We start from the raw sequence: 123440 nt of genomic DNA, 5'->3' as shown, positions 1-123440 counted from the left end.
CCAGGCCTGGACTTCGGCTGAGTGAACCGGCTGCTAGAGCCCTGGGGGAAGGGAAAAAGAGTGAAGGGCACTCCCGACGAGCTTCTCAATGGTCAATGTCTGTCTCAAAACTGTGGCTATAGAGAAGTAACCCTCTTTGCCCGCAAAAGCTGGCCAGGCCTTTTTGGGAAATCGGGGATTCTCTCCACCAACTGGAGTGACAATCCCTACCAATTTGCCGATGTTTGTGCGGGAGCCTTAGCCACGATCTGGTATCAGGAAAAGTGAAACCGTGTGGCGTGTGGCTGATCTATCTCAGCAGCCCGCGTGGCAGGAGCTATTGGCACACGGGGCACCAATGTAAGGAAAAGATGACGGGGCACCAATGAAAGGAAAAGTCACAGGGCACCAATGTTGTGAGAGGATAACGATCCGAGTCACGGCACCAATGTTAAGGGAAGGATGAAGAGAGTGGGGGGCATATGGCCCATGGAGGTGCGGCGAGGCCTGAGGGCAAGGGAGATGCCTCTGAGGGGTCCATGTTGGGAATCCCTTCCCTGAGGGACCAGCCACACAACAGTATAGTACGGAATAGAGTTTATTCAGGTCATGGGAGAGTTAAGAGGGTGGTAGAGGCAGAGAGAGAGAGAGAAGTAGAGGAGTAGAGGCCGGCCATGAGCACGTGGGAGAGAGGGGGAAAGGGAAGGGAAGAAGGAAGCTGCAAGAGCACAAGGGCAGGAGAGGCCAAGAGAGAGAGGAGGGGTCAAGCAGCTCCTTTTATAGTGTCAGGTCACTGGGGCGGAGCATACCTGGCCACTGCTGGGTAATTGAGGGGTGGGGTATACCTGGCTGTTGCTAGGTAACTGAGGGGTGGAGTTTACAGAATCCCAACAAACATGATGTATATGTGATTTCCAGGCCAACTGGGGCAACATAGTGAGACCTTGTCTCAAAAGAAAGGAAGGGAGGACAAAAGGAAGTTAGTTAGTTGGAAGGGTTGCCAACTATTCATGCAAAATTTTTTAAAAATACAAATTCTGTATATCTGTGGCCATATACATTTGTGATAGAATTTCAGCAGCAGCATACATTATGAAAGATAATTATCAAAAGTGGAGGAGTGAGTAACTGAGGAAAGGGGATAAGATCTGTAAGACTGACTGGGGCTTAAACAATATATAACGTGGAATTATATCTATTATATACTGTGGAGTGTACACACACACCAATTTGTATGTATTTCTTAAAGGCAGGGTCTCACTGTATAGCTCTGGCTGGCCTGGAACTAACTATGTTGACTAGGTTGGCCTTGTACTCACAAAGATCCATATACCTCTATTTCCCCGGTATGTGTGAGTGTCTAAATTTTCCACTTCATTTTTATTGATATTATATGGATGTGGATGGCCTACAGCAAACCTGTAGAGGTTATAGGACAACTTGTTTTCCCCTTCCACTTTGTGGTGGTTTGGATGCATAATCCAAATCAAATATGATATTTGAATACTTGGTCTCCAGAGGCTTGGGAGGTGTGACCTCACTGGAGGAAGTATGTCTTGGGGGCAGGCTTTGAGAATTTAAAGGCTCATTTTTATCTCCCTTTTTGTTTCATGTTTGCAGTTCACCAAACATCATGATCAAGGTAACATAAAAAAAATAAAAAAAAATAAAATAAAAAAAAGAGTGTACTTGGGGCTTACAGTTTCAGAGACTATAATGTTTCAGTCCATGACTGCTATGGCTGGGAGCATAGCAGCAGGCAGACAGGCATGGAGTTGGAGCAGTAGCTGAGAGCTTGCTTCCTGATACACAAGCATGAGGCAAAGAGCTAACTTCCAATGGTGTCAGCTTCTGAAACCTCAAAGCAGACCCCCAGTGACATTCCTCCTCCAACAAGGCCACACCTCCTCATCCTTCCCAAACAGTTATACAAGTAAGAACTATAAGACCCAAATTGAGTCTTATCTGTTTGGGGCTCCCATGAATGAGACAAAAGATCGGGGATCACTGCGATGCAAAAGCAAGAGGTTTACTAGTCCAGTGCACTGGGTTGGCCTACATCCAGAGGAGAAGTCATTCCCATTTTCCATTTGTACAGTTTTTTATACACTTAGTAACAGGTGGGTGACAGCTATTGTGATTAGGCATGCAAGCATTGGTGGGTTTAGTTGACTTTTAAATCGATTGGCTGCTGCCAACATGGGTTGCATCTCAGGACCTGTGCCCTACATTTCAGAGCTTCCCAGATAAGACACTTCTCCCTGGGAAGTGCTGTTTGGTGCCTGTTGGGTCATATATTTCTTCCCCTACATTCCAGGTGCTGCCCAGATAAGGTTGAAGCACTCCTTCCTGGAGGGTGCAGGACCGAAAAAGCCCTTAGTGGGAAAGGGGAGCTGCAAGACCCTCAGTGGGAGGGGGAAACTGTAAGGAGGTTGTGGGCCGGAAAAGCCCTCAGCATCCCTCAGAACCAAAATCTAAACATACAAGCCACCACAGCTGCCAGGCCTACTGCTTGCTTTCACACCCCCCCCCCCCTTAATTCTTGTCTTTCTGGAACCATAAACTAAATAAACTCTTCCTTCTCTGAGTTGTCTTGGTCATGGTGTTTCATCACAACAATAGAAAAGTAACTAATATTCACCATGTGGGTTTGGATCAAACTCTGTTAGGTTCTGTGGCAAGTGCCTTTCCTGGTTGGCTTTTTGTTAACTTGATAAGAACCAGAGTGGCCTTGCTAAAAGGGAATCACAACTGAGACAAGGTCTCTGTGAGACTTGCCTGTGGGCAACCCTATGGGGCATTTTCGTGATTCATGGATTGGGGTGGGAAGGCTGAGGAGTCACCCAGACCGGTTGTGCATGGTGCTAATTCTGGGCAGATGGTCTTGGATAGTCTATGAAAGTAGGCCCAGCAAGGCGTGAAAATCAAGCAGTCCCTGCCTTCAGGTTCCTTTCCCGAGTTCCTGCCCTGAATTCCCTGGATGATAGACTACAAGCACAAGCTATAAGATGAACTAAACCCTTTCCTTCCTAAACTGCAAAAGTGATAGTGTTTTAGCAGAACAATATATATATATTTTTTGAGACAGTCTCATTTTGTAGCCTTGACTGGACTGGGGTCCTCTGCAAGTGCAGTATGTTCTCATACCACTGAGCCCTCTCTCTAGCCCAAGTACCAGATGCTTTTTAAAAAAAGTTGTCCTTGTTTGTTTGATTTTGAGAGTGTCACTATGTGCATCAGACTGGCCTAGAACTTGCTCTATATAGCAGGTTTGCCTCCAGCTTACAGAGATCCACCTGTCTTTGCCTTTCAAGTGCCAGGACTAACCATGTGCACCACCATGTCTGCCTCTTATCTTGTTTTTGTTTCTTTAGATGTATTTTTATAGTGTGTGTGTGTGTGTGACTCATTGCCCAGCAAGTGCATGCAGAAGCCCAGAGGAGGATGTCAGATGGCCTGGAATTGGAGTTGCAGGTGGTTGTGAGCCAACATATGGGAGCTGGGGACTGAACCAGGATCCTCTGCAAGAGCTGTAAGCACTCTTAACTTCTGGGCTATCTCTCCAGCCTCTTCTACCATCCCTCCACTGTTTCGGTGGAGCCCAAATACTGTGCAGCCCAAACTGGCCTCAAGACAGACTATTTTCTGTCTGCTTCTGTCTCCCGAGTTCTGGTTTTATAGACATGAGCTACCATGCTCACTCTCTCCTTGTTCTTTATAGTAAAATCATTTCCCAATGACCAAAATAATATTCTATCAGCGAATCACATCCAACACACCCTTGCTTTAAACTGCATCCGTATGTATGTGTGTGGAGGGGTACACACCTTTAATCTCAGCACTCAGGAGGCAGAGGCAAGCAGATCTATAAGTTTGAGGTCAGTCTGGTGTACAAAAAGAGTTCCAAGACAGCCAGGGATACACAGAGAAACACAGTTTTGGGGTCGGGGAAGAGAAAATGGGAAGAAAAAAACCTACATCAGTCTAAAAGGAGAATCTAATCCCTACCCCAGTCCTCAGCTCAGAGTTTCAGTGTCCTTTTCACTCTGTGAGCATATCTATCTGCTTACAGTGCTTTCTTTATGAAATTGACTGCTATCTTAAATCATATTAATTCATGGATTATGGCTATAACAATCCTCGCCTCTGTTCCCTACTAGAACATAAGTTTCATGAAGGCAGACTTTGTCCAAGTCTCTTTGCCAAAACCATAACAAGTATGAAACAAATTTTGTCTAAGTGAATGGATGGTTTTATTTTCACTCAAAAGGGGGAAGACATAAGGCATGGCTTCCGTCTGGAAGTCAAAACAGATGTGAGGAGGGAGGAAGGAAGAGAAGTGGAAGAAAGGAAGGTCCCTGCAGTAGTAAATGTGGCACAAACAGAAAGGCTCAAACTAAGGAGTACAGCAGCTATTAAATGCTGTGTTGGGCATTTCCAAGCATTAGAGCTGGATACTTTTAGGTTAGGGTTGTTCTTCCTCCCAAAGGCTCTTGGAGACCGATTTCTATTATGAGCTCATACACTATAGCCAGGGCTGATTTGTTTAGGATAAGAGCCCATCTGTCATGCAGGAGAGAAACATTTTAGTCTTCTGAGTTTGGGAAGAGCCTTTAAAGTGAGTCACACCAATGGCAGGGACACTTGTGAGTGAAAGGAACAGCTGTTGAAGCTACTCTAGTCACAGCCCTTTGTGAATTGTGTTGTTCAGTGCTTTCTGGAATAATGATTCAAATAACCACATATCCACTCCCTCCAGTAACATACTCCCCCCCCCTTTTTTTTTTTTAAGCCTGAGGACAATTTTATTAGTGGTTAAAAGAAAAACTTTAGGTCAAGCAAGCAGCCCAGATGACGGAAACAGAGAAGAAAAAGAGAAAAAAAAATACAGTTTGAATTAACCTGTTGTGGAGGCAATCAACCTGGTAGACAAACACATGGCACTGAAGGGGAGAGTTTTAGAAACAGAGAGAAATTCAGAGTATTAGGGAAAGCAAACATGATTTAAAAAAAAAAGACAGGACTTGGAAAATCCAGCTGACAAAACAGAGAGCAGGAAAATCTGTTTTTATTTTTCATTGTTTGTTTGTTTTGGTTTTGTGTTTTCAAGGCAGGGTTTCTCTATGTAACTTTGGCTATCCTAAAACTGACTCTGTAGACCAGGCTGGCTTTGAACTCACAGATCTTACTTGCCTCTGACACTTTCAAGCACCGGGATAAAAGGTGTACACCACCACATCCAGTGTCCACTTGTATTTTCTTACAGTTTAGTAGAGGCTGGCCTTCAGTTCAAGATCCTCCTGCCTCAGGCTCTCTCCAGTGGTGCTAGAATTACAGATAGGAGCCACTATGCCCGCCCGCGCCCCCTTTTATTTTTCAGTGATGGAATTGAACCTGGGGCTAGCGCATGCTATCCCTGGTAACACTCTTCTGAGCTATTATCCCAAGGCCAGTTTTTAAAGCTAATCTAGCAAGAATTATTTGTTTTGCTGACGAATCATCCTAAATAATAAGCTTTGGAGACAAGTTCTCTCTATGTAGCAGTCCTGGCTAACTGGAATTTACTGTGTAGTCCAGGCTGGCCTTGGGCTCACAGAGCTCTGCCTGCCTTAGTTTCTTGAGTGCCAGGATTAAGTGTATGCACCACCATGCCCATCCTGAGAACGTATTTCGTTTGGTTGCTGCCTTTTTGAAACCGCCTCACTATGTAATCTTGGCTGGCCTGGAACTACCTAGGTCAACTAGGCTGGTCTCAGAGTCATGGAGAGCCACCAGCCTCTGTTTTCCATGTGCTGGGATTAAAAGCACTCACCAGCACACGCAGCCCCAAACCAATCTTTAATGAAGCTGAACTCTTGCCTGGTTCCATTTAATCCTTGAACAGCTGCACATTTTACATAGGAAAGCCAGTGCCAGTTTGCTTCCTAGAACGGGGCAGTGACAGGCAGGAGTCCGACCCTGACTCTGAATCACTTTAGACAGGACTTCTGAAGCCCTACTTGCTGGGGTCCAGGAGTCACCTCACAAAACACACAAACACCCATCTCGTTCAGACAGGGATGGATTGTTGAACACACACCTTATGGCTGATCGAGAAGAGCTGTAGTTCAGAATTTGGGGTTGAGGCTGTGACCCTGAATGTTTTTCTCTGTCAGTTTATAAAGGCTAAAACTGCAAATCTACAATAAGCTCATATGCAGGTGCTGGAAGTGCTGCCCAGTGGTCAGCCCTGACTTCCTCCGTGAATGAAGATTACAGTTGTAGAATTTAAGATTAGTAAACCTCATAACACAAGAGGGTGTGTGATCGGAATGACCCTGCCCTGAGTGACTGCCAGGAGTATTACAGCAACAATATGAAATAGATGGTGGGCATGGAACAAAGTGGCTACAGCTGTACTCGCAGGTGGAGGAAGGCAGGCCTAAACCCTACTGACAGGTTAGAGAGACAGACAGACAGAGAGACGGACAGACAGTGCAAGAGCATGAGGGCGCACTCGGGCTCGAACAGATTAAAATGTCTGGATTATATAGTAAAGAGCCCAGTGAAAGTTCAACAGGTACCTCAGCCTTTTGTCCAGGGTATGAAACCTAACACCTACCTCTATCTGAAGAGGCAATCTGGTTCTGTGATTTAGGATAAGAAAATGGCACATAAAAGTGAAGTGTGTTGGAACACACCTGAGAGCCCAGCTCTTCAGAGGTGGAGGCGGAGGGATTAGGAGATCAAGGTCAAAATAAGAAATTTGAGGCTGGGATTGGCTACATAAGAATGTTAACAAAGAAAAAAAATTAAGAGAAGGAGGAAGGAAGAAAAGGAGGATGGGGAAGGCCGAGGAGAAGGAGGAAAACACAGTAATGGCAAAACCAGCAAACTAGCAAGTGAATTTCACTTCATGGGTCAGATCCACGTTCTTCCACATCTACAACTGCGGGCAGAGAGATACATCAACACAGAGAGGAACAGACAGCAAGTTTTGGAAGCTGTTTTTAGCATCATAAAGACTAATTTCAATAACTTTTGCTTGGAAATGGCTTGCAGTTACCTCCACAAGGTCTCCCTTTAGACAGGTGTAGGTCCTGTCCAGCATGAAACACCTGCTTTCTGCTTTCTTCTGGAGGCTAAGTCAGGCTGTGTGACAAACTCAAATATGCCCCCCACAGAGTCCCATGTAGCTCCATAGAGAGAGAAGGACATCAAAGGATGGTGGGTGATTTTTTTTCCCAGGGTTTTGTTTTTCTAGGTCAGGTGTCTCTCTGTGGTCGCAGCTGTCCAGAAATTTGTTCTAGACAGGCTGGACTTGAACTCAGGTTCAATTTGCCTCTGCCTCCTGAGTGCTGGGATTAAAGGTTTGTGCCACCACCGCCAGGCAGATTTCTTCATTTATGTGTATAAGTTTTTTTCTGAATGGGTGTGCAATCATATAGTACCTGCTGAGATCGGAAGAGGGTGCAGTTAGAGATAGTTGTATGCCACCCACATAACTAGATGTGCATGTGTGCACATGTAAGTAAAAATAGTAAAATCCTTTTTTAAAAAATGCCCTTGCTATAGTCAAGGAAAAGAACGAATAGAATAGCAGTCTTTTTGTTTCCTCTTTAGACATAGGATCTATGTAGCCCTGGCGGTCCTGGAGCTCACTGTGTAGACCAGGCTGGCCTAATCTTAAAGGCGAGTGCTACTACACTGGCTGAATGGTTGACCTTCTGAGGTGATGATGGGTCGCAGCTTCTCAGTGCTTTGTGAATTTATGTGACTGTGGAACAGAGAGCATCTCTCTGTTCCAAATAGATACTCTGACCCAGTGGAGAAAGGCCAGTGAAGCCACATCCCAAGTGGTGCAGCACTTGGGAGGTTGAGACAGAATTGCCCCAAGTTCTAGGCTAGACTGACCTAAGAGACAAAACAAATCCAAAGAGGGAATGGGGAAAAAAAGAAGTAGACAAGAAAACGTTAATGCTCACTGAACACATAACTTAGCTTTTCTGCCAGGTATTTGATTATGTTTTAGTTGGTGAGGACATGGTAAGAGTGAGTTCTGCTGTGGGGCCTGGACCCAGATCCAACTAACCTTCTTAATTATTAATTTGTTTACATTAAACAGGGTTCTTTTTTATTGGATATTCTCTGCATTTACATTTTAGATGTTATCCCTTTTCCCCAATTCCATTCCCCCTCCCCCTCCTATTGCCTCCACGAAGGTGCTCCCTCTCTCAACCACCCTCTCCCACCTCAGCACCTTGGTATTCCCCTACACTGGGAAAACGAGTCTTTGCTGGACTAAAGGCCTCTCCTCCCACTGATGTCAGAGAATGCTGTCCTCTGCTGCATATGCACCTGGGGCCATGGGTCTCTCCATGTGAACTCATTGGTTGGTGTTTTAGTCCCTTGGAGCTGTGGTGGGTTTGGTTAGTTGATAATTTTGTTCTTCCCATAGGGTTGCAGAACCTTTCAGCTCCTTCAATCCTTTCTCTAGCTCCTTCATTGGGGTCCTCATGTTCAGTCTGATGGTTAGCTGCAAGCATCCTTCTCTGTATCAGTAAGGCTCTGGCAGAGCCTCTGAGGAGGCATCCATACCAGGTTCTTGCCAGTAAACACTTCTTGGCATCAACAATAGTGCTTGGGCTTAGTGGCTGCATATGGGATGGATTCCCAGGTGAGGCAGTCTCTGGATGATCTTTTCTCCAATCCCTGCTCCTCTATTTGTCCCTTTATTTCCTCCCATGAATGATTTGGTCATCCTTCTAAGAAGGATTAAGGCATCCACCTTCTGGCCTTCCTTCTCTTTGAGCTTCATAAGTTCTGTGGATAGTTTCTTGCTTGGGTATTTTGAGGTTTTTGGGCTAGTATCCGCTTATCATTGAGTACATACCACGAGTGTTCTTTTGTGACTGGGTTACCTCACTCAGGATGATAGCTTCAAGTTTCATCCATTTGCCTAGGAATTTCATGAAGTCATTGTTTTTAATAGCTGAGGAGTATTCCATTGTGTGAATGTGCCACAGTTTCCATAGCTATTCCTCTGTTGAAGGACATCTGGGTTCTTTCCAGCTCTGGCTATTATAATATTATAAATAGGGCTGCTATGAACATGGTGGAGCAGGTGTCCTTGTTAGATGTTGGAGCTTCTTTTGGGTATATGCCCAGGAGTAGTATAGCTAGGTCCTCACGTAGTACTATGTCCAATTTTCCGAGGAACCACCAGACTGATTTCCAGAGTGGTTGTACAGCTCACAACCCCACCAACAGTGGAGAAGTGTTTCTCTTTCTCCATATCCTTGCCAGCATCTGTTGTCACCGGAGTTTTTAATCTTAGCTACTCTGACTGGTGTGAGATGAAATTTCAGGGTTGTTTTGATTTGCATTTTTCTGATGACTAGGGATGTTGACCGTTTCTTTAGGTGTTTCTCAGCCATTCAGTATTCCTCCATTGAGAATTCTCTGTTTAGCTCTAAACAGGGTTCTTAACTGCTGAGCTATTTCTCCAGTCCCTAAATAATTTTTTTTAACATGAAGGTTCTAAGGGTTGGAGAATGAATGACAAGAATAAATGACTAAATAAACAAATAAGGAAGGATCTGGCTGCTCCTAGGTATGATGGAGGAGGAGATAATTTATTACAGATATATGGGAGAGCATACCAAAGAGTCAGAGACTTCTAGATCAGATCAAGTTGAGCCTGAGCAGGCTGGGAGTGGGGGAAGGGAGAGGAAAGGAAAGAGTGGAAGCAGGTCCAGCAGCCTAAGAGAGAAAACGATAAAAGGGGGCAAGCAATCAAAATGGCTGGATTATATAGGGAAGAGCCTCTGGGGGGAGGAGGAAGTAGCCCAGCCCCTTGGCTGGAGAATTCAGCTTAGAGGGCAGGGAATGCTGACCATATCCTGTAAAAGTTGGGGACTGATGGGTGCTAGGAGAACCTGGAGGCCAGGTCTGCTTTGATAAGTTAGACAGGCACCTCAGCCATCTGTTGGGGGACGGGGGTTGAATCTTCACCCAGAGAAGGCTCAGTGGTTAAAAGTACTGGCTACTCTCCCAGAGCACCTGGGTTCTACTCTGTATCTACATGGGAGTTACAATCAACCAAAACTTGGTTTCCAAGGGATCTGACACCCTCTTACGGCCTCTTTGGCACACATGTAGTGCAAAGACATACATGTGGGCATAACACCCATACGCATAAAATAAATCACAGGGCTGGTTGCTATGGTGGCAAAACTACTGTGCAAACTATTGTGCTCAATCAATCCTCCTGCCTCAGTCTTCTGGAAGCCAGGATAGCTTCCTTATATAACAGGGGAATTCTTAATTTTTTTTTTCTGTATTACTGGCTTAGTAAGTAATACACTGGTATTTTATATAACTATATTTATTTATCTTTAAGAATTCTTTCATTCCCTGTCTCCTATGATATCTAGTCAAAGAGGCAATATTGTCTCCACTGGCCATTTGGCAAATATCTCAACTATTGAAGGAGGAGAGGTTTCCTTTGCCTCACAGTATCAGCCCATCCTGGTCACCTACTCTTCCACAAGCCTCAACCTCACAAAGCTTCTGGAGACTTTAAACAATGCTGCAAGAACAGGAGCTCAATGCTGGGGTGGTGTCTAGGGTACACTTCTAATTCAGACCCTGACAGCCATGCCTGAAGATGCTTTGGTTGGTACAACTTGAGGGCAGGGGTGCTGGTGCCTAGTGGACAGAGGAGAAGGAATTTTCTCCATGCACTAGACAGCAAAGAAAAATGGGACCCCAGACTCAGCAGGGACGAGACTGAGAGACTCTACCCAAACCTAACAAGTTCAGAAACTCTCCTGAGAGCATAGTGTGTGATTCCTAAGTACAGTCCCCACACTTCTGAGTCAGAGACCCAGCAGCTACATGGTAGGTTCAAGGCCAGCCTGAGCTACATGGTGACACCCTGCCTCAAAATAGTGAGGACTGGGGATGTTGTGTGGTGGCAATCATTGCTAGCATGTGCAAGGCCCAATCTCTATCATTACAACATTCAAACAAAACTTCCCTGCAGGAAAGGATACAATTAATTCTGTCTCTGATTCTTTTTTTTTTTTTTTACCCAAAGTAGGCCCTAGTTGAAATACAGTAATATATATATATATATATATATATATATATATATATATATATATATATATATAATACATTTTAGCATAGATTGAGTTAAGACTGGTATGCTGTTCACTCTGTAAGGGGTGAGGTGGGGTCTATGTGCTCTGGGACACCACAAAAGGATGTGCAGAGAAAGGCTGGTAATATCTTACTCTAGAACAACCAGGGCCTGTTTGCTTACCTCCTTCCTGAGCTCCATCCTTCGGCATTTGCCCCTTCAGAGTCCTCTTCAGCTGTTTTAATTCTTTTTCAATTTCTTTTCTAAACTTTTTATTGTGTAGCCTGGAAAGGCCTGAAATTTAAAACAACACACAGGCTGGCGTCAGACTCAAGGATCCTGCCACAAGTACTCAACACTGCCCAGTGTTAGGATTGATACCTTCTGTTTTCTCCTCCCTTGACCCTCCTTAGTATATGCTATAGTCTGGGCTGGATTTGAACCCATGGAGATCCCCGCTTCCTGCTTTGGTCTCCTGAATGTTAGGACTTTAGGCATGGACACCTACACTCAGCTCATTAATGGTTTCTGGAATGGCAAACCCCAGTAGCTTTCATTTTACTTTGCTCAGATCCTTAAGATAAAGTGGTATGGAATCCTGTCTATGCCACTAGAGCCTTTGCAACTTGAAAGTTAAGTTATTCTTGTACCCACGGGCTGAAGACGACATGTCTGTCCAAAGACCTGAAAACAACACTAGTCTTGTAGTTCTCCAGTGGAGCACTTGGGTGACCACGGGAGTTGTCGACAGACTATACTATTTTAAAAGAGTCTTTTCTTTTGATCAGTAGTTCTGAACAGTGCCTAAAATAAGGATGAGACATGTTGTAGCTAAATGTAGTTATCCAAGCTTTGTCATTCTGTTTATAGAACACAGATTTCAGAACATGACAAGGGGCCCTTGGAGGTTTTGAATGGGAAATGAGCATTGCTGTCCTCTTTAGCCACCAGTACTCTTAGCTCCTAAGAGGAGAAACAGCCTGTCCTTTGACACTTTAAGCTAGGCAGTGACTTCTTTCTATATACCAAAGTTGTAGATGGCACCCTTCCCCAATAAAAGTCTGTTTCATTTACACTGATAATTGTTTTGTTGTTTGCTCCACATGGGATGTCCTTAGGCTCTAACTCAGGGCTGAAGAGATGGCTCAGTGGTTAGGAGCACATCCTGCTCTGCTGGAGACCCGAGTGGGTCCAGCACCCACAGCAGCAGCCCGCAAGCACCTCTAAGTCAACCTTAAGGAGACTGGCGCTGTAGTCGTCATAGTCATTCACAAGCATACACAAATAAACCCACACATTTAAAAGCAATAAGTAGTCGTTTCATAGGGCAACAAAACACAGCATAATAGAATGAGGTAGGACTCTAAACCACATAGGACCTGTGTGATATAGATATTTAATGAATTATAGATGTTAGTGTTTCTAAAATAGTGAGTGGTCAGCAGTCTTAAACAGTGACTGGTGTGGTTGCTCATGTCTGTAATACCAGCACTCAGGAGGCCGAGACAGAAGGATTGCTACATGTGAGACCCTGTTTCTCCCCACCCCCAAAAATGATAGAGTGCAAAATAGTGTTATTGAAGTTCCCAAGTAGGAAAGAATTCAAAAGATTGGATAGTACGTGTTGAGAAGCAAATGGGAAATGAAGAAATTAAGACTAGTCCTTCTGGAATGTTCAGTGACTGACAGGTAACTCAGTCCAACACTTAGAAGGTAATATTTTTTTTAAAGATGGAGGACACTTCAGTGTAGATTGTCCTGACGCTGCTTGTATTTTAATGTTAATTCCACTTCCCCAAGAAGGGCTGCCCAGTCTCTCCTACTCAAGAGGACTTCATCTGAACCTTCCCATTTTAATTAGTAAAATACAGAAAGCCAGTGACTGGGCGGGGTGAGGGAAGTGGAGCGGGTGGAGAGGTCTGAGGAGGTCAGAGGATGAAGAGGAGAGGTCGTGGCAAGATGGAGGTTCCCAAGGACCAGCTAGACCCAGATGACATTGATTGGCATTAAATAGCTATGAACATAAGGATTTTACAGGTCTAGTATCTCATATAGAAGGGCAGTTTGTATCTTTGTCTATTTGATGTAATCTTGTTGTGTTTGTGGATTTAGAGTTGGATATATAAACCTGTATGAAAAGCTTTTGGGCTGTAGAGTTGTGTTTGTGGGATTTGGGGGTAGAGAAACACCCTGGGACAGAGGCAGAGAACAGGCGACAGATAACCAGGGAAGGAAGTTTCGTGAACAAGTTGGGCCTTGGTGGTGGCTCAGACTGGGCACCAGAGGTTTCGTATCTGGGTCGGGCCTGAGGAATGAGACCTCAGGGCCGATAAAGAGATAAAATTGTTTTATATTTTTTAATATTTACTGCAACGCTTAAGTATTTTATATCTGAACCAGAAAGAGTGGATGAAGAAGGCAGACACTAATGATGAGACACTAAAGCTTTGGCACAAGAAAGACGTAGGGGGAAAGGTAACAGTATAGTGGCTCACACCTGTAAATCTCAGGACTGTGCAGGCAGAGGAGGATCGCAGCAAGTTAGAGAGGTCAGTCTGGTTTAAATAGCGAGTTCCAGGTTAGCCAGTGCGGCACGAGACCTGTCTCAGAAAGTTGGAAGCAAGAATGAAGCAGGGCTGTATGACTTATGTGGTCAAGAGCCAGAGGACCCTGCACTCACATGGTAGCTCATAGCCTGTAACTCCAGCTCCAGGGGAACATGCCCTCTTCTGGTCTGCGTGGGCAGCCCTCATCTATACACACATATACACACATACATACACAGACACACACACACACACACACACGCACGCACATCTTTTATAATAGGGAAAACACTTAAGTCATAGATGAGTTAATAAGAAAACGGAGGAGGAGTCCTAGAGCCCACGTGTGTCCACTCTTAGCAGAAATTGGGCTGAAGAAACCGCAGATGGAAAAGGAAAATCCTAGTGCAAAGCTTGTATTCCTGAAAGCCCTCGACAGCCAGTGTTAGTATCCTTTCAGGCTGGGGCACGATTTCAAAGAAAATCTGCGGATAATTCCCAAACCTTTATCCTTTGTCGTGGATAGCCAAGCCTCTCAACAAATGACCAGACCAAGTATAGTACGAACTAGGAGAACCCAAACATTCGCAAAGCCCACCTCCAACGGCTCTACTAATCATACTCTCTCAGCCTCTTGATTGACTGGGATCGCGCAGACGCTCTGGATCAAACGCTTAGTCTAACCTTGATTGACTCGTTAAAGAATCCATCTTTGGCCGGTGATTGGTTGGGACGTCTGGGCCCTGGCCAATCCCGAAGGGGGCGGGCTGGTTAAGCGTCCAGTTTCCAGCAGACATAGGTCGTCTGGTGGCGGGCTACTCTTCTCTCTTCGTGGTCCCAACTCATTGTCTAATGGAGCTTTCTTACCAGACTCTCAAACTCACGCACCAGGCGCGGGAGGCGGTAAGGAAAGCTATCCCAAATAAGCAAAACCCAGGACTGTACCAGGAACTCTTGTTACAACAAGCAGATTCGCGAGTCTAGTTGCTATAGCGACAGAGGCGGCCGCCCAAATGGCGCAAACGCAGTAGCTCGAGGTTTTCTTAGTGAGGGAAGCTGGTTTTGAAGTGGTGATCCCTGCAGGATACATTGAGGGGCGAACCGCGGAGGGTTTGGGGATGACTTTGAACTTTTTGAAACAGCGCTGTACATACAGTCGGTTCAGGTTAGGCTACTTGTTGATGTGAGTTTGAAGTGTGCAAAATGAGATTTTTGAGTTGGACTGGTGATGAACGCCTTTAGTGTCAGCATCCGGGGCAGAATCAGGCTGGCTTCTGTGAGTTCGAAATCAGCCTGGTCTACATATCAAGTGACAGGCCAGCTAGAGAGGATACATAGTGAAACCCTTTCTCAAAACAGAACAGAAAAACACAAAGTGGGATTGTTGAAAGGCCTCCCCGCTATTAAACAAGAAAACAAACGAACAAAGCATTGACCTGGAGGAAGAATTCTAGATTTAAGTTCTGAGTTGTCATTACCAAGGCTAACGCTCAAAGGCATTATACAAGCCCTTCCCCTTCAGGGTCTCCGTTTGAAGTAACAGAATTGACTGTGGTCCCTTTCAAATGGAGGCTTCGTGAATTTACAATGCATCCCATGGTATCCTGTGGTGTGGGTCGTCTGCCACTGCCAGCAATATTTCCACAACAGTGAGCATGAATTGAAAGCTTACCTTATTGCAGGCACCGAGCAGCGGAAACAATACTGTGGGTACTAGGGGTGGAGGTCCCGGGGAAAGATGAATAGAATTAAAGCCAAGGAAATAAGGACATCTGGCGCCTACTCAGGGATTCAGGATGGGTCCTTTTTATTGATATATTTTTTTAAAGCTCCACAGGTGATCACAACATTGGGTAGATAAGAATCACTATCCTTGTCTTTTACCTTAAAAGGAAAAGACAAAATTATTTTGTGTGTATGAGTGTTTATCTATGTGTGTGTCTGTGTACCACCTGTATTCAGTGGAAGAATGCATTGGAGCCCCAGGAGTTAGCTGCAATGCATGTGCTAGAAATTGAGCCTAGACCCTCTTGGAAGAGCAGCCAGTGTTTCTTAACTGCTAAACCATCTCTCCAATTCTTCTACTCTTTGAAGTACCAATAATACTAAATGCCCAAAATACACAACCTCCTGTCCGGCATCTTCTCTATGGTCCACCCTTCGCACATTCCTGCTGGAGCAGGCTACCCTGAAAATTGCTACTTCCTCGCCAGGCGCTGTTTAAGCCCCGCCCCACTCTGAGCCAGAACCACCTGCCTGAGAATCAGAAGCACTGCCTCTTTTTGAAAGCGGACCCTTGGGATTCAGTAGGACTTGCTGAAACAAACTAGGATGGACTTTTGAAACTGGCATCATAAACACACACGGGCTTTATAAAGCCCAGGCCTGAATGGTTTCACACAACTCCATGGTCTCGATTCTATCCATAGGTGGGAAAACGTCAAACTACTTCTAGCCCTTTCTGCTCAGTACGGGACCCTTGTCTCAGAAAGATGCTCTATGGAGAATAGAATGGTTGCTGATGTTCAGTACCTACTTTCAACCTTCTTTGTCAACACCTATACCTTTCCCATCTCCCTGACTCTTAAGATGGTGCAACAGTATGCACCATGCACCGTTATTAAAATCAGAACTCCCTCCCCGTCACCTACAGTTCCTTACAGAGGGGACACATCAACAAGTTGTCTTTATTCTTGTGTTACTGATCTCATCCTGGTGCCCCATGATCCCTCACCTGCCTCACCTCACTAGTCCTGTATCTATCCTCTGTTGAGGTTGCCTCTCTCCACTCTTCCTTCACTGTTACTCTTTGGCTGGGATTTCCTTAATTGATTTCCATTATACTTGGAAAAAACAAACCCCAACTTTGACAGGACCTATGGAACACTGTAGTGAGATAGAAAACTGTCCCAGGGTTTTCTTGCCACTCTACTTTGTCTCCCTCAGCAGCAGATACAGTCTCTCTGATCAGACAGATCTTCAAACTCCTAGCAAAACTGTACATTAAAAGCTACTGTCGAACTGTGATTACTTTATTACCTGTTGTCTGTATTTAACATACTCTCAAAAAAGGAATTCTCTGAATCGTAGAAAACAAAGATCCAAGTCTTTTTTGTTTCTTTTGTTTTGTTTCAGGCCCTAGATGGCACCAAAGCAATGTGTAGTTTTGCACAGGGTTACATACAAAAGGTCTGTGCTTACTAGAGCAATGTGTAGATATACACAGGGTTACATACAAAAGGTCTGTGCTTATTAAAGCAATGTATAGATATACACAGGGTTACATACAAAAGGTCTGTGCTTACTAGAGCAATGTGTAGCTATGCACAGGGTTACATACAAAAGGTCTGTGCTTACTAGAGCAATGTGTAGCTATGCACAGGGGCACATGCAGTGGGACTGTGTTGATCTGATGTCCTGAGGAAGGGAAAAGGTAGAGATGGAAGAGGTGACTGGTGAATTAATTTCGAAGAGAACTGGCTGTCCACAGGAATAGTGATCATCTAATTAAGATACTGTATTGAGATTTCCAGAATGTTTCCAAGTGTCTGGTGTGGCCCAGTGTGGAGTCAGATTTGCCACTGGTTACTTAGATTAAAGGAATTCATGCCCTCAGTTCTAGCTATATGGGGGATATGTATAGGTTATGTGTAAATACTATTACATTTTATGTAAGACATTGGAGATACACAGAGTCTGCCTTGTGACACTCAGAAACCCCAGGACTTCGAAGGATGACTCACCTTCCATCACACACACATATATATATGCTTGCATATATATAGTGTATCTTACAGGTTTTGTCTCTGGAGAACCCTGATGAATACAGATTTGTGTCACAGATTCTATGAAATACTGATGCTGTTGGTGACTTTGAGTGTCAAATTTTCTCTTTCAGTATTTTAAATTTAGCGCTTAATTAAAATAAGACTATATCCAGGGGCTGGGAATATAGATCAATTGGTAGAGTATCTCCATAGCATGTAGGAAGCCCTTAGTTTCATCTTCAGCACAACATAAACTGGGTGGGGTGGTGAGAGCTTGTGGTCTTAGGAGGCAGAGGTCAGAGGGTAGGGTCCATGCCAGCCTGAGATACCAGAATGAGACCTTGTCAAAAGAAAGATGCAAACTAAGAGAAATAAGGTTGTATCCAATTTGTGTACTTCTGCTGGTTTTTTTTGTTTGTTTGTTTTTCAACTCAAATATAAGAACCTCTAAAATGCTGAGACCATGCAGGTTGTAAGGAGCAATAGCTTTAGTGTTTTAAATGTGAACACACAATTAGAAACAAATGCCGACTGGATTAATGCCCCCTGAGCCACACACTCTTGTGTGCACTGCAGATAACTGGGGCCTGAGCCCAGTGCTCCTGTTTCTCACCTGGTCTCAGCTCATCAGAAGAGGCTCTTCCCCTGTGGTGAGGGCTGTGCACTTTTTTTCTCATGTACTTTTTAAAGTTTCTGCTTTGCCTAAGGTGAGCCTTTTGTATTAAAAAATATTTAGTATGTGTTCAGCTAATTGATGAAACAATTGACTAACTTTTAAAATGGGTGTTAAATGCCTTAGGTTTTATTAATTGCATGAATCCCTTAAAAAAAACAAGTAATTGAAAATTTAATTACCTCAGTGTTTTCCTTCAAAGAACTGAGGCTTATTAAACTTTAAATGTTCAAAGCATTGAAGCATCTATTGAAATGCCAATAGCTATAAACAATGTTCAGTTCTAAATACTAATTAAACAAGTTCTAAATCACCATAAAGCTAAGCTGAATTTTAAGTAACGTGTGTTTTATGTTTTTGCTTTGTTCTTACACAAGGAAGATTAACTACTTCACCACTGACCGCTCCCGCAGCCTTGTGGTCATCTTTCAAATTGTTGTGGCTTTAAAAGCTACAGGCTGTGATGTACTATGCACTGGTATGATCCCAGCACATGGGAGGCAGGAACAGGAAGACCACTGAGAGTTCAAAGGCAGCCTGTGTAGTAAGCTCTAGGCTGGTGTGAGCTATATTAAACCATGTTTCAAACCAAACAAAGCAAAACAAAAACCCAGAACATAAATGCATGAAAACTGTTGCTGAACCACATTCTTCTTGTTCAACCTGGACAAGACAGGGAGACCTCTCAGGCAAGCTGAAACATGCCAGCATCAGGGTGTAACCATGAAGATTTATTAATACCACCAGGAATATGCAGATTTTACATAAAAACATTATTACTTGTTTTTGTTTGCATAAATAACTTATTTAGGGGGGAGGCTTGAGATAAGATTTTTACTACCAAAAGTCATTCTGTAGACTATGTTGTTCTTTAGTTTGCAATGATCTTCCTGTCTCTGCCTCAGCCAGTCTAGGATTACTGCCATGAGTCACTATGACTGGTTAGGTTCTTCTTTTAACCACAAAGAAATATAAATCTCATTACCCAGATATATCTTTTTTCTAAAGATTATGCCTTTTGAGGTTTATCTTATTTCTCATTATGTGTGTAAATACGTGTGAGTGTGTGCGTGTGTGAGTACAGATGTTCATGGAGCCCTTGGATCCCCTGGAGTGGCACTAGGGGCAGTTCAGGGTGCTAGAAACTGAGCACAGGTTCTCCACAAGAGCAGTAAATGCCCTTACCCATAGAGTGGGATCTTTGTCCTGGTCTTATTTTCATCTGTGTGTATGTGTATCTGCCATGTGTGTGCCTGCAGAGGCTAGGGGCATGGGATCTCTCGGAAATGGTATTGTAGGTAGTTGCTAGTTAACCAGCCAGGGTGCTGGGAACTCAGGTCTTCTGGAAGAACAGCAAGTGTACAGAACTTTTGAGCCCATCTCCAGCCTCACCCAGCTATATCTGAAAAGTACTTTTAAAATTGTCACATGGCTGGGCATAATGGCACACACCTGTAATTTTAGCACCTGGGAGGTAAATCTCCGAACTCCAGGTCAGCCTGGTCTGCATTGAAAGTCTAGCCAGGACTTGGTATAGCCTTCCACTTCACACTTTGATAGCTGGCCTCAGAACTCATTCTGTTGCTGAGACCTGAGTTTGATCAGTAGTACTCGTATAAAGAGGGAGGGATGTAGTGGTAGGTGCCTCATCCCAGAGCCCAGCAGGCAGAGACAGGAATTCATAAGCCTTCTTGGTCAGCCAGTCTAGCCAAATTGGCAAGCTTCAGATTTAGTGAGAGACCTTGTCGTAAACAAAGTGCCGAAATATTGAGGAAGATAGCTGATAGAGTTCTCTAGCGTGCATGTGAGTGCACACGCGTGTTTACGTACACAGAACAAAGGAAACTAAAACACAGCACCGGGGCATTGACTTTAGGCAGTGTGGTGGGGAGAGATGACTCTACTTGAGTGGAGTGTCTGGATTCTGGCGTAGGAGGGAAAGACCCAAGATCATGGCAAGTTTGCTGAGACAGGTTGGAGTTTGGGGTGCTTATCCTTGGGATTTGGGGATTAGAGTCACAGAAAGGGGAGAGCTATGAAGTGGAAACTTAAGGGTTCTTTGGAAAGTCAGTTGGATGGTGTTCTGCTGAGGCAAACACGTGGAGGAGTGTTTAGCTGAAGTGGACACAGGTGAGAGGCTAAGTCAGACTGGTGAGGGAATGTTTAGCTGAAGCAGACACAGGAGAAAGGATTTTCTGCTAAAGCAAGCACTTGATAGGACACGTGATAATTCTTTGCTAAAGACACACATGTATTGGTCCACCTTACATTGCATAGTTAAGCTGCATTTGTCGGGACTCCATAGAGAGAAACTCTCTAAAAACAAAACAAAACAACAAACAAAAAAACCAAACTTCCGGTGGTATTCTGCAGCATCTTGCCGCTTCCAGGGACTTGGGCTGATTGGCAGAGTAATGTCAGCTGAGACAGACGCATGTGCTGAGGCAAAACCTGTGGAGGACACATGCTGTTTGGAGGGTATGAATAGACTGAGCTTGGCTTGCTTGTAGAGCTAGCTCTGCAACACTGAGAAAGGCACAGCAGAGAACTTTTCCTGGCATCCCTTTGGGTCCCTCTTGTTGACTTGGGCTGAGACCTGGCTGTCTCTGTTAGGTCGTGCCACCACTACTGATTGGGTTTGCTGTCCCAACTCTACAGACGGGACTACTGCTGTACCCTTGAAGTATTTGCAAATGAATCAAGCTGCTGCCGCCTGTAGACCTGTGAACTGAACTGCTGATTTCCAGATTACACTGATGGGAGTTGCTCCAAAGAACCTTTCTAAACAGGTCCACTGTCCCCATATCCTTTCTTTTCCACTACCTCTGGTAGGTGGTGGGCTATAAGGGAGGTTTAAGCATTTAAGAGCCATCATTAAAAGTAGGAGTGTGAAAAAAATTAAAGTTGTAGAGCTATGCTGAAAAATAAACCCAACGTTCTTAAGTTTGGGCTTAATACTAAGCCACCCACCGGCAAACTGAACCCGTGAGGTTAAGAAGACCAACTGTTAGGGCACTAAGCGGAACACCCATCAGAGTTCTCACAGCTGATGGGAGATGCTGAGTTTGGACCAAACCTGTGTGAGGACCCCAGAAGAACAGAAAACGGACAAGCAAAACCAGCCCTGGCATAAAGCCTACTTCAGACGCCCTCCCCAACAAAGCCCCCAACAAGGCTGGGTAGGCAGGCTGCCCCGGAAATAGCTACCCTGTTTGTCAAAATAAAAGTTTTTAAGAGTATCATAAAACTCGGACGCCCTCAGCCCCACTGGTGGCCTGTAATCCCGACATATGGTAAATTGGGTCAGGAGGATTGTTAATTCAAGGCCAAGCCTGGACTGACTGGTAAATTTTGGGTCAGTTTAGACCTTATGTCAAAAAACAGAGGCTTCACTGCTGGCCTATGGGGGAGAGGTGCTTATTACTAAACTTGACAGCCCGAGTCCAGTCCCCAGGACCAGCATAGCAGAGAAAACCAGCTTCCCTGATTTCCCTCTGACTCCCTGAAAAACTTTAATAGATTTTATTTATATTTTTAAAGAATTATTTATTTTATGTATAGGAGTATACTGTAGCTGTCTTCAGACATCAGATTTCATTACAGATGGTTATGAGCCACCATGTGGTTGCTGGGAATTAGTCTCAAGACCTCTGGAAGAACAGTCAGTGCTCTTAACCGCTGAGCCATCTCTCCAGCCCAATAGATTTTATTTATTTATTTATTTATTTATTTAATGCGTGTGAGTACATTGTATCTCTTCAGAAGAGGGCATCAGATCCCATTACAGATGTTTGTGAGCCACCATGTGGTTGCTGGGAATTGAACTCAGGACCTCTGGAAGAGCAGTTAGTACTCCTAACCGCTGAGCCATCTCTCCAGCACAGCCCAATAGATTTTAAAAGAGAAAAAAAACGTCCTGATTGATATCTTCAATGTCTGTCACATGATGAAAAATTACTAAAGCCATAAGAAACAATAAAAAACCAAGGCAAAATGCAACCAGTATCAAATTGATTCGGAAATATTACAGAAAATAAATTAGTGGGCAAGGACTTAAAAAAAAACAAACAAACTAGTCAATAGGTCTGCAGAACTGGCTCAGCAATTAAAGGCACGTGCTGCTCTTTCAGAGACCTGGGTTCTGTTCCTATCGTCCACTGTCAATAATTGTTTGCCAGGGTCAGTCTTGGCTTGGAGAGGGGTTCTAAGGATGGGATGTCTGGGAATGGCGAAACAAAGGCTCGAAGTCAAATCGTGGTCCAAGATGGCAGCCTGTGCTCTGCTGGAGACAGCTTTTCAGCTGCTTTCCCTCAGTTCTGCCATTCCCCACCCCAACCCCCTTCTTTCTTTCCCGTTGATCTACTTTCTCTGGAGATCTCCAGACGTCTCTCTGTATTCTGCTCAAGACAGTTCTCCAAGAAGTTCTCCCTTGTTATTCTAAAATACTCTCTGGATCGCTCATCTGCAGATCGAATGTCCAGACTTTTACTTTACACAACAATACAGTCATTTACTTCTGGTTCCCTTTTGATTATCCTATGAATCAGAATCCTGCCACCCAGCCGTTTCTTTTAACATTGCAAAAGAGATCAGCCAGCCTTGGTCTAGTACTTCCTGCTAAACTCAGTGGGTGGGACCCCTTCCTGAAATTAGCATTTCTACCACTCGGGGGTCTAACCTTGCTCATCCCAGGCTGACCTTGAACTCAGGAATCTTTCTGCAATTGTTTCTGCCCGTCTTTGTATCTTTCTGACAAGCTAGTTCATAGTGAAGCTGCCTGTTTCTTTAGCTTTGTGAAGTTCCTCATAATTCATGTTGTATCATTAGTTTTTGCATACTTAAGAAATTATATATTTTCATGTTTTTAGAGTTCTTTCCCACAGCCTTAAGGCCTGTAGGCCCCAGCATTACCATTTTGCTGAGACTTTAGCCACACTTTTGCCTGAAGGACTCCAGCTACCAGAGTTTTAACTTAGACCCGGCTAAAGGGAGGGCGTTCCTTAAAGAAGGAATGTAAAATATGTACGGTATACAAACCAGCCTTGTGCCTGTGGCAGCCATTGACACTATTGGAGGCCACATCCATTGGTCTTGTCCCTGAGGTAGGAACTGTTTCATTCTGTACCCACTAAGATGATACCTCTTCTGGAGGATCTAATGCCCTGTCCTGGCTTCTATGGGAACCAGTCACAAACTTGGTACATAGTCATACATGCAGGAAAGACATACACAAAAGTAAATACCCTGTCAGAATATTCTTAAGGGTTAGAAGGAAAACAGGATCACAAAGAGGAGATGAGCACAAGGTACAATAAGAACAGAAATGGGAAGCTGGAGTGGGGCACACACCTTCCCCCACCCCTGACTCTCTCTCTCTCTCTCTCCTGTTTTGTTGTTGTTTTGGAGACAGTGTTTTTCTGTGTAGTCCTGCTGTCCTGGAGACCAAGCTGGTCTCAAACTCAGAGATTTGCCTGCCACTGTCCCCTGCCCCCATACTTGGATTAAATGTATCACCACCACCACAACTGGGCTAATCCTAGCATTCAGGAGGGAGGAGCAGTTGGATCTCTGAGTTTGAGGTTAGCCTGGTCTACATATTGAGACCCACTCTTAAAAACACACAGACAAACAAAGAATAAAATGGAACTTCAAGAGTTGAAAAACTGTAGCACTTGTCTTGAATGGCAGATTCACTGGGTGGAGTCAGAAGTAGATTACTGAAGAACTCCACACTAGAAATGATAGAAGCTGAAGCACACAGAGAAAGTGAGAAGGAAAAGCATGAAGGACACAGCCCAGAGAAGTACAGTTCCTATTCAAGGGTGAAGTCTCGGAGGAGAAAGGTATATGAAGAGATCATGGCCAAACATGGTCCTATAGATTGTAAAACTCCCAAAGCCTTCAAACAGGAGAAACACCCCTGAGTATCACAGCTGCTACATTGTGAGCTCAGAAGCCAGTGGGGCAGAGAACTGGAAGCAACTCCGAGGCAACTTTCAGTCAACAGGCAACAAGAAACAGACTCTGAGCCTAACCCACAAGGAACCAGGTTCTACTAATAACTATCCAGGCAGAGGGGATATCTTATGATGACAGGAAGGTTCTAAATTACAGGAAAGTATTTATTACCTGAGTGTGTTTCTCAGAGCTCATTGACCTGGTCTCCTCCCCCATTTTATGGGTATGTGTATGTGTGCTCTGGAAGGCAAGAAGAGAGAGGTAGATACGGTCGTGGTTTAAATTAGGAGGGCCCTAGAGACTCATAGATTCGATGTTTAGGGAGTGGCATTAAGAGGTGTGGCCTTGTTGGAGGAAGTGTGTCACTGGGGGTGGGCTTTGAGGCTTCAAATACTTAAGCTAGGCTCTATGGTACTCTCCGGCAGATCCAGATGTTGAACCCTCATTTGCCTCTTCAGCACCGAGTTGCCTACCACCCTGATAACGATGGATGGATCGAACCTCTGAAACTTAAGCCAGCCCCACTTATAAGAGTTTGTGGGGGTCATAGTGTCTCTTTGCAGTAATTAGAAGCCCCAACTAAGATAGATACCCTGGAATTGGAGATGCAGGCAGTTGTGAGCAGCCTGACCTGGGTGTTGGGAACAGAAGCAAGGTTCTCTGCAAGAACAGCAAGTGTGGGACTGTAGAAACGGCTCAGTGGTTAAGAACACCCTCTGCTCTTCCAGAGGTCCTGAGTTCAATTTCAGGCAACCACATGGTGGCTCACAACCATTTGTAATGGCATCTGATGCCCTCTTCTGGTGTGTCTGAAGACAGCTGCAGTGTACTGACTTGAGTAAAATAAATAAATCTTAAAAAAAAAAAAAAACAACAAAACAAACAAAAAAAAAAAACCCCAGCAGGTGTTCCTACCTCCTATCTATCTCTCCAGCCCTCTGTACTCTTCAGTTGGATACATTGTGTTGTGTATAAATGTTAGGCTTAATATAGATTTACAAAACGTGTGAGTGTAAGAGAGAGAGAGAGAGATCTCGTGTGTGAGTATATGTGTGGGACAAAGTGTGTGAGAGTGTGTATGTATGTGTGTGAGAGAGAGTGTGTGTGTATGTGTGAGAGAGTGTGTGTGTGTCTAAGAGAGAGAGAGAGAGTATGTGTGTGTATAACAGTTTGATTTTTATAAAGACATAAACGTGCAAACAGGCTTGGTGCAGCAACCACTTTTCTAACCCTGGGGCTCGGTAGGCTGAGGTAGTACAATCACTGGGAGTTCAAAGCTGGCAGGGTCAAACAATAGCTTGTTTATAGAATGTGCTGGCACATGTCCACATGTCCGTAATACCATCACTCAAGGACAGAAGCATCAGAACTGTTGCAAGTTTGAGGGCAGCCTGGCCTACAACCAGAGTTCTAAGCTAGGATTATATAGTAAGAAACCTTTCTCAAAAACAAACAGGAAAGTGTACAGTAAAAGGTCAATGCCACTTTTCCTACAATTGACTCTTTTTTTCAATTGACTCTTTAAAAAATATATTTTTTTAATTTAATGTGAGTACTCTGTATGCATATACACTTATGTGCCAGAAGAGGGCATCAGTGTAATTGTGAGCTACCATGTGGTTGCTGGGAAATGAACTCGGGACCTCTGGAAGATCAGTCAGAGCTCTTAACTGCTGAGCCATCTCTCCAGCCCTACATTGACTCTCACCCAGCTTTATTTCTTACCCTTTGTTATGTGACAGTTTTCATAGGGAGACTCAATGCTCTCTCTCTCTCTCTCTCTCTCTCTCTCTCTCTCTCTCTCTCTCCCCTCCCCTCCCCCCCAAAGGAAACCTATGGCAGATCAAAGTAATGAGAGCGTCAAAATCCAGTTTGGCAAACCAAGTTTTTATTTTTATACTACAGGAGTATGGGTAAGAGGTTATTTACAGGACCAGAGATGAGTCAAAAGCAGCTGTATCATTGCAAAGCCCACCCCAACAGGACTCCTGAAAGCTTCACATCTGGAGCTCTCTGTACACATCTGGAACACCCTGAACAGCTTGCAGGCCGTTTTGCATATCTCAGGGAACACGCGGTACTGTTTTTATGGTTCTGGCTTCCTTTGTTTTAACATCATGCTCTCCAGCTCCACTTATTTCCCTGCAGATGACAGGTCAGAGCAGAGGATCCCCTCCCAGCAGATGCTGCTCAGCTTGCGGCCAAGCAGTTGTTTTCTGCAGCCTTCCTCGATGTGGAAAGGGGCCCTAGTGATCCTGCAAGTTTCAGCTTTCCCCAGACTTGTGAAGTTTGTTGACCTCCTGAGTCTCATGAGCACCAAACCCCTCCTGGAGACAATGTTCCTATATGAAGGAAACATCAGTAATGTCCTATTCCTTTACATGTCTTAATAGCATATGAGTTTTTATATTTCTTTACGCAGAAGAGAATAATTTCTTCATCCTGTGTCCCCTTATTTTATTACCTATGTTGAAAATCTTTTTCTTTTCCATATATTAACTTTACAAGATCGTGGGCCTGGCTATAGCATTTTCATCTGTGAGCAGAATGTACTTGGAAGGATATTCCTACCCTGTAACCCTCTGCCTCATCCCTTGTCTCCTTCCTGCTAGGTTCCGTGCTCTCCCTAAGTTGTCTCTTATTTCTTTATCGAGTTGGGGTCTTGCTGTATAGCCCTAACTTCCTGGCACTAGCTATATAGCCCAGGCTAGACTTGGCAATCCCACAGTCTTCCCACTTCAGCACTTTAACTATTCAGTTACAGGCATGTACACCTTACTCTGCTTAAAAAACAAAAACCAGAACAACCTAGATTATTCTGCACATTGGAAAGAACTGTGACATTTGTCTTTCTGATACAGACTTATTTTGTTTAGCATGATAATCTCATTTTACCCACTTTTTCTACAAGCAATGTAATTTTGTTCTTAATCTTTATTTGTAAAAATTTAGCTTACAGCAAAATTTGTTCTCCTTGGAATATAGCTCCATGAGTTCTGACAAATGCACACATCCATACAACAACCCCAACAAACAGATGGAGAATAGATCTGTCATCTCAAAAGAGTCCCTCAGGTCTTCTCTGCCTTAGCAACAAAACATTGGTATCTGCTTTGTCTGTTCCCCCACTGTAGGCATCTGGACTAATTCCATAACTTGTCCGTGGATGAGTTATGTCTCAGTAAACAAGGACACACATGCATCTTCTTATGTGCAGACTTGGATTCTTAAGTCTTTACCCAGGACTGGCATAGTAGGATCTTATTACAGCTGAATGTTTAGTTGGATTCGTTTGTTTGTTTCTGAGATAGGGTCTTAGGAGTTCTTACCATATGTGTCCTTTCACCCTCCTTAAAGTTGCCCCTAAATACTTGGGGAAAGTATTCTTGGTTTTGGTTGTCCTTGTTGTAAGACAGTGTCACTGTAGTCCAGGTTGACTTCAAACTCAACCTCAACCTCAACCTCAACCTCAAAATGACCTTGATTGAACTCCAGTTCTTAGTGTTGGAACTACAGGCATGTCCTGCTCCAGTGACCTTTCGATGGCTGTTATGATGCCTGTTCTTGGTTGTCACCCTGACTACATCTGGAATTAACTGAAACCAAATGACTGAGCACACCTGTGAGGGAGTCTTTCTGATTTAAAGCACTTGCAGTGGGAAGACCCACTTCTGACCCTGATCTTTGAGATGGGAAGATCCACCATTAATCTGGGCTACATCTCCTGGCAGCCCAGGTAAGAGTTGTGGAAGAAGGAAGCTGCCTCTCTCTTTGCTTGCTTGCTTGCTCCTGATTTCCCCAGCAAGTCCATTTTTTCACTAGCATTACAGATTGCTTCCTAAGGTTCTGGCCTACATTGAAGACCAGATGAGACATGTACCCTCATGGACTGAACAACTGCTGAATTCTTGGACCTTTTGTTGGTAGACAGCCATTGTTGGACCACAGGCTGTAAGCCATTCTAATAAATCCCCTTTCTCTTCACAGAGAGATTCATTCTATATGTCCTGTTTCTCTAGAGAACTCTAAAAACAGCTGTGGAGAGACACCATGGCTAAGGCAGCTTGTTTTGTCTTTATTTTCTGAGACGGGATTTCTCTATGTAACATCAGCTGACCCAGAAATTGCTTTGTGGACAAAGTTGGCCCCACACTCACAAACTGCCTTTGTCTCTTGGGGGCAAAGGGTAAAGGTATGCACCACCACTGCCTGGTGACAAAGGCAACTTAAAAAACATTTAATTGGGGGTTTGCTTATAGTTTCAGAGGATGCCTTAGTGTTCTACTGTTGTGAACACCATGACCATGGCAACTTTTATAAAGGAAAACATTCCATTGGGGCTGGCTTACAGGTCAGAGGTTTATTCCATTGTTAGCATGGTGAGAAGCCTGGTGACATTTAGGCAGACATGGCACTGGATAGTAGCTGAGAGTTCTGTGTCTGGCTCTACAGGCAGCAGGCAGAGAGACACTGGGCCTGGCTTGAGTATTTAAAACCCCAGACCCACTCTCAGTGACACACTTCCTCCAACAAGGCCACACTTTATACTCCCTGTCAAGTAGTAAAACTTGGTAATAACCAAGCATTCAAATACATGAGCCTGTGGGAGCCATTGCTCTTCACACCATAGAGGGTAGTTGTATGACTGCCATGCCTGACAGCACTTCAGTTGACAGGTATGCATGGTACACTGGACCCACAGCCACAGGGTTAACATCCATATCCAAAAGCCGGAGGCAGTGGGAGAGACTGGGCCTGGCATAGGCTTTCTGAAACCTCAAAGTCCTCCTCCAGTGACACACCTCCTCCAACGGACCCACACCCCCTAATCCTTCCGAAACAGTTCACCAACTAGAGAGCAAGCATTCGAATGTATGAGTCTGTGGGGGGCCATCCTCACTCAAACCGTCATAGCCACCATACCAGGCAGGAAAGATTGTTTTCAGGGTACAAAATATTGGCAACCACAGAGGGAAAGACTGATAGCTTTTATGAAAACTTTGTCTTTGTAAAAGACACCTGAAGGAGGGGGAAAACCCAGACATCAAAGATGTGCTAGTAATTTAGGAACATCCAGATCCATTCAGGAATTTGACTTTTCTGGGCCTTGTACAGAGTAGAAAAGAGACCAGGTGTGGCACAAACCTGTACATCAATTCTCGAAGGCTGGGGTAGGAAGCTTGATGACATCTAAGGTTCAATCGTGAGGTTACGTCTCCCAAACATGCCAGGACAAAAAAACTGGGACAGGGAACTGGGCTGAAGCAACTTGACATCTTTATTTCTAGAACAGAGCCTCTGATGTCTTCCAGGTCTCCGACTTGCTGTCAGCTTTCGTGACTGGAGCACTTAGAAGGTGGCATCGCCATGCAGGCTCTCAGGCCTTTTGTTTTCGGAGACAGTGTCTCGTTATGTAGCCCTGACTGCACCTGAACTCAATAGAGCTTTGCCAAATGCTGTCTCCTGAGGCTGAGATTAAAGGGGTATACCGTGATGCCTGCCTGGCCAAGACTCTTTGAAAGTGGTAAATGCCCTTGAAAAGGTGGCTTCAGAGGCCATGATCATAGATTGTGCAGGAGAAAATATGTACAAACATCCATACAGATATACAACAAAGATAAACTCCTCAAAGAGAAACTGCTATTTTAGAGACACCACTCCCCCCTTGTGTGTGCCCATGTGTGCCCACTCGCATGTGCAATGAGTTTATGTGCACAGGCTGGCCTTGAACTCCAGAGAATTATCTTTACCGCCTGGTCTTCCAGGGTCTGCTTTGCTGGGTCAGGGCAAGACACAGGGCCTTAGATAAATATTTCTGGAAAGTGGAAAAGCAGCCAAGTGAGAACAAGAAAAGACACTGTTTGCCAGGGCTTGCAAGAGAGCCTTTAGCAGAGGCTCGGGCGGAGAGTGCCAGAGCTTCACTGTGGAAAAACGAGGACTTTGGAGAGTTCCTTTTTGTTTTTTGTTTTTGTTTGTTTGTTTTTTTTTTTTTTTCCCTTGAGACCGACCCTGGCCTTCAATCTACTGTAGTCTCTGGAATATACTTCCAAGCAATGGGATTGCAGGTGTGTGCTACCATGCCTAGCTTGTTTTCCTTACAATGTTTAATATGCATTTCCTGTATATTATTGTCTTTACACACTCACGCTAGTCAAGAAATCTGGTAGAACACACACAAGGGAAAAATGATGCAGGGAAATGGGTAAACTGTCACAGTGGGTGACAGAAAAGGCAGAAAAACATATGCGTTTCGTAGGCAGAATCCAGAGTCTTCTTTCTTTAAAAGAAGATAGTGTCTTGCCTACTTTTATGTCAGCTGGACACAAGCTAGAGTCATCTGAAAGGAAGGAACCTCCATTGAGAAAATGTCTTCATAAGATCCAGCTGTAAGGCATTTTCTTAATAATCCCTGGGCTGGTGGTTCTTGGTCCTATAAAAAGGCAGGCTGAGCAAGTCACAGGAGCAGGTTAGTAAGCAGCATCCCTCAATGGCCTCTGCATAATCTCCTTCATCCAGGTTCTGCCCCTGTTTGGGTTCCTGTCCTGACTCCCTCAGTGATGAACAGTGGTGTGGAAGCGAAAGCAACATAGACCCTGTCTTCTCCAGGTCTCTCTGGTCATTGTGATTCATCACAACAGTAGAAACCCTAACTAAGAGAGAAGTAAGGTAAAAGGAAATAGGAAGGGGACCAGTGGGAGGGACAGAGGGGACAAGTGACAGTGATATGAAAATGAATGTGCTCAAAGCAAATATAAGGTCATAAAACCGATTATTTCATACAAGTAATTGATGTTAATTAAAAATGGATTTTAGAAAAGGTGTTGAATACAAATATACTTCATATAGATATAAAAATAAGATAAGTCAGGTGTAGGGGCTCACACCTTTAATCCTAGCACATAGGAGGTAAAGGCTGGTAGATAACTCTCGTGTGGGTCTGAGGCCAGCCTGGTCTACACAGTGAATTCCAAGAGAGCCAGAGCTACATAATAGAGACCCTTTCTCAAGAAAATTAGCAGGCTTCAAATAAATATGTCAAAAACTGCCAGTGTTTTAAACTTTAGGATTCTGGGTATCTAAGAAGTCTTTCTTTAGTCTGAGATTTAGCAAAGCTCCCTTGAATAATGTTTTAGTAATTTCTTGGTCCATACAGTGCTACTCAGAGATATTTATTTATACAAATCCTGCCACTGTCTACAAAAACTGGGTAGAGAGAGAGAGAGAGAGAGAGAGAGAGAGAGAGAGAGAGAGAGAAGCAATAAGTCCAAGATTTTTAACAGCACCTTTGAATCTCTTTTAAACTTCTTGGCTGAAGTTTTCGTTGTCTTTTTCTTCAGTAGCTGGTCATAGGTGAAGTGTGCCTCAAAGATGAAGGCCTCTTCCTTCCCGGACCTTCCATGCCAACTGGATACTTGAGGCCTCTCTTTCGGTAACTTGGGAATGCTTGAAATCTGCTCCGCCCCGGCCCTGCTGCTGTCACTACTACCATCTCTTCTCTGTCCAGGCAGTTTGGATCTGGTGTCTTTGGGTCAGATTGGGTTTCCTCCAAGCCCTTTGGCACTTCCAGCCTGTTTGTGGCCATTTGCCATTGGGCAAACGTTTAGCAACCTGGCGTTCCCTTCTCTTTCCAGCCACCACTAGAGGGCGGCCGGCGCCTCCCGGTGCCTCTGAGGGCAGCCTTGGTTTTTCTGTGGTTGAAAAGGCCCTGTGGGATTTCTGGTCCTTCAAAGCTGGTTATTTCTCATTACCCTCCAGGCTGACTTCCTGTTCTTGCTCTTGCTCATGACATGAGCTCTCCCCTGGGGACCTTCTGGAGCCCCTACATGCATCAGAAGGTATGGTTGTGGCCTTTTCTAGGCATTGCCTGGGATTCTTTAGGGATAGATTGTAGTTCTCTGCCGTGATATAGGGACAGGAGAGGTGAGCACCAGGAGGCCTGGCACATGGTGGTCGTGAGAAGACCCCTGATGTAGAGGAGAAGTTGGCACAACTCTTGGGAGGGAGCTGCTGGTATCTCCTCTCCCAGTGATGAGCCCTCCAGCATCAGGACCCTGGATCTCCAGCTTTTGTCCTCTTTGTGTGGATGTTCTCAGCTATGGAGGTGGCTCCTGGGTGCTGTCATGTTTACAGGGTAACGCTGAAATTATGATTCTCCTGAAGAGTGTCCCTGGTGTGCTTTCTACCTTGGCTCTCTTCGAAATCCTGTGGGCCAGGCTCAGGGATGGGTCCCAGCAGAGCCAGCTTCTTCAAGTCTTTGGCAAAGGGGCAGAGCAAGTTGTATACCATCTTTCTAATACAGGTCTCCACAGAAGGCCCATGTGATGGACAAGTTAGAGTTTCTTCAAGTATTACCACAGCTTCTCAGGGGCATGCTGGAAGCCAGAAGGCTGCAGCTTCAGTACGGCGCCTAGCACCCTCTGAAAGACCAGAATAAAGCCTGACCCCCTAACAGGTAAAGTAGAAGACCCCTAGCAGGTAGAGTAGAGCCAAAAATGCAGGCTAGCCAGTTCTGCATTACTATCCTTCGATTCCAGGAACTGGCTGACCATAAAGAATTTATGGCCTTAAGGTCAGGGTGACTCTGTTTCAGAAACTGACTGACCATAAAAACAAAAGTTAAATAACACATCATAAACAATCTTGAGAAATCAGGTATTTCCCTTACGATTCTTCACTGGTGTTTTTGGTATTCTTCAATGCCATACTCCCCCCCCCCACCGGGTTATGGTTTGTTTCCTTTAAAACCCCCATCTCCCAGCCACTTGGGGTCAGACTCCTCTACTCCTGTGTGGGATATGAGTCTCGACCCCAGTGCACTGGTCAATTAAAATACCCCATGTAATTGCAGCAAGGATGGTCTCTTGTGAGTTCTTGGGGGGTTGTGTTGTCCCGAGACTAGACTGAGGGTCTCCCCTCTGCGAGGCATGGGGGTGGGGGGTGGGGGTGGTTCTTTCATTTGGGGGCTCGTCCGGGATTTACAACCACCCTCGTCTCCGAAGACCCACTTGGAGGTGAGATATTGTCTGTGTCTTTGTAATTGTCTGTGTCTTTGTAATTCTATGCAGGCTAAATTCTGGTTCTGTACTTTTGGTTCTGCAGTTGCTCGAGAGTTCTGGTTCTGGTTTTGCAGTCGCTTGCATCTCAGGTAGAGGCGGGGAGTGTGAGTATTGGTAGACGTGCCGGGGCTCACCAACTGCGTTGCCTTGGGAGACATCCCAAGAGGTCTTAAGGAACCCCAGGAACTGCACTGTCACATTTTTCTATCAGTGACCATTGCCTAGCACATCTGTGGGGCCGAAGTTTTGAAAGGACTGTTGTACTGCATGTGCTCTGCTCTAAAGAAGACTGAGCACCATCTTCTACAGGAGCTTCACATGCCCGAGTTCTCCTCCACCACCTTCTCATTCCCCCGTGATGAAGTATTTAGTTGGTTCCTTGGGGACTGTGGTTCCTTGGTTGGCTGTTCACTGGGGAATGCTTGCTGAAGGTTAGCTTTGGGTGTTTCTGAGTGCATGTCTTCACGTTCCACCTTCACCTGAGTTGAGTAACATTGCTCACTGGCTTCTCTGGCAATTTCGGGACTTTGATACGGTGAGAGATTCATTTCTGAAGCATAGTTCTCATCCACCGCAGTATAGCTCCCATCACAGCTCTTTGACTCAGTCACATCACTCATGTCTCTGGATTCACCTTCTTCCCCTGAATTTGTTACTGACGACTGCTCATGATTTATCACCATATTAAGATCACTCCCAGATTCGGAAAATGCTTTCTGAATCTTTTGCAAGGTCTTGGAGGCCAGGTTACCTTCATCCCCACTAAGGGAACTCCCCAGCACACTGTTGTCAGGTTGGCTATGGAAGGTGGAAGACCTGAGCTCACAGGACATGACTGGTGATTTTTCAACAGTAATGTCGGGCTCCAAAGAAAAGCTCTTCACCTCAAGATTTGCGTTATTGGAGAAGTTCTATTTGCACTTATGTCTTGAAAACTTGAATTGCTGGGTTCTGTCCAAGACATTCGGTAACCTGTTCCATCTAGTTGATCTGGAGTTAGTAAATGTTCCTCAGATTTGCTGATCTTTTCTGAGCCTTTCTTTAGCAATCTTTCATCAATATCTGGGCTAAAAAGCAGGCCTGTTTTTACAGACTCAATCCTATTCTTTAGATTTTGCTGATTCGCTAGTCGTCGACCAACATTTTCATATCTATTGATGACAGGACATCCATTTAGATCTCTGTTCTTCCCCAGACTAAACTTCAGACAGAGAGATCTCTGGACCTTTTCTTTACGACTGACTTTGGGAGCAGCCTGCTTTTCCTGACTCTACCCTTTAAACTTTTCTGCTGGCAATCCTTTTACTGCACCTTAGGTCTGTACTGTTCAAGTGGTTTCCACTCATAGCGATTGGTGAGAGAGAGCTTTGAGATAACACTTCAGAGCTTGTATCAAAGTAAACTGAGACCGGTGTAGAATCTCTGCTGAAGAGATGACTTGGCAACAGCTCAAAGTTCAAGTTGTGCTTGATGGATTTCCTTTTCTTACTGGAGAAGGCATGAGAAGACTCTCCTAGCAGTTTACCCTTAACACTTGGTGTGAGAATCAATGGTGATACTGAGGCCTGTGCTGTTTTGTCCTGTTGAGGTGTAATAGAGGGTGTTCTGCTAGATTTAAGTTTATTTAGGGCTTCATTCACAAAATCTCCAAAACTTTGTCTTCGTTTTCTCTTACATTCACCAGGAGTTTCACAGTCTCCTTCAAAGCCTTCCAGGGATGGAGTAGCACAGAGTCCACCAATGCCTAACACGGCTGGTATCTTTTCCAGGATAAAATCTGGCACTCGTCCAATGTCCGATGCAGTCTCGATAAGCGTTTACACAACTGCTTCTCTGTGTTAGCAGACATCTTCTCTTGGGATTCACTTGTCTGAAGAAGATTTGGTGCAAATATTACTGCAAGATTGCTGCTGTCCATTTTAGTCTCACTTGCCCTAAGAGAAACACTCTTAAGAAAGTTGAAGAAGTATCTTAATGTATCAACTGTAGGATCTGCCTTGAGACACGACAGCAACAATGTAGCTTTATTCCTCTCCTCTGCTCCTAACTGTTGAGCTTTGAAAAGTGTTTCATGCAGATCAGCTGGGAGGACAGGCTCTGGCAGTTCCTGGAAGAACATCACAGGGAAGTGCAGAAGACAGGCAGGCTTCACCGTTAAGTTTCACCAGTTTACTCTTTAGTGCCTTTAGATGAATAACAGATCCCGACTTCCTAAAATACCCTTCTGTATGAATATGCTCTTTTAAAGATGTTCATACATCAGGGGAGACTAGGATTTTACGTTTGCCCCTGAGATGGCCGAGACTGGGCCACCGCTCGATGTTGCAGAGTCTTAGAAAGTTTACTGAATCCTATTGGCTTTGCCTCTTCTTAGGACCCCCCCTTACTATGAAGGCATTGTGGTGTCTGGGACCTTTAATAACACCACCAACCATGACACCTGTGTCTGGGACAGTAAGAACAAGTTAACACTTACTGAGGTCTCAGGAAAAGGGACCTGCATAGGGAACCCACCAGCCGCTTACAGGCATCTTTGCAATGAGACCCTTCAGAGCCCACAGACATCTACTAACAGATTCTTGGTACCCACGCTTGATAAATGGTGGGCATGTGGTTCAGGATTAGCCCCTTGTATATCCACCTCTGTCTTTAATGAGACCCAAGACTACTGTATACTTGTACAGTTAGTCCCTCGGGTGTATTATCATCCTCCAGGTACCCTTGAAGATGAGTTTGACGGGCGCTCAAGACAGTTGTTCTGAAGGGAACCCATTTCATTGATGCTAGCAGTCATATTAGGACTCGGAGTGGCCACAGGTGTGGGAACGGGTACAGCAGCACTAATACAGACCCCTCAATATTTCCATTCATTGAGATCCGTAATAGATAAAGATTTGTGAGCCCTAGAACAATCCACATCTAAGCTTGAAGAGTCACTGACCTCCCTCTCAAAGGTGGTCTTGCAAAACAGAAAGGGACTGGGCTTACTGTTCCTTAAAGATGGAGGGCTATGTGCTGCCTTAAGAGAAGAATGTTGCTGTTATGTAGATCATTCAGGGGTGATTAAAGACTATGAGTAAGCTGAGAGAAAGATTGGACAAAAGGAAGAGACAGACAAAAACAACAAAGATGGTTTGACAGATGGTTTAACAGATCCCCACGGCTGACCACTTTAATCTCCTCATTAGTGGGGCCTCTTTTAATTTTGCTTTTGCTTCTTACACTTGGACCATGCATCCTTAATAAGTTAGTAACTTTTGTTAGAGAAAGAGTGAGCACTGTGCAGATTTTGATGTTACACCAGCAATATAGTGCTTTACAAAATCATGAAAATCAATATTATGAAGACACTGAAATCTAGTTCTATGATTAGAACTAGGCACTAGAAGTGGAGAATGAAAGACCAGGATAAAGCCTGACCTCCTAACAGGTAAAGTAGAAGACCCTTAGCAGGTAGAGCAGAGCCAAAAATGCAGGCTAGCCCATTCTGCAATACTATCCTTTGATTCCAGGAACTGGCACTGACTGACCATAAAAACATAAAAGTTAAATAACACATCATAAACAATCTTGAGAAATCAGGTATTTCCCTTAGGATTCTTCACTGGTGTTTTTGGTATTCTTCAATGCCATACTCCCCCCCCCCCCACCAGGTTATGGTTTGTTTCCTTTAAAACCCTCATCTCCCAGCCACTTGGGGTCAGACTCCTCTACTCCTGTGTGGGATATGAGTCTCGACCCCAGTGCACTGGTCAATTAAAAAACCTCATGTAATTGCAGCAAGGATGGTCTCTTGTGAGTTCTTGGGGGGTCGTGTTATCCTGAGACTAGACTGGGGTCTCCTCTCTGCAGGGGTCTTTCACTTCTTGGCTGCCATCACTGTCTCTGGTGCAACTTCCTCCTAGCAGCAAGGTGGTGGGGTTGTTCCTTAACACTACAGGCTGGCTTCTGGCCCTTTAACAGCAAGCTTTACTGCATGCTGATGTCCAAGGCTGGTTGAAACTCCAGCAGAAGGCACTGATCCTGACATGTATCCACTCTGCTGGGCCGTGAGCCACGCCTTAACCACACACACACACACACACACACACACACACACACACGAACATTTTCAGACAAAAAGCTGTGTGTCTGTTGCCTTCCCAAGTGTGGATGCTCTGAAGATAATTGAAGATATACATCAAAGACACTCTTCCTAGCCAGGTGTAGTGGGTCTGCTTGTAATCTCTGTACTTGGGGAGGTAGAGGCTGGTGGATCTCTGTGACTTCTAAATCAGCCTGGTCTGCATAGTAATAATAATTTAAAAAGTAAATTAAGGGGGCTGGAGAGATGGCTCAGTGGTTAAGAACACTGACTGTTCTTCCAAAGGTCCTGAGTTCAATTCCCAGCAACCACATGGTCGCTCACAGCCATCTGTAATGGAATCAGATGCCCTCTTCTGTCATGTCTGAAAACAGCTACAGGGTACTTACATAAAATAAATACATAATTTTTTTAAAGTAAATTAAAACTCCTCTGAATGACCAGATGATTATGTGTGGCAATCACTTGGTATCACCAGCAGGCTGTGTGGGAGGATCCCATGACACACCCAGAAGGGCTACATTTTATTCACTATTAAAATGTAGAGCTAGAGGCCGCAGAGAGCTCTGCAGTTGAGCACTTAGCACTCAAGCTCACAGAGGAGGAGTTTGATTGGCAGCACTCACGACAGGCAGCTCAAAAGCACCTTACCTCCAGATCCAGAGGAATCTGCAGACACCTGCACTCACAGTGCACATACCCAAACACACACACAGCCTTGCAAATGTAAAACCCAGGAGTGTAGCTTTGTATCTGTAATCATAGTACTTGGAAGGCTGGACAGGACTATGGATGCAAGTTTAGGAGCAGTCTGGATTCTGTAGTGAGTTCTAGGCCAGCCTGGGCTACACTGAGACCCTCCACCCCTAAATCAAGTCCCAGAGCCTAGTGTTACAGGTCTTAATTCCAGCTCCCGGAAGGTAGAGGCAGGTGGAGTCTACATAGCAGAGTTCCAGCGAGGCTTCATAGACACAGTCTGGAGTTATTAGAACTTATTAGATTGGGTCTTGACCACCATCACTGCTTTCAGTGTCCTCAGTATTTACAATTGGAATAGTAAATTAAGTTTTCAGTTTACACACTGACAGCAGGACATATTTTTTTAATTCTAGCCCTTGAGAGGTGGAGCCAGGATGATAATGATTTCAGACTAGGCATCTAGTGAGTCTCTGCAGAGTGCATACATGCTGACAGACAAAAGGAAACCAACTAATTCTGATCCCTTAACCCAGATAAACTTAGATGTGGATCTGAAGATCTTCTAGCTTCTTCTGTCTTAGCTTCTTTCTATTGTTGTGGCCAAGTACCAAGATCGGGGCAACTTATTTAAAAAAAAATAAAAAAACTGTGTATCGGGGGCTCACAGCTTCAGAGGACGAGGCTATGACTGTCATGGGGGAGTGAGGCAGGGAGCACAGCAGCAGGCAGGCAGGGAGCACGTCAGCAGGCAGGCAGGGAGCACAGCAGCAGGCAGGCAGGGAGCACGGCAGCAGGCAGGCAGGGAGCACGGCAGCAGGCAGGCAGGGAGCACGGCAGCAGGCAGGCAGGGAACACGGCAGCAGGCAGGCAGGGAGCACGGCAGCAGGCAGGCAGGGAGCACGGCAGCAGGCAGGGAGCACGGCAGCAGGCAGGCAGGCACAGTGATGGTGCGTTGGCTGAGAGCTTACATCTGATGCACAAGGCAGAGGGAGATGGAGCTGATGGGGAGGCATTCTCATTCAAACCACCACATTATACTTTAATTTTTTTTTTTTTTTTTTTTTTTTTTTTTAGTTTTTGGTTTATTATTTAGAATGCACACACTCATTTGTGAGTGTGGAAGTAGTGGACAGTTGGTGGGAGGGAATCTATACCTCAGGGATCAAACTCTGGGTTTTGGTGGCAGATGCTTTTCATCACTGAACCATCTGACCACCTCGACCTCCTTTTTGAGACAGGGTCTTACATAACCCAGGTTGGCCTTGAACTTTGACTTTTATGGCTTCGCCTCCCAGAGAAATTCCAAGTGTTTACCACACCTGCATCCAGTGTACACTTCTGTTCCACCTACAAACATGGGCTTTTGAAAAACATGCAAATGACCTTTATTCCAAACCTTGTTGTGTGTTTAACAACAGTTGCATGGTATGGAAATCTCTCTTGCTAACAAAGGTTTTCAAGCTCTCCCCTGAACTCCCCAGTCCAATAGCTAATTCATATTTGTATTGCTTTCCTTTTGTTGCTCTGATAGAATTACAGGACCAAGGCAGCTTATGGATGTGGGCTCACAGTTACAGACAGTCAGAGTCTGTCGTGGAAGGAACAGCATGTCAGCAGACAGCATGCATGGCAGTCAGAGCAGAAATCCAAGAGCTCACATCTTGAACCACAAGCATGAAGCAGAGGGAGCGACCTACAAATGACACAAAGCCTTTCTTCTCATAGGCTCCCTGTAGCCATGTATTTCTTCCAACAAGGTGCATCACCTAACCCTGCCCAGACAGCACCTTGGTGTGGGACCAACGTTCTACAGAGGGTATTTGTCATGCAGACTATTTAATACTCGTGACTATAAACAAGTCTCCCTCTTCAGTAATATCTGTTGCATTTACGACCTTAGGCATATGAGGCAAGCATTCTGCCACTGAGTTCCATCTTAGCCTTTTGGTTGCCCAAGCTGTAGTCAAGGCAGGTCTTTACTTCTGTCGCTTCAGCCTCCCCAGAAGCCGAAGTTAGACTTGCCTACTACCAAGTCTACCTCAAAACTTGCTTTTATATTCAGGGACACAGTTGATCAATTCTGGCTCTGTATTAAATACAATAGTCTCTTTCCTGGATTCTGGAACTTTCTATTTCTAGTTTTAGAACTAGAACATATAGTTCCAGTGTTCTTTTGGCGTGTACTGCCTTTGAAATATAGGAACTTTCTTGGGAGAATCAGGGGTGACCAGAAAACAAAAAGAAACCCATTAGAACCCATGCGTGTATCCACTGAAGCCTTTAGGTGAATATTAGGTTTGAGGACTGTGGACTACAGCTATAATGAAAAGTATTCGAGATAAGAGCCGGCTCCTTTGTTTTTGAGATGGAAAGCTCAGTGCAAAATTTAGGTCTTATTACAGAAATTGAAATGAGCCCATGCAAATTAATCTCCACCGCACGCATAAAAGGAGATTGGAAGCACTAATGTTGCGTGTGGCATACATACAGTACCATTTCCTAGATATCTTTGGGGTCTAAAACTGGGAATGGCACTCAATGTTTCCCTTTCCTCAGGCTACAGTATCATAGGATTCAATTTTGAGTCTGATAATGGAAACGTTTTTTGTGGCACAATAGCCCACAGAGGAAATGAAGAAAGAAATAAACAACCAGATCATTGAAACAGACAAGCAAGACCCCTAGATCAGATGCTCACTCCCGGGCCGCTTCTCATTGGTAGGCAGAAATTAATTGAGCATCTAATTGTGTCCATGTCTATGGCACACCCTCATTTAGGCTTTCTATTGACCATTTGTTGGTGGCTCATTCTTAGTTTTTAATTCAGAAGATGATTTTCTATGCTAATTTGAAAGACACGAACAGAAAGATGTTGTAGGTCTGGCAGACTTTCCACCATTAATTTAAAATTTGTGAGCCAGGCATGGTGGCTCAGGCTCATAGGCAGAGGCAGGAGGTTTGGCAGTCCAAGGCCAGCCTAAGATATATAGAACAAGTTACAGGCTAGCCTGGGCTACAGAGTGAGAGCCTGTTTCAAATAAAAGAAAAAAATGAGGATCATAAAATCAAGATGAATTGTCATGTATAAAACTATCGAAGAATAAAAGATATTCTATTAAAACCCCACAATTCTGTAAGACCAATGTGCTGGTTAATTTGGCACACCCTGGAATCACCTGGGAAGCACCTCAGTTTGATCAGATTGACATGTGGACTTGTCTACTAGAGATTGTCTTGATTGCCTTAATTGGTGTGTGAGGGACCCAGCCACTGTGGGTGGCACTATCCCTTAGGCAGAGGCCCTGAACTTTATAAAAAGGAAAAAAGCTAGCTGGGCAGGCAAGCAAGCAGCACTCTCAAATCCTGTTCTCTGCACCCTTGATTATGGGTGGTGACAAGCTGCTGCAAGCTCCGGCCTCTGTGACTTCTCTGCTGTGATGAACTTTAACATGGAATTGGAAGCCAAATACATTCTTTTCTAAGTTGCTTTTGTCAGGGTATCTATAACAGCAAAAGATATAAAACCAGAACAGCCACATTCTGTGTTGGACAGAAGCTTATTTTAAGTATTTCCCATTAGCTTTAACTGTATCTCCACTGTACTTAATGGTGACTGTATTTATTTTGTCTTAAAGTAAAAGTCACTTTATATATAAGACATGACTCCAATTGTAAGTTACTCCACAGTACATGTAGTACAGAAGCTCCACCCCCTTCCTGGTATTGTTGAGCTGTATCTCCAGCCCTAAAGGAAGCTGTTTTTAAAGTATCCCCAATCTTAAATAGAATTCTACTCAACTAAACTGAGGAGTATTCTGTAATTTTTACCTTCTGCCACAGATGACAAGACTATAGAACTGAGCAGTTAGTAATTGAGAAACAAACAAAAGGAAATGTGTTTTGATAGAGTTGGAATGGCTACCAGGAACGCAATGAAAACAGCGCATGTCTCTCTGGTAGGCTATTCCCCCACCCCTTTTTGAGACAGGATCTTTCTGTGAAGCAGTGAGTGGCCTTTATCTTGGTTTCCTCCTGCTTCTGCCACCCTGGGATTGTAGGCATGTGCCATCGTGCCAGGCTTTCTGAGAAACTAAACAGTTCAGATGGACGCAGGACTTGGAGTTCCTGCTATCTTAAGAGTTGGGGTTTCTTGTTGTTTGAGTTAGAGCTTCCACCTTCTTGTTCATCCTGATCAAGTATTTTCTGAGGTTAAAGGTTCAATGTTTAAAGATTCTCCACAAATTTGGAAATAGCCTTACTGTTATGATTCACATGTACTGTGAAGTCTGATCTTCTTTCTGCTCTTCTAGAGAGCACTGACGAATACAATAAACATATTTATACTTCTGTTTAGTCTGAAGAATTCCTTCTGGCACCTATTGTGGAGCTGGCTTAGTAGTCATAATTCCTCTAGCTTGCCTTTATCATGGACTGCTTCAATTCCTCCATGAGTTATGACAGCTGGGTATAATAGTCCGGCTTGGTATCTCTGGTTTTCAGAATTTGAAATGTATTCTTTATTTCCCTCTAGCTTTTAAAGTTTCAGTTGTGAAATATGCCGTTGTTCTCATAGGCCTGCCTTTATACACGATTGTGTGTTTCTTTCTTGCATCCTGCAGCATACTTTCTGTTCTATGTATTTAGAGTTTAAACTGTAGAATGACGTGGGGAGTTTCTTTTCAGTTCCCATCTAGTTAGTGTTCCGTACATGCCTCTTGTACTAGAGGGGCCTTTCCCAAGGCTTGGAGATGTTCTGCTATGGCTTTATTAAAAGTAATTTTTATGCCTTTGACATGAAGTTGTCCATCTTTCATGCTCATAATTTGTAGATTTTATTTTTTGGTGATATCCCAAAGAACTTGACTGTTCTGCTCTGACCCTAAAAACATTTCCAGGTTACAGTGCATCACTGAGGGAGGCTGTGGCTAGAACCCTGATAGCAACTGCTGCAGAATGCCTGGAGGATGCTGACTGGCTCACTCTCAGCCTGCTTTCTTATACAACCCAGGTGGGGCCCTGCCCACCATATGCTTCATACCCTATGCCCTCCCACACTAATCTACAGTCAAGACAATTCCCCACAGACATGGCCACAGCTGATTTCATCTTAGAAGTTTTTCTATTGAGACTCTCTCTTGTGAAGTGACTCTTGATTGGATCAAGTGGAAAATAAGAAATATGAGGCAATCTATCCCTTGCCAACCCGACATACAAAACCCACCAACATTAAACCATAACCCTTTTTTCTTGCTCCCCAAATCTCACATTAATACCATAATATAACATAGACTGTGTGATCTTAAAAGTTTTATAGTCTAAAAAGTAAAATGCTTTAAAAGTCCAATATCTCTTTTAAAGTTCAAAGTCTCTCAATTGCATGTGCCTAAAAACCAAAGTATTCATGTTTTTATTTCAAGAGGGAAGAACCAGGGCATAGCTATAACCAGATTAAAGCAAACCACAAAGGCAATAGTATAAACAGTATTAAAAGCTCGATGTCCTACATCTGGAATTTACTCATGATCTCTGGGATCCCCACTTCTCCAGCTGTGCTGTCTGCAGCACACACAGCTTGTCTTTAGGCTCAGTCACCCCTCACTCTTCGGCAGATGCTTCATCTCCTGGCATTGCCAGTGTCCTGGGGTCCCCACTGCAGCTGAGGCTTCACCTTCAACCACAGCCTCTCTTTTCTTCAGGGCTCCTACCACATGGCTTCAAGCCTCAGCTGCTCTCCATGGCCCCTTCATGCCTTCAAACCCACACCGTGGAGGGGATTCTTAGGGATTGTTTGCCATCCTTGGCCTCCTTAAATCACAGCTTCCGTGTACTAACACCGAGGAAATACTTCCCGAAATATTTCACCTCAGTGCCTCTTGTTAATAAAAGCTGATTCTTCAGCCCCAAATAACCAGCATCACTTCTGTAGTAAAATTCACTTCTATGGATTCTTCTTTTAGATATGTCACATGAATGGCCCAATAGTGTCTTTGATTCCTTCTGAAACTTCACAAGCTGGACTTCCATTGTCTGTATTTCTCTGTGAATAGTAACCATCATCATCATCATCATCATCACCATCATCACGACATCATCATCTTCCAGGTTCCCGGAAAAGCCAGTCCAGTAATCCCTGAGCACTAACTGGCTTTTCCAGGTTAACATCCCCAAATTCTCCACTTGCCACCCACAACAAAGCTCAGGACATAAAAGCCACACAAGCAGGTCTACCATAGCAACATCCGACTTGATACCAATTCTTTTCTAGTTTAGTTCTGTTGCTGTCATAAACACCATGACTAAAAGCAACCCAGGGAGGAAAGTGTTTATTTAAGCTAATAGGCTATAGTCCACGATGGAGAGAGTCCACCTCAGGAACTCAAAAGCTTGAGACAGAAAGCACAGAGGAGTGCCACTTTCTGGTTTGTTCCAAGATTCACAGGACTGGGCTGAGTGAGAAAGCGACTGTCTCTGTCAGGGTTTCTAGTGATGTGGTGAAACACCATGACCAGAAGAAAGCTGGGGAGGAAAGGGTATGTTCATCTTACCTTTCCACACAGCGAATCACGGAGAGAAGTCGGGGCAGGAACTCACACACAGCAGGAACCTGGAGGCAAGAGCTGATGCAGAGGCCGTGGAGGGTGGATGCTTTCTGGCTTGCTCGATATTCTTTGCTCACCCTGTTTTCTTATAGAAGCCATGACCAGCATCCAGGGATGGCCCCACCCACAATAGGTTGGGTCCTCCATCAACCACTAATTAAGAAAATGACCAGCGGTTGGTGCCTTGCCTGATCTTATGGAGTCATCTTAACTACGGCTCCCTCCTCTCAGATGACCTTAGCCTGTGACAAGTTGACATTAAACTATCCAGCAGGGCCACCTTTCTTATTTACCCATACCCACTTGTCCAGGGGTGGCACCATCCACAGTGGGTGGGGCCTGTCAATCAACAGAGTCAGTTTTCTACAGTTTACAGCATATGGTGATTTCATGGTGGGTGGGTGGGGGGAGGGTAGAGAGATAGAGTTTAAGAGCACACTGTGTTTTTCCAGAGAACTTAAGTCAGATTCCCAGCACCTGGGTCAGATAAATATTTCACAAGTACATATAATGTCAGCTCTGGGAAGATCTGATACCTCTGGCCTCTGCAGACTTAAGAGCACATACTAACATGTAGTCACATTTACATAATTAAAAATAATAAACATTTAAAAAGAGCTTTAGAGTCACTGAAGAGACAAGTCTCTGGGCATGTCTATGAGGAATTGTCTACATTAGGTAACCATGGTGAGAAGATTGTACATGTGGGAGATTCTAGACTATGTGGTCCTGACAATGGCCACAGTGCTGTATGTGTGTACACTATAGCTGTCTTCAGACACACCAGAGGAGAGCATCGTTCCCATTACAGATGGCTGTGAGCCACCATGTGGTTACTGGGAATTGAACTCAGGATCTCTGGAAGAGCAGTCAGTGCTCTTAACCACTGAGCCATCTCTTCAGCCCTCAAGAAGTGTTATGTAAGGAGAAAGGACAGGACACATTGCAAAAGTCCAGCATCCTACTTGAGCTAGAGTGCCCAAGACTTTCCCTATTATCCATGTCCTTTCTGAGGATACCAAATTGGGAATAGGCATAAGACAGTGTACTGGCTGGTTCTGTGTGTCAACTTGACACAATCTGGAGTTATCACAGAGAAAGGGGCCTCCCTTTAGGAAATGCCTCCATGAGATCCAGCTGTAAGGCATTTTCTCAGCTAGTGATCAAGAAGGGTGGGCCCAGCCCATGGTGGGTTGGTGCCATCCCTGGGCTGGTAGACCTGGGTTCCATAAGAAAGAAAACTGAGCAAGCCAGGGGAAGAAAGCCAGTAAGTAACATCCCTCCATGGCCTCTGCATCAGCTCCTGCTTCCTGACCTGCTTGAGGTCCAGTCCTGACTTCCTTTGGTGATGAGCAGCAATGTGGAAGTGTAAGCTGAATAAACCCTTTCCTCCCCAACCTGCTTCTTGGTCGTGATGTTTGTGCAGGAATAGAAACCCTGACTAAGACAGACAGTAAGTAAATAGGGCATCTTCCTGATATGTTCACACATGGAGCAGAAGCTGAGAGCTCACATCTCAACAGTCCCCCAGTGACACACCTCCTCTTTCTCAAAAAGTTCTACCAATTAGGCATCAAGTAGTTAAACATACAAGCCTATGAGAGCCATTCTCGTTCAAACCATCACAGTAAGGAATAAGTATATTGAAAACTAACATAATAAAATGAACAATAACTATTAATTACAAGAAAAATTGTCATAGAACAATAACCATAGTAACTTGTGGCTCAGTTGGGGACAGTATTTACGTGTCCTAACAATACAGTCACTGGATGCTGGCATAACTGGGAGTGGGGGAAGGGAGGGTATGATATGCTTAATTCTCATCTCTCTTAGTAGGACAGTCATATTTCATAGCCTGATGTATTAATCAGAGGCATGGAACAGAATGTTGGGTTAGCTAAAGTAGTTGATTTTCCTCCATAGAGAATGAGTTTGGGGTTAAGATATTTGGCTTAAGACTATTTTATAAGGCTAAAAATTTAAAGGTTTTATAATAGTATATTATTTTCAAATTTTAAGATTTTATAGCTGGAGAGATGACTCTGTTAAGATTGCTGTCTGGCTGCTCTTCCAGAGGTCCAGAATTTGGAGTGTTCTTCCCACATGGCTATTACAAGTCTGTAACGCCAGCCTCAGGAGATCTCACGCCCTCTTCTGACCTCCACAAGCACTGCATGCGTGTGTCATACAGACAAACATGTAGGCAAAAGACCTGTACACATAAACATAGATGATGATTTTTAAAAGTTATACTTACCGCGTGTGTGTACATATGCACATGTATGTACTTAAGAACATGCAATGTGGCGATCAGGGGAGCCAGTTCCCCCACCAAAGAGACCAAGGGATTAAACTCGGGTTGTCAGGCTTGGTGGCAAGTGCCTTTGCCTACTGAGCTGTCTCACTAGCTCCAGTTTGAAGTTTTAGAAGGAAGGAAAGTTTGATACACGCTGCAATGTGGGTGAACCTTGAAGACCTTGAACTAAGTAAAATTTACCAAACACAAGAGGGCAAATACTGTGTGATTCTCCGAGTGGGGGTCCCAGGATTGGCAGGATCCTAGAAGCAAAGTTCAGATGTTGGTTGTGGGACTGGGGAGAAGGGGCAAGGGAACTGGTTGGTAATAGGGAAGGTGAAAGCGCTCTGAAGATGGGTGGCAGGATGAGAATGTATTCAGTGCCTCCCACCTGGGCACTTGTGTATATTTTAAGACAAAAGAAAGTAACTTAAAGCAAAGTGGGGGGATGAGCATGGTGGCCCATGCCTGCAGTTAGCACTGGGGGACTGGAGGCAGGAGGATCAGAGTTCAAGGCCATCCTCTAGTACATGGTAAGACTGAAGCCAGCCTCCTCTATGTGCTGAAGAAAGAAAAAAAGTACTAGTGCATTTTGAATAATTAATTGTGTACACTTTTTTATACCAACATTAATTTTTAGAAAACTATGAGCACCGTGTGTGTCATGAGTACTTGTATATAAATTTAATTTTTGAGACAGTTTTCTATAACCCAGACTAGCCTCAAACTTCCTATAGCTGAGGATGACCTTGAGCTTATGATGCCCCTGTGTCCATCTTTCAGCTACAGGGATTACAGGCACGCACCATGTCATCCGGCTTTAGGTTTAAGGCAGTGCTGGGGTTGGGTCTAGGGCTCTGTACGTGCTCAGTAAGGATCTTACTAATGGAGCTACATCACCAGCCGTGTACATGGAACTTCTGATATAATGTGGACTACATAGAAGCCATTTATTCTCAATGAGAGGAACTGCTACTGGACACAGATATTTAGAGAACCTGAAATTCCAGAGCACTAACTGTGTACATCATCAGCACCGAGGGTGAAGGCACACATTCATCTAGCTTGGATGATGACCTCATTATGCTGGATTTCCCTGTACTGGCCCCGCCCCTCCATGGTCAGACTTAATGTATGAGCACCTCTGAGTGGCTTGGGGAACCCATCACCGAGTTGATCCAGGAAGTGGGTTGGACTCTGAGTAAATTCAAGATACATTATCACATGTACATATGTTGTCGAGGGTGGTTTGTAGATCACAAGTTTATTTTAATTTTAAAAATTGTCTTTTTTTTGGTTGATCCCTGTTTTTAAAAATGTATTTTGTCTTGTCTCTCATATATTACATCCTGAGTGCAGTAGTTCCTGCCTCCTCTCCTCCCAGTCCTTTCCCCGACCTCCCCTTCCTCCCAGATTCATTACTCCTTCCGTTTCCCTTCAGAAAAGATCAGGCAGCCCAGGGATATCAACCAAACCAGGCGTGACAAGTTACAATAAGATGAGGCATAAACCTCATATCAAGGCCGAAGGGCCCAGAGGCAGGCAGAAGAGTCAGAGACCGCCCCAGGTCCTCTCCATATATGTTATGGTTGTGGGACTCTTACCAGTGTGAACGGGGCTGACTTTAAACATTATCTTACTCCTTTATCTGTACGGGTGTTTTGCCTGCCTGCATGTCTGTGCACCATGTCACACAGTGCCCCCAGAGGTCAGGGGAGGGTCTTCTGGGAACAGCGTTTACGAGCTGCCATACAGGTGATGCCAGGGATCAGACACTGGTTTTCTGGAAGAGCCATTTCTCTAGCCCTGACACGTTTGTTTTATAAGCACCTCTTTAACCTGGCCTAAAGAGCAGGCGTATGTATGCACATCTATTTCTTCCTAGTTTTAGGCACCAATTGGCTATGTATCTTGCCAGTCAGCTCGTCACCTGCAGCCCCAGTTCAATCCACTGTCTCTTAAACTTATTGATGAGGAGCTGGACTGAAGAGAAAGAGACACTAGAAAACAACTTTATGTGGCCTCTGAGACCACGGAGGCTGGCCAGCCACTAAGCCAGGCGCTGCTGCACTTTGACAGATCACCGTTTCCTCTTGGCCTTCATTGCGAGGCCGTAAAGCACCGCTGTATCTCGTCCCTTCTGACTTTTTCTCTTTGTTCACAGTACGAGATGCGGACAGAAGCCCGGCGGAAAAACCTTCTCATTTTGATTCTGCATTATTTAACACAAGAAGGGTATGTTATCACAAGCACTTATGGCCATGCCCTCCTCTATGACCCTTCAAAAGCAGTAGCTAAACTGTTTCCAGAGCAGTTCCATGTCAACAGACAAATGAGCAGAAAGTACCGTGAGTCCCTATATACTGCCTCACCCCACCTGTCTCCCACAATTATTATTACTATTAATAATATTGATGATGATGATTATTATTTGCAGTGCTGGTAATGGATCCTAGGCAAACACTCTACAACCAAGCTCCAGTGTAGGCCCTTCCTATTGACATTTCTCATTAATGTAGTTTATTTGTCATAACTGGCCAGCCCTTGCTGATAAGTGATATTCTCCTCAGCAGCAAAAGAGTAATCAATACAGCAGTCACTCCCATATTTGACTAAAAGCAAGAAAAGGCAATCCAATGACAGTCTCTTAATTGACTTATTTATTCGATTTTAAGCACTTTCAAAATTGTTTTGGATGATGGGAACATCACAGGTAGCTTCGAGACAGAAGCGTTGCGGTTGACAGTGTTGGGATGTATTTAACACGTGGTTAAGTTACATGTCTATGACCTCACTGCCTCAGAGGCTGGCGCAGGAGGATCACGAGTCTAAGAAAACTTGAACTGTGTATGGAAGCCTTATCTCCAAAACAACCAACCTGAAAACAAATCACAAAACTCAAACCAACAACAACCAAACAGACCCAACCTGTTCAATAGCATTAAATAACCCAAACCAGAAAACCGAAACCAAGAAAACAAAACCCGAAGCAAAGCAAAAACTCTTATGTAATGTTTCTTACTGTGGAAAAGTCTACACAGTTTTCTCTCTAGCCTGCTGCTTACTGCTTGCTCGTTGTAGGGAGTCCCCTTGGATTTGCAACTCCTGTCTGCTTTTATTCTTTAAGCCCAGACCTAATCTTCTCTCTCCTGTAAAACTGCCAGCTACATGGATGCAGCTAACGCCTTGGAGGAGGAGACCAAACTGGGATTACGGCGCTTTGAAGTTTGTGACAACGTTGACCTGGAAACGATTTTGATGGAATATGAGAGCTATTATTTTGTAAAGTTTCAGAAGTACCCCAAAGTGGTTAAGAAGGCACCAGACCCAGGTACATAAGCTTGTGCTAGAAATGATGCTTTTTCCCATTGTTAAGAATGCTGTTTCCAGGGCTGGAGAGATGGCTCAGCGGTTGGGAGCACTGACTGCTCTTCCAGAGCCCCTGAGTTCAATTCCCAGCAACCACATGGTGGCTCACAACCATCTGTAATGGAATCTGATGCCCTCTCTGGTGTGTCTGATGGCAGCTATAGTGTACTTATATATAATGAAGAAATAAATCTTTTTAAAAAATGGTGTTTCCAGCGGCCACACCTGTAATTCCAATATTAGGGAGTGTCTGAAGATGGAAAGTTGGAGACCAGGTTGGCCTGTCCCTCCCCGAGCAGGAGGTGTTTCTAGGCACATGGTTGAATGGTTCCCTTCTATGCCTGGAAGAGTAGACCAGAAGGATCTGGAGCCTAGCTCAGACCCAGAACTGACCATTCAAACACAGTTGCCTGGATTTTTTGACGTCCTCACATCTCGTTGGCCTTTGTTTGAGGAGCAGAGCCTTAGTGTATATCAGGTGCTCTTCAGAAGGGCAGCAATAATTGGAGTAATGAAGAGGGCTGTTGGAAGACTCTGACAGACAGAAGACTCTTGTTAGGAAACCCTATTATCTATCCTGAAAATAACATGGGGATGGGTGAAGCTAATAGCTCATGTATAGATAATGAAATGCCTTTGAAAGCCATCAATCCAGATGGTGATGAATGGAATGCAAAGACCAGTGTAGGTCAGCAGTCACGGAGGCTGGCTAGAGGGAAGAGCTAAAGCCAAGGTCCTAGGTTTTGTAGTAACATTGACTTAGAAGTCTGTAAGTAGGGGAAGTAATTATAAACCAAGGGAGAGCATTGTCCTGTTTACAAGGCACTTGTTAAGCCACAGAGTTTAACATTTTATCTACGGACCAGGAAACTGAGAGGAACATCAATTAAAAACAGCCAGTGCCAAACCCAGAGGTAGAGGAGGCCTGCAGTTTCAGTTTTGGTTTTCTTTACTCTGAGCTCTCTTTCAGTGAAGGGTTCAGAACTCACTCGGTGTAGTTTGAGCTGAGCACTGGCTCCTGACACAGAGAGACAAGCAATGTTCCCAACAGGGACTGAATTCTAGACAGCCCACCCTCATTTAGCATGGCATCCATTTTCTCCTGTGATTTGGACTTAGTGTCTTCATTCTAAAGGTCAGTTGGCAGAACTTGACTCAGTAAATGTTCCTGTCAGCCTCGTGGGATTCTGGAGCGCTCCATGACCCAGAAAAACAGTGGCAAATTTATGAAAACTTATCAGAATGCCAAGGCATATAGCCAGCCTGTGTGTAGGTATTGTCCCCAATGTGGGCTCTGCTACACATTTCCTGAGGCCTGGGTGTCTTTCTCTGTGTGACTCAAAATGCCTGAGAAGCTAGGACTTGCTTCTCTTCCCTGATCGTCACGTTCATTCGACGCTGTGTGAGGACTAGAAGCACACAGGGTAAGGCACTGGAAGAGATGTTCATGGATGTTTGCTTACTCTTAAAACTAAACTCTTCCCTTTGGATGTTTGCTTACTCTTAAAACTAAACTCTTCCCTTTCCCCCAATGTTTGTTTTTCCACAGTAGAAAATAATTTACCTTCAAGAAGTGGAGGGAAGAACAAAAGGTAAAGTAAATCATTGGGTCAACTTAATTCCTTTAAAATAATGTTTTTGGACAAGGTTTCTGTACAACCCCCCCCCCCCACACTCCTGGATTTCCTGGAACTCGTTTTGTAGACCAGGCTGACCTTGAACTCACAGAGATCCACCTGCCTTTGCTTGCTGGGTGCTAGGATCACAGATGTGTATCAGGCATGATAGCTTTAATCTTAAGAATCTATGGGATCTCTTTCAAGAGTGCAACCCCGTGACTCTGACCCCAATACCAGGCCGTAGCCTTGTGACCTTGGAGTCCCCCCCTCGTCACCACTGGCTTGACGTGAGCCAGTGTCTTTAGATTCTCCAGGTCACTGAAATTATGTTCAATGATATCCTGCCTTTCTTGTCCACTTTCTTGTCTTGGAACATCTGGGTCTTAAAGGTTGAATGGTTGGCACCCAGTTCCCACCACCTATTTTTAGACGCACGGAGCAAACCTCTGGCATATGTCCCAGTGTTGGCTGGCTTAGGGCAGCAGGAAGTGTAGGTTGTGTAAAAAAAGCCAGGCTTGGGGACAGGTGAAAGTGTGATTCTGGGAGGAAGTCTCCTGCACACCCAGAGCAGTGGGGGAAAAAAAAACACGTAGAATTCCACAGGAAAAGAAAACTTAGATTGACATTTTAAGTACTTTATTAAGTCTGAGAGGTGTGAAGTCTGTATATTCTCCCCCTCCCCACCCAGTGCTTCAGTTTTGTGAATTCACTTTCTGTATCCAGCTAGCGAAGGAAGGACCCAGAGACCTCAAAGGCTCTTGGCATTACCTGTAACAATGGCCGCATGGGACCCATGCTTTCTTCAGAATTGTGACTCCAGTTCTTTTCTGCCCAAGGGCAACACTGCCTTGCACTGTCCTTCGGGGACAGCTTCATTGTGTTGATGGAGGTGCTATTGCTTTGTTAACATTTCCATAAAGCTGCTCAGCCTCTGATGAGGGCCTTTTAAGAGGTCAACTTGGGATATGGTTGTTTTTAGTTGCTCATTGACACCTGCCATGTGCTTGGGGACTTCACCTGATGCATACTTGGTGAGTGAAGGCTGGGCAGCAGCGTGTAAAAGGAAAGGGAGTGGTATGTGTAGCCACTTTGGGTTTCCATGGTTCTTTTGAGTTGATGTCTATATATGGTAAGCACAAAGGTTTAGCACCAAGTGGTTAGTCAGGAAAAAGAACCAGAAAAGCAATGGGCAGTTTTCTTGACATTGTGAGCTTTCGGGATTTTAAAAAAATATATATATATTATTTTATGTATACACTGTAGCTGTCTTCAGACACCCCAGAGGAGGTAGGTCATCATATCCTGTTATGGATGGTTGTGAGCCATCGTGTGGTTGCTGGGAATTGAACTCAGGACATCTGAAAGAGCAGTCAATGCTCTTAACCACTGAGTCATCTCTCCAATCACATTGTAGGCTTTTAAATAAAAAGATTTTTATTTTTAGTTACATGTGTGAGTGTTTTAACCACGTGTAAGTTTGTACACCACACCTGCACAGAGCCTAGAGTTCAGAAGAGGGCATTAGGTCTCCTGGGATTAGAATTATAGGCAGTTGTGATCTCCTCAACATGGGTGCTTGAATTGAACTCAGGTTCTAAGATCAACAAACGTTATTGGGTTGGAGAGATGTCTCAGTGGTTACGAGCACTGACTGCTCTTCCAGAGGTCCTGAGTTCAAATCCCATCAACCACATGGTGGCTCACAACTATCTGTAATGAGATCTGATGCCCTCTGCTGGTGTGTCTGAAGACAGCTACAGTGTATTTGTATATAATACATAAATAAACACTTAAAAAAAGAAAACCAAACAAGTGTTCTTAGTCCCTTAGCCCCTTCTCTAGCTGTGTTAGGCACAGTTTTCTGCTGAGATGTTGCTTGGCAACAGGGTATGTCCTCTGGTTGTGTACCAATCATCCAAGGGTTCTTTCCTAATACTGTTCCTCACACCCAAGACTGCAGTTACAGATTAGCTGATGACCCAAGGGAGAGAAGGCACCTAATGAGACAGATGACAGATTGGGGTCCAAAGGCTTGAAAAGTTGTGGGTTGGGCCTAAGATAATGGAATATGATGGAATAAGGTTCAGGCTCTAACAAGTAGCTTCCTCAAAGTAAAAATCAGAAACCTAGAAATGAAGTTAGCAGTAGGACACTGCCTGAGACAACACTGCCTGTGTGAAGTGTGATTTCAGATTGGTCTCAGGTCTCATCAATAAAAGACACTGCAGCAACTAGGAGGTTTTGGCTACAATGCAGATCAGCGTGGCCTTCTCTTTCACCTCCTAGGCTATGCTAGTTGCTATCCTCACCACTTAATTAGGTTTTAAACCACCTTAATTAGGAGAGTATTTATATGTAAATGCCTGGTATTCATAATTCTTTCACTTTTGTGCCCGCAGAAGACCTGAAGCATAGTTTTCTTATCTCACATTAGGGATGAGAAAAGATGCCCTAGGTATGGCCATGCCCACTTCCCATGAGCTCACCACCAGTGTGTGGACACTGGTAATATTATGAACATAGGTTGTTTCGATGTTCAGGTAGTTATATTAGGGATGAACAGCTTTTCTTTTCCATGATGAACTGGAACCAAGGCAGAGCTGTCTGAGGTCATTTGGAACATGAGAGTCTAGTGAACCTCCTGCAGGTACCTTGCAAAGAACTGAGGGAAGAGAGGAAATAAGATATATGAACTCATGTTTGCCTTCTAAGAAAGTCCTGCCTGTTTCTGACATTGGCTTCTGTTGTAAAATGCAGAATCTCCATACTGTTTTGTGTGTGTGTGCATGTGTGCGTGTATGAGGATGTGCTGAACAAATTAGTCCTGCCCTTGTAGTGAGTGTAACACATAAACTCAAATATGGACTGTGACTGTCGTGCATAGCCCCACCAGCAGGCTCCTTTACCCATTCCCGTAAGGCAGACACCATCTTTCCCGTCTTCTGACTTCGAGCCCATTAGTCTCTTTCCAGAAATGAGCTATACTGACAAGAAATCAGTTAGCAAATGCGTCAGTAGAGATGGGTTAAGTCTTGCTGTCCTTCCATAAGCTCCCCTTAAAGTATTCTGTCATTTATTTATATTTTTTTATATTTATTTATTTTGTGTGTATCTGTGTGTGGTTGGTTACCTGTCAAGGCCCAAAGAGGGATCCCAAAGAGATCCCCTGGAGACAGAGTTATAGGCAGTTGCCTGGTGTTGGTACTGGGAACAAAACTCAGGATCTCTGGAAGAGCAGCCAGTGCTCTTGACCACTGAGCCACCTCTCCAGCCTATAACCCATTTTAATATTTACTTGTGTGCAAAATGCTAAGAGGTGTTTTACCCAGAAGAAGTATATGCAGCATCCTGGGTTATAACCCAGACAGACTCCTGAATCTTCTGATGTTTCATAACTTGATTGGGAGGACTGTTTCCTCCCTTCACCCAGGCATTTCCCTGCTTTGATGATGCTCATAAGGTCGATGAGAGATGTGAACAGTGGGGGTAGTCTTCTAAAACAGCAGTTCTCAACCTTCCTAATGCCGTTAATACAGCTCCTCATGTTGTGCTGACCCCAACCATAAAATTATTTTCATTGCTACTTCAGAACTGTAATGTAGCTACTGTTATGAATCACAACATAAATATCTGACAAGCAGGATATCTGATATGTGACCCCTGTGAAAGGGTCATTTGACACCTGAAAGGGTTGCCATCCACAGGTTGAGAACCACTGTTCTAAATCGATGCTTGTCGGGTTTTTTTTGTTTGTTTGTTGGTTTTTATCTTTTAGATTTAAAAAATTTTAATTCATATGGGTAGGTTTTTGAGAGCTAAAGTAGCTTGCTGAAGTGGGGAAGCTCTGTGGTTTGGACGAGGGTGAGGTGTGTTCTGGGAAGAGGCGAGTGCTGCACCTCAGTTGGGAGGAGCCCAGTGAGAAGCCTGGACGAGTCAGATCCAGGGAAACTAAGGCAGACGCACAGGTGGAGGAGCCTCGTTGTGGTGCTTGCATGTGGCTTTCAGGAACCTGCTTTAAATATGTTCTGCCAGTTATTTACTTACCTGGAATTAAATGCTTAGAATTCTTTCCTGGAGGTTTCTGTTCCCTTCCTTAGGCTGACGAATGACAGTTGTCAAAATCTCCCCAAGATATGTCACCAGAAGTCACGACCCAAAACTTCAGCAGTGAAGACAGGGGACACCAAATCTGTCAAGGAGCACCCTAAACAGGTCAGGATGACTGCCTGATGTTGGGACAGCCACACTTGGCTGATGAAAAATGTCTCATGTCTTTGTGTGTGTGTTTGAGGTTCCCTGTTTACAAATTACTGTATTATTTAATAAATGTAGAGGTCCCTGAATACTGGTCATATTTTAGTATGCTGGAGCAGAAAATAGACTGATTCCTAGATTTTCCAGGTCCTTCTCTAGTTTCAGTGTAGAGAGACCACTGGGAGGGGTTGGGCTGCCTGGTAAGATTGGCGTTTTCTTCTGCAAAGCATATAGCGTTCGTTAGTCCTTACCTCAAATCTCAACACTAGGCTTTCTAGAAGGAAAGGCAGCAAGAGAAGTAGGCCCATCCAGAACCTTCTTATCTAGGACAAAACATCCCAGGTTTCTACGTGAAAGGTCCAGTGGAGACTGAGAAAAGGGACAGGAAGTCTAGTGGGACATAAAGAAACAGCCACGAAATTCTGTTGGTTTGAAAAGGGTCTTTGGCTGTTCCCAAGGTTGCAGGGAGGTCATATGAGACAGCTGAGTTCCAAAGAGGTCTGGCTGACTTCTGCTGACTCCCCAGACTCCCCAGCCTTGGCCAGAGGAGAAAGACAAGCCAGTGGGTGGAGATGGGCTGAGGAGGGATATTCATTCTTCTGTGGGCACACAGCTTTAGAAGCCATTGCCTGGAGTCTTCTCAGCCTCTGGGACTAGCTCCTTCCTTGTGGGCACAGAGACATCAGTGAAATCAACGTGAAATCTGAGAGAGCCTCCCATTCTACACAAGTGGTATCCGGCATTCACTGGCTTTTGCGTGGAGGATGGGGAGTCAGAGCCGGGGTCTCAGCTGCTTCCATAGCTAGCTACTGACAAGCCTTCCTTCTTCTCCAGGAGAGTGTCACTAATGTTCAAGCAGAGAGCACTGACTTTGGCCTAAACATATCAAAAATCAACAAAGACAACCCAGAGGAAAAGGCCCAACCACGACGAGTAAGTGGAGCTCGGGGTCCCAGGATGGAAGGGGGAGTTTGTCTCCAGAAAAAGGAAAATCAAGCACACGATTGTTGTCAAACACGAAAGTGAAGACAGAAATGTTAAAGGCTGGCTGGGAGGTGAGACGAGGGGGAAATCCCATGAGGATCAGAACCCTAGACTCTGATCACCCTCTCTTTCTGGATGGATGATCTAGAATGATCCATCTCTAGGGATCACAGTCCCCTCATTTCAAACGGAAGTGCTCAGAAGAGAGGATCCTATGTCCCTTTCAGCTTTGAAATTCTGTGATCAGCTGGGCTGTGTTTGGGCACTGGAGTGTTTGCCTGCCATTCACAGAACTCCGTACTTGCTCCCTTGCATCAGAAATGGTTAAGAAAACAGGAAGAGTCCCATGATGACCACAGTAAACATTGGTGTGCGGCGTTATTTACTGAGCTATGGTCCTGTACTTCTTGGTTTGTGGCCCTGCCAAGAGTAGTTGTTTGATGTCCCTCTGCTTGGAAGCATGGCTCCGGACTTCAGTGTAATTGCTTGTGAGCCATGAAAGGTTAGTTAGTTTAGGGCGATCTTGTGCCTAATAGGTATTTCTGCTCTTCCATTTCTTCTCTCCCTCCTCTTTCCCCTCCTCTGTCTCCCCCTCCTCTTCCTTCTCCTCCCACTCCTTCTCTTCTTTCTCTTATACCTCCCCTCTTCCTTCTCTTCCTTCTTCCCCTTTTCTTCCTCCTCCTCCTCTATCTTGCTTTTTGTTTGTTTGTTTGGTTGGTTGGCTGCTTGCTTGTTTTGAGACAGAGTCTTACTAGCTAGCTTGGAACTCACTGTATAGACTAGATTGGCTTCAAACTCACCACCTGCCTCTTCTCCTGGGTCCTGGGATTAAAGATTTGCACTGTCAGCTATTTCTGCCTTTTATTTCTGATGAAACTCAGGTCTGGCTCTGTAAATAATAGTTTCTTCAGGAGAAAAGGCCCAGATAGAATGGTGTAACAAAAGGTAGGGATCCTGGATCCTTTGACAAGGAGGAGTGCATGCTCCCGCTGGGGGACCTCTCCTTCAATGAAACTGTTGAACCACGGGCTGCTGGGTTCGCTCCGGCCTGCCCTGTAGACAATCTGACAGCTGTGGTGTGTGCTGGAAGAGTTACCAGGCCCACTGACCTGCACAACACAGGCGGCTGCACGGACTCTCCATCAGGCCTCGGAGAACTGACTGACTAGTGCATTTGCCTGTCACTGGAAGATGGTCCTTGTTAGTCCTCACTACCTTGTCATAGTCTTTGTCTGCTGTGATATATATATATATCACCACCAGATCACCTGCTGTGTGTGAGAAGGGGGGGGGGCGTCCCATCTCTGCCTACAGCATAATGAACACTCGGTAAACACTGGTGGTTGGTGTCTGGCCTGCTCTGTCAGTCTCCTTCCCTAAGGGAACGGTACTAGGAGCCTGGAAGATCATCTTAGTTACTCTTTGTATGGTGACCAGTGCTTGACAGAGGCAACTTAAGGGAGGAAGGAGTTGGCTTCCTGCTTCAGGGGATGTCCACAGCAGGCAAGGCATGGCGGTGTGGCTTCTCTCTGTGGGAGTGAGAACTTGTAGTTGAGCCTCCTTCTCAAGCTGTGGCAGCCAGACTAGAGTCAAAGGTAAAAGTAACCTCACAGGGCTGCTGTTAGCGGCCAGTGTGTGCCAGACAGACACCATATTCCAAAGGTTTTACAACTTCTGAACAGACTGCCACTAGAGCCTCTTAGGACCACATTCAAACACATGACCCTATGGAGGACATTTAAGAAGCAAACATAATAGCAAATATCTGGGTTTGAGTCCTGGCTTCAGGCCTTTGTTAGTCTTTGTTGCCCTGGACAAATTGTTTAATGCCTCTGGCTTCGCTCCACACAAACAAAGTTAAAACGCTACTCGCCACAGGCAGGCGTGATCAGAACCTTGTATACCTGTTCCATCCCAGGCCTTCTCTGAATGATGCATGCTAATACAGTGAGCACAGAGGGCTTATCTCTACCCAGGCCCTAGTGGGTTTTCCAGCCTGTATAATGTTTTAAAAGGATGTGGTCAGACAGGGCAAGTAGCCATGTAAGAAAGCAGATGAGTGTCAGTAATGCAAAATGTCCATGGATTTTTACTTTATTAATCCAACTCCAGTCTGAAGAATTATTTAGTTTTCATTTTTACTGAGTCCTGACTTTAACATATCATCTTATTCAACAGTAGCTCATCTATATCCCTCCCTCCCTCCCTCCCTCCCTCCCTCCCCCCCTCCCCTCCCTCCCCTCCCTACCTTCCTCTCTCCCCTCCCTCCCTCCCTCTCTCCCCTCCTTCCCTCCCCCCCCCCAGAATTACAGAATTATTTCTTTATGTATTTGAGTACTCTGTAGCTGTCTTGAGACGCACCAGAAGAGGGCGTCAGAACCTATTACATACAGGTAGTTGCTGGGAATTGAACTCAGGACCTCTGGAAGAGCAACCAGTGCTCTTAACCACTGAGCCATCTCTCCAGCCCCCAGCTTTCTCTTAAGACTTGAAGTTTGCCTGCCATGCAAGGATAGGCACATGGAGCTACTAACGTTTCCATGGTTACTGTGCTCTGCTCTCGTGTGTTCATGATCTAAATAACCATTGCTCCCTTTTAGGGTCAAGTCATTGACTTCCGAGGACTGCTCACAGACGCTATCAAAGGAGCCACCAGTGAATTTGCCTTGAACACCTTTGAATGTAACCCAGACCCTTCAGTAAGTGACCAAGATGTGTGCCTCCCCCTTTAAACTGCCCAAATCTAGCGGAACTTCCAGAAGTATCCTCTGAGTTCAGAGAACTCTGAGATCCAGTCAAAGGTCATAGCCACCAGGCGCCATTTGTTTCGCCAAGCTCCGGATTTTCTTCCTGAATTATGAAGCAGTTTTGTTATGCTCGCCTCTCTGCTCCTCTCACCAGGAGCGGCTGCTGAAACCTCTGAGTGCATTTATTGGCATGAACAGTGAGATGCGAGAACTGGCGGCGGTGGTGAGCCGGGTAAGATCTGTTCTTCAATTCAAATTTATGGAGGCAGACCAGGGCTCCTGGAGCATTGTGGGCTGCTTCTTTTATTAATAACAATAAATATGATCATTTATTTATAAAGTGCCCCCACTTGCAGAGGCACTCATATTGTTTAGAGGCACAATAATGCATGATAAATAAATTATAGAATCATAAAATTACAATAGAAAAAGCCCACCATCCTACTATAGGGGCCAAGAAAACAGACAGCCAAAAAGATGCAGAAAGGAAAGGACAGGTGAAAGGCTTTCTAGAAGGCCCCAGGGCCGAGGAAAAAGGGTTCCAAGAAAAGCAAGGAGCGCAGGTGCATTTTATTTAAAGAGCCACAGTCTAGAAATACTTGGAAATTTCCATGAACATAACAAGATTTGTAAGGAAGATTTTTACCACCAGGCTATATCTACTTGAAGCTTGCACCCTGGAACCTAAGGCAGTGAAAACTAATGGACAACGACCTAGTCTTGCAGTCAGGTGACCTGTTCGATTTCTAGAGCCTTCTCTTTCTAGCCATATGATTTTAGGCAAGCTTCTTGGGGTAAGAGTAGATTATTGATTAGAGAAGACTTTCTAATTTCCACGGATCTCGATTTAATTAAAGACTGAAACTGAGGTAAGTTCAAGAAGCCACTTTAAAATCATCCAGAAAGTTCAGCTGGGAACAACCAGGGGTGACTGTGATCTCTCTCCAGACAGTAGATATCCACTGTGCAACCGCAGCAGGCGTGTGGACAGAGGGGAGTGACACAGGCCCAGGCCTTTCCACAAGAGACTCTGGTTGCATGGATGAGTGCATTTGGGGAGCAGAAAGAAAAGGATGTAGGAAAAGGTGGAAGAGAAGAGGGAGCTGGAAGGCACTCGGAATAACGGTGGGGTGGAGAGAGGGCCAGGGTTGTAGAGGAAGGGTTACTGAGCGGTACCCAGGATGGAGAATTGGGTAGAGAGATGAGAGTGTCAGAACAGCATCCCTCTGTGGGGATGGGTCATCCTGTATGTTGGCAGGTCATTTTTTTCAGTGAGGTGGATGGAGAAGAGAGGTCAACTATGAGGTTTTCATCAGTGGAGGATATAGATTAAGCTGGGTCAGGATGCACAAAAGCAGAGGGTAGCACTTTTTATGCCCACATAAATCTGTCGTCTCCTTTCTGTTTTTTCAAGAGGATAATATGTGGGGAGTTCCAAGTAGGGACTGCTCACTGCAGAGGAAGCCAGCATTCAGCTCCTTCTCAAATGCTTCCAGAGATGCTGGGTCATTAGCTCATGAGACACATCTGTTGAGTTGTGGCCGCTAGCTTCAGACATACATAAGGAAGAACTTTAGGCTGGGAAATTAAACACCACTTTGTGAAATTCAGTGTTGACTCTAGATCATGGAAAGAAATATAGTTACCTATGGGTGGTTCAAACATCAGAGTAGATGTATCCTCACTGTGTACCAGGCTTTCCTAAGAAAAGCCTTAATCACAGATGCGTGTACTTCCCACGGGTTGGAAGCCTGGAGTCAGGTGTGACATAATCCCTGTCACCCAGTACAGGACTGAGGTTGAAGCAGGAGGATCTCTTGCCACACAGTGAATTCCAGGCCAGGGGTAGAGAATGAGACGGTGTCTCAAAACACAAAACTTGAAAGGCTGAGTCCTGTTCCCACCACCCTGTCCAACAACGGATGACATTTACTATGCATGATCCGATGTTGTCTAATAAATACTTCTCAGTAAAGTGGAGCTCCTTGTGGGGGGCTCAGAGGGAAGGGAGACAGACACAGGGCCACAACATCTTAGGCCAATTTTAAATAATATGTTTATACTTTTGAAGCATGTGCATGTATTAGTAACTTTTAAAAAACCCAAGTAGATAAACATTTTCCAGACTTGTGATTTAGTCAAAATGGCATAGGCAAGGACCTTTAAGAAAGTCTTACTCTAGACATTGTTGGCCTGAAATAGCTCCTATGAAGAAAGGCCCCTGAGTGACTGTTCAGAGGCGTCTTGTGAAATCGAAATTGGGAAACTGTAAATTAGTTATCAGTAAGAGATACTGATTGACCACTGTAGGGTGGTGGCTCCAGGGCTCCACCCTTGGTTGTTGGCCTCCTTGAAAGCCTGCAGAAAGCAATCTCTGCAGCTGGAAGGAGGGAACACTCACTAGGGACAAGGAAAACTGGTTTTAGGGGAGCACGGGAGCAGTAAGTCTTTTACACAACAAATTAGGAAAGTGTTTGCCAGCTCAAAAAAGCTAGACAGACACCCAGCATAGGTGAGGATCCATTTTCCTCTAAAAACTAGTGTGATTTGAGGGTGTTTGTTGACTGTGGTCATAAACCAGCTTGAGCTGCTGCTGACTGATGACTGACATAGCTCACGGTTAGCGCCCCTCCCCCCACTCCCCAGCTCCTAAAAGTGCCTTATTATCCTGTCACCATCTTTTTCAGGGCAAGTCATTGGATGCTTTCATGCCATCTCTTTGGTAAACTGACCTCAAATTACAATGTGTGATTAGCTCTACATCATAATATTCATGAAACGCTTTTTCTCTAGTCACCAGCGCTTTATATACGATTAAGTCAAGTGTTCATCACTGCATTGTTTACTTTAGAAATGGAAGAGAACATTAGTTTTAACAGAATAATCCCCTGCACAATACAGGACATTTATCTCCATAATCCCAACATAAAGTGGAATGACATTATTGGACTGGATGCAGCCAAGCAGCTAGTCAAAGAAGCCGTCGTATACCCGATAAGGGTAAGTATGGAAGGCATGCTTCTAATCACTGTCAACCGGACAGGCAGTGTCCAGACAAGAAACATGGTGATTCATCAGTCTACAGGTTAGCCTTCCAATTGGACCACACTAGGTCAGTGCTGGGGCAGCAAGCCCAGTCCGCTCTGTAGCTCCTCAAATCTCGCTCCACCCCCAGCCCTTGCAGAGAACCTGGTTAGGTGCCCAGCACCCACGTCAGGTGGCTCTTAACTGTCTATAGCTCTAATTCCAGGGGATCTAACGCCCCCTTCTGGTCTCCTTAGGCACCTTCATGTTCGTGTGCTTACTAATACATAAAACAAAAAATAAACCCTTCTTAAAAAACACATTCTTATTGGTTCACATCGAGTGTCTGCACAAAGGCAATCGTGGATATATATTTTTTCAAATGCTAAGCATTTGGCCCATTAGTTTGCCATCCGAACAGTGCACTAAGTGTAGTTGACACACCTCCCAGGAGAGAAGCCTCTCACTTTGTTTCTGTAGATCCCCACAGATCCCTAACCCCCAGTCTCCTTTAGGGGTGTGGCTTTAGTCTCTCTTGAAGACCCAACCGTCCCTTCCAGAGCCATGGCCAGCAGGGCACAGATGCTGTTGTCACTACTTCTGACTGTTTTCTGCATCTCTCACAGAACAGCTGGGCAAATGGAAAAGGCAGTACTCTTCAAGAGGGGAGAGGAGACTGCCCTCTCACTCAGGGCCTTAAAACAACAATTATTAAAACAAAATTGTGCTTCAGTGAGTGGGCAGCCTCAATCCAGCTAGATCCAAATACTATCTACATGATACTATTTACCTTGCTCTATCCCATGCGTAGGGCATCAGCCAAAGTGGCTGGGAAGATTGGGGGAGAAGTTGGGATACATATGCAGCCAGGCTCTTTCTATATAGCTTTGTCCTATAATAAGTAAGTTCAGTCTTGTTCACATGGCTCTTAGAAAGGGGAAAAAAGATCAAGTTCTACTGTGTGAGCTTTCTCATAGCTCCTATCCCATTTACTTTCCTTATATTTTCAAACCCTCTTTTATGTTTCCCAGCATTCTATTGGGCTGGAAAGTGTCAGAGGGCCAGGCCCAGATGAGAGGGTGGAGAAACAATCTGCCTTCTTCTTTTGGGAGCAGCTATACAGAATTTGGGGCTGGCAACTATAATTTGCTAAGGTCGGGATTACATACTCATAAAAACAGACAACCTATAACTGCATATTACTACTGCTGACTCCATGAAGCTTTTGATTTGGGGGTACTTTAATTCTAAGGGAACAAATCTTTTTATCTTTCTCCCCCTCTTTTTCTGCTCAGATAGGAGTAAGAAATATATTGGTATCAGAACTAGGAGAGAAACCATAGCATAGACCGTTTAAAAGGATAGAACATTTCATTGGCACTCTGGATGTGTGTGTGTGTGTGTGTGTGTGTGTGAATGTGTGTGTGTTTGGGGTACAAACCCGTGGGCCTTTAATGTGTGGACAAGAGATCTACCACAGGGCTATAGCCCTCACCTTTCTAGATGTGTCATTTCTGTGGTATTATCCCCTTCTCCCCGTGTGGCATGGTGAGACCGTGTGGCACGGTGAGACCATGTGGCATGGTGAGACCGTGTGGCACGGTGAGACTGTGTGGCTCCTAGGAGGTTTGAACTTGAACTGATGGAAGAGACTCAGCTGAAGTCTGTGCACATCCTCTGGGAGTGGGGGTCCCCAGTCTTCACAGTAGACTTTGCCATAGCTCCACCTGGGCAAACACCCTCGTGAGCTAGTTTTAGGATTCATCCTGGATTTGTGTCTGCTTTATAGTTTTAAAAAGGAGCTAAATGTTCCACATAGAGAACTTAGTGGGGAAGGACATTATATCCAGAAGAAATAACTATTGCCACCGAGAAAACAATAGCTGCATATACCATTCTCTTCCTTCCTTCCTCCTTCCTTCTTCCTCCTTCCATCTTCCCTCCTTCCCTTCCTCCCTCCTTCCTTCCTTTCTCCTTCCTTCCCTCCCTCCCTTCCTCCCTCCTTCCTTCCTCCTTCCTTCCTTTCTTTCCTTTCTGCTTGCTTGCTTACTTGCTTGCTTTTAAGAAGCCACAAAAATTAAGTCAAGCATTTTTGCCCATTGTGAAAACGCCTTTGGGATACACAACATACAGGAAGAGAAGCACACAGTGGGCCTGGGTCCTGGGTGGGCTGCTGTGCACGGACGCCAGTGCCCCGACCGCGAGGCTGGGCAGACATATTCACACCCTTCTTCTTTGTTCTCCAAGTATCCACAGCTATTCACAGGAATTCTTTCCCCGTGGAAAGGACTGCTGCTTTACGGCCCCCCAGGTAAACACATCTTTCTGAAGTGTGTGTGCTGTGAGCGTGCTGCCCCTCTATCTTTGCCTGTGGGAGCCCGGATTCTGCCTGTCAGCGAGGCGAGGAGCACCCGCTCACGTTTATGCTCATGTGTCCCCAGGCACAGGGAAGACTTTACTGGCCAAAGCTGTGGCCACTGAGTGCAAAACAACCTTCTTTAACATTTCCGCATCGACCATTGTTAGCAAATGGAGAGGAGATTCCGAAAAACTGGTCCGGGTAGGAACTCTTATGTTCTTAAAAGACTACCAAGAACTAAATTCTGTTCGAGCATGTTTGTTTTAAGGTGACATGTATCTTAGGTTACATTTTGATTGTGACTATCAAAGCCTAGGAAATGGATTGACTATTACACGTGGCTATTAGTCATATCCCTGTCAGAGAAGCATAGACTCCCTTCTTTGGAACTTCACCAACAGTCCTTTTTTGATTCATGCAATTTCGGAATAAAAGCTAGAATAAAAGTCTCTAAAGTGGCCTAGTGTTTGCTCCACTCAAGAAACATCCATTATTAAGCATACACAGTACATCCAGTTAACGCTTAGTGAGAGGCCGCTGTGGTGTGCCAGACCATACACTGTACTCTGGAGGACCGCGAGACTTAAAACTTAATTATTCTTTTGGATGCTCTGCTGCGGTGCTCAATGCCCACACAGTGTGCACTGTTTCCTTGAAGGACTTTCCACCGATACAATGTCTCATCCCGGCCCTCGGCCCCATAATGCTTTGCTGTGTCTTCCTGTCACTTTAAGAGAACAGCGCTTATGATGTACAGCTCTCCTCCAGGGGGCCTTGCCAGAAATCATGCTAGACCGTCGCCCGCAGGAGAAGGACTGATAAGTAATCAATTCTAAGTGAATGGAAAATATTCTTTCTGACAAGAATTATCCTAAAATGCTACCCTGGAATGATGCTTCCTCGTAAACACTAGTTTCCCAGTGATTATAGACTGCTTAGAAGGTGTAATGGGATATTTTAAAAGGGTTGGTCTTAAAAAATAAAACCCCAGCTATTATTTATTATGTCCACTATTTATTTATTCATTCATTCATTTTCTGGGGATTAAGTGCAGGCCTTATGTATGCCAGGCACATGCTATAACACTAAGTTAGGTCCCTAGCCCTTTAGTATTGTTTTCAAGTTGAAGTTTTTATGAAATTTCATCACCCCTTCAACTCTGGTCTCCTCTCCTGTTATTTTGTTTACTGTGGTGGTGGTGTTTTGAGACAAGGTCTTTTTGTAGATGTAGCCCAGGCTGGCCTTGAACTCATGATCCTTCTGGGATTACCTCCTTCTTCTAGGTGAGGGGACTATAGGTGTATATCACCATGCTAACTCAGGTCACATCCACAGGACTCCTGTCTATCTGATTTTACATGTGTGTATCCCCAGGGTTCTGGTTACCCCTATTCCTGAGGCTTGAGATTCAGTTAATTACAGTCATTCTCAGCCTAAAACTCTTTGGAATATGTGTGTTTAGTTTTTGTGTATTGAGTAACAGTAGTACAGCTCACAAAAGATACCCTCCCCTGAACAGATAGATTCGTGTCCTGACATGAAGAGTTTTGAACCATGAGCATAAGATATGAAAAAGTGCTCAAAGAAAGATCCCAGACTTCCCAGACAAGCCTTAGGTACCCCACACACACACTCTCACACACTCACACACACACTCACACATACTCATACACACATACACACACACACTCACTCACATACACTCACACACACACTCACACACATACACTCACATATACTCACACACATATACACACACATACACACTCACACACACACTCACATACTCACACACACACACACATACACAAAGATAGAGGAGACAAAATGGTTTTTGTTCAGTGTTAAATGCTAGAAACACCAAATCACAGGAGTGCTCCTCTCCCGTGAGTATTATTTAGTTCTATTTTTTTCTGCCTTAGTAATACTTTGTCAGAATCCTAGGAGCGAGGCAATGATTCCTCCCTGACTTTTTCTTCCCCTTTATCATATATTAAAGGAACTAACTTTAAGAGAAACGTATGAAAGCATGTTTATCTTTGCTTTAGAATATGTCTCCCATATCCTTATGTTCACATGGGAAGCATGACCCAGCCATCTCTCAGGCTCTGACTGCAGGGTTTTACAAAGTACTTTAGAAGGTACTTATGTGTTCTTTTTTAAATGAAAAATACATTTAATTTTAAGCATTTGAAAAATATTCAAGAAGAACCTGGTATCCTCTGCTAGTCTTGAAAGATCTTATTTCCTATTTCCATCTCATTTCCTTCTGGAAGTTAGTTTTTCCTTGTTTTTGACATTTGGGGAGGGCCTCACCTGGAGAGCTTGTCTTTGACATTGGGGGGTCCTCACCTGGATAGCTTGTCTTGGACTTTGGGGGGGTGTCCTCACCTGGAGAGCTTGTCTTTGACATTGGGGGGTCCTCACCTGGATAGCTTGTCTTTGACATTGGGGGGGTCCTCACCTGGATAGCTTGTCTTTGACATTGGGGCGTCCTCACCTGGATAGCTTGTCTTTGACATTGGGGGGGTCCTCACCTGGAGAGCTTGTCTTTGACATTGGGGGGTCCTCACCTGGAGAGCTTGTCTTTGACATTGGGGGGTCCTCACCTGGATAGCTTGTCTTTGACATTGGGGGGGTCCTCACCTGGAGAGCTTGTCTTTGACATTGGGGGGGTCCTCACCTGGAGAGCTTGTCTTTGACATTGGGGGGGTCCTCCCCTGGAGAGCTTGTCTTTGACATTGGGGGGTCCTCACCTGGAGAACTTGTCTTTGACATTGGGGGAGGGTCCTCACCTGGAGAACTTGTCTTTGACATTGGGGGGTGTCCTCACCTGGAGAGCTTGTCTTTGACATTGGGGGGTCCTCACCTGGAGAGCTTGTCTTTGACATTGGGGGGATCCTCACCTGGAGAGCTTTGCATTCTGTCAGCTCCTTCCTGGAAAGGATGTTAGAGAAAGCTAACCCTTGAGGACCTTCCCCTAATCAGAAAAGTGTTTCCTCCCATTTGTTTCTTTTTCTGTTCCAATTAAGGGGTTATTTATAGGGAACCTTTAGGCTGTGAACCTCCCTCCTTGCCTAATGCTCCTGCCCCTTAGGAGTTAAGCACTACTGAACAGTTGAGTGATCTCTTTAGCAAATGCACACACCTGTTGATGATTGTTACCCCCCCCCCCCGTACTCCACCCTGGGATTTAACTCCTCTAAGCACCCTGGACGTTTTAGACTTAATGCTTCTAGAAGCACTTACCAGGATTCTATTTGTTCTCTGGAAATGGAAACTCAGCAATCTGAGCGATATGTAGACCTAAGCCCTGATTACAGTTAGTTCTAACTTCATTTGTAGGAGAAGCTCTTGGCCTATGCCTCAGTGAGCTCCTTAAAACTGTGTCTGGGTCTGATCTAGGGGTTTAGTAACCTCCTTTTCACTGGGTAGATTTAGCTGCTATTGTAATCACTTTTAACATCACATACAATTGAGCTTCTTTTTTTGCAACAAGGAAGATAAGTTACTTGTTCCTAATTGGCTGGTCTCCACTGTGTCAGAGAGGTGCTAGTGATAAGTCCCCTAGCACTGCCTGGAGTCATGACTTCTGCTGAGGAGGTGTGAACAAATTCAAGTCTAGCCTACTCAACCAGTAGGTTGATTAAGGCATAATGATCATATAAGTAAAGATATCTATAGCCCATGAGGCCTACCTAACATAGGGGTGATTCATGGAAGCTGCATCCCTGCTGTTTCCTGAACAATTTTCAGGAAGCTCCAGCAATAACCGAATCTCCTCTCAGACCAGTTGTTCATGCTTTTATAACCACGAAGATCGGCCTTGTGAATCTTGTATTTCAGAAGCTTCTGAGCTTTGTAAACTTCCTTGACTCCCTTAGCCTTGTAAGTTCTCTTTATTTCCATAGCCTGTAATTTCCCTTTACTCTCTGAGCCTTGCAAGTTTCCTTTATTCCATGAACTCTTTAAATTTCCTGCCTTCCTTGGGTTTTATAAGTTCCCTTTACTTCCTGAGCCTTGTAAGTTCCCTTTACTTCCTGAGCCTAGTAAATTCCTTTTATTCTCTGAGCTTTGTAAGTTCCTAAGGTCCCTTTATTTCTTGAGTCTCTAGCAGCTTTCCTCCTTTGTCCAAGAGGGAATCTAGGAAAGGAAGTAGCTATGCCCCAACCTTCTCTGTTTATGAGAAGGAGCCAGGTCCTATGAGCCAGGATTCTCTGAAGGGGTATGGACACACCACCTTGAACTCAGCATATGCTGAGTCACAGGGAAGGTGAGGGAGTTTTTTTCTCAGTGACGGGAGTTCTCAGAGGGATATTCTGATGTGGATGCTCCTGAAAGCCACACTCCAGCCTTTCCCCTCTTATCCTGCGATGTTTTCCTTATAATAAGTGACATGGAGATTAAATCCTCCATGGCAACAGAAGAATCTCTGCTCTTCCCCAAATCTCTGTTGCATTCTCCAGTCAGCAGTGAAGAACTGTATATGGTGCTCAAGAGATCAGTTGCAGGATTAAAAAAAAAGAAAAGAAAAAAAAAAAAAAAGATTTGAGTCTTTAGGCTGTTTCCCAGCACTATATCTCCCTGTCGAGTTCTTCATTTTGTTTTTATGTCTGTTCTTTTGCTGGCTGCTTTCTTGTTCAGTTTATAATATTTTACTCTGGCACAGAACATCTTATTCAATCAAGAATTGCTTTGGAGAATTGGATTCTCTAGTATTCAGGAGGCAGGGCAGGAGGATCACCTTGAGTTCAATGGCCAACCTGAGCTATGTTGTGAGTTCCAGTGGAGCTTATGCTGTCTGAACTTAACAATAAAACCCCACCAGCAATCACAACCAAACAAAGATGCGCAGAACCTGATCCTGGCAGGCAGTTCTGAGGCGGGGTGAGGGTCCTGAGGGATCACATGGAGAACAGAGAAGGACATTTTCAGCTTGTTACCCGTGACTGTTCTTTACCTGCACCCCTTCCTCCTGAGCACAACCCTATTGTCCCCAGAGACGAAAAGGGAAAAGTTACTACATGATCTTACATGTTCTAAGAATGTTTGTGTCCATGTGGAACATGTTATTGGCAGTGTGTGCTTCCCCAGGTGTTAACTAGGCAACAGAAACTTGGGAAACAAATTTTATCTCAGCTCTCACAATTTTTGTTCATAACCTTGAACTAGCCACTTGCTTTCTCTGGCTCTAATTTTATCAATAAATGGAAATATTGCACTGCATCCAACCTCCTAGGGTGGAACTAGGGTGAAGTAACGGTGCTGGTTATAAAGTTGCCTCCGAGTACTGGTGTAGGGTGGATGGGTATTAGCATAATTCTAAACTCGTAAACTGGGAGCATTTGAGGACTAAAGTCTAAGTGTGCGACAAGGACTAACTTAATATAAATTTGAACCTGCCTCTGCTTTTCCCCCACTCAGGTGCTATTTGAACTTGCGAGGTATCATGCCCCGTCCACGATCTTCCTGGATGAGCTGGAGTCGGTGATGAGTCAGAGAGGCATGACTCCTGGGTAACAGTCAGGGTTGTGTCGTGTTGTGTTCTGTTGTGTTGCCGTCATCATTTCTCCCCTCTTTGTAAGTGTGATGGTTGGAAGTCCATCAACACTTACCAGCAGAATGAGCCTACTAATTAGCCCACCGAATTTCTGCAGGCGCATGGAAAGGTCTTCCTTTAACTCAGATCCTCTTAACTGAGGAGCTGATTTTGATAGTTTTTATAACCAGAGGAGATATCATCTCCCCCTTCCCCCCTTCCCCACAGAGTGGCTTTCAGGCCTGAAGGTCACACAGCCTCAGGATCCCAGGCTGCCATGACAGCCTGGCTGCCTCAGAATAACCTCCTCTCAGCCAGAGGGCTGTCAGTGGGGACCCAGACTCGCCCATGAAGCCTCAGGACAGGCTGCTTCTGCACGCCATTCTCTGGAGGTGGTCCTCGAGGCCAGGGACACTGGTGATTCTCTGACATTATTTCTAAAGTGTCGGAAAATGTCCCTATCAGGAAGGAGAACCTCTCAGTTACAAATGCTTTTGGGTTATACTTTCTAAAAGCCAAGTAGGGTTGTTTGCTTGCCTGCTTGCTTGGTTTTGTGAGTGTATGTGGCATGTATTATGTGTGTGCTAGTGCATGTAACATGTTTTTATGTGTATGTATGTGCATGTGTGCATGTATATATGGGTGTGTATATGTATGTGAGTGTATGTATGTATATGTATGAAATAGTAGGTTTCTGTATAGTTTTCCTCCAACATCCTTAGTGTTCATTCTCATGTATCCTAGGCTGGCTCAGAACTCACTATATAGCTTAGGATAACCTTGAGCTTTTGATTCTCCTATCTCCACCTCCCAAGTGTGGGACTCCACGTGTGATTACACAGTGCTAGGAATGGAACCCAGGTTTGCTACAAAAGCACTTTAGCAACTTGATTGATTTGTTATAATCAGTAATTTTTTTTAAAAGAAAAACTTTTCATTAAATTTGGCACCTCTAACAGGAGAAACAAAAACAGGTGTCTGGAAAATTCTTTGTATTTATCAATACAAAGCCAATAGCAATAAAAAGCAAAGATGTTGCTTGTTGGAAATATAAAAGTAGAATTAGCAAATAATGTGTTAGACTCATTGGAAAGCATTTTCCCATTTGTAATGATGAGGATGCAGCCAAGGTGACTGGGGCTTTCACTGAAATGGGTCACTGACCTAGCCTCACTGAGCCATGCCTTGTCAGACGCAGACCCAAGCCTCGGCCCTCTGCCTCGCTCCCTGACAGGAGCAACAGCTACAAGGCAAGCAGGAGACCCCGACACTCTAGCTCTCTCGCCCACTGGAAAGACAGGCCTCCCTCGCCTGCCTAACTTCAGTGGTGGCCTTTTGCCTACCCGGTAGGTCACCCTCCCTGGAGCCTACATTTCACTAATTTGGTTTTTCCTCTACCATCCCAGCTGCAAACATTTCATCCACGCTCACCCTAAATTTCAGTGTCCCTATCTGGGATTTGAAGATCCAGTTTAAGAAATAAGGGCAACAAGGCCGACCATGATTGTGTACACTTTAATCAGCAATTGGGAGGCAGAAGCAGGCAAGTCTTTGTGAGTTTGATGCCAGGCTGGTGGTCTACACAGTGAGGTCCAGGGCAGCCAAGGCCATATAGTGAGACCATATCTCAGAAGATAAAAAAACGGACAAAAAGTAAGGGCAGCTGTTTTGAAGTCACACCCTGGGCTATCACATGTTCATTGTGTAAACATACGGACAATTACCCTAAAGTTAGCACATGCACATGTGAACACATGGAAAGCTTTGCTCTTGGCAGCGAGGGTTGCAGATACTACAAGCCACACACAGTTCGAGCGCCACCAACGAGAACAAGCAGCATCCGAACTGACCCAGTCTGACTGTCCTTAGCTGGCAGACAGAGGGAAATCCTGCCCCGCAGAAGTTTGTTTCATATGCAAAGGGATAAAATATCATATAAAGTATCTTCATGCTACATGAAAACACATATGCTATGTGAAAATACAAGTTAGTTTCATACTTAGATGTGGGTTTTATCCCCAATATGACTTTTTATGTATATGCAAACATTGCAAAAAAAATAAATAAATAAACAACAACAACAAAAAAAAAAAACCAAAAACCAAAAATCAAACGGAAGCACTGTTGGTCCCCAGCATCTGGGGTGAAGAATGTGTAATCTAAACCTAGTGTGGGTTGCTTCCACACATGTGCGTGACAGGGTGAATGCTGTGCTAAGAAAGTCATTTTGTTGTTGTTTTTCTAACTAAAGCTATGTAAGTGAGGGAGAGTCTGCTGGGTGTGTCCTGGGTTTAAACCTCATCGAGTGTCCAGCTCTCTTTGGCGAGCTCTTTCCTGATGGAAGAGACTCAGGCAATGGTAATGGTGGCCGAGCACAAGTCTGTACAGAAAACAGATTCGAACCTATGGCATTATCATGTGTCTCATTAGGAGAGAATAAAGCAAGTTCAGTGTAGGGTTTTTATCAATATACAAATGCACACAAGTAATAAACATGAAAACTATGTTATGCCTACTCTATATATGAAGGGATTATTTTCAATGATGTCATTTCAATTAATTAAATAAATTTGCTTTTTAAAGCCCAATTGAACCTGAAATTATGTAGCCCAGGCTAGCCTCAAACTCATGACAGCTCTCTTGCCTGAGCATCCCCGCACCTGGCAGTTATGGCATTTAAAGGGTTAAATAACGGAGCCTGTAGGTACATTGGGTTATGTTTAATCAAACCATTTCATTATTTATTTAGTTAGTTCTCTGCCAGTCTTTGCTTTTCGTTTAGACATCATCAGTGCATTATTTACTTTTTAAAGATTACTTTTCATGTAAAATACCCGGAACACTCATTCTCTTGAACCCCTTTGCTATCAGAACAGAGCCTGATCTGCAGTCACAGGGCCACTGCTGTGAGAGCCACTCTTGTCCTGAGGGCGAAGGCTCTGCCGGAAGAGGAATCATGTCTCCTCCTTGTCTCCGTAGGGGAGAACACGAGGGGAGCCTTCGGATGAAGACGGAGTTACTGGTGCAGATGGATGGCTTGGCGCGCTCGGAGGATCTCGTGTTTGTCTTAGCAGCCTCGAACCTGCCATGGTAAGACATCAAGAGAACATGCCGCACACATTTTCACAGCCCACTGAACGGGATTTCAGTGACTTAAGAGCTACAGGAAGAGGTATGGAAGTTCTACACAAATTGAATCCACACTGGGTGTAGGTGGGAACAGGAACCAGTCTCCTTTAGATATAAAGACCTTGCATAAAAGTAGGCAGGGCCACTCGCTGGGTTTGGGTTCTAAGCTGTAAGAGAAGTTGATGTGATCAAGGGTACTCATTCTTTCATTCATCTTTCTCTGCTCTTGACCGTGGTTTTCCCCCCACCCCCTACGCTGGACTATAACCTGGAACTGTGAGCTAAAGAAACCATCTCTCCCTTAGTTGCCTTTGTTGGACTTTCAAAAAATATTATTATTAAAAGAACAGAAATGAAATTAGGGCATAAGGACTGAATATACCATGTTTCTAAAAATCAAATAGAGGTTTTGCATAGGACTATAAGAACTTAATATCTCCAGTTCTCAAAGAACATTCCAGAAATAATGTTTTGATTTTATTGGTATTAAAATTAAACTTTCTTAAGTTAGTAGAAAAATTCTTCCTTTAATGTCATATAGTAAATAGAAAACTAAATAATCTCTAATTGAAAATATAATCTACTCTCAGAGTCTTTTATTCAAACCGTATCCCAGAGTGGTTTAAGAACAATTCTAGAAGAAGAATTGGGAAATAAGAAATGGTGACTAGGGGAAAACAATGTCTACTTGGAGAACATATTTTTAAAATGTTACAATCCTCTTACAGTTCTCAGAACATTTCCCCATTATTATGTTTTATGTCCTGGATAGGAAAGGAGAGATGTGAGGAAACGTTCTTAGAGGGTGTCCAGGGTCAAGAGAGGTAGATGGTGGTCAACATTAGTGAGCAGAGGGGGGCTTCTCACCCTCCCCAGCTCCTTTTCTATATTAGAGCCGACAGGCAGCTCTTCTGTAATACATGCTCATCATCTGGGCTTCCAAACAAGAAGAGACTAAGGCAAATTTTAGGCAGTTCATGTGTTAAATACATTTGTATTTCTTACACACTTGTAAGACTTGTTTGATTATGCTTAGATGATTAGCATTTTACATTTGAGGATATATTTATATATAATATATAAATATATATATTTATATATTATATATTATATAAATATATATATTTATATATATATTTATATAATATATATAAACAGAGAATCGCCATTTATATGTTCATATAAACATTATTAGAAGCCATCATAAGTGGCTAAGTTTCTGTACGGTATTGCAGTGGCTAACGTCATAATGGGGTCACCCACGTTAAAATTCCATTAAGCCACACTGGACAGTTGTTATTTAATCCTAAGAAGTTAAACAGGCCAAGGTCACATAAATGCACCTCTTGGGTGTGCCCTTTGTACTTGAGGCAAGGACACAATAGGCTTGCTTTAGCCGGTGGGTTTTGTTTTGTTTTCTGTTGCTTTGAGTCCTTGTTTCCAACTTTCCAAGGCTCTTTATCTTGAAAAGGACCAAACCTCCTTAGATCTTGTTCCTTATACGGCTGGTTGCCTGGTCGTGGGTGTTCACCCGATGGGCATGAAGCTCTAAACTTCCTGAGTGTGGCAGGTCTATACCTTGAGAGACTTAAACACACATTTTTCAGAAAGAGTGGGGAGCCCTGTTCGTAAATCCAGTAGTCCCAGCTGTGCTGGGCTGTGCTGGGCTGTGCTGTGCTGGGCTGGGCTGTGCTGGGCTGGGCTGTGCTGGGCTGTGCTGGGCTGTGCTGGGCTGGGCTGGGCTGGGCTGGGCTGGGCTGGGCTGTGCTGGGCTGGGCTGGGCTGTGCTGTGCTGGGCTGGGCTGTGCTGGGCTGGGCTGTGCTGGGCTGGGCTGGGCTGGGCTGGGCTGGGCTGTGCTGGGCTGTGCTGGGCTGTGCTGGGCTGTGCTGGGTTGTGCTGGGCTGTGCTGGGCTGTACTGGGCTGGGCTGGGCTGGGCTGGGCTGGGCTGGGCTGTACTGGGCTGTGCTGGGTTGTGCTGAGCTGTGCTGGGCTGTACTGGGCTGGGCTGGGCTGGGCTGGGCTGGGCTGTACTGGGCTGTGCTGGGTTGTGCTGGGCTGTGCTGGGCTGTGCTGGGTTGTGCTGGGCTGTGCTGGGCTGTACTGGGCTGTGCTGGGCTGTGCTGGGCTGGGCTGGGCTGTGCTGGGCTGGGCTGGGCTGGGCTGGGCTGGGCTGTGTTGATTGACCAAGGTCAGCTGTGGTCTTGCCAGGGTCTTACTGCTGTAAGTGCTCTAGGCTGGTGATTCACTTCAGCAGTTCTTTCATGTTTGTTTCCTTAAATTTTTGACTCAGTGTTGGGAGCTTCACACCGGATCACATCCTGAGGTGGGCAATGTCTTATTTTCTCACGTTTGCTGATGCCGATTGATCTGTGGGTTAGGGCGCAGTGGTCTGGTTTCTCATTGTACATCTCTCTTGAGTGTAGCATCTCCTGGTCCAGGTTGCCTCACATCTTAAGAGCTCTTGTTACTCTTGCAGAGGACCCACGTTCGATTCCTATCACTTATGTGGTGGCTCATCTGAAACTCCAGACCCAGGGGGTCTGGTGTCCCTTATTGACCTTTTCTAGCACCAGGCATGCATGTGGTTCATAGACATATATGCAGGCAAAACACTCATGGACATAAAAAAAATAATAGTAATGAAACTTCAGGGCTATTCTTTGTGTTTCAGTGAGAACTCTCTGAAGAGTGAACATTTGGCCTAGAGCCGTAAAGTAGCATGTTCAGAAATGTGTACCTTACTGAGTGTACTCAGGAGTGTGTCTGCTGAGAAGCGAGCTTTCCTACCTGAATGTGTGGACAGAACCTTTCTGTTCTGCTTAGGAAGAACACAGCTTTGGGAAAAACCTTGTTACATTCTTGTTCTTCCTCAGTTGCAAGATGACCTCTTTCCCTGACCTTTCACCTCCTGTTCTTCTGGCTTTGTGATCACTGTGATGTAATGCGACTTATCAGGAAGGTGACAGTCTTGTCAGTGCTTCTGGTTGACAGATCTCTATAAGCTGTCTCTCAGAATCACTCGAGGGCTTCTCTCACCCTGTGGACTTGCTTGGTTACCCTGAAATCTAGAAAATCAGGCAACGCACCAGCAGTGAGTGAGCCCCTCCCCCACTTCTCCACACTGAGAAATATACTTCAGAAATTTTGACCAGTTCCACAATTTCAAGGCTTGTCTGATACAATTCCATTAGGTTTTGTCCCTGACTTTTATTCTGGTTTTCGTATGGGTTGGTTGAGTCTTAGTATATACTAGAGCTGACCTTTCTGGACCCTCCTACCTGTCTCCTGGCTCTTTTGATTACAGGAAGGCAATACCTACCCTGATGGGTTCGTGAGTTTTAAAGAAACTCCCTTGAGCCGTCACTTGTAGACTGCAGAGCTCATGACCAGTGCTTTCAAGTAGTCATGCCGTTTGCCTACGCTACGTATTTTCATTGTGTTCTCACCACACACTGTCTGCATTGTGTGGCGATTAAAGCTAGGTCCTTGTGTGCCTTGTATTATATTTCTCTAGAGGGCTGGAACCAACAAAATGTATGTGTGTTATAAAACAGGATTTGTACTGGGCCTGGTTGAACACACCTTTTATCCCATCCCTCCTGAGGCAGAAGCAGGCATAACTGTGAATTCCAGCCAGCCTGCTTTACCTGGTGAGTTCCAGGATAGCCAGGAATCCACAGTTAGACTCTGAAAACAAACCAGGAGGAGGTATTGACTAGAACTGATAGTGACGAGGTAGTCCAGCCATGGCCGTTGGCTTGCTGGAACGGCGGGCCGGCACAGCGCTGCGTCTTCCCAAGACCTTTTCCCATACGGTCTCTCAACCAATCCTGCCTCACAGACCTGCTCAGATTCACCATCACAGGAGTACACAGCTAGGTGCTGTAAGTCTCTTACTCAATGTAGCCTCCTGATGCAATCAAGAAACACAATCCCAGCCTGGCGTGACAGCACAGGCAGACAATCCCAGCACTTGGGAACTGTAAGTAGGAGGGTCAAGAGTTCAAGGTCATTGCTGGCAGCATGGTGACTTTGAAGTCAGTCTCAGCTACATGAGGGGATGGGGGTGGAGAGAATATTTGTTCTAAAACTGCTTTGGGTGCTAATTTCATAATCTGTTAACATACTGAAGCCCTGTGCTACGTGTCTCAGGTGACGATGGGCTGCCAGTATGACCGTGGTCCCATGAAATAATAATGGAGCTGCAGAGGCTCCACATGACAGTGTGAACACATTGTTCACATGTCTGTCGATGTTGGTGTCAATAAACCCACTGAACCATGAACCGTACCAGAGTGCAGCATCCACAATCCCGTGCACAATACTGAGAATAAACAATGGTTACTGATTTACATGCTTTAGTAACCATGGTTACTACTCTAGCTTTTTATTATTTCGTAATCTAAAACTTCCAGTTATTTAAAAAAGTTTTATTATAAATGGTGTTGCGTGTTTTACAGGCAGCAGCTTCACATGGCTTGTGTTTGTCTCATACACAAAAGGTGGCATACCACATAAACTGTCCTGTACAAAATACCAGAATATCCTGGAGGTCTTTCCAAATAAGGGCCCAGATTCTTCCTTACTCCATTTCTAGTTAAGTAGCACAACATTGTGTGTGTCTGGAATGCACACAGTCTGTCACCCAGTGATGGCGACAGGGCTGCTCTTGCTATTGCCGATGGCGATGCAGTAAGGAGTGGGTGTCACTGTGCTACTTCTGTGCCCTGCCAGTGCAGCTTTGGGATAGGTTCCTGGAAGGAAACCCGCCAGGGCGGAGGGTAAAGGGCGTGGAATTACGGGATAGCCTGCCAAGTTTCCTTCCGTAGAAGCTGTGCTAGTTTGCAGTCCCACTAGTGTCTTGCCTTCATTACTTAACATTACAGTGAGAACATTTCCAATGTCATTAAATAATCCTTGAAAATTGGATTTGGTAATGGCTGCCCAGAAATTCCCCCACATGGACTATGCCATAATTTAATCATTCCTTTCCAATGAGCAGATATGGCCTTCCCAAGCTTTCCCTATTAATAACTAACGTTGAAATGAATGTCCTTGCAAAGAAAGCCTCTGTAAGCAGGACTAGGGAGAGAGCTCAGTCAGAAAAGTCCTTGTATTCCTGGGCTTACTGGCCAGCCAACCTAACCTACTTAATGAGCGCCAGGCCAGTGAAAGGCTCTGTCAAAGAAGTGGGGGGTGTCACCTGAAGAATGCTATCCCATGATGGTCCTCTTGCCTCCACACACACATGTGCACATGCACCCCCAGTGTGCATACACAGACCAGTGTGCACACATGCACAAGTACCTTTGGGTACAGTTCTGCTCCTTAGGAAAGAAGGTCCTTGGAGGTGGGGTTACTGAATGAAAGGGTTTTGTATTTTAACCCCCTGTGATATATCGTCAAAGCCTTTTAAAAGGAAAGAAGGGATATTCTTAGTGAATAAGATTTTCCTTGGCCTCAGGATGCCACTTGAGGAAGGGTGGGATCTACCTCAAGGATTCTGTTCTGGAGAAATAACTGATTCAGAACGTGTGTGTGGAGACTCAGCCCTAAATTATCGAATTCCTTGCAATTGGGGCAGGTTCTTGTCAAAAGCACCATTCAGGTACTGGGCCGTGGTTTGCCGCTGACTCAGCACTGAGGAGGCTTACAGTTTATGCTCACACGCCTTGGCTGGTCTGTACCATGAGAGAAGACAAGAAGGAACCACTTCTCTGTGTCTGTCATCAGATGTGTAAGTGAGCAATGAAAGGCATAAAAAATGCTGCACATTTAATATTACCACTTAATGTAATGGCAATGTGAGAAACGCAGTGAGTAAATTAGGGCTAATTTGACCTGCCTTGATTGCTGCACACTCACAAGCCCAGGCCCAGCAGTCCAGAGGGAATGAACAGCGCTATTAAGGCAAATTCCATCTAGAGATGCCTATTTAACTCTACGGTGTCTCGTACCAATGAAGTGCAGGGGCTGCGAGCTACAAGCCGACACTCCCGCCTTCCTTACTGCCTGCCAAATGCCTAGACACTCCAGGAACTCTCGACAAAAGCAGGTACTGGCACAGCCAGGCTGCAGGCTAAAAATACCAGGAGGCGATTTTTTTTTTTTCTAATATTCAAAAGAAAGCATAAGAGCCGAGAGACCGCTGCTCTGCAAATGAAACTGTCCGGGCTTGTTTAGGTGGACAGAGAAGTGTGTCACACAGGCCATTCCCTTGGGACTGTTCTTCCATTTTCTACAGGATTTAAAACTCTCCTCGGATATCTGCCTTTCTACCATGTGTATTAATGATTTCTTCCCATATGAATACTCCTTCCTGGTGTGGTGTTCCCATAGAAACTCATGTTTGTGAATGGAAAAGATCAATTAACATAACCCCGGTTCTTTTGCACAGTAACCACCAGCATTCTGGACTTGGGGGAGGAAAAGTGCTCTTTGAGGTTCTGTCTTTCAGCTCTGGGCTTTGGGCAGGTCTACATTTTCCTAATGTGGTCAACCACAGGTCAATTCTCACTGGGCAAAAAGCAGGGCCCCGCCGGGAAAGCAGAGTGCTAGCCTAGCGTTTGACAGAGGCCTTGGGATCATCCAGCACAGCAAACCAACAAATCAGAAACAAGCTGTAGAGATTCCGTGTGCTCAGCCCCTGCTCGGGGTGCACGCGGTGGTGACACGGGACTGCCCTGTGGGTGGACTCATATTACATGATCCTCTGTGTGCTCCAGGCTTGATGCTCACCTTTGCAAACTTGCTCAATTCTATAAACAGTTCCGTTATGTTAGTGGCCTTTTGGGGGAAGTGCTTTTATTTGTTTTTTATGTTTCCCCACTGTTGACTCTGCTCCCTCCTTGCCACCCCTCCCTCGTTCTTCCTTCCCTTCCGTGGGAGGGGTATCTCCTGCAAGGCTTGGCTGGATTAGAATAGCTAATCTCAAAAAGGTTTCTGTCTTATAAATCTCCTTTTTCTGATCCCGAGGCTGGGGAGAGCAGCCTTCCCTTGGTGTTTCGTCCATGTAGGTTTGAGTTATGGGTTTCTCCAGTGAACCATCAGGACAGGTGAGAAGCAAGCTCAGGACCCTCGCTGCCATGGCACTGCCAAGTCCTGAGGTCCCAGAGTCGGTCTCCTCTTCCGGCCTCTCAAGCCTCTGCTGTTTATTGTAGGAAAGCCAGGGTTTTAGTCTTCAGGGGGACACGTGCAAGTCTCTTGCTCACATTTTTGATCCACTCTTTTCTTTCCTTACTTATTTTAAACATTATTTTATTCTCTGATCAATGGAGTGTGCTTCTGTTGTTAGGTTTTTTTCTTCTGATTTTCATTCATGGTGGTTGTAGCATGTTTTGTAATTTGATGAATGACATGGATGCTATCTACGGGAGTCATGTAATGGGATCCATTAGAAAGACATAGTTATCTGACTGTTTCCGGTTTTGAGCCATCTTGACTTAATTTTTCTTCTCAGGTTAAGATATCTGGGACTGTGACAATGAAGCCAATAGTTTTGAACTATGCATGAAGACTTTCCCTCCCCTAAGTGCAGTACAGAGACTCATTTTCCTGATGGCTTCCATTGCTAATGTGGAAACATTCCAGCCAACGCTATCATAATGGGCATATGCCCTTCATCCATATAGGGGTTCGAGTGATGTTGCAAGCCTTGACGCTCCCTCTATTGAATCTGAGTTGACCCACACAAACCCTTTAAAATGTAACCCATTGCAACCAAGGGGCAAATAACTATACCTTCATCTTTTCCTATCTAGTCTTGTCTAGTTTTTTTTTTTGTTTTGGCATTTGAGAACTTTGCCCCTGCCTCCAAGGGGGTTCCATGGTACATTCTAAAGGTATTTTAAAAATAATCAATTAGGGCTGGAGAGATGGCTCAGTTGTTAAGAGCACTAACTGCTCTTCTAGAGTTCAATTCCCAGCAACCACATGGTGGCTTACAACCATCTGTAATGGGATCTGATGCCCTCTTCTGGTGTGTCTGAAGAGTGTACTCACCTACATGAGATAAATAAATAAGTAGATAGATAGATAAATAAATAAATAAATAAATAAATAAATCTTTTCAGAAATAATCAATTGAGTTTTTAAAGGGAACTTAAGATTTCTGATCTTGTTCACTCTTTTGCTGTGGTGAGAGCCATTAGATTTTCTCCCCCTTGGTTATTAGTATCGGATTTTGGGGTGGGGTAATCAATAGGTAATGTGAGGTGATTTTCACTCCATGAAAGTGATACTTAGAGCTCACACATGAGTAGAGAGTGATGACCCTGCTCTGCTCAGGCTCCCTCTCTGGATTCTCTGGCCTCTCCCATGAGAGGAGACACCCCAGACTTACATCTCTCGGACACTTGCTCTGGGTTTGACAAAGTGGAAGGGACACATGAAGAAGAAGAATTGGAGATGCCCACGGCAGCACTGCAGTTACTGCCCCCCTTCCTCCCTGCAGTGCACCCAGTAAACCACACAGGCACACACGTGTACACATTGGAACTAGAATGGAAATTGGGTTCAAGGACAGCAAGTGAACCCGTCTGGGGAAGTGTGTAAGTGTGGCCTTCCATGTGGGCTCAGTTCAGAAGGCAGCACTTGAATCTCTGGTTCCTGTTCTCTGTCAAGCACAGCTCAATCTGCTCTTGTCACACAGCCATCCAGTTTATGGCGGCTGTGGATGGACTGCAGAGATTTTGTCTACAGCATACTGGTTCTGTGAGCACACTGCAATAGATTAAACTTGAAGTACCGGTAACTATTGAAAACAAGCTTGAGTTGGCTTGGTTTCTGCATGCAGTGAGTCTTGGAATGACCCCAGTTCCAGGTGATACAGAACAGCGGTGACGAAAGTCAAGGGCAGAGGAGGGAACCAAAGGTCTGATTCGGATCCTCAGGCTGTCGGGTCCAAGGCGTCCTGGCCCAAGGGAACGCTCAGTATGGCCAGGAGTCTGAGAGCCCCGCTGGGTTTCATGTCTTTTACATCGCATGCTTTTTGGTTGATGTGACCATTGGTGGGAGAGAAGTTACCAAATAACCAGGAGGAAGGAGTCATAACAAAAATAACTAGTGTAGAATCTATGCAAGAGCCAGGAGGATCCTTTTCTGGTGGCCACAAGTTACATTTTTTAAAATATAAATGTATTGGCATAAAGAGTGATTTCTGGGTACATTCCATTTGTCCTTCGTTTCCTCTCTCATATGATTCTATGATTATTGATGTTGTCAGGAGTGCACTCCTCAGGCCCGGCTGTCAGACAGCTGCACTTATTTCATGCCCACAAGCAGTTTTGAGGTAAATCTCTCACTTTAGGGCATCAGTTGATCAATACAGACATCTGCAGTGAAGGATTGCTTCCCACCCCCTCATGTGATTTTCTTGTCTTGATCATCCTATAAAGAAGCCACCCAGGATGAGATGGGGACAAGAGTTAGGTAACTGTCTAAATCAATACTTGTTTAATACTCTCCGGTGGACCATTCTATCAAGTTCTTCTCCTTGCAGATACATCTTTCTGAACCTTTAAACCAGCTCCAGACTAAATCGCTTGCCCACAGAGGGAACCCTGAGCTCTCCCTTGCCACCCTGGCTTCCCTCTGTGACTTCCCTCTCTTCTGTGTGGTTGGATCCCACCCATTTTTGGCTTGTTTTATAGTTTAGGCGTCACATGTTGAAACTATCTGTACTGTTGATCTATTTAGTTTGACCAAGCTATAGATTTTTCTTCTCAGAAATTATTTTCTTCCTTAGAACTTAAAAGTCTCTTTTAATATCTCATGTTGTTATGAATAAAATGTGTTGTTGTTTTAATTAGATCTAATGCGCTGCCTCAGGCAGTACATGCTGTGTAACCCAGGCTTATCTTGAACACTTGGTCCTTTTCCTTCAGCTTCCTGAGCTCAAGAATGACAAGTATGGACAGCCATGGGTGGCCTGAGACATGTTCTGTTTAGCACATTGTATGTGACTTGTTGCTTCTCTCTGGAAACTTGTCCTTTCTTGGTTCTTGGTGTTCTGAAATCTCTCCACAATGCAACTTGAGAGTCAGCGGGCATTGAGCTCGGCCGATGTCAGCGCTGCACCCTGGCACCTTCCCAGGTCATTCCAAGTTTCAGGCCTGAGTTACTTTACTTTTTAATCCTTTGTTTCCTCATCTTCAAAATGTAAGCAGCAATAGCACAGCATCAGGAGGCCGTTGTAAAAACTAAATATATTAGCATCTATAAAATATTTGAAATGTGTCTGTCATTTAGAAAATGCTGCTTAAACATTAGGTCTCATTAACATTTAAAATATAGAAATCCTGTTACTAGGAATCTGAAACATTCTCTGGAGTTGTCTTCTTCATGAGATTCCTTTGTTCTTTTTCTTGGAACTCCTGGTAATGGTCTGCTGGCCTTGTAGACTAATGCTCTCATTAAGAAAGTCTTCCCTTTGAGTATGATGGAGCTAGGAAACCAAAGAAAATCTGTAAATTGGCATAGCCAAAGGATTTCTGTGGCTTGTAGAACAAAGATACTTGGACCTACTGGTACAAGGCAGTATTCAGATAAAGGGCTATTCCTACAGGTAACATTAAATGTAAACTCAAGGCTTCAGAGTTTTCGAAAGGTTTCTAGGTACATCCGCGTGGCCACTGCCATTGTTCCTAGATACTGGCACAACTTTTAACTCTTACGTTTATGTGTCTGGTACTTGCATGTTTGTCTATGAACCACATATATGCCTAGTGCCTGTGAAAGTCAGGACAGGGCATCACATCTCCTGAGATGGGAGTTATCGATGGTTGGGAACAGCCCATCTCAGGACAGGAAGCTGGCGCCTCCCTGTTGAGTGAGAGCTATCATTGTTGAAGTGTTGCTACCTTCAACGCAAACAGATTCCGACCTGCTCGACCTGCTCAGTGTTTCTCAGCAGAGGCCCTCCACTGTGCCCCTGTCAGGTGTGGGGAACAGAGGCAGGCCCTTCCCATAGGATGCAGGGAAGACATTGTGATCTGTTTCCTAAACAAGTTTTAACAGCCCCAAAGGAAAGGGATGCTGCCAGCCCCCAGTGTCTTGGTGGGGAGGGCTGTGTGTGTGGTTCGGAGCCGCTTGTTTCTTGGCTTTTCTAACTGCTTAGTTAGAGAGCAGCTTTTCACATTTTACAAACTGCTTGTCACTGTGAAGTAAGCTTTCCATCTTGAAGATTTTGTTGTTGTTACCAATTCTTCTATTCCATTTGCTTTTGTAGGTTTATGCCAATTACTAACCCTTTTTAGGGTGTTACAGAAACAAATGGGGTGACCATACCTCCTTTCAACTTTAAGTAGCATCTTAGTTAAAGTCCTCCTTTTGCCCCTCCTTCCACCCTCTCCCATATCGGAAAAGGTATGTAGCTCAGGCTGCCCCCTCGCTCTCAGTCCTCCTCAGCCTCCCGAGTGCTGGGTTACGGTCCACTCTCTTGTTACATCTTATCAGTAGTTAAGGTGGGTGAACATACAAGCATTTCCTCATTTCTATTATAGAAAGTTAAATATTTCTACAACTTCTAGGAGTTTGGAAATTTAACATATGAAGAACTGACAGGTCACACACAAAATGAACCACTAATAATTGAAGTGGTAACCAAGCAGCTTCACTATAGAGAGGAGAAAAAGCTTCTGTAAGGCAGTGCTTGAGAATGCCACAGCCATCCCCACTAAAATATCTGGGACAAAAACAACTTAAAATCACTACACAAAAGTGTGTATGAATAATAATCCCTTCAAATAAAGGTCACGAACAGTTTCTGTAACTACTAGTGGATAGAAGATGGAGAAGCCATGGGGAGTCAAAGGCTTGCACACAGAACGTTTAATACTTATTACAAGATGTGTCTTTTATGATGGAGAGTTATGTCATCCTCAGATGATCTCAGAGAGTGACTCCACGTCACTGATGGTGAGACAGACAGGCGTGCATCCTGATGTGTTGTAATAAACACATCTCCAGAGAAACAGACTCTCTGGAGTGAGTACCCTGGACCCAGTGAAGCTTTGTCCCAGCTTTTGTCTGAAGCTGAGGAACAGAAAATGTTTCACACAGTTAGGAAGTGGGGCATTTCACAGGGAGCCTTGTTCCTTGTTACGAGGCGGGGGCAGAGTTTGGCTGTGAGAAGTGGGTTTAGGAGACATGACTGTGCACAGTCCAGGGTCATTGGATTTGGTTGGGAAGTCCTGAAAGAGATTTTGGCATGGCTGAAGAAGCTGAACGTGGGCTGTGCCAGTCCCTACTGTGTCATGCGTCTCGGTGATAAGAATGAGAGTCCCTTTTCTCAGAAGTGCACGGATGTTAGAGTGGGGTTAGTGAGGCACTTTATTGAGAAATGCCGAGTCAGACTGCACATGAGACCGATGTGGCCAAGTGTTATCTGCTGCTCATGCGAGATGGCAGGTATGTGGGTGGACTGCATTCTGATATTCTGCTTTTCTGTTTACTTGAAGTATTCACATTAAGGGGTTTAGGAGGAGACTGGAGAGATGACTCAGCGGTTAAGAGTATCAGTGATTCTCCCAGAGGTCCTGAGTTCAATTCCCAGCAACCACATGGTGGCTCACAATCCAATCCTCTCTTCTTGATGGACATTCATATTCATTTAAGAAATTTAAAAAAACCCAGATATACCTTTTAAAAAAGATAAGAAAAATGATTTACAAGTGTGAAGTTGTATAAACCTGGCCTGGTGGCAGCAGATACTGGTGCTGAGTTCACCAGAACAGTGGAGCAAGGTGGCTGATCACTCCAGCAGAGATGGACTGGCAAGACCAAGTCCTGCAATTGACATTAAAGTCTCAATGAAGTACTCATACGCTGAGTGGTTGTAAGTTGTCTTATCCCCTTGTCACTGAAAGGACCTCTACATGAGGAGTCTGGAAGGTGCAGTCTCTTTTCTTCTCCTTTTCACACCTTAAAAAATTATTTTTCAAGCAACATGTAGTAACTGCAGGAACTACTCAGTTATAGACACACAGTGACAGTCAAGATACAGAATTGCTTCTTATAGAGATAAACACTTAGAATATAGTTATCAGGGCCAGTGAGATGGTTCTGTGTACAGGCAGCTGCCACCATGCCTGATGACCTCAAGTTTGATCCTTGGGATCTGCAGGGTAGGGAAAACCAACTTCCAAACTCTGTTTTCTGACCTCCACACATGTGCGTGCATACACACACACACACACACACACACACACATGCACACACTCGCTCACACACATGCTCAATCAATCAATGTAAGAAGTCTGTCTGTCTGAAGCACTGCTTGCTGCTCCATCCATTTGTCTTCTTGTGACACAGGGAGCTGGACTGTGCTATGTTACGGCGCCTGGAGAAGAGGATTTTGGTTGATCTCCCCAACCAAGAGGCCAGACAGGCCATGATCTACCACTGGCTGCCCCCTGTGAGCAAGAACCATGCCCTGGAGCTGCACACAGAGCTGGAATACAGCGTACTGAGTCAGGTGGACAGTCTGAGGGGGAGGCAGAGGTCATGGGGGCAACATACACCAAACTACAGCTCTTAGAAAAGATCCAGCCTGCCCAGCAGTGTAGTGGAGCCCCTCCACAGCAACAAATGGGCCCCAGGAGCCCGGCTACAGAGAATCAGAAAACAGGAGCTGCAGGGAGTAGCCCAGGGTTCAGATTCATGGAGCCTATAGTCAAATCCTGGCCTCGCAGCATATCAGCTGTGATGTGATTTACTTAGGGATGTGATTTACTCTCTGAGCCTCAGCTACTCCACTTCTAAAATGGGCAGAGGGGAGTCCACAGAGGCTTACTGTGCTTAATGAATTGATGAATCCTTTGCAGAGAAAACGCAAGGTACATATCTGTTAATCCTCACTGGGAATTGTACTAATAAGGGTGGGCACGCGCGCGCACACACACACACACAGACACACACACACACACACACACACACACACACACACACACACACACACTGTGGTTTAGCTCATCCAAAAATGGCTGTCTACTAAAGTAAGGTTCATGAGGCTGGATATCTCAGCTGGTCTTCAGTGTACTCCAGAATTCCGGATAGGCAGTTGAATGGCTCTTTAAGGTTAGTGAAGGAATAGACTTGTCTGAGAGAGGGGGGGTGGGGAGGGGAGACTGACTGAGTCCCTCAAAAGCAGAAATGGCTTTATTTACACAAGAACAAAACACCCTCATTTGGTTGCCTTGGATTTAGGATTAGGGCCCCATTAGGCAACTCTGGGTGGTTCAGTCCTCCACCAGCATCTCACAGTGCATTTGATGGTATGAGGGAGCTGTCACCCAGATGGCCATGTCAGCTGGACTTGTTAGCACCTTCTCTCCCTCCAGTGTTGCTAACCCAGGGATGCTGGTGTAGTGAACTGGGAGGACAAAATGCTAAGCTGGCGTTCAGACACTGGATCCTGCCTACAGAACGAAGAGGACACCAGCATTCCACCTGCTAACTGAGCCCGGCTTTGAACTATTTCAGGAAACAGAGGGTTACTCAGGCTCTGACATTAAGCTAGTCTGCAGGGAGGCAGCCATGCGGCCTGTGCGAAAGATCTTCAGTGTGCTTGAAAACCACCAGTCAGGTATGGCTAGGGTCAAAGTGCTGGGGCCTTGGGAGGGAAGTTTGTGCTCAAGAATCCTAACTCTTGGCAGAATGTGGTGGTGCATGCTTGATTTCCTCACCATTTAGGAACTAAGGCGGGATCAAATTTAAGGCCAACCTGGATTATATACTGAGCCAAAAGCTAACCTGGGCAACTTAACCAGACACTGTCTCAAAGTATATATACTAAAATGGGCTCAAGATCTAGCTGAATGGCAGAGCACATGCTTTTTGTGCAAAAGTCCTGCTGCCTCTTACCAGCAGATGGAGCCCAGTACCTGGTTTTCCAGGCTCTGTGGTATTTACATTTATATGCTCTGATCAAATTGTCATCCTCAGTGTACTCTGCTGCAAGATTCACATTGCTGGCTGATGATAATCTATCTCCTCATTGTCTGGGCTTTTCTTTTTCTGGCACATGCCAATGTGTAGCTGGAGCCATCTAAAGCACTATACAAATAGTAAATAATACATTTAATTAAATTAATATATTTCATTCCCTTTTGGAAGCAGAATGGTGGGGGTGGGTGGGATGTCACAGCTTTAAGCCCCATCCCCCCATAGCCCTCTTCAGATGTTGAGCTATGGTTATCAAGGATGGGGTGTCTGCACTGTCTATAGACCTGGCCTTCCAAGAACTCTGACCCCTGCAAGGTGCAGCCATATTCTGACTGTTGTCTTTTTGTCCAGAGAGCAGCAATTTACCTGGGATCCAGCTGGATACTGTGACCACAAAGGACTTTTTGGATGTGTTGGCTCACACCAAGCCTTCAGCAAAGAATCTGACTGAGAGATACTTGGCCTGGCAAGAGAAGTTTGAGTCTGTGTAAAGCTGTGCCCAGCCTGACCAGCCAGAGGCAGCCAAGAGCCTCCCCAGTGTGACTGGGATGGAAGGGAGGGAGGCAATCATCCTTGAAAGCTGGACCAATTTGGACAACCGTGTTACTTTGGAAACATGAGCTCTTGTGTCATGGATGTCAGCAAAGTAGAGATTTCAGTTATGAGTGTGTGCTGTTGGGTCAGGCAATAGAGCTTTTTCTCACAATTTGACTTATAAAATTTTGAAGAAGTTTCCTGTGTTTTTCCTCATTTGTGGGTACCTCTTGAATACCATCACTATCCCACCGTCTTCTCCCTATTCCTTCCTTCCTTCTAAGACAGGGTCTCACTGTGTAGTGACTGCTGTCCTGGAACTCACATTGTAGACCAGGCCAGCTTTGATTTCATAGAGATCCGTCTGCCTCTGCTGGTGCTAACTGCGCTGGCCCAACACGGCTGGCCAAATCCCTTCTTACTGGCTGAATGCTTTCTGTAACTCTCTTCTCTCCACTGCATGCTTCAGGTAAAGGAGACTACCATAAAACCATACCCACCTTCTCCTTTCAGTCCATCTTACCCTAGCTGACCACCATGATCACTGTCTTGCCCCCATACATACTGTCCTTGAGGTCTTAACTGCTGCTTTCCCAGAAGATAAAGGAAAACCTCATTCCTCCCCGGCTACTCAGGGTTCTGAAGTCCAGCTAGTTTGTCAGCTAATTTTCAGCCACTTGGCTTTCAGCCCTGCCCTTCATTTCCTTCTACACACTCCCTCAAAGATTCTAGTCTTGGAGTGTGTTCTGAAGGACAGAGTATGTATGTAGTTTTTGTGTGGTTTTGCTTTTGATCCCCAGTTTGGTTATTCGTACCCCACTTTGCATCTTCCAGTGCTACATCTCCTCACCTGCATCCTCTTACTAGTTGATCTTGTGGGCTTATGACTCCTCCATTTCCTTCATTTTAGTAAGGTTTTGAGAAAGGAGATCAACTTGTATACAAATGTACTGTAGACTATCTACAGTTACTTGTTCTTTGTGTGAGTGAATGTCAGATGTGCACAGGTGCCTTGGAGGCCAGAAGACTGGGTCATCCCTGGATTACCTGTAGCTGGAGTTACAGGCGGTTGCAAGCTGCCCAACAGTGCTATGTACCAAACTCAGGTCCTCTAAAAAGGATGCAAATTCTCCTGACCACCAAACCATCTCTCCTGCCCCTATTTCTTACTTTTAATTACATGTATTCTTTGACAGTTTTCTGTGTATACATACTGTACTCTGGCTACCCTCACCCTGCCCTGTTCCCCCACCCTGCTCCCTTTTCCCTTTGTGACTCACTGAGTTTAACCAAGGCACGAACATGCCTATGGAACTACCCATTGGGACGGGTGGGCTCCTCAGTAGGCATATAGCTCAATCTAATGACCCCTCCTTCCTCAGCGTCCATCAGTAGCAATGGTTCCCTAGGGAGTGGTAGGGACTCATGAACCCCTCCCAATCCACTATAGTCTTGTGCAGGCTTGGCACAGGAAACTGCAGCTTCCGTGAGCTCCAACTGTAAAACTGTCATCCCTAGCAGAGAGTGTTTTGTAGTTCATGTCCTTGTCACCCAACTCTTAAATTTTCTTCTGTTCCCTTTGCTGAGATGTTCTCTGAACTATAGAAGATCTATATATTTTTAGTAGGTTAAGGTTGGCTTGCCTTAAAATTTGAAACTTGAGTTTGATCCCTAACATTAACATAAAAATGCCAGGTATGGTGTTGCATGCTTATAACCCGAGAGCTGGGAAGCTGCAGAGACAGTAGGAACCCCTGGCTCACTAGTTGGGCAGGCTAGCCTAATTGGTGAGCTCCAGGTCAATCCTGTCTCAAAGGAGGTGGAGGCTATTTCTGAGGGTAACACTATTTCTGAGGTTGCCCTCTGGTTTCTAGAACATGCACACATGAGTACTTTAAAAAGATTATATATATAATATGTATATATATAAATAATCTTTATATATATATCTATATAGGCTTTATATAATCTAAATTATATAGATTATATGTAGACATTAATATAAAACTATATTATATATAGATATATATCTACATAGATTATCTACATAGATTATATTGTTTAGATAGATTACATATATGTAATATGTTATATAGATAGTTGTATGCAGCACTGACTTCATAGTTGAAATAAATAAAATTTATCTTAACACATGGGGAATTTTGTTTACTAATTTTAGAGTTAACAACTCAAATGCCCATGGTAGCACTGAAATTGATATCTCACGATTAGTGTGCTAGGTAGAAGCCGTTTTCATGGCGCCACGTTTGCATTGTTGGGTTTACTTAAATCACAAAGGCCTTTCCTCCACATAAATTCATAAGTGGGTTGCTGGCTTTTTATGATAGCAGCCATCAAGACCTACTAGCTAGAAGCACAGGCACCAGATCAGGTTTCATGAACTGCAGAGGCAGAGGTGGGGAGGCCAATGAACTGGTGAGAGCCAGAGACTGAAGGACACGGTCGTGACTCAGCCCAGTTCAACATGGAAATCTAGTCTAACACTGCCAGATCTAATCTTCCTAGAAACAGCAGCAATTGACTTACATCTGAACATCATTCTCCAACTCTGGCAACCAGGGTAGTGACCCTTGCTCCTGTATCATTTGCATCCTTCCTGTCTATCTGGCTGACCACTCTTACCTCCATCAAGCCCAGCCTTGCCATCAATGGCTGTCTGCATCACTTACCAGACACTCACACTGTATTAGGCAGTTTTGTGTTTGATTCATTGTTTGTCCTCCTCGGATGTAAGCGCCATGTCTGAGGTACCTTTCTTATTCTTTCTGCATGAATGAAACTTTTTTTTAAGTACAGAATAGAGTTTATTTAGGTCATGGGGGGAGTTAAGAGGGTACTAGAGGCAGAGAGAGGAGAGTAGATAGGTAGAGAAATAGAAGGCGACCATGAGCACTTGGAAAGAGAGGGGGGAAGGGAAGGGGGGAGGAGGGGTAAGGGGGAAGAGCAATGGAGCAAGAGAGAGAGGAGGGCAAGAGCGAATGAAATGTTCTTTAACAGTATCGGCCAATGGCTACCTGAGCTCCAGGAGTTATACGTTCCCAATACTCAGCGTACTGCAGTAGGAAGTAGGAATGCTTTGACAGTGTCAGAGCCCTCTGTGTTGGCGGGTTTGTTTTTGTATGCCTCAATGCCCAGACGAGAAGATACACATCTTAAGAGACGGAGCTGTGCCTGCTGTCTTCCGACACTTTGGTCACAGTGAGCATTTAATAAATACCAAGTTGTCGGGCACATCAGCCATGGAAATGGTTCCAGTGTGTATGACATGAAAGTGAACACTGGAAGATGGGCGGAGTTGTGAGTGACCTGTGCAGTTTGTATGATCCACTGCCTCTTAAAGACAGAAATGTGCTTCTAGCTAGTAGGTCATGATGGTCAGTATAGCAAAAAGCCAGCAACCCCTCCTGAGCTTATGTGGAAAAGGCCTCAGTGATTTACGACAGATAAACGTGATAAGGTGAGCGTGGCTCCACACAAAGGACTGTAATAAGAAAGGGGATTCATTCTCTCTCTCACGGTGGAGTGTTTTGGTCAAATAGATTAATGCAGTTTTAAAAATTTTTTATTGCGGGTGCCTAAGGACTTTAATTTCATGTTACTGGAGCCACTGATGCAAAGCAAACTGAACATAATAAATACAGGGATGTTTCTAGCTTCCCCACCCTACAAGATCCCGGAGTTTTAAAGTGTGGGATTAAGGGTGAAATGACAGTGCCATCATTCCAAGGTATCTGACATCACACCTGGGCACATTTGTGCAGCCATCACAAAGAGGAGGTCCCTCTATGCCTTGTCATTATGATAGGTTCTCACAGATGTGGTGTGGCAGGCAGGCAGAGCTGCACCCAACCTGCAGCTGTGTGTGGTGTGATGGAAACACACCTGGCCACCAATGGACCAGCTCTACACTCTACCAGAATGCTCACTGCTCCCGATACCCATCTGTCCTATCGTTCCCACTCCAGCTATTTCATGCACCTGCTGACTTGAACTCCCCACCATGAAAGACTTGTACTGTGAACTAGAAGCTAAAGTAAATTTCTCCCTCAAGTTTCTTTTATCAAGGCACTTTGTCATAGCAACAAGAAAAGAAACTCAGCTGGCAAAGAAAGCTCCCCGGATACTTGAGTGACATTTCCTCCAGGAGGCCAAGATGGCCAACCAGTTGAGGCGATTACTGAAGTGTGTCTAAGATACACCGAGCTGTCCTCCTGGATCTCTCTATGGACAGGCCAGTTAACAAGCCGGATGTATGTTCAATACGTTAAGGAAATACCTCGACCTAAGGTCGCCATGGTTCTCAGGGACACTGGAGGCAGCTGCTCCTCCAGGCTGGACGCCTGGTCAAGGTCTTCCGTCCTGTGAGCATTACACAAATGGACCATGGCCAGCTTTCCTTGCTGCGGCTCTGTCCTGCTTCCAGCACATTAGCTCCTGCTGGCTGGCATCCACCGAGCTTTTCCTTTAGGCATCTGTGACAGAACGCTGACTGACATGTCTCCTCTCCATCCACACCACACGGATGCCTCCTAGCATTAACTTCCTGAGAGATTTAGTTCACTTCCACTGGTCCAGTTGCCTGCGTGGCAGCAGACAAGAAGAACGAGACTTAGTCTTGTTCAGGGAAGAGATGAAGGACCTCTTGAGGGCACTGTTACTAGTACCACCTAGGCAGGAAACCATGATGCCTCATTCCATCCTACAGGTGGGGAAGTCAGCAGAGAGGACATGGAATCCAGTCTTCCTAGTGACCTTCAGCACTGTCCTTAGCTTCTCAACTAGAGAATCCTGAGCAGAAGCCTCCCGCAATGACCAGGGCTAGCACAGCAGTTAGGACACAGCAGCTTCCGAGTATGTGGTAATCCCCGAGCCAGGAAGAGCTGACTCTGGCACCCAAATCCCAGACTGCAGATGGATGTGGCCCCTTCCACAGGCTCCAGGGCAGCTTCGGGCTGAGCTTTTATCCAAATGCAGCTCTTCAAGGCCAGTCCTCATCAGGCCTGCCCCTTTCAGGTTTTCTAGGTTAAATATTTAGAATGGGGTCCTACATTCCATGCTCACAGTAGTACTGTGTGGAAAGGGACGAGGTGACTTACTTGCTCTCAGTCAGAGGGCTTGAGCTCACCCGGCACTAGAAGCTCTGTCCTCAGCCATTCCAACTTTATGGTCACATCACACTGCCATCTGCACTTGCCAGTGTGTAAATTTGAAGTTGGGGCATTTGCAAACCGAGAACAGAGCACGCACTAAAACGCCATTTCTTTAGCTTTGTTCCCTTCCACCTAAGACGGAGCTGATCTCTAAACAAGCATCAAAGCCTGCAGCTCATTAACATTAGTGTGTGCCTCAATAAGGTGAGCACTGTGATAATGCACAATTACATCCTAATAATTCAGTGCCCAAGAGCCCTGCAAAGCAATTGCCACGGCCTTGGATTAGAGCAGCATGCAAACGCACCAGGAAAGTCATTACCTACGCAGTCTCCTTCATTGGGGTGGGTTCAACATGACAAGAATAATCCAGGCACGGAGACGAGATCTCATTTTACAACTGTAGTAAGAAGTACATAAAAGCTTGAATCTGTCCCAATAGTTCCTAAAAGATTTCTCCCATAGTGTCAGAGGCAAAAATAATGAAATCTTGCAAATGTACAGTTAATAGGTCCCTAGTGGGCACTAACTTCAAAAATGCACGGTCTATAAGACATTAAAGTCTTGATTTTGGTTTCTGCACTGTTCCTGTTAATAACAATGTCTAATTAAAACATCTGTAAAATACTGATAGTTTTAATTTTACATAAAATTTCCAAAACAACTGTTACACAGTATAATAGGTATCTGCAATGAATAGGTTATTAATGGAAATATTATTTTAAATTAAATTCAGGCTCTAAATTTAAATTAGTCATCTCTGGCTAATGAAGAGAAAAAAGTCATCTGTGCAGGGAATACAGTAGCTCTGGCTCTCCACATCTGTTAAAGCAGCTTTACTGGGTCTCGGCTGAAGGCTCACCACACTGCTGTTGTCCCGCTTCTCTGTGGCTTGTCTGCTGGGCTCCACGGCTGACCTCTGGCCTCCTGATGACAGCCTAATGCACCTCGCAGTGCACCTCTGTGCGAGTCAGTCATTGAGAGCATCCCCTCTCACTTCCTCCACACCAGCAGGAGCCTGTCCTCCCAGCCCAGTGAACCTGATGAATATTTGTATAGGAATGGCACAAAAGCTCAGCTCTCCCCTTCTTCAGGACTCATCTTCTTTTGTAAAATAAGAGATTAGCAAGGTTTGGGGCTGGCTGCAATTCAATACCTCTCTTTCTAATTAATGCACAATGAAAGGGTTCAATGGGGATCCGCACTGGATGGTGCAGCCTACTGATGCCACCTTACAGAAAGGGCCATCCAGTCCAGACAGCACATGCTGGTTCACAGGAGATGCTGTAGAATGTGGTCCACAGCATGAGGGAAGCTCTCGCAAGTTAAGTAAGGAGGTGGATTAATTTTTTCTTCATCTGCTGCTTTGTATTTCCCTGAAATGAAGGTAAAGTCAGTGAGCAAAGGCTACAGCTAGAATGCCAAGCCTGACACAGCTAGAGGCTTCCCACAACCACCAGACTCATGGCTCCACCTTTTCCAAAAGCACCTTCTCCTGAGACCTTAGGAGGCAAGGGAGAAATCCCAACTGTGACATTATCACCTTCCCAGGCCCCCTGGTCCTTTACAATAGAGTTCTACGAACAGTCGCCTCACAGACAAGGCTTCCTTCAAATCGTGGAAACATTCTCTCCCTGACCTTCAGTACTGAGGGTAGGCAGGTAACTTAAATCAATACTTTTTAAAACAGAAGACTAGATGTAAACCAAATGCCAAGTGCTGCCTAATTTGTGACTCAGGAATTCATGGGCCTGGTAATCAGCCCAGAGAGAAGAGGCTCCTGACTATTCAGGACTGGAGAGGTTTTACATTTGTACAGGAGGCAGCAAGGTCCCCAATGAATTTCTGAATGTCCTCTTTCTCGCTGAACATCTAGTTCCGGGAACTGTCTCCTTTTCATGCTAGTGGATTCCTAGTACCTAACATTAAAACAGGCACATCATACTCAGTCCCTAAATATGTCTTTAAAAAATGAATAGGAAGGAGGGGGAGGTAGCCAGGCTCCGAGCTCAGCGAGAGGGGAGTGCACTTGCCAGTGGCCTGCAGGGCTTTGCTTCTGCTTTATTCTCCTTCTCCTTTTCTATGACTTCTATTCATTGTTCAGCTTTTCCAGGTTTCCTTTCCTGAATTTAGCTTCCCTCCACCCAGCAAACACTACTGCTTAAATCTAAAACTAAATCCTATTAAGAGCAAACCAGTGGGGCAGGGTTTCTACTTAGCTTGTCAAAGCCCGACTTCTGCTATACTACCTACTTTCTAGATCCAGTGGTCTAAGTGACAAATAAGTGTCTAGGCCATGGGCTTCTGGACGGCTTCTGCTAGACCAGTGGGAAAGTAGGGTTTCTACAAGGCTCAAAAGACACAGTGCTCAGCTGTACGTCTAGTTGTTGCCCACATCATGGTGTCTGGCTCAAAGCAGGTGCTCAACAGTGATGACTGAATGAATGAAGCACCTCTGCCTAATTCACAGCCCAATTCTCCCAGAAAGGCACTGGGTCAGTGGGGATGAGGAGAGAGAAGGCAAAGAAGCTGCTGCGTTGATGCTATAAGACAAAAGAGCATCCACTGTTCGGTATTGCATGTGCTAAACAGAAAGAGATTCTTGTTAGGACAAATCCTGAGTCTTTTAACCAACTGCTGAACATAGGAACATGCAGGATAAAGGCACTAACTAGCAGGCCAGTTCCCAACAGACTTCCTCATTGTGCCTCCCACACAAACTGAGTTATTTTCAGAGTGCCAGAGGACTCAGGCCTCCTGCTTATTATGATGAGAAACACATTTGTAGGATGTCCTGCAAAGGTGAATTGTCCACTGTGTGGTTACTCTGGGGAGCATCCCAATGCCTCTAGCCTACTCCCCCTGTGCACAGCCAGCACCCATCCAACTCTTCTCTGGAGTCTTGAGTTCACGTCCTGTCTGCTTATAATAGAAAGAGAACCAGCCTGCTGAAATCTCTCCCCTCCCACAAAGACCACTCTCCTGGCAACTCTGGGTTCCAGGGAAACCAGTGCTTCCTGGCTGGCCTGGAACTTGCTACATGGGCCAGACTGGTCCAAACTTATGGTACTCCTCCACTCAGCTTCCCAAGTGCTAGGTTAAACATGTACCACCATGCCTCGGTCCACCTGCATCTTTGAAAAGGTATATACAGGAAATACATACCAGTTTTGACTAAGATGCCCAGCAGGCCAATGTTCTGAGCCCCATCAACATCATCCCTGCAATCCTGGAAAAAACAAAGACATTTAGTTCAGAGTCTTCACTTAGCCTGCCAAGGAACTCTACTAATGGCTGACTAGGCTTCACTGGATACCCAGAATTCCCTGCTTTCCTTCTTACGATGCAAGAAAAGAACATGTGTACCAAGAGTTAAAGTAACTCTGTAAACATTCTTGAGGAGGAAATCATGCTGGAGAGCAATATTAGGGCAGAAGGTGAACATTAGAGCAGGAGCCCCAGTATCAGAACACAGCACGGTGCTGAATCTCTGGTTTTCATTCACCTGTCTATCCTTTTAAAGGAGATCATGAGAACCTGCATTCTTGTGAGGTGAGTTATCAAACTGTACACACTCAATGAAGCAGACTCAACAGATAACTTTTCCATGGCCAAATGTCTTTAAAGTCCACCCAACCAGTCAAGCAGCATATGCAAGCAGACTGCGTGCACCCACTTCACACTTGGAATCACAGCAACCTGGAGGGAGCTCCTTGGACTGAGATGAATATGCTCAGCGGAGCTGGGTGTGGTCACATATCTACAGTCCCAATACTCAGGAAGCTGAGACGGGCAGCACAGTGAACTTAACATCTTAACAGATGTCACCCAAACCAGAAACACGGCCCCTGGACATGGGGTAAGTAAAAATTCAAGGCCTGGGAAAAGCATCAGGACAGTCAACCTTGCCAGTTCATGTTTGAAAGCATACTCACTTAGATCATGCCTGAAGTCAATTTCTTTTTAGAAAAAAAAAATCCTAGTATTTAACAATAGTTCTTGGAAAGGATTTTTCCAAATGCCAAAATCTCCCTTTGAAGTGCACCAAAGACCTTCTATGTTAACGCAGCTAAATCCTCCCGTTGAGGGACTGACTGGGGATGGGGACACAGGGGAGAGGACCGACCTCTCCTGGACGACAGCAACTGCACACAACTGAGCACTGTCTGCAGCTTCCTGCCCACCCTAGCCCGTCAGCCCAGATAGTTAACTTGTCCCACACATCTATCTGGGGAAATCAGGCGGAATGCCAAGAGAAAAAGGTGGAACAAAACCCAGATTCTCAAACGACAGCCAAGCTCCATGAGCAGCCTATCGACTTTAGTGGATGACCCCAGAAGACAGCACCAGGAGAGCTGTGAGCTTTACCACCGCGGACTGAGAAACGGGGGGAGTCTAAACCCTGAGTCTGCATCCAGCTGAGTTAGGTAGGAGACGCACCTCTCCAGGCTCCGGAAGTATAGAGCAAGGGCTGGACCCCAGAAGCTGCTTCCATCCTGCCACTTATTCCAGGCTGTGCCCCACTATGAAAAGAGCTAAAGTGGCCAGTATCCCTAATGACCAGACACACTGATTGGGTAATCCTTCCATAAATACATGTTAAAAAGACAAAAATGGTAGAAATGTTTAGATCTGTATTGGGGTTCTCTTTAGCAGGATGCATTAAACATTTAAGCGACTGGTGTATAAATAGTTCACACACAATATACATATGCACATATATATGTGTGTATATAGACACAACATCTCTATTTTACAAGAATACACTGGCCATGTTCAGGAAAGCTGCTACAGGAAGCACCACAGACAAGTCAGGACATCTCTTTGGGCCTCGTACTTACGTCTCCTATCATGACAGCCTCCTCCGGTGCACAGCCAGTGTCCCTCAGTGCTTCCAGAAAGAATGTCTTCTCGGGTTTTCCCACTACTGTGGCTTTCATGTCTGTGGCATACTCTAAGGCAGCCACAAATGGTCCTGGTCCCAGGGCTAAGCCATCTTTTTTTTTGTAGTACCTGGCCTTGTGGATAGCTATCAGAGGAGCTCCATCCAGGAGTAGCCTAGAGGAATGGAGAAAATGTAGACCGGCTAAGAGCAAGTCTTTTATGACTGAGAAAAAATGTCAGATTTACCAAGTGGTTTTATTCACACTCATAGAAACAAATAGTTTCTTATTAACTTTTAATGACTTGCTGTCTTCTATTGAATTCACAAAGAACCACTGGGAATTACATACAGATACACTAAAGGTGATAGATTATTAAATTTGGGATTGTTTCAACCTTTTACCTTTAGTGATTTCACACACTTTACCCAAATCACCAGGGAAAGAGAATTAAGAGAACTAATGCTAAAGAAGGCACTGGAGGGAAGAACTTAACTTAATGAGACGAGTTGTTTCTTCTTCCCTAATGGGAGGCAGGAGGCTCCCAGGCCTCTGCACACACCACAGGGTTGTTGCTGTGCTGATGGAGGAGCGCACTTCTCCAGTGCTTGCAGTTCCGCATCCTCTACTTCGAAAGGTAACTTTCTTTTTCACCTTAGACGCTTAACACAGAATTTTCTAGGTTCTCCTGCAATTTCACCTCATCACAGGACCTTCTGATGACTCTCCACACTGCAAAGCAGGCAGGACAGCATCCTGAAGCACTCACTAGCCAAGTTTAAAGGTGAGACTACCATCTAGTCTTACACAGGACAAACTATACACTCTTATGGAGCAGGAGGTGTCAGGACTTCTCAACAGTGCGAGAAACAAGCTCTGCGTGTAACCAGAGAGCTTTAATGACTCAGGCAAAACCACTGCAAACCTCCACAAACTTTGTACCCCTCAAACCTGCCACCTACCTCAGCAATGCAGCGTTAGTCAAACAGAGGAAGTCACACTTGGATTACTGTCTACTGGAATTTGAGACAAGATAATATTACTTAATCTGAATTTAACCAATGTAATAAATGACCCCACTAGCTTAATTTACTTGAAGTCATCTACTTAGTTAAAATATTTAGTAAGTCCGTGGAGGAAGAATTCATCACATCTTATCCCTCACAATTATGAGTAATTAAGTGCTCAGCTATGAAACTGCTAAATTATTCTTGTCAGTGGGCACAGAAATAACTTCCTGTGGGAGATGCAGAATTCTGACATTTATGATTAAATATTTTATTAAGTAAAAACCAATACCAGACTATTCCAGGGGTTTGCTGTTAGTTACTACAAATTACTCAGAGCACAGGCCAGAGCCTGCACAGCCCCTCTGTTGGTCTTCACGAGCAGTGACTCACCCAGCCCGATCCCATTTATTTCCTTCTGCACCACAGAACTGGAATTCTTTATGCAACAGACCTCAAAACTGTTGTCCACTTACATAGCTAAACTAAAAACTCATTTGACTTAGCTTGGTTAATATTTCATTATATATTAGCTAGGGATGAGAACTCTCATCTTGATTGATGTGTGTACTTAATCTCGAGTGTCTTCCCTGGAAGGGCTGAACTGTGGATTCTTTACATTTCTGTAGGCTGGAGCTGGCTCCATGGGGGCTGGAAAGGAGGCTCTTGGTGCTTCCTTGAGCCTCACCGGGTCTTGCAAGGGTTGAAGCACATTTAAGTAAACAGACAAATGCCTTTTGTGGTTTGATATTTTTCAGAAAATATGAAAATGGTCAGGAGGTAGCACATACCCATATTTCCAGAATTCTCTCTGTGGAGGCAGAGGCAGGAGGATTCTCAAGTGCAAGGCCAGCTTGATACACAGTGAAATGGCCGTGTCAAGAAATGATGAATGTATTAGAAGCAGCTACCTCCATACCATGAGTGCTCCTATTTCCAGAAAGCAGGTAACATGTTGGCAGGAAATCTAAAACTTTCTAACTATAAGGCCATGTTGGCATTAGAAACAAAGGGAAAGGAGAAAAAGGCCTGATACCAAAGCCTCTGGCTGGAAATTTTAGCTGGCAAAGGAAAGAACTGAGAAGATCCTGGTTGGGGAACAAGGCCACAACTGAAAACCCAATGCAGTACAGCCAGGGAAGAGCTGCCTGCGCAGGCAGGTTAAGCACAGCTCCAAGCCATAGTGTATGTTCCATCCAGTCCAGTTCGCCTTGTTAGAAGAGCCAGAACCAGGGTCAGAACCTGGGATTGTTGAGTCAATCTAGCACTCTCTTAGACACAATCTTCAAATAACTGTAAATAGTTCTCTAAGGCCATTACCAGTCTGTCACCATTCCCATGGAAGACAGGCTTGAGGCTTATCACCCAGCACCTAAAAGCCATCCTCCTCCACCTTAGTCCCTAAAGAAACTCACAGTGACTCAAGCCAGGAACCAGGACTACCAGGATCTCAGTCTCCACTTTCTGATCCACTACCCTCATTCAAATAAAAGTCAGAGTACCTCAAAGCCTCTGGCATGCCTCATCCAACAAGTAACACCTTTTGCAGGCTTCTCCTGCCCCAGTACTCTAACCCTCAGCACGGGCAATGGGAATGTTATGTTCCTTCCCCTTAAGGTCTGTAAGAAGTTCTCATGGAGGTGGGCTATAAGAAAGGCAATCACACAGCTGCCAGGCCTTCCCTTCCCATCCCAGTTGCTTCTCCAGCCACCTTCTGAACCATGGCCAGTGTTCAGACACCAGCTGCTCTCATTTCCAGGAAAATTTACTCCAAAACTCTTTTCTGCCTCACAGACTCCATGTTCCCACCACCCAAACAGTATGGGCCTGTTTACAGCTTTCTCCTGCTCACCTGGCAGATCTGAGCTTAAGTGTCAGGACATCAAAGAGAGCATTCCTAATTTCCTCCTTGGACTAAATGGGCTTCTTCTCCACTTGCCACGGTAATTCCATCCACCTGTTTGGAGTACATTCCTTGCTGGAATATAATCCCAAAATGCCTGTCAGTTTTACTCCTCTCTGCATTTTTGGTTTAAAAGAAGGGTCTGGTATATCTCACAAAATGATTCTGAACAAGACTCTTAAATAAATAAGAATACTCTTTAAGTCTATAGACTGGAAGATGCATTACTGGTTAGATGCAAATCCATATATTTAATAAGGCATCAGTGAATGCTGGGGAGCTCCTAAAGGGAAACTAACAATCTGATTCTAAAGTCTATGTGGATGTGCGAAGGGTGGAGTCTTTGGAACACCGATGGCAGCCAAGGTAATCATACAGTAGCTGTGACAGTGTGAAGATGGAGAATCTAGAAAGCAGCAATGTACAGCCACTTGTTTATTGCCGGGAATTCACTGGGGAAAAGAACAGGTTTTAATGTTTCTGGAAAAAGTAAGTACATATGAAGACCTGAACTCTCCTCTGAGCATGGACATGCACATTTTTAGCCTGGCTCTGGGGAGACCGAAGTAGGAGATCACAAGTTCAATGCCAGGCTAGGGTGTATAGGAGACCCCTGCCTCAAGTCTCTCTCAGTCATTCATTCTTATCTCATGAGTCATAAAGACTCAAACAGAGCCCATACCTAATTGTTAAAGGCAAAGGAACAGCTTAGAGAAGAAAACAGCAGTTTTCATGTCCTTAGGGTATTAAATAGAACAGGAAAGAATGTTGGCAAATTGAATTCCATCAAAATTAAGACTTTTGTGCTCTCCTATTAATAAAAGAGCAAAAATGCAAATCCAGTCCAGGCTGAACTATCTGCAGTACCCTATGGGAACTCAGACTGGCACATATAACACATAAATACTTCTTATACATCAATACAAAAATAACTCAGCCAGAACAGCAAAAGATGCAGACAGGCACATCATAAGAAAAGCTATCTGATATCCAATAATACATGAAAAGTTTTCCAGTGTTACTCATTAGAGAAATAAACTCATTAAGAAGCTACCATGGAGACCACTTGGACAGCTGCAGTTCCACAGACTACAAAAGACTGGTGGGAACGTGGAGTGGGTGGAACTGGAGGAAGGTGTGACTTGGGGCAGCACTGAGCAAGGCTGACGCTGTTACCTAATCTACTATGTGGCAACTTCACTCCTAAAGCCACACCCAAGAGAACAACATGTGTGTCCCCACAGATGTGCAGAAGAATGTTCATCACAGCAACAAGACTGGAAGCACAGCAAGAGCTCAGGAACAGCACACAAAGGCCTAGGAAGCTCATCCAACACGCTACACTACACAAGGCACTGCCGCTCACACGGGCATCTCAAAGCAGCGACAAAAGTGACCTGTGTACAGTTTCATTCATGTGAAGAGCAGGAAGCAGACATAGTGACAGAAACCAGAGCAGTGTTACATGTCACTGCCTGGCTAAGGGGTGCAGAAAAGTTTTTTGCTGTGAGCATAGTTCAGTTTACACAGGTGTCTAAAATCTTGAAAAATGACTAAATGTCTTTATATAAATGTATGGAACTATAAAAAATTAAGAATTATTTATAAGTATAAATGTTTTGCCTTTGTGCTTATAAGGGACCCATGTATTTGGACTGTCCTATGGAAGGGCACTAGATGGCTGAGTCATCTCTCAGTCCACCCCTAACTGTTTAATTAGAAACCTCTCTAATCCAAAAAGTACCAAAATCTGCACAACTCTGACCTTAGAAGAATGCTAGACCCTGTACAGGAGAGGGAATTACAGAAAAAAGGTTACAGCGAAGCTTCAAAGCTGCCTCTCAAAGGACTCCCTCAGGGAGCTTGTGATGCCCTGCATTTTTGTGAGTTGTGATGTTCTAGCACATACAAATGTGCACAGAAACCAACTTGAACTAGCTAGCTATGCGCTATGATTCTCTTCAGGTGGCAGAGATTGATTATTAAGTGATCTATTTACCTATGTAGTCTTCCTTCCTATTGGCCTAAAGGCTTGAGCACTGGCTTCTAGTTAAGATCGTAGGATAAACAGGCTTCACACAAATGTAGTTATACTGCTGTAAGATTAAAACAGTACTATATTCATATTAATGAGAGTATTTCTAGGAAAATAAGCAAACGGGTAAGTTTTTAAAACGAGAAAAAATTAATACTTTCTATTATATGTGCTATTGATTAAGAAATGTGTGAAAATAAGAGCACCAAATTTATGGTGCTAATATTACCAAGGAGGGTGGGGGAGGGCATCTGTAGGAGGTATCAAATGTGCTGATAATTTCTACTCGTTAAAATAGTGGAGAACAGCAACATCAATTATTCCTGTACAGTGTGCATTCTGTGGAGAGGAAAAAGTTATCACAGGTTCTTAGAATTTGAATGTTTTAGACAAAACAAATTCAGATCATAAATATTTTTTATAGATGGTTTACATCCTTTCCCCAAACCAATCCTTTAAAATCATTTTCAGTTTTTCTCAGGCAGGTAAGACACATGTATGTACCATGCATTTTTCAGAGGCCAGTTCATTAAAACCATAATAGGGATGAGGCAGTATAATATGAAATCTGATGCATCTGTCTTGATGCATAATGCCCGTGAAAGCATTTATGCAATGGGTTTAATGTCCAATGTTTATTCTCATTATCAACATGAATAGTAATTTAATTGGTGGTTCATCTGAGATGCCTATATTTGCCGCATATAATGCAGGCAGCTGCAGTCACTGGGTGGAAGATGGTCTCTGTGGTAACATCAATATGCAAACAAGGCCAAGACCTAGAATCTGTTAACTCTTCACCCAGCTCTTAAGTGCATTTGTGAAATCAGAGCTGACCTCTAAGTACACTGCAATGCTTTAAAATGTGGTGTTTGAAAAAATCAATATGGTTAGCAAAGTGTACTAATTAGACAGCATCTGAGCAATTAGAAAGCCAGTATTGTCAACATACATTTTTATTACCTTGAGTCTAGTATTCATTTAAAAGAGACCTCCCAACTTCCTATTAAACATGTCCTTCCCAAATTACCAGCTCAAAACAATCAATAGCTTCTTGAAACTGTGGCTAGGACTGCATAAAAGGGAACAGGAGACGGGACGATGCAGGCTTCTTTCAAATAAACACTGACTCTGACACCATTGGGGCCTTACAAAAGGAGGGCAGATGATTTTCCAAGAAACTAAGGCAGGACAATTAAAGTGTATGAAACATAGATATTTTTTATTATTATCTTTAATCTGTTTTACAGTGGTGGTTCCATTAGTCAAGGTCCAGCAGTGGCCACACACACAGCAAGGGACCCTTGACCTCACTCTGCAATTTCTGCTCATTCAGATCTTACCTGAAGATGGTTACTTTTTGAAACTGACAGCAAACAATGTGGCCAATGTGTAAACCTTCTTGATTAAAGTTTCTTACAGGACATACATATCAAGAAATGCATTCTACACCAAGTGTGCATTAGGATGATTAACTTCTGATTCTTCTGCCTCCATCTTGAATGCTGGGATAACGGATGTGTAACAACACTCCCCCTTTGTGTGGAGCTGGGGACTGAATGAGAGCTTTGTGCACGGTAGGCAGACACTGTACACCCCCACTTCTGTCAAACCATTTTTTTGTAAATTAATTCAATATATCTTTCTGCAAAGTTTTAAAGTATTCACCTATGATAAATACACGGCAAATTACACTGTTTAGTTTGACAAGACATAAAAAGCAAGATCAGGAAACAAAAACCTTAAGAAATTATAGTCTCTCTCTCCAGATTAGATCTGTGAGTAAATTTTGTCCCACTGATTTTGGGGAGTAGGAGAGCATTTCATAGTTTCTTTTTAGAAGCTGCAAGAGGTGGGGTAAGCTAAATGCACGCATACACAGATTTACAGTTTTGGGGTGTTATATACCTGCCAACAACACCTGGCTGTCTCGTGGGTCAAATGTCTCCAACCACTCCTGGCTACTAAAGTGAGCCTCTCACCTACGCGGCAGCTGGAATCTGGTGTTCTTCTGGCTTTACTCTTCTTTACTCTCCCATCCCGACCTGACCTGGTGATTTAGTAAGTCGTGTGGACACTGGCTGTCTTTCATTAGCACCCAGTCTTAGGCCCTTTGAAATATGTAAAAGGCCCTACTTTTCGCAGCCTGGCCTCTCAGCAGGGCAAATCACCCTCATAGTTCCCAGTTGATTAGCTGGGTGCTACTTTTTCTCAGTGACCAGCATTGTTGGTGGAAAATGCCAATAGTAATAAAATCATAATAACAACCACAAAACCCTACTTCCTTTCACTTGAAATTTTATTATAAATTCCTGTTCTAGAATATTGATTCTCTAAATAAGAGGAAAAATGATCATCACATATTAATATAGATGACTAGAAAGACAAAACCAAAATGCAACGATGCAGGTAAAACTGCTTGCACTAAGGCTAAGACTCAAACTTGGTCCTCAGGACCCACATGGTGCAAAGAAAGAGCTGATTTCTGAAAGCTGTCCTCTTGACCTCCACTCAGTGACAGCCGAGTGAGTAAGAACTTGAGTGCACGCACACACACACACACACTCATGCGCACATATGCATGCATGCACACACCACAGAAATAAATGCAATTTAAAAGTGAAAAACAAGGCTGAGCACAGTGTTGCACACCTTTAATCCCAGAACTTGGGACACAGAAACAAATGGATCTTTGTGAGTTCAAAGTCAACCTGATCTACATAGAGATTTCGAGGAGAGCCAGAGCTACATAGAGAGATCCTGTCTCAAATACACACGCACACACCCCTCCCCCCTCCACACAAGCCAAGATAATTATTATTTGATGTTGACACTAAAGTGACTTTGAAGATGTTTATCCTAATGTGTAATCTAAGTCTTCAGAAATTAAAACACAATGTTATGTGCCTAAATCTAAAGAAGAAATGAAGGAAGAACATTTGATCAAGTGAGAAGCAGCTGCTTACCGAAATGCTTGATTCAGAAGCTGGTAATGAAAATGCTCTGGTGCCAGTCCTATGACCACAGCGTTGGGATCGTGTGTTTGAACTCCTGGCCATGGGAAAATGTAAGAGTTGAAAGCTGTCAGCCACACTGTATAAGACAATCTCCCACATGTGCACATTTTGCAAATTACCATAATTTGAAGTACAGCTTGGAAGTTTAAAAGGAAAAGAGAAATGGGTGGGATAGGGAGAGGAGGGAGAAGGAAGGGACATTAATATTTTTCGGTATTCTTCGAAGATGTTTTTATAGCTAGAATATCTGAATTGAAATTTTCAAGTGATTTCTGATTTCAAGATGCTTTACTGATTACAACCAGGAGAACACCTATGAGTTTTATTAGAGCAACAGTAACTGCTGAGGGAATGGAATTCTAAGAGGCAAGGGAAATTAGACTTCTAATTGGCACATGCATGACAAATATGAAAAGCACCACTGTGTAGAATTCCACAGTTTTAGAATCATTTTATAGTCTACTTTTGGTTTTGCTCTTATTAAAGCATGTTTTAGGACCCTGGTATCTAATAATAGGACCTCAGATATGACAAACCAAACAAAATTGTTCATCACCATAGTCTGATTACTAGGTCTATGAATTATGCACATTACTGTGTTTAGATACCACGTTCAAGTTCCTTTCTTACTAACTGACATGAGGATTGAGTAACTTGTTGAAGTTTGTTGTGGGAACAAAGTAACTGTATACAGTGAGAACTGGATATTTTTAGTGTTATTTTTCTTTTTTATTAGATACTCTGTATTTACATTTGAGACATTATCCCTTTACCCGTCCTGCTCCCATCCCTCCACCCCACCTCCAGTTGCCTTCACAAAGGTGCACTCCCTTCTGATTCCCCTCTCTACCCCATTGCCTTGGCATTCCCCTACATTGGGAAAACGTGCCCTCTCTGGAACAAAAGCCTCTTCTCACATTGATGCCAGACACTGCTATCTTCAGCTACATAAGCAACTGGATCAATGGGGTCACTCAAAGTGCGCACAAAGGTTGGTGTTTTACTCCATGGGAGTTTTGGAGGGTTTGGTTGCTTGATAATGTTATCTTCCCATGAGGTTGCAACCCCTTTCAGCTCCTTAGGTCCTTTCTTTAGCAACCTCATTGGGATCCCCAAGTTCAGACCGATGGTTAGCTGCAAGCATGCTCAGCTGTATCTATATGACTCTAGCATAGTCCCTGAGGGGCATCTCTGTCTGGTTCCTGCCAGTAAGAACTTTTTGGGATCAGCTATAGTGCTTGGATTTGGTGACTGCATATGTGGTGGATCCCGTGTTATTTCTTCATTACATCAACCACTGAAGGAGATATTGGCAAAGATATTTTCCTTTTCTTCAAATAGCCACACACATTGGTTATTTTCATACAGATAAACATGCTCTAAGAGGTACAGCTCGTCACTGAGTGACGAGATTTCCTCCCGACCCGACCAAATGTTCTGCTTTTACATCCCAATTCTAGCTTTCCACTACTGCATCAGAATCTTACTTTAAAAAAAAACAGCCAGAATTTTAATATTGTTTTACTATAGTCAGAAAGGAAATAGCAGATTCAAAGACTGCTTTGCTATCCTTCAGCTTGTTCAGAATCAACAATGTTGATTAGAGAATAGACTCAGCTTCTGCATCTCATTGTTCACAGAACTCACTGGCTCTTGTGGCATCCCAAGAGCAGAGGCAGAGAATACCAGGACACCAGGTTTCCTTGCAGCTAAGGAGGCTGCCTAAGATTGAGCTCTGCTGATCAGAAGCCCCACTCAGGGCTTTGAACTGGGAACTTAAAACACGAGGAAAAGAAAGTTGCTGCTACCAAGAAGTGGCTACCAACCTATCAGGTTCTACCTGCAGAGCTGTTTGGGCCACAGGTCTGGCCAGAGATCATTCAGCAGGGACATCAGTGGAACCCGATCAGTTCTGTGGCTGCTGCTGCACACTGCTTCTGGGTTCACAACCCTGGACACTTACTCTCCAGATTCCTTGACAATTCTGTAGGCTACTATTGGCCTGCTACAATTTTACATTTTTAAGTGTGTGTGTGTGTGTGTGTGTGTGTGTGTGTGTGTATGTGTGTATGTGTGTATGCGCTTGTGTGCATAGGTCAGAGAACAACTTGCAGAAGTTGATTCTCTCCTTTGACATTATGGCCTCCCTTGGATCTAACCCATATTGTCAGATTTGTGGCAAGTGCATTTATCCATTGAAATATTTTACTGGCCCATGACCTTTCTTGTTATGAAAATATCCATAAACACATAAAAGCAGAAAGCCTAGTTAGGAGCCTGGATAGATTTCCATACAGCTGTTCTCAGCTGTGAGGTATGTTGTAAACCACACCATTCTCTTCAATATTCAAAGTATCCCTTCTAGTTGGTTCTACTGTTCTTTGGATGCCCTCATCATGAGGTCTTTGGTAGTTTCCTTACTAAATGCACCGAGCAAACCTCATCTACTGCCTTCCTGGGTAGGGAGCCAGCCCTCGCCCAGGAGTGATAGGAGGGGAAGGGCAGCCGACACCAGAGTCTGGGCACTGGGCTATTTCTTCTCAAAGGCACCATCAGTGGAAGACCTACACAACCTATAAACTTTCAGGGATAACAATAAATTTACTTTTCAGCTGACTGCAGTCGAGGTTGGTTTCTGCTCCTTAGAATAATACTTCTAATTGATATACTGGTATATTTCCTACTAGCACAGGTTTGAAGGTCCTGGGCAACCTGCGAAGCTATCACATGGCATTATAATGAAAATATTCACATCTATTTTTGCATATTGCTTTCATTTCACAAAGTATCATCTATAAGAAACAATGCAGCAAAGCTTCATATAACTAGGATATGTTTTCTATAGTCACGTTTCCAAAGTGAGAACAATTTACTCTTTATTGAAAATTATTTCCCAGTCATGGAATAGTTGTACTATCTAGAATGGCATCTATTTTTAAGACTTCCCTGATTTATCTCACTTAACCAAGAGAGCACATCTTGGATTAAGAGTTATAATACTCAAAAGAATTCTCTTAAACCATGGCTCATGATTCCATGATAAATTATGAAATTTGGAAAGATCTACATACCATTAATAATCAAACAACCCAAACAGATAATGCAGCATATCTCACAAAGTGAGTATTAACACATAGAAACACCCATCACATGCACGCACGCATGCACAACTATCCATCACATGCACGCACGCATGCACAACTATGATCCCATGCAGTGAGTCTCTCTTACTGCAGATGGAAAAGGTTTGAGAAACATCGACTCAGATTCAAACTCTATAAACACAGTAGGGGACTTGGAAAAGTCAAATTCAGGATGCAGAGGCAGCTCTTCCTTCCTAGACTACAGCAGCACCTAATGTGATAGAGCTAAGCGACCAGTGTTAGAGGATAAATCACTGTATTGCTATGGACAAGGTTGTTTTTGTCTGGTTTGTGGACATTTCAGTAATAGGAATATCAGTAGATGCCTCTTCTGCATGATTTCAGGGATTCCTATATGAAGATATGCTCACCTTCTTCCAAATCTCTCTCACCTGTGAAATCAGGCAGTGCACGGTCATCAACCAGCAGCATGGGCCTGACTTGTTTCTGCTCTATTAAGTTTCGGGCTGCTGTCAGAGAAGTAAATATTTCATCTTCGGAGATATCAAACTCCAGTTTTTTCAGTCTTTCCAGTAGGTCTTTCTTGCTCTCTTTGGTTGTATTGGTCACAAATCGAACCATCACAGAAGCGGCACGTAACCTGAAAAAGTCAGATTCAGAAGTGCAGCCTTCACCTCCTAGTTCACAAAGCCCCCTAAGCTGGTCAAGTGTTAGGGTACAAGCACATGTCACTGCGCTGTTCTAGACAAAGGCTGCTTTGCTTTTAACCTACTCAGAATGCTTACAAATGATCCACACTCCACGGGCAGTGTCTCACCTCCAAACACTGCAATGTCAAACTTCGAAAGCTATCTCCACTGTGTGGGAGCTTCTGGACTTCAGCTGCCCTTAGCTGGCTGAGTTCAGTAAGGACATGAAACGCCACCGTCCTCACAGAGTCTGAGAGGTGAGTCGTCATAAGGGTCATTCCCTGATGTAACGTGACAAAACTGAGACTCATGGCGGCAAGTAACTTTGCAGCTTTACTCTGCTAGGCAGCAGTGGGGCCGTGACAAGGTTCCCTGTGTTCTGTCACTGTTTTATTGCTCTCACTAAAGAACCAAGGAGGCCACAGTTATTTGAGACTTATGGAATGAACTGGAAGAAAGTAACGAAAAAGACCATACTGAGACGTCAGCAGCAACAGCTACACAGATGAGCTGCCGTGCTTAGGACCAGAAACTACTTGGACAGCTCAGAGAGATGCTTGTGACTCATTTTCTTGTCAGACCCAGGAGCTCAGAGAAGAATGGAAAGTTTGAAGCTGCCTGAGCCATACAGTGAGTTCAAGGCCAGTCTGGTCTACACAGCAAGCGTGTAAGTATTACTAACATACGGTATTGATTTGGTTCTATGATCTGGTTCTGAATAATAAATTAAGATAATTTCAGAGAAAGAATTTATGAATCTAGCCTTCTTTAGAAATATGTTCTTGGGGGCTGGAGAGATGGCTCCGTGGTTAAGAGCACTGACTGCTCTTCCATGCCCTCTTCTGGGGTGTCTGAAAACAGCTACAGTGTAACTCATGTACATAAAATAAATATTTGGAAAAAAAATACACTCTTGGTTTAATATGTTGAACAGTATTTCAACATAAAATCTAAAGGTAATTATAATTTAAGATTCATATTAATAGCCTGTTGCTTTTAACATCTTCCCCAGAAGGCTACAAGGCATAAAAGTGCTTGACATAATTTAAAACAAGGAAATAAAACAGAAGAGGGTTTTAAGAGTACACCCAGAACATTAAGTAAATTTATATGATTAAATAAATACTTCACTATAATCATGACTTCCTCTGTAATATCTGTGTAGCAGCTTTTCAGTAGAACACATTAAATTTGGTAGTTTATCTCACAAAAGACATTACTACTTTAACATGGCTATTATCCTAAAAATGAACATTACTGTGGGATACCCACGTCGATTTTAATGAGTTTTGTTTAGAAAACAAAACTTTTTGTATACCTAGTCCCTCAACTTCCCTTGTCTGTTTCTATAGAAACCACAGTGGCAGTGCCAGCCCAGGAATTCTCTGACAGGGAAACTTCCAGTGCCCCAGGAAGTTCAACGGACAGTCTCCTGCCTGGCAGTGTGGCAGGCTGAGGTTATATAGCATCAGAAGTCTGACTGTTCACCAGAGATGGAGACTTTTCTTTGAATCTAAGCAGAAAAATCATCTTCAAAGCAATGGGACCTAGGATGAAGTGTGGTTATGCTGAACTTGTGGACAAAGATTTAAAAACAGGGGGCAAAATAAGTTCTTCTTTTTGACCCAGAACTCATTGTTCAGTGTGGGTTTTGATACACTGACAATAGGTTTCCTCCTGAACATGAAGGTTTAAGTCTGTGAATGAGTGCTGTTTGTTTCAACAACAGTTTAGCATATCCCATGGACCTGCAGTTCCTCAGTGTGGCCAGCAGCTTGGAAGAATGTTGTCTGGGCTCAGCAGTGTTCATCCTAAAATGCATTCTGAAGTAAACTGCTTTTAGGAATTATGTTAATAATATTAGCGGGGAACACCGAAGCGTTCATAATTCAAGTGTAGATCAGAGAAGATTAAATCAAAGAAGTGTGGGTGAAGGGCAAGTCAACATCAGCTGGCTCTAACCAGTGGAAGGCGATCTGGAAGAGAGCCAAGTTCCGGCTTTGGGGAGTTCTGGTGACTCGGATGAGTGGTAGAGGAATCACAAAGGAAATCCCTTAGACAAAGACTAGACTTTAAATAATTCTACCTAATTTTACAAACCCTCTTTTATACTTTACACAAAGTCAGCATGAATTTTTGGCTCAGTTTCTCTAGTGTTTTCTATGGAGGAAATAAACACTAAATTTAGCTGTTAAAAATAAATAGAGCTGGGGATGTGTCTCCATTGGAAAAGTGCCTACCTAACATGTACATGAGCTGGGGGTAGTGGCACACACCGGCAATTCCAACCCCTGAGTTCAGAGGGCAAGGTCACCTTTGGATACATTGAGTCCAAGGCCAGCCTGAGATATGAGAAAAGCAGGAAGCAAGCACTAGGGTATCTGTTAACATACCTCACAGATCAGCTGACACCCATCCTGGCCCTAGAAGGCCTGGCTGAGACAGAGGCTGTGCACACAGTTGTTTTTTTTTTTTTTTTTTTTTTTTGTCTTGTTTTAAATAAAGCCCATCCTCCAATTACAAAATTAATCACAACTCCAAATGAAAAGAACAGTTGTGCCTGGTGAGCACAGGCACCCTGGCATTTTACGTTTGCTCTCTAAGTGGGTGGTCCGTACTGGAGAGAGGATGAAGCCTGTACTGCTGTTGCCTTCACACCCGGCAGTCCTGAGACTTATCGCCGGATTTCCTGAACAGTACCCACTGGACATTCTAGAATTTGAAAATGACAAATACCAAATTTTATACTGTTGATTTTGAAAATCTCTAACTTTTTTTCAGGATAAATAAACTTAATAGTAATTTTTTTAAGACACCCAGAAGCAAATATCCATATTTGGCTCACCTTTTGCATACTTGTATGTGCATTTGTGTGTTCATGCATGTGGCCAGAGAACCACCTCAGACGTTATTGCTTTGGTACTTGACTACCTCTTTTGAGACAAGGTTTCCCACTAGCCTGAGGCTTGTGGATCTGGCAAGGCAGGCAGTCAGAAAGCCCCAGGGACTCAGCATGCCTGGCTTTGAGTGGGTGCTAAGCCCCAGGTTAGCAGAGCAAGCTCTTCATTTAATGAGCCGCCTCTAGCCCCTTCCTTCCCTTCAACATGCTTTTATCATGTATTCTACATTTGTTTCTAGACTTGTTTTGTATTGTACTTAGTGAATCAGAAATATAGTCTTTGATCTTTGGAAGTATTAAATGTAGTTGATAGAAATCTTTCCAAGCATTACTCTTAACTGTTGCAAATTCAGGAGGCAAGATACGCCTGTGTGTGTGTATGTATTTCAGTTAGATCCCAGGATTCAGGTGATTTTTTCCTCAGTGCTAGTCACTCTGTAGTTCTAGAATTAAATTACTATTTCAGTTTCTTGAGTCTTCATCTTCAAATTTACGTTCTCGGTTTTAAAAAACCAGAGTGGGGGTGGGGGTGGGAGAAGGAGAGAGAACCGAAAGACTAGAGCAAAAGGCCAAACCTAATAAAGCAGGAGGAACAATGTTGGGAGGATATTACAATGCATACATCTTCTAGCTAAACCCAAGGCAGTTCCTCCATGTTTGGGAAGCTGGTGAAATGCCATCGTAAGGCCATCCATTTAGCTAATGATCTGCCTTGGTAAAGCGGCACTTAAAAACGTATTTGTCATCTGAACCTGGAGGATAGCTTGCCTTTTAAGAGCTTCCTGTGCGCCTGGCACAGCTGCATCTTCAATGTGAAGTGTGCCATTGAGATCTACCAAAACAGCTTTTAACACACGGCTCACTGCCATCCTTCATTCCCTAGGAGAGAGCAAATGAAATTAAAAATACAGTTTAACAAACAATGGACAATTAAAAACTGGTAAGCAATCAAAAATACCATTCACATCCAGGAAGATATTGCTTAGAGTTAAGCTGCTTCTCTTTTGGAAAAAACAGTATTTTAAAAAAATCAAGACCCAACATTTAATGCATGAAACTTTTATAATGCTTAGGTTTTTATATATTTTCTTTTTAATCGAGTTAAAACTTGGAAAGAAAATGTTAGAATGAGATGCTGCTACAACCTACTTTGAGGTTTCTCAGAATTGCTCTGGTAATACATGTTTTCATTTTAAGTATGAGGATACTGAATACATAGACAGAAACACATTAGTAAGGTCTTTCCATCCTTGGCTGTGGGCAATGTTACCACTATGTTCTGAACTGGTATGTGTGGCCAGAGAGCTGCCTGTATTTATAGGTAACCTATAAACTATAAGTTGAGGGGAAAAATCAAGTTAAATAGTAAAAAGATCTGTGTGTGGGTGTGTGTGTAGTTCATGTATGCAAGGGAAGCATGCTATCAACTAAGCAGCATTTCTAGCTCCACACTGCAAATTTTAAAGACCGTATCCTCACTTTCTAGTATGTGCAACTTTACTTTGCAAAATTTCCCCTAAACACTTGTTAAATACCTTGTTTAAACTATTTGACAACGTCTTGTTATATAGCCCAAACTAACTTTGAATTCATAATCCTGCCTCCTAAGAGCAGCCCTGTGCTACCGAATCTGACCTCTTTAATCTTTATTGTGGGCAGTATCGCATAAGGATAAATCTGCTTTATAGATCATTAGTAATGGGAACTTGGAATGAGATTTGATTTAGCTGAGACTTAGGGTTTGTTTTGTTGTGAGACAGAATCTAGCCCTCCCCGACCTGGAGCCACTCTGCAAGTTTTCCTCCACTACAACAACATTCCTGCTTCTGTATCTCAATGCCTGCATTACATGCATCTGCCACCATGCCTGTGATTTATGGTCTTTTTAAATTAGGGAATTAATTTATTAATCATTTTACTCATTTGTTTCTTATCTTTACAAGGTGTCTTAGGGTTACTACTGCAACATGACCAAAGACACTTGGGGAGGAAAGGGTTACACTTACACTTCCACAGCACTGTTTATCAGTGAAGGAAGTCAGGATAGACTCAAATAGGGTAGGAACCTAGAGAGAGGAGCTGATGCAGAGGCCATGGAGGGAACTCTTTGTTCTGGGGGAGCCTTTGGATTCAGAGATGTACTTTCCAAGGTTTCCCCCATTCACCATTGTTCAACCCCAAGCTATCACGTGGGACACCGTCATATGTCTCCCATGAGGCTGACTTGGGCAACACTGAGTCTAAACCTGATCCTTACACCCCTGGGGTGCCTATAACAAAAATTTTCCAAAACACCTTTGTTCTATAGCCTGGCTTCAATAAATGGCCACCAAAGAGCATTCTTAATGTTAATATCTTCCAATATCTTGAATATTATCTTAATATTTTAAAATTAATATCTTAAAATTTCTGTTGATATATGGCCAAATGGTCTGAACTCCCTTCTGTCCAGGTTTGCTGGGAACCACATTCCCTCCTCTGTAGCCAATATTCTACGGTTCAGGTCCTACTAGCAAGGATGGTCACTCCAGCAGACGCCCTTGCCTCCAAAGACTCTGATCCCAAACTGGGGTCAATTCCCTTGACCAAGCCCCACCTTTCCCCCACTTCTTCTTTCGACACACTCACCTGTTTTAGCTACAATGGTTGCTCCAAACCAGGCTGCTAATCTAATCCTCACTTGTCTGTGAATCCGATTGTAATTCCAGAGTGATTCTTCAGTACATACATTCTGCTATGTACTTCACATGGCCCTGACTCTTGCAACATCTCCTCTCCTCTTCTTTTCAGTAAAGCTCTACCAGCACCCCTTCCTGGTAACCCCTCCCCCTTTTCTCCAAGCCCATCCATGACAGATCTGCCCACTCTGCATGGTCCAGCCTGGCCTGTGGGCAGGCCCCAGTGCTCACGTTCTGAGAACATCGGCTAGCTCTCCAACACTCCTGAATTGGTCATTTTCTTTTTAAAGATTTATTTATTATATTTATTATATATAAGTACACTGTATCTTGCTTCATACACAGCAGAAGAGGGCATCAGATCACATTACAGATGATTGTGAGGCACCATATGGTTGCTGGGAATTGAACTCTAGACCGCTGGAAGAGCAGTCAGTGCTCTTAACCCTTGAGCTATCTCTCCAGCCCAACTGGTCACTCTTGTCCCTCCAAACCCCACAGCTTCCTGAAGCCTATGCCTGGGCCACAATAACCATTTTCCCCTCCCTCCACGAGATCTGCCCCCCTCTACGGCCCTGGGTCCCTAAATTTGTTCCAACTGCATCACTTCAAGAGTCCCACCTCCTCACTGACATGGCTCCAAAAAAGTCACCTCCTTTCAGCCCAATGTGCTACACCCTGACCTTCCTAAAGCTAAATTCTACACTGTTGATAAGCAAAGAAGCTACAATACAATTTATGGCTTTGTGGTAACAGTTCCCTCAGCCAAGGTCCTAAAAGCAAAAAAGTTGCCATTTTCTAAGCTTATTAACTCTTTCTTGCCCTAACACTAAAGTTTAAACATATCTTTCAAGCACTTAATCTAAACGGTTAAACATAATTAAAACATACAATTATTCATTGCCTTATAAAGAATCATATTCTTTAATATGTTCATAACTATGCTTATAATCATAATTACCAAAAAAGCTTTATTCATATATATTTTCAAAGTCAAAGCAAAAACTAAATAGCCAAAAACCAAATGTTTATCTACTTAGATATACTTTAGATAAACAAATAAATGGTCCTCAAACACTTCAAAGATCTACAGAATATGGCATTTAAATGTTTTATTAAAAAAAAAAAAAGCTTTTCATTAGACACACACAGGTCCTAACAGCACCCACAATCTCCTCCAAAGATGGGCACAGAAGCACGTCCATCTGAAGCTTGCTTTGAATGTGGCAAAGATAAACACTGGGCTATAAACTGCCCTCTGCCTTGACTGCTGACAGCACACTGTCCAAACTGTGACAGGCAAGACACTGGAAAGTTGACTGACCAGCTTTGCCTAGACAAAGTAGGTCAGTCCTTCACAAAAAAGTATTGTCAGATTTGGGTCCTGATGGCCAAAATGGATGCCCCACTGACCACAGAGGAACCCTGGATGGCTGACTATCCTTGTAGCCCAGTGTCTGTGTCATGTTTAAAATCTGGAGGCTGTTTGCTCAGATAAACTTTATCCTTCTTGGGTCTCTGATGGGTTTGAGAATCAATTTAAAGACAAAAACAAAGGCTTCAGCTGCCTTCTCTCCTAAAGCTGCCACTACTAGGTCTAGACCCAGGCTACCTTGTTTCTAGACTCAAAAAAAAAAAAAAAAAAAAAAAAATCAATATACCTTTTTGCTATTCCTTTATCTAAAGAAGCTTGCTTTGTAATGCTTATGCCCAATGGTTAGCCATCTGTATCTAGTGGTAAAAAGCTGGATAAAAAAAGATATAAAGTTTAGGTAAGGTCTGAGGAGATGAAAGCTTCTAAGAAAATGTGTGATGGTCTGGGAAAGTGTTCTGAGGCTGGTAAATGATGTCATGAGGTTGGAGGATGTGCAAAAACACTTGGATGTGACAGGAAAGTGATTTAAGGTACATTGGAGAAATGAAAAATGCTTCCGATTTTTCCCTTGCTATGTTAAGTTCAGAGCTTTAATATTAATCTGATTTTAATTGTTTCCCAAACCTCTACTATGTCACAAAAGTATGACTCTATTGCCTTATAAGATGGGATTCAGTATAGATTACAAATAATGATAATGCTAACATGTCTAAAATGTATTTCTGTTTTAAAATCTTAGTAAGATTCTTACAAGCTTCAAAAGGCCTTACAAAACTAGAGGGCCCTTAACTTTTTCGTGACTTATAAGGATGACACCTGCATGTTTTCAGGAGAAAATGGTATTTAAAAATATTTTTTATTGGATATTCTTTGCTTTTATATTTCAGATCTTATCCCCTTCCCCCAATCCCCTCCCCCTCCCACTGCGTTCATAAAGGTGCTCCCGAAAACCCGAAAACGCTGTTATTACATCAGTGAGCCTGGTATGATGGAGACCTGGATCACAGCACTCCACAAATTGTCTGAAGAACTCCACCAATACAACCAGGCCACATCTCCATCCCATGCTTTCTAACAGTCGGAACTCTTCACAAGGCTAGTCCCGCTCATAGGGTTTTCTCCCAGCACCTTGCCCTCTCCTTTTCCAAGTAACGGTCAACCTTTGCTGCTTCGCCCACGCCTCAGGATGACCAGGACCCCACCTACTCTCTCACCCAAGCTGCCCCTCTTCAGAAGATAGTAACGAGATCTGAGTCGGCAACCCACAGAGGTCAGGATATTAGGCTGGAACCGCAGCTCACCCCTGCACAGGCTGGAGAGCCTCCTTTCCCCAACCATGCTGGCAGAGAAATTTCCCCTCTGCTCTGAGAAAGCTCAAGGCTAACAAGTCATCCCTCCTCATCTCCGTGTTTCTGGCAACCTATGGTCTACATGATCTATTTAGCAAAACCTTGTCCCATATCTAAAAGGAACAGAAGACTAGAAAAACATCACCAGAAAGAACAGTACTTAAGTAACCGTCCACTTAGTGCCAGGGAATAATCATAAAAACTACTGATGTTAATCCCTCCAGAAGCACCTGAAGGTGTAATGCTAATTTAAAAGCCTATATTAAAAAAAAATCATTTCCATAGAGCATACTTGGCTTTTTTTGGAGCTTCACAGATGTGAGAGGAAAGGAAAACAGAACTTAGATGTTCCAGTCAAACTTTAAAATACTCACTTCTTCAGACAGCGCTATTAAGCCTTGGTTCTATCTGCCAGGTTCCCTCTTCTCTTTATAATTCCTGTTAGCCGAATCACAAACCAATATTTGACAAAAGGAACACCTTGTATCCATGGGCTTGGTCTCAAGAGCCCCTAGAGTCCGAAAGTCCCTTTTCTAAAGCACTACAGTTCTTGCATACAGCCGTCCCTTCCTAGTATATAATTAGGATCATCTTCCTGCACACAGTTGTTATCCTTTAGGGAATAATGACAAGAACTTCATATTGTTTAGCATAAACACAATTTTATTTCTTCTTTAGAAGTCTCTTATCCTTGTTCCTGTTCTCCTTTTTTCCTTCCTTTCTGGCACTTTTTGAACAGTCAGCCCAAGCTGGCCTTGTATTCACGAATCTGTCTCCTGAGTGATGGAATTGCTGGTGCCTACCCTGCATCTGGCTATTTTGGAGTAGTTCTGATCTGACGTTGATTGGATGTGTAGATATATCCCATGTAAGTATGCAGACATGAAGGGCTAAATTAGAACCCAGATAAAATATTGAGGCTTAGAAAGACTATTAAGTCCTAGGAAACTGTTACCTGTCTAATCTGCTATTATAAGGAAACTTTCTAATGCCAAGATTGATTACATATTGTCATGATCCTTGCCCTTGGAAACCAATCAAGATAGAAGTCAGTAGAACTATTTTATAAAGTTACCCACAATAACCTTCGACCCTAACCAACCACCCAACAGCAGTTCTTGCACCCATGTATAAGCTTTTATAGTATATAAGAAACTAGTTAGAATAAGACTTCCATTTTGAGTAGTGGTTTAATAAAGTTTAAGTTCCCAAGACCTCCCTAGGAACTAACATCCTACTTGGCAGAAAGAGACATACATGTGGGTAACTGGCATCCTGGTTTACAAAGTAGGAGATAAATATTAGACAAGGCAAGTCTCCTGCCAGTTCAATACCCCAACCAATGGGAGCAGGATTAGTGTACAGTGAAGACATGTTCCTAAGGAAGTCTCCCATCCCTAAATCCTGATTGGTAGAATTAACTTGGTACAGATGTTTGTGGATTTTAGGCGTAAACACTCTGTAGAATCTTAACTCAAGGTCATGATTCAGTTCCAGAACCTGGACCATCACCCTGGTGGACCAGTCTCGGGGTGTGTGCTCGATAAATGATCCCTGTCTGACTGAGATCAGTGCTCTTGTGGTTTGGACAACAACAAATGAGTATTAACCTGGAAAAAAATAATAACGGCTTCAAAGGGAGTCCACAGTGTTCTAATCTGGAACCAACATTAACCATCATTCCTAGTTTGAACAAGTTATACACTAATTTCTCTTGGAAGAGTTATAAACAGCTAAATCTCTGAGGCAGGACAGGGGAGGGGCACAAATCAACCAAACCAAAGAAAGAAAGAAAAAAAAAAAAAAAAAAAAAAAAAAAAAAAAAAAACCAAGAAAACCCGTAACTGGATAATAGGAACTGTTCAGAAAAGCAGAGTTACTTTTATACCAAGCAGAACTGATCCAAATACTCACCCTCCCTGACAGTCACTGGGTGCAGTTCAGTCTTTACCTGAAAGCTGTCCTGTTCTCTGTAAACCATGAGTGGTAACAGTAGCAGCAGTCCAGACAATAACTCTGGCCAGTCCTGTAGCCTTTGGTTTTCACTTTTCTTATCTTTAAAACTAGCTTAGTTTTAAAGACACCTCCTACCTACTGCAAGAAAACCACAAGTCTCCTTTCTGATGGTCTAAGTCCAGTCCCCAATCATTTCCTGGAACACAGGAGTTGAGTACAAGAACAAAGGAACAAAGGGGGGTTAATATGTCTGGGTTTGAACCTGCCCACGTGAACTGGGGAGGTTTTTGCCGCTTAGATGGTTTCTTCATTGCTGGGAGTATTAAACACTATGAACAAGTGTTTCACACTTGAAAAGGAGATTTTCTGTATCTGAGGTTGAGAAGGGGAAACTACATAATGATGTGATTAGAACTATAAAAAAATCACCAAGATTAATATAATGAAAGGGTTGGGGATCTGAGAAAACGTCAAAGCAAAGGTATTTGTGGCACAGCATTTTAGATACTTGCGTAACTGATAAATCATCAGATCTCAAATCATTCTCAGGAAGGTTTGAGGTTTTCATGCCACTTGGATGCCCGGGATTTAAAGTGTGTCCTTTCTCTGTACAGTTCCAGACATTTTGGGAAACCACTGTATGCATCAATAAATACTATTATTCATCCAGCCATTCCCCTAATGTCTTCCCTATGCCCTCAAACCTTAGTACAAACAATGAAAAGTGGGGTACACTGCGTGTCCTCCACCTCTTCAGCAGGTTTAACTTCACTCCCACACTTCACATTTCTTGGCAGCTTAAGTCTTAAGACTTGTGCTTCCCTCATAGGTGCTTCTCCACTCTCCTCCCCTCTGGCCACCTCCTTCATTGCTCAGTCATTTCCTCTGGTTAACTTCAACATTCTCTCTAGGTCTGAGCGTCCCCAGTGTAGAGCCTACCACCCTTGTCTCACCTGCTAGCCTCTCCCACTAAACTGTGGAGCTCTGTAAGTGGACGCGCCACAGGGGCACTTGAGTCAACTAAACTCATGCATTTAGCTCTGAGCTGGGAAGACGTAAAACCAAGGTCCTCTTTTTTTCAAACTCAACTGCAATGACTTCTCGAGGATGGCTTCTGCATGCAGCCCTAACCCGAGTTCCAGAGTCTGGGGAGACTGGCGTCCACATTATTCAGGGGGAGGACCGCAGACGTGACGACCACAGAGTATCCATCCGCTCGGAGAAACTGAGCCCAGACCCGGGTGAAGAGTTCTGCGCGTGCGCACGCCGCAGAAGGCCGTTCACCCTCGGGAGCCAGGGAGGCACGGCCTGGGAAGCGCGATTCCCTAGGCAAGTGCAGGCATTTCCCCCAACCCGCTCACAGGAGATGCCGCCTCCAGCAGGGGCGCGGCCGCCATTCCCAAGCCCTCCGCCTCTCGGTTGCGCGCGCCTCCTCACCCTCGCAGCCCCGCCGTCCTCTGGAAAGGCCCGCGCGCCGCCGAGCACACCTCCCGACCCGGATGCAGTCCTGACGCGCCGGAAGTCCCGCCCAGCGTTCCAGCGCGGTGTCCGAGGTCTCCGAAACGCTTCCAGAGCAGTGCCTGCTTCGGCTGCTGTTCAGTATAGAACTCTGTGCCGTAGCACCATTGCTCAAACGTTGCCTCCTCCCTCCTTCACTTCCCTATAGAAACGCTTCAGAGGCCTTCGTAGTCCTTCAATACCCTGTGCCCCAATTTCGTTACTTGAACAGCATTGGCATTTACTTATGGATCCCATTAACTTCAGGCAACCATATCATCCCATCAAGTCGTCCAAAACTGCCTTCAGCTTTCCTAGTCTGCATTTCTTTCCATGACAGCTCCCACGGGCCTTACTTGTTTTTAGGTGAGAAAGCTTTTGGCCCACGTCCCTCAGCCTTCCTCTTGCCATCTTTTTCTGCACACATTAGTAGTCACTGCTTGTCTCTTTGATCGAAATAAATTTCGAGTAGGCATAGGCATCCTTATATGTCCACTATGTGTGAGGGTTAATTTTCGTTGTCAACTTGACTATGTTTGCAATCCCCTAATGACGCACCCTTGGAGACATGTCTGTGAAGGTGCTTGCA

The 123440-nt window shown here is 44.3% G+C and overlaps 2 protein-coding genes and 1 pseudogene across 5 annotated transcripts; 1 reads left to right on the top strand and 2 right to left on the bottom strand.

Annotated features, from left to right (window-relative positions):
* Positions 1-14502: 14502 nt before the first annotated feature.
* On the top strand, positions 14503-89245 carry KATNAL2 (katanin catalytic subunit A1 like 2; the record flags this gene model as incomplete). 3 transcript variants are annotated; one of them, XM_080919705.1, is made up of 16 exons in its annotated part: positions 14503-14553; positions 48950-49020; positions 49950-50116; positions 51707-51746; positions 55871-55985; positions 56862-56960; positions 59612-59710; positions 59913-59990; positions 62660-62758; positions 65030-65093; positions 65224-65342; positions 70566-70657; positions 73660-73770; positions 87123-87285; positions 88293-88395; positions 89106-89245. In XM_080919705.1, 16 exons carry the CDS (start codon positions 14503-14505, stop codon positions 89243-89245), a joined length of 1611 nt encoding a protein of 536 aa, XP_080775831.1. The 3 variants fall into 3 exon arrangements, with proteins under 3 accessions (XP_080775831.1, XP_080775830.1, XP_080775829.1); XM_080919704.1 differs by having other exon boundaries at positions 51704-51746; XM_080919703.1 differs by having other exon boundaries at positions 51704-51746; positions 55871-55991.
* LOC308423715 (rho GTPase-activating protein 11A-like) lies at positions 33274-35350 on the bottom strand (annotated as a pseudogene). The gene has a single exon. The product of its transcript is annotated as a rho GTPase-activating protein 11A-like (transcript).
* Positions 89246-92855: 3610 nt separating the features above from the next.
* On the bottom strand, positions 92856-114865 carry HDHD2 (haloacid dehalogenase like hydrolase domain containing 2; the record flags this gene model as incomplete). The annotated part of the gene is made up of 6 exons (XM_080920034.1): positions 92856-95835; positions 97625-97688; positions 99301-99517; positions 107254-107338; positions 110840-111048; positions 114765-114865. 6 exons carry the CDS (start codon positions 114863-114865, stop codon positions 95732-95734), a joined length of 780 nt encoding a protein of 259 aa, XP_080776160.1. The 3' UTR covers positions 92856-95731.
* Positions 114866-123440: the final 8575 nt, after the last annotated feature.

Source organism: Micromys minutus, assembly GCF_963924665.1.
Source record: "Micromys minutus genome assembly, chromosome: 8".
NCBI classification, from domain to species: domain Eukaryota; kingdom Metazoa; phylum Chordata; class Mammalia; order Rodentia; family Muridae; genus Micromys; species Micromys minutus.
Note: the sequence above shows the minus strand (reverse complement) of the source record. Positions and strands in the feature narration are given on the sequence as shown.